The sequence below is a fragment of the Pelodiscus sinensis genome, chromosome 1, assembly GCF_049634645.1.
Source record: "Pelodiscus sinensis isolate JC-2024 chromosome 1, ASM4963464v1, whole genome shotgun sequence".
Lineage (NCBI taxonomy): Eukaryota > Metazoa > Chordata > Testudines > Trionychidae > Pelodiscus > Pelodiscus sinensis.
Window position 1 is genome coordinate 84,422,797 of NC_134711.1, and position 120,168 is coordinate 84,542,964.

General features: G+C 41.3%; 2 protein-coding genes across 2 annotated transcripts; both read left to right on the forward strand.

Moving 5' to 3' along the window:
* The first annotated feature begins 308 nt into the window (after positions 1-308).
* SCYL2 (SCY1 like pseudokinase 2) lies at positions 309-55,194 on the forward strand. The gene is made up of 18 exons (XM_006125853.4): positions 309-494; positions 9,587-9,791; positions 17,490-17,647; positions 20,121-20,265; positions 21,864-22,013; positions 23,237-23,458; positions 26,007-26,123; positions 26,744-26,869; positions 28,353-28,529; positions 29,173-29,295; positions 30,884-30,997; positions 35,901-36,033; positions 36,803-36,921; positions 38,804-38,904; positions 40,805-40,871; positions 41,008-41,097; positions 43,939-44,058; positions 48,575-55,194. The coding sequence occupies exons 2-18, from the start codon at positions 9,615-9,617 to the stop codon at positions 49,223-49,225; spliced, it is 2,790 nt and encodes a 929-aa protein (XP_006125915.1). The 5' UTR covers positions 309-494; positions 9,587-9,614; the 3' UTR covers positions 49,226-55,194.
* Positions 55,195-66,743: 11,549 nt separating this feature from the next.
* SLC17A8 (solute carrier family 17 member 8) lies at positions 66,744-113,167 on the forward strand. Its single transcript, XM_006125916.3, has 12 exons — positions 66,744-67,145; positions 78,068-78,320; positions 85,469-85,587; positions 93,010-93,124; positions 94,139-94,226; positions 100,150-100,236; positions 100,989-101,128; positions 102,955-103,104; positions 104,833-104,965; positions 106,928-107,038; positions 109,368-109,495; positions 111,315-113,167. The coding sequence occupies exons 1-12, from the start codon at positions 67,045-67,047 to the stop codon at positions 111,648-111,650; spliced, it is 1,761 nt and encodes a 586-aa protein (XP_006125978.1). The 5' UTR covers positions 66,744-67,044; the 3' UTR covers positions 111,651-113,167.
* Positions 113,168-120,168: the final 7,001 nt, after the last annotated feature.

Here is a 120,168-nt window from a genome sequence, read left to right on the forward strand (position 1 = left end):
GCCAGGAGGGGCTGCCTGGCGTCCCTCGCTCCATCACTGTGCCCCAGGAGAGGAGGGCGGTGCCGAAGACGCTGCCATTCCCGCCCTCTCCCATATTGCCGAATGCAGCGAGTGCCGCGGGCCGGGCGAGGATAACAAAACCCGGGCGGGTTCACACGGGACCATCCTTTTCTCCGGGGGGGGCGGAAAGCGCGCCGGCGGGTCCGGCACGAGACAGGACAACAGGCGGCGGGAAGCCCCTGCTCGCTCTGGCTACGGAACGGCGGAATCAAATGCCCCGCTAGAGCCGACGGCCCCCTTCTGCCCCCGCCTCCCATAGCGTCACTTCCGGCCCCGCCTTGCCCCCTGGCGGAAGTGAGGGAGCGCAGAGTGGGGGTACCTGGTTCGATCGCCATGGAGTAGTCGCCGGGGGGACGGAGCTGAGCCGCGGCAGCAGCGCGCGACCAGACAGACGGACAGCGGGACGCAGCCCCCGCCGCTTCCCTGTGGCGCAGGTGAGAGGCGGGCCAGGGCGGGGGAGGCAGCGGCTGCCTGTGGCCTAGCGACACCGGGACCTGCTCGCCCAGAAGCCGCTCCCGGGCAGGGCCGCCAGGCGGGGCGGTGTTTTGTGCCGGGCCGGGCGGACAGTCACCGGCTCTAAGCCCGTGGGGGGTGCGGAGCTGCCCTCCCTGTGCCCCTTCCCCAGGGCTGGAGGAGGTGGGGGTGGCGCAGGCGGAGCAGATCAAAGCTCTGTCGGGGCGCCTGGTGGGTTGGGAGGAGCTGGGAGGGGGCCTTGGTGCTTCCTTCTCCTGCGCACCGCGGTACGTGGCTCTGTTGGCAGGACACGGCAGTGACTAGCCCGTGACCTGTTTGGGGTGTTAATTTATTCCCTCCCAACACCTGGCGGGGCGTTTTGTGTGGCGGTGTGGCTCGTGTCACACGTCAGGTGGTCCCCGCACTCTCCCAGCCCCCTGCTGGGAACCTGTGATAAATAACTATATGTCTGTTGCAGTGCTTCGGGTTTTCAGCCGTGTCCTATACAGAACTCCTGAAATAAGGATTTGCTTTGTTCTCTTGTACTGTACCTGATCCATCCTATCTATGCCTTTCCAAAATGTGATTAGAATTGTTTTTTACAAATAAAGTAGAGACTTGATTGCCAGGAGAATACAGGGAACCACTTGGTATCAAAAATATCTCACTAAGACCCAGTGATAGAGATGTAGCCGTGTTAGTCTGGGGTAGCTGAAGCAAAATGCAGGACAATGTAGCACTTTAAAGACTAACAAGATGGTTTATTAGATGATGAGCTTTCGTGGGCCAGACCCACTTCCTCAGATCAAAATCAGATTTTGGCCTGAACCTCCCCCTGCTGGGGGATATAATCCTTTCCCCTATCTACTGTCCCTTGAAGGGGATCACATTCCCCCAAAAGGAGGAATGAGTTATAGATGGGGTCTGGCCCATGAAAGCTCATCATCTAATAAACCATCTTGTTAGTCTTTAAAGTGCTACATTGTCCTGCATTTTGCTTCACTAAGACCCAATTACTCCTATGCTCTGCTGTTGGGCTGGTGAGGAGTAATCTTCATTTTTGCTGGTGTCTTGCCAGCTCTGGAACCGTATTTAAGGGTGGCTTGGCATTAAGTCTTCCTTAGTCAGATGTGCCACCATTGCCAGCCATCCACTTGTTCACAAGTGGAGTATTAACCTTGCTGTAGTGGCGCTTATGCGTGTGTGTGCTTGTGCGCCTGTGTGTGGAGGAGGGGGGAGTTACACAGACTGAGCATTGATGCAGCCAAGTAGGATGGGTGGCAGTTTCTCACAAACTACTCCACCCCACATGACCACATTAGAAAAGAGAACAAACTAACACAAAAGTGATTACAGTAATTCCTAATTTAACACGTGCCCGCTTAACACGTTTTCGCGATGGCACGATTTTTTTTTTTTTTTTAAGGGAAAGTTTTTTGAATTACACAACTGTCCCTGGAATAACACGATTTCCCCAGCCAGCCCATTGCCGGCAGCAGCGCGGGGCTTCCCCTGCCTCCCTTCAAAGCAGCAGAGAGTTCACCACTTGCTGCGCCGTTCCCCGCTGACTGTCCCTCGCCGGACGTCTTGCCCCCTCTCCTCCACCCCCGCTTGCAGGCTGGTGGCTGGGTGGGGCCCGTCACCGTTGGCTGCACGGGGTTTCTCCTGCCTCCCTGCAAAGCACCGGTGGGTTCGCTGTTCACTGCACTGTTCCTCGGCAACCCCCCCTCGCTGGATGCAGTGCAGGTCCCGGCAGACCTGTCACAGGCATATTCCCAACCCAATCTTCCTCCCCTCTCCTCCCCTTTCTTTCCCCTGAGCCAAACACCTCCCCTCGCTGCTGTAACTCAGTCTCCTTTCTCCCCTAACCTTATGTCCCGGTCCCAACAGACACCACTGCTTGAAACGCAACCCCCACCTTTTCCATTATTTTCAATGGGAAAATTGACCCCGCATAACATGTTTTCACTTAACACGACCATTTTCTGAAACATATCTATAGTGTTAAATGAGGAATTACTGTACTCAAATTAAATCTGAATAGTTGAGGGATTATTTGTGTTGCCTTTATTTTTATTTTCAGTATTTTTAATGTTTCCCCATCTTTTGTCTCATTCACATGTTGTCTTAGCAAAAATGTAAGTCTCTTGTTCAGCACGCTGATCTTTGTAGGCTGGAGTCAGCAACATACGGCATGTGTGTCGTAAGTGGCACGCAAGATGATTTTCAGTGGCACGCACAATGAACAGACTCCCCCTCACTCCTCCCCACCCACAGCGGGGAGCCTGTCCTGGTAATCCAGCATTGTGCCTCCGGATTGGAGACGGCGCCGGCTTCATGCAGGGAGGGCAGGAAAGCCCCAAGGTTCCATACCGGATCTGGCTTGCAGGGAAGTACATATGCAGTGCTCTTCCCACCCCCACAGGAAAAGCTGAAGCAGAACCCAGGGCGGGAGACCAAGCAGGCACACTGTAGAGAGAGCCCATCCCTCCCTTCTGGGAGAGCAGTGCAGCCCAGGGCAGCAGGGTTCTATCTAAGCACGCCACTTTGGAAAGGTTGCTGACCCCTGACGTAGGCAAACAGCATAGATCCCCTGCTGACTGTAATGGAATTCCACGCACGTGTAAGGGTTCCCCCATACCCACCAATTTATAGGATTAGGGTCTGATATTGTACTAAAATGGCAAACAGGAATAAGGACAGTTCTATTTAAAATACTTCTAGAGTGCCAAATTCTTGTTGCCTTAAGTATTATATTTACTAAGATACTGCAGTTTTCTTGGTTTTGCGTGTCTTCTGTATTTTAATTTAAAAGTGTAAAATACTTCTGGATGTTTGACATTATTAATAGAATACTAGAACTGGAAGGGACCTTGGGAGAACATCAAGGTCAGTCCCCTGCACTCCTGGCAGGACCAAGCACCATGTAGATCAACCCACACAAACATTTATCTAATCTGCTCTTAATTATCTCCACTGATGAAGATTTCACAACCTCCCTAGGCAATTTATTCCAGACAGTTAGGAAGTTTTTCCTAAATGTCCAGTCATTCTTCCGCACTACTCTGTGCTGATTAGGCCTCAGTTGGAGTATTGTGTCCATTTCTGGGCACCACATTTCAAGAAAGATGTGGAGAAATTGGAGAAGGTCCAGAGAAGAGTAACAAGAATGATTAAAGGTCTAGAGAACATGACCTGTGAAGGAAGACTGAAAGAATTGGGCTTCTTTAGTTTGGAAAAGAGAAGATTGAGGGGACATGATAGTGGCTTTCAGGTATCTAAAAGGGTATCACAAGAAGGAGGGAGAAAAATTGTTCTCCTTGACCTCGGGGAGATAGAACAACAAGCAATGAGCTGAAACTGCAGCAAGGGAAGTTTAGGTTAGACATTAAGAAAAATTTCCTAACTGTCAGGGAGGTTAAACACTGGAATAAGCTGCCTAGGGAGATTGTGGAATCTCCATCTCTGGAGATATTTTAGAGCAGGTTAGATAGACATCTATCAGGGATGGTCTAGATGGTACTGGGTCTTACTATGAGGGCAGGGGACTGGACTCGATGACCTCTTGAGGTTCCTTCCAGTCCTAGTATTCTATGATAAACCTCCACTGCTGCAACCTAAGTCCATAACTTTTGGTGCTAGAACAAGAAGCAAAAGAGAATATTTTTTCTCCATCTTGTAACACCCTTTTAAGTACTTGAAAGTTGCTATATGTCCTTTCTGAGTCGACTTTTTTCCAAACTAAACAAATCTGGTTGTTCCAGTCTTCTCTAGAAGGTGATGTTTCTAGACCGTTAATCATTTTGTTGCTCTTCTCTGGATCCTCTCCAATTTGTCCACTTCTTTCCTGAAATGTGGTGCCCAGAACTGGACACTTGAGTTGAGGCTTAATGAGTGTGGAATAGATCGGAAGAATTACTTCTCATGTCTCGCTTACAACACTCCTATTAATGCATCACAAAATAAAGTTTGCCTTTTGAGGGGAGAGGGTGTTTGTTTTTTGTTTGCTTTTTTTCAACAGTGTAACACTTGACTCATATTTAGCTTGTGGTCCACTATGAGCTCCTTGAGTATTCTAGGATGCATTTCATCAAGCCCTAGTGACTTGAAGACATCTAACTTTTCTAAATAATTTTTAACTTGTTCTTTTCCTGTTTTAATTTCTGAATCAACTTCCTTTTCTCCTGTATTCACTACTGTAAGCATCTCATCAGCAGCAGCCTTCTTGGTGAAAACTGAAACAAAGAAGTCATTAAGCACTTTTGCCTTTTCCACATTTTCTGTTATTGTTTTTCCTTCTTCATTGAGCAGTTACTTCATTATCTTGTCATTATTACTTTTGCTATGTATAAGAGTTTAATTTTAGTCTTGAAAATACTGCTGAAGAAGCTGATGTTAGTGTGATTTACTTAGACTTTCTTATTTTTAAATACAGCTATTTTGACCTTAATTTGTGTTATTGAAATTGCCACTCCCCAAGTTAAAATTGTTTTTATACTTGATCCACATGGATTGTCTCTCCAGATACTACAACTGACATTTAATATGGGATAATTCAAACTAGGGATGTCAATGAATAGTCAACTACATGATTAACCAGTAAGCCTGAGTTTATTGGTTAATCCTGTCGACTGCACACACTTTTTCCCTTTTACTGCCTCTGTATCAGAAGCCGCAATGGGGGGTGGGGTGAGGGAAGGGAGGCAAGAGCTTGCTTTTAAGCAGGCTCCCCATGAGCAGCAGATCCCGCGGAGCTGCCTGCCCCCCTCCCACTCCCGTGCTGCTGTCTCTATTAGAGAGGCAGCAACATGGAAAGTGAGGGGGGCAGGCGGGAGCTGGTACATGTGGGAACTTGTCTTTCCACACATGCTGGCTCCGCCAAGCCACTTGCTGTCTCCCATGCCTCTTACTACATGAGAAGTCATTCTTCTGATCTATTCAGCAGTGTGGGGTGTGGGCAGAGGAGGCTGCCACAGAACAGTCTCAGTCTGTGGTGGGCCAAGGCATGCGGTGGACAGAGGGTGCTCCATGGCATGCCGGTGCAGACCGTCCACAAGAAGATCAGGCCCTCCCCTGTATCAGAAGCAGCAGCGCAGGGGGCTGTCAGGTAGTGAGGCTGGAAGTGTACTGGCTGCTGCCCCCGCCCTCCGTGTACTATCGAATAATTGTGTAACTGCTAAGATTCTGTGGGGTTGCATTATTATTAAATTAATCAGTAGCTAATATCCCTAGTTGAAACTGGTAATAAAGGAGCTGTTTTTATAAAAACAAAACTCATCTTTGATTTCACTCATATTGTCAACACAAGGATTTATCAAAATATACTGGCAGTATTAACAGACATTAATTTATGAAAACAGTCTGCATGCTAAGAGATTAAATTGGCTCATTATCTCTTTCCTCTGCTAAAATAGTGGTTTACCTTTGTACAGTGCCAAGATGGGAATGAGCATATTTGATCTTGCATACTAGGCCTATTTGTAAATTCTCGCACTTTTGTTGATATTTTTTTTGTTAGTATCCTCCCTTACTGCCTTCTCCAATCTTTTTAATACAATTACCATGTGGATCTGCTACCTCTAGCAGAGAATGCTTCTTCCAATATAACTGGAACCAATGTCATGTCATTCAAGCAGAGAGACTCTTCAAACTTGAGTATACATAAGGAATTTGAATACAGGCAGTCCCCAGGTTACGTACAAGATAGGGACTATAGGTTTGTTCTTAAGTTGAATTTGTATGTAAGTCGGAACTGGCTCCAGATTCAGCCGCTGCTGCTGAAACTGACCAGGGGCTGACTACAGGAAGCTGGAGGCAGAATTGCTTTGCCCCCAGCTTCCTGGAATCAGCCACTGATCAGTTTCAACAGCGGCTGAATCTCGAGCCTGGGACAGAACAGCTGGGCTGCCAGGTAGGTCCCTGCAGGACCAACCCGGCAGCACCCCAGCTGCTCTACCCGAGGGTCCACAACAAAAGCCTGGTCTGCTGGGGGGGGGCGGCGCACTAGCTGCGCCCCCCCCCCCCAGCAGACCAGGGACACGGGGAGCAAAGCCTCAGAGGCGCGGGACCCCGCTGCTGCTGCAGCTTTGCTCCCCGTGTTCCTGGTCTGCTGGAGATGGTCCCCAGCAGACCAGGGACACCTGGAGCAGCTTTTCTCGCCCCGGATGTTGAGGTGGCGGGACCGCTGCGCTCTGGGCGGTCCCGCTGCCTGCGACCTCCGGGGCGAGAGAGCCCCGTTCGTAAATGCGGATCCGACATAAGTCGGATCCGCGTAACTCGGGGACTGCCTGTACATAAAAAAATATCAACAGGAACTTGTTCATGTCATACTTTCAGTGTAATAAGGATTTTGAACATGTTCCTCCCATGTTGTGACTTCAAGTACAAAGAACCAACGTTAGTAGGCGATTAAAAAGAAACTGATATAGTTTCATTGTCCATGCTGAATAAAATACAAAAGTGAGTAATATTAACAGCAAAAAGTAAAATAGATCTAAATTATTTTAACAAGATTGAAGTAACTAACTTATTTGTTTAATATTTAATCCCACTGTCATAGACCTGTTTTACCTTAGTTCTTTGCCCATTGTGCCTATTCTGTACCCTAAGATTCTGTGTTGCATATCCTTGAGAGAGATGGTTACTCTGATTTTGAGCCCAAATCAGTGAATCAGAGGGGGTAGGGGAGGACAGTGCCGCCTGATAGTGGCAGCAGGGTGGGGGGAGGCAGTGGAGACTGCCACGAAGCAGCCCCTCTTTGCGAGGGGTCTGAGCATCCCTTGGACAGAGTCTGCTTTGTGGCAGCAGCCCCTGTCCACTGGGGGTCAGAACTCGCTGTGGTCAGAAACAGCTGGTATGCTTGGGGAGCTGGTTTTTAAACTGGCTCCCCCTGCCACCCCGCACTGCTGCCTTTGATACAGATGCAGCAACATGGGATGGCAGGGGGCTCCCTGGGAGTGGGGCTGGGAGCACACCAGGTACTAGCCCGGACCACCTGGGGACTATTGAATAGTCATGTAACCAATAACCTTTTGTGCAGTTGCACGACTATTCAGTTACATGGTATCTAAGTTCCTTAATAGTTCTTACAATATTACTGTCTTAGTAAAGAGACATTCAGTGGGGTAGTGATCACTGCCCTCCTGTTGACCCCAACAGGGATAGAGAGCACTCAAGACCTTGCATGAATGGGCCCAATTTTACGTGAAGATTATTTTCAGAAATGGACAGTCACTTAGAAGGAATTCAACTAGGATATGTTGTTTCTGCATATCTAAATGAAAGTTAGTTACAGGAAAAAGCAATATCAGAAAATCATATAGTACAGGTTAAACCTCTCTAATCTGGCACCCTCAGAACCTGACCAGTGCTGAACAAGAGAGTTTGTCCATCCATGGGAGGTCAGTATTGTCTAGCAGGATTAGCAGCACTTCCACTACTTACTGGGCTCTTAGAAGACATTCAGGGGTAAATTAGAGCTTGAGAGCCAGGACTGGCATCTGTAAACAAACTTTGAGACCATGGGAAACTTGGACACGTCCATAATAAGCAAGTTTCTGGCAAACAAAAATCATTCTGGACTACGGATGTTGCCAGACTAGAGAATTTCAACCTGCATATATATTTTTATCTTGGTATCTTTTTGGTTCTTGATTTGTGTAGTCCAAGGGTGGGGAGCCTGCAGCCCCCGGCTTGCCTAGATTTGACCCCCGAGGCTCAGAGCTCCTCCCCCTCCCATCATTGGGGAGCCCATGTTGTCATTCCAGCTCCTCGCCCCCTGCCATTCCACCATGGGGCTGGTGTACATAAAATCTACTTGCCGGGGGGTCAGCAACCCCTGCTCAGAAAAGGTTTCCCACCCCGATGTATTCCTTTCGCATGTTGAGCAAGTATCTTTCTCTAACTTATTTTCACTCACCCTTCCAACAAAGCATTAACAAAGCATTAACACTCTACAATTAAATACATAATTACTCTGAAATAAATTTCATTCCTTGATCTCTATTCCTGTTAAGTAGCTGGTTGAACAGGAAACTTCTGCATTGGTGTGGTTCTGTATCATGAAGTTCAGTTGCTTCAGCTCAAATGTATTTGTCAATACTTAACTCTTCATAACTACATAATTAAGGCCCTGATCCTGTAAATAATTATTTGCCTGACTTTATGCATGTGAGTAATCCTATTGAAGCCACACAAGCTACTCATGAGCTTAAAGTTAAACGTTTGTAGGACTGGAACAAAAGTGGGCTACTGCCTTCCTTTCTGCACCACATTTTCTCCACCTAGCGTAAGTGGGATGAAGCATCCAGCAGAAATTTAAAAAACTGAAAAGGGTTACTGATATAATGATTCTAAATTAATTATTACTGCAGGTAGGGAGCAAGACATGAGAGTGTCTCTGTCGCAGTTTCAGTATAAGTTATACTTTTATTCCTTCAATAGCACACCCAGCAGCAGAAATATATTCATATTCATGGTTTGAGCTGCTAGACAATAGTGTTTTCCTGCTGTTACTAGCAGCAGTTGTTTATAGTTAAATACTTCAATTAAATGAGGAAATTATTAATACGTAGTTACAGGTGAAAATGAAATTTATTCTAAACCATATTCTTGCGTCCCTTAAATTGCATAACCATGTAGAAGAACAGAACCCCACATACAACATGTAGAAGCACTAATTCTAAAGCAAAGCAAAGAAAAAGCAGCTCTTTCACTTTCTCTGCATCAGCTGATGGACTCATTAACACATCACAACAGAAAATGTTAGTAACATCAGCAGTTGTTTCAGGCAAAACACTGAATTTCAAGCATGAGTTTTGGCAGGTACAATGAGAGGACTTATTTTTAAAATGTATTCAATGTGACTGCACCTTTTACTGTTAATTATTAGCGATATTAAGCATAAAGCTTTACGCTTCCTTTTTAAAATATAGATTTTCTACAGCTGTCTTTGTGTTCTGTTTTTTTAATAGTATGAACTATTAAAAGTATACTAATGATTTGCAGGACCTTCTCTTAACAGAAATGGAAACAATTGTGTTTTTTTTCCCCGTTCCCCCTCCTCTGTTTGTAGGCAAATGTGATAGCATACAGTTGGAACAATGGAGTCTATGCTGAATAAGTTGAAAAGTACTGTTACAAAGGTAACAGCTGATGTCACCAGTGCAGTGATGGGAAATCCTGTTACCAGGGAATTTGATGTTGGCCGACATATTGCCAGTGGTGGCAATGGGCTTGCTTGGAAGATCTTTAATGGAACTAAAAAATCAACAAAACAGGTGAGATTTCAGTGAAGGCCTCCAGTTACATTATGTGTATGGTAAATCATACTTGAGGAACGATAACAATTTTGTTAGGAATTTTGAAGAACATTTTGTTCTATAAACTGATGCTAGTGCTACAACTTGTGTAATAAAATGAAGACAGAAAAGGTATCCAAATTAGGGATATTAATGCGTAACCAGTTACCTGATACCCAGGCATAGAGCTGCTCCAGCCCTGCCAGGCTCCTGAGTGGGGCTGCCGCTTTCAGCCTGTGGGAGACCAGAAGCTCTTGGACTGGAGCAGCCCATGCCTACAGCGGCGGGGGGCTGTTTAAACCTCCCGCCCGCTTCCATTTAATCAGTTAACCAGTTAACATTTAACCGGTAAACTTATTAAATAGGATTTTACATCCCTAGTTCAGATATGTTAATTGATTTAAGGTTCCCATTGCTCATTTAATCACCACAGACTGACACTGTATACTTGCTGATCAATTGAGATGCAGTAAGTAACGTTACATGTGAGATTTGTTAACCAAGAGTATGCGGGGGAAGGCTTCCTGTGCTAAGTGCCTTCACAATAACTGTTTCAGGTCATTGTTAATCTCATTCCTGTAAATACTATATTCACAATTACCATTTAAAATATATTAACATTTTAAATTCATAAAATATATAAGTATTCTTTAGATACCCATAGTTAATTTTAACTGTATCACTGATTTTTCCTTATACTCTTATTATTCACAGCATGCTGTGAAGTACAGTACAGATGAGAAATGCATCATCTTAGTCTTGGAAGTGCCTGAGAATTTTTAGCATGCAGTAGAAGGGGTAAAAAGTAATATAATTTAGTTAAATAGATGCTCATTATCAGTGTTTCTTGTAAATTGAGGTGGCCATCTTGGAGAGATTCAGGTGCCACTCATCCGATTAGCATAGAACCCAGAGCTGGCAGCGTATGTTTCAGCTGGTGGGGCACATATGCACATGCCTCAACTCAGGTTACAAAGTTAATTCTGTACATGGATAGAAAAAATTAGAGAGAACATTAACATTGCTCAGTAGTTAGCCAACCATTCTCAACTGGGGGTTCGTGAGCCAGTTTCAGGGGATCTACAAATTAGTTTTAGGGGGGCTGCGAGGCCTGGAACCTTTTCCTGAGCCAATGTGAGGAGTTTAGGGGAGGTATGTGGGGACATTTGTTGTCCACGCTCTTCCCTTCCACCCCCCAACTGCAGTACTGTAATCAGACAGAGATAGCCCCGGGGCAGCTCTTCACACAAACACACACCATCTCTTCTCCTCCCGCACCCCGAGGCCAGGTCAGAGGTGGGAAGTCAGACCCAGACAGTGTAGGGTAGTTGCTGCTCTGGCTGGTGCTATGGAGCGGTCAACTGTGGCGCTTCTCCCATCTCTTCCTCCCGCTTCTGGTATTTGCAGCTGCATTCTATCTGATGCCATGAAACTCCTTGGTGTGGCAAATACTAAGTATCACTTGATGGATGTGTTTTCCTAGGTGTTTGTGAGGAGTTAAGATTTTTGGTAGACTCCTTCCAAATATTGCTAAGATATACAGAAAAGTGTAAGATACATTTATTGTATTGTTGCTTAGTATTTATCTTCTGCCATTCCAGCCTTCTGGCAGCTTGTGAGTTGCTGTCAGTGATGTCACTGGCAGAGATGACAAACTTCCCCAAAATGATCCATAAGTGTTCTGTGTTTCAAATACTGCTGAAAAAAGAACTGTAGTTATCATTATCAGCATTCGATTCTTTCCACTACAAATAGGTATTCAGTATTCAAATATAGATTATTTGGCCATCTGGATATAGATTCTAAACCTGTATTTCAGTAATACACATCTTTTAAAAACGCTTATAAAAACCCAGCAGTTCTGTGCTAGGGAGAAACAGACTGACCTTAAGTCTCTTGTTCCCTAGATAAGTGGAGATCAGGTATATTGTGGGATTGGGTGAGAATATTGTGCTTTGAAATTATATTGGCCTATCTCAGCTGTCAGTTTAAGGTAGTGGGAGTATATCTCTAAACACTAAGCACCCTTTATTATGAATCTTCCTATGTAGTTCTATGTGTGTGAGTGTGCACACATACATACATTAAAAAAATCAGCTAAGTCTCTGCACTTTGTTCAGTCCATTGTGGAATTTGTTGATTGTTTACTTCATATTGCTGTGAACATTTTTTTTATTTATTCATTTCCTGGCCTAAAGAGGCATTAGTCCTTCCCTCTTCTTAAATGTAGCTGCAAAGACACAGTTAGGGATGGGGGCACTTGAGAGAGCTTTCTAATCGAACCATCTTCTCCATCTCAAAGATTAGCAGAATGCATAAGCAGATGATCATCTGTGCCTTAGAATTCTTGCTACCCATGGTTTTCTGTTTCTTATTCAGAAAATCAGTTAACTCACACAATCTTATTAGGATCAATATATATTTATTTACTAGTTAAGTCAGGAAAGTAGATTAGTTTCAAAATAACCACAATTGAATGAGGCTACTACTAAAACAGCCTGGTAAGAAATGTGATTTTTTCTTTTTTAAAAAAAGACTCCAACTTTAAAAAAAAAAAAAAAAAAAACCTATGAAAAAATAGGAGGCTGGGGAGTCTCTTCTGGAAATAGAAGAGATGCCTATTAAAATAACATATGTCTTAAAAAGAATTCTCTAGTTAAGCTTCCAGAAAATCATAGAAGTACATCGTGTAGTCAAATGCTGGGTATGTATTCAGTTACAGAATAGAATGATTTTCCAGATTATATGTATCATACTCCCTCCCCAAATAAGTACAGGTTGAACCTCTCTAGTTTGATACCCTGGGGACCTAACCAAACCAGGTGCAGAACCAGAGAATCGCCAGATCAAAGGAGGTCATTATTGTCTAGCAGCATTACCATCACTTCCACTACTTACTGGGCTCTTAGAAGACATTTAGGGATAAATTAGAGCTAAATAACAGCACAGAACACTTAAGCGAGGACTAGTGGCTGTAAACAAACTTTATGGGACCATGAGAAACTTGGCCACATGCATGATAAGTAGACATCTAGCTAACAAAAATCATGACTGGTCCAGATGTTGCAGGACCAGAGAAATTCAACCTGTACACTGAATAAAAGAATATTAGTAAAGTTGCGAAGTCAAGCACTTAATTCTGGCATTTCCTAACTTTAAAGGTTGCCTGTACAACTGAAGTCTAGTCAATAAATATTTTTTCTCATTGTCCAATGTGTGGCCCTACCCTTATTTACTGCCTGATATTCAAACCTTTCTCTGAAGACAGAATTATCAGTTTCCTTGTTGTAGACTTCATTTTCACAGCTCCCCTCTGAGATGAGGCTACTGTATAATTATCATCATTTACAGATGAAGAACAAAGACAGTGTGAATAAGGTCAGAAGTATCCAAATGGGAAAGGGCTGATCAATGGGTAGGAAGCAAGGGCTTCTCTCTCTACTCCCGGAGAGGAAGCCACCACCCCGGGAGCCATAGAGGTTACTCGGTTATCCTGTTACCCGATACTTAACACCCCTAATTAATGCTAGTACAGGCTGAACCTCCCAAATCTGGGAGACTCTGTTCCAGCAAAATCCGTGAGAGCCAGCCGAGAGAATCCGGGGTTTGCAGAGTTCCACCTGGCCCATCAGAGGCTAGGCAGGGGAACCTCGGCGGCAGCAGGGAGCCTCCCCCTGCAGGGAAACCCCACTGTCAGTGGGGTCAGGAGAGCCCCTGGCATGAAACTGGTGACAACTAGGGAACCTCAGGAAACCCCTGATGGCCAGGCAGCACTGACTGGGAACCCCCCGGCAGCAGCAGGGTCAGGCAGCAGCTCGGGAGCTCCAGCTGGAGAACCTCAGCAGCGGAGCCAGGCGGCAGCCAGGGAATCCTGTCCCCAGCAGGGGAACCCCAGCAACAGTGAGGCTAGATGACATTGGGGAGCTTCCACCCTGACCAGGGAACCCTGGTGTCAGTGGGTCAGGTGGCCAGAGATCCCCTGTTAATGGGGCTGGCGATGGTTGGGGAACCCTGGGAAACCCTCAGTGGCAGCGGGGCCAGGCCACAGCAGCACAGCGGTAGCAGTAAGGTGGCCCAGGCTGGGAAACCCCGAGGAACAACTGGAGGTAGTGGGGCTGGTGGTGGCCGGGTGGCCCTAGTTGGGGAACCCCTGGTAACCCCAGGCACAGCCAGCGGGCAGCAGGGTAGGAGCCTAGGCCACGGCAATAGCAGGGCAGGGACTCCAGCCTTACAAGCTGTCAAGGGGGAAGCTTTGAACTTCCCACAACTGACAAATTCCCTGGTCCGGGACGGCTGGGGTCCCGAGGACGCTGGCCCAGGGAGTTATAACCTGTATTTACAATTTGTTAAAGTGAAGTCCTTTGCAAACATTTTTAACAGTTTTAAAAACAACTACTTGACAAATTTCAGTGAAACGTTGCAGAAGAAGAGTATCTGGCATAGAAGCTGAATTTTTATAAAGCAGATCTACTGTTCTAAGAAAAAAATCTCAGAAAATATTTTAATGTGTTGAACTTGGTTCTCCCCCCCCTCCCCCATTTATTGCTTGTCTCTTAAAAATTAAGTCGTCATGCAACTACCATAGGAGATTGAACTTGAAATGGCCCTTATAAAATATGTGGCAACTATATTGTAGCTCTCCTGTGGGAACTGAAAATATGTATGTTTTTGTTTTTGCTGCACCACTTTCTAGCCTGTAGGTTGTTTTATTATTTTTCTTAATATTGTTATAAGAATAAAAAGAAACCAGATTGCCAGTTTTGTTTGACAGTTAATTCTTTAATGATTCTTTCTCTGGAGGCTGTCTGGGAAAAATTAGTCATCTTCCCGGATTATCATCCGTTTCATTAGTTTATTTTTTCTCCTTTCTTTAAACATCCATTTCCCAAGCATCTGAACTGATTACTGTCTCTCTCGTGGTTTGCATTCTAGATTAGATAGATATCTTAGGCCAAGTCTACATTGGTAAATTACTGCTCAGTAAATCAGCCCCCGGTGCTGTAACTTTCACAGTACCACACTGGTAAAGCACTTGTGCACCAGTTCTGCAATTAGTATGTTCTAGGTAACCCACCTCCACAGGAAGCGTAGAGCTTGCTTTGCTCTGGATAATGCGCTGGGGTACCAGTGTGGACACATTGGTGTAGTACTGCATTCTCACTGGCCATGACTTGGACATACTGCAGTGTAAGGTCAAAGTGAAAGAGCTGTGAAATGCCTACCAGAAGGGGCAGGAAGTAAACAGCCACTCTGGTGCTGCGCCCATGACTTGCAGGTACTACAAAGCACTGGATGATATACTTGGAGGTGACCACACCTCCACTCTGAAGAGTCCCGTGGATACCTCAGAGGCTAAGGGGGCATCCAGCACTGGGCCGGGAGAAGAGAAGGAAGTTGTGGCCGAATGTGCCAAAGGGAAGGGAGACCCAGTGCCAGGGGACTCGGCATCTATAGGGGCTTGCAGTCAACTGTTTTGTTACCCGCAAAGAGGTTTCTGTGTGAGGCTGCTACCAGTCAGATGGCAAACAGACCATAGATGCATTTTCTTACGTGTTGGTAATATACCTCACAGAACTCATCGGTGATTCATGCAGCTGCTATGCTACCCTTCTCCTCCGCTTAGCTGGCAAAGCAAACATCGTGTTTGATCTCTGAAGGCTGACATTCCCTCACCATTGTGCCGTCATTTGGGGGGAGTGGAGGAGAAGACGACCATTGCTGCCCAAAGACAAGCCACATATATGATCCCAGAGTGAACCTGCAGTCGCGTGAAGGACCCTCATTTGCTTCCCTGCTCACCCTAAGCAGCTAAATGTTCGCTCCCTCTTTCAGTGCTCTCCCTAGTTTTCACCTACCCAGATCACAATACAGCCGTACATGAATGGTAACCCCTGCCTGGCACCCTGCCCATCTTCATAAAAGGATTCTGCAACAAAGGGTTTCCCTGCCTGTGTCAGTACAGCAAGGGTTTTCCTAGCCTTTTCCCCTGCCCCACTGCACCTGGGATTTCCCTTGTTGCTCTCAGTCAGGGCTACTCAACTTCGGAAGCCCCTGGGCCCACAATGATACAGCACATGCTGAGGGCCGCAACTTAAGTTTGGCTGCAAATATATGCAAATAGTTTCTTTCACACTGACAGGCTTGAATACAAAAATTAAGCCTTAAACTGTGGTGTCAGACCCAAACGGGGCCAGTGTGAGCCAGTCAGCACCTCTCAGGCTCTGCCCACAAGACTTAAGTAGCCAGCACTTCCCCCAGTGCCTTGGTGCTCCCAGCACCTTCTCCTTGGGGGCTAGAAACACCAACACCCCATACCTGTCTGTTCCAGCCAGCCCATTCGCTTGCGTCTTTCAGTGCTCACCCCATTTGGGAGATGCCTTGCCATGGTGTAGCATGTTCCCAGTAGAAGCCATGTTCAAAGGATCCCACCCACAGACCCCATTCGGCAATAACAATAGGGATATTATTGACAAAGTCCAGCTTCCCTTCCAAAGCTCAATGACAATGTTTGTAACAGCCAAAAGCACATTCCACAGTCATTTTGCATCTGCTCAGCCTGTTGTTGAATCACTCCTTGCTGCTGTCCTCATGTATGGCTTTATGAGCCACAGCATAAAGGGTAGGCAGGGTCTTCAAGAATCACAGTAAGGATTTCCTCTCCCCTTACCTCCCCATGGTGATTTGGTCTGGGAAGAAAGTCTCTGGTTGCAGCTTTCTGAAAAGGCCAGCGTTCCGAAAGATGCTTGTGCTTTGTACCTTTCTGGACCAGTCTGCATTAATATCTGTGAAACCTCCATGGTCATCCTGCAGAACCCTAGAGAAATACCCCATGCAGTTAATATACACAAAGGCTAGGTCGTCTGGTGCTAGAATTGGAAAGTGTGTGCCATTCTTTACTCCGCTGCAGTTTGGGAAGCCCATATGTGCCAGGCCTTGGGATTGGTGCCAGCGACAGCCCAGTCACACAGGCAGTAAGGGAGGGTCTCGGGCCAGAGTGGAGCCGGGAGTGGGGAGGGGAAGTGGCTGGATACCTCACTGGTCCAGCATATTTCCTAGTTCAGGACCATTTCCTGACAGTGCCAGACCAAGGAGGTCCAACCTGTAGTAGTGATTTAATGTACCATAGAAGGCTTCTGCTATATAAAAATTAAAGGGACAAATCATGTGGAAATTACTTTAAATTTGTTAAATCTTGAGACATTCGTTGAGACTGAGGATTGCTTTCTAGTAAAGGATAGCGTTCAGATTGAGAGGACATTATTAAAAGATTTAGTTAGAAAAGTATCATTCTAACAAATAAAATAAGCCTATTTTCAAACTAAATTACCAATACGTAAACTAAGTATCCAAAGCTTCCATTTATTTAAAATCAGGCCAGCTGCTGTCTTCAGATGAACTACTTAGTTATTGCACAAGAGTGCTGATACCACTAACACAAGCTTGTGGTTAACAGTCAATTCATTATTGTTTATAAAGTATGTAGCACTATTTTATTGGCTCAGGAAAACATATATTCTTATGAGAGAAAAAAATCATGTTGATTGTAACTGAAGTAAACTAGTATAGCTTTGGGCTATGGATGTATAATGAACTGCTTTCTGCTTTAGTAAATCCTGTCGTAGTAATTTTACTGTGTGGCTTTGGTAATACCAATTAAATTTTGTTGCTAATTTTTAGGAAGTTGCAGTTTTCGTCTTCGATAAAAAGTTAATAGACAAATATCAGAAATTTGAAAAGGATCAGATTATTGATTCATTAAAGCGAGGAGTTCAACAGCTAACAAGGCTTCGACACCCTCGGCTAGTTACTGTCCAACATCCCTTAGAAGAATCCAGGTAAATTTTAGTAAAATTGTAAGTTTGAATTTTTTGCTGGACATGAAAGTTTGGGGCATTTAAAAAAATGTGCAGAAATAATAATATGATATGCAGGGGTAGCAGTGTTAGTCTGTAGCTTTAAAAATGAGTAGTCCTATGGCATCTTAAAAGACTAACACATAATAGATATATATATTTGTTTCTAAGGTGCCACAGGATTACTTATTGTTTTTAAAAGATAGGGACTTGCAATTAGAGTAAATAATAAAAGTAGGTCATATATTACCATGTCCTACTTACAGTGTTGCCCAAAATGTTGCTTTTTCTGACATTACTCACAGAGCTGTTGAAGATACATTATGTGGCTGACTTCAACTGCTAAAATATTCATTTGTCAAGTTACATTGTTACTTGAAAGAGTGCTGAAATCACTGTAACTGCAAATACAAAAAGTTTTTTTGGCTTTGGTTTCTTTTGTTTGGGCTACTACTTGGTAAAAATTCATGAATAATACTGTTTTTCTTAGATCCTTTGGTCTTTCCCCTTCTTTGCCTAAACTTGTAGCAGCAGAGCTCACCCATAATTTAAAAAGTTAAAATTATTGATGTGTATCAGCTCCCTGACTAGTTAAGACTGAGAGAACTTTGTTTTGAGATCAATTCTTGTAAGAGCTCTTGTACCTGCATGGTTGCTCAGATTCTCTTGAAAGTTCATGTACCTCATGGTGGGGTGGACTAGTCATAAACATTTGGGGTTGTTTCACCAAAAATGTTTTGCACGTACCTGTTGGGTCAAACCATGATTCTGACTGCTCCAGCAGGTCTCAGTTGCTTGACGTTTACTTCAACTGATGCTTGGCATCCACTACCCGTTTGTTGAATAACATTTTCAGTACTGCTTCCCCAACGCTAATCTTTACAGATGGTTTTAGCTTAACACTCATGCACAAAACTGTGTGTGTGTGTGTGTGTGTGTGTGTGTGTGTGTGTGTGTGTGTATGGTACCCATGTGGGTTGCTAGTCGGCCAATTTTCATATTATCTGGATCATTGAATGGGACATGCTATGGCTATTGAATATGAGCACATCTAGTCATTTTAATTTGGAACCCATCCTTAGTAGATACATGACTATATTTCATGTCCAGATATCTCTTTGAGAGAGGCATACTGGAGCTATTTTTTATTTTAGGGAAATGTCCTCTGAGCATAACAGAAAATGTAGAAGGTTCTCAGACTATTTTTGAAAAGAAAATAAATTATATATGCAAATGTTTGTTGGGTTGGAAAATTAGGGAGCAGAGGAACAGAGAAGGAATAGGAAAAGAGTCTTGGATTTGTGGCAAAGGGAGGAGTGGATAATTTGGGGTGAGTGTGCGGAGAGAGGGGTTGAGAGATTCTGGTCTGGGGAGAGGAGGGATGGAACAGTGGAACACGTGGTACAGATCTCAGATTGACAGAGCCGGAAGAGTACCCAGACATGAACTACTTCAAGACAGGCCAAGAAGAGAAAACAGAATTCCACTTGCATCACCTACAGACCACAACTTAAACCCCTCCAATGCATTATCAACAATCTACAACCAATCCTGGAAAATGACCCTTCACTCTCACAGGCCTTGGGGGACAGGCCAGTTCTCGCCTACAGACAGCCCCCTAATCTCAAACAAATTCTTTCCAGTAATTACATGGCACAACTTCATCATTCATCCAGGAACCCACCCCAGCAATCAACTCCGTGCCAACGCTGTCCACACATCTACACAAGCGATTTCATCACTGGACCCAACCACATCAGCGGCTCATTTAATTGCACATCCATCAATGTGACTTATGCCATCAAATACCAGCAATGCCCCCGTGCTATCTATAGTGGCCAAACTGGACAGTCTCTATGGGAAAGAATTAATGGATACAAATCAGGTATCTGAAAAGGCAACACACAGAAACCTTTTGGAGAACACTTTAAGGTCACCATGTTGTTTCAGGCCAGTTCCACAACCCAAATACACAGGGAAGCCTTGGAATTTAACTTCATTTACAGGTTTGGGACCCATCACAAAGGTATGAATAAAGACATTACCAGGCTAGCACACTATGTTCCACATCTTAATGACTTTTAAAAAAAAGCAAACAATGGGTACTTAAGAACAATTTGCACCTTCTCTATCAACTTCATGTAACAGGAACACTCTAGTTGACTATTTCCCCCCTTTTCCCTCTCTCGCCCCCTATTTATTTTGGAACTAGACCTTTAATAACTCCATTCCACTGAAGAAGTGAGTTGTGCCCATGAAAGCTCATGATACCATCTACTTGCTTTGTTAGTCTCTAAGGTGCTAGACTATTCATTGTTTAAGTTCTTCCAGTTACAGACTAACTTGGCTACCCCTCTGAAGCTAAGTAATATTGATTAATTTGTTGATACATTGTTAAAATTATTTTCTGTAAATCATAATCAAGAGCTTATTAAATGTATTTTTCTCTTTTTAGAGATTGCCTGGCATTTTGTACAGAACCAGTCTTTGCAAGTTTAGCTAATGTTCTTGGCAACTGGGACAATCTACCCTCTCCTTTACCTTCTGACATTAAGGAATACAAACTTTATGATGTGGAAACCAAATACGGCTTGCTTCAGGTATGTTAATACATTTTATATTTAGATAGATATATAGAAAAATCCATTTCCTGGAAGAGAAATGTGAGGTGAGGGCACAGAACCCTATGTTAGTTTCAGACATAATGTGTTATAGCGGTGCTGCTTATCATTGAGATATTCAAGGGTTTCTTGTCAGTTTCATTACATACAGTTTTCTTGGGATTGTATATTTTTATAATAGTAGATTTTAGGTTAAATACTATCCTACAAAGCTTTAGCTTGGAGTTACCCTTTTGAAATCATCTGTGGTCCATAACTTTTGACAATCTGAAGACCAATGATGGCGATCATGGAAAATTAATTATATAAACCAACTTTGCTGTAATATTTGAGAGAGGTAAAAGGTGGACCAAAGAAACCACAATGCAAACCGCATTCATGACTATTTTGTGGTATGGCAGATATTAGTTTTAAAAGAGCACATAGTACATAAAATAATTGAGGAGAGAGAATGCAGTGCTTTGAAGATGCTTCATAAACAGGAGAAAAGGGTGAATGCTTGATAGAATGCTCTGGGTTGCTACTATTTCTGCCCAGTCTCACAAGACTATTTTGAATTGTTCATTTTTCCATTTTCCTTTTCACTCCCTCCCCACCCCCCGTTGAACAGTGATGCCAGTTGCTGTTTTTTAGAGCTTTAGCTTTGTGGCCTCTTAGCTTTTGAACATAAATTTAAAACTTGTGGCAAACTTCAGTTTGCCTTTTTCTTTCTTTCTCCTAGTCATACCACTCCGATCCACAAAATTCAGTCAGTGTTCTGTCTTTGAGTAGATTATCCCCTAAGCTGTTACTGCTCTGAATACTACCTTCATAGATGCTTAGGAGGCCTTCTGTTTATGAGAACTCTATTACTAGAGTCCTGCAAGCCCATGGATATCCACTTTATATCTGTGCCTTGTTTGTGTGGAAATGGTTGTGGATATTGCTATCTCCCTTTCCTCTTGTATATGAGCAGTGGCAAGAAGTCGTTAGTTTTTGCTTCATCCTTCCATTCTGTTTTTGTTTTTTTATTTTAAAAAAGCAGCCTTCAGCCATGCTGCTCTTTTACTTCGCCTTCACACGCAGCTCCTCTCCGTTCTGAGAAAAGAACAAAGGCAGCTGATTTTTTTTTCTCCTCTTCTCCTTAAAACTAGTTATGCGTAGACAGTTTTGTTCCTGCCTTCCCGTCTGCTAAAGGAGCACCAGCACATGGGCTGCTTTGCATCTTTTCTATTCCTTCTCTTTTAAAGAAGGATCCCATGGCTCCCCAGTACCATTCAGCCAACTCATCTGGTGAACATTCTGTTCGTTCTGGGCAAGTGGGGTTTTTGAGCCCTGTGACAGTAACCTCATGAGCACACTCTCTACCTGAATTTGGTTTGCTTGATGTGTGTTTCATTTCTCAAAGTTTTTAGTATGCAATTTTTTCTTCCCTTGTGGGAGATAGCTAAGAAAAAGTCAAGGCAAACACATGCTAGTTGAGCATAGGAGGCCAGATTTTGCTGTGAAAAATGACATACCATAATTGATGTAAATATTTTGCAAGTGTTTTGAAAGAATACCATCTAAAACATGAAATAATCTTTCATTGTTAACAGGTTTCTGAAGGTTTGTCCTTTCTGCACAGCAGTGTGAAAATGGTCCATGGAAACATTACTCCTGAAAATATAATTTTGAATAAAAGTGGAGCATGGAAAATTATGGGATTTGATTTTTGTATTCAGTCAACAAATCCATCTGAGCAAGAGGTAATAAGGCTTTGTGTCTGCTTTTTACTTTAAATGTGATAGTGTCTGAAAGCATGCTCCATAATCTACATATTCTAGTTCTGTATCGCCTATTAAGTTCTCTTCCCCTTTATTAAAATAGAGGGAAAGCTATATGGTATAATAGTTCATCAACCCTTTATTTCTGGAGGTCTGAGTTTAAATTCGGTCTTGGGTCACAACTGAAAATTAATTTGAGCTGACTCCATAGAATAGGGATTATGGTGCTAGGAAGCTCTGGGTTTTACTCCTACAGGTTCTACTTCCCTGGTCTGGCACCCTCAGGACCAGACTGGTTCCAGATGAGAGATTTTTGCCAGATCAGGGGGACTACAACTGACCCCCCACCCCAGCCCTGGCTTAGCCTGCTGGCCTCCTGGCCAACTGCTCACCTGCTGTTGTGGCTCTGGGATCTGCCAGCCTACTGCAGTGCACAGAGCAGCCCACTGCCCTGCTGGCCCAACAGGGCCCCCTGCTGATACATCCGTGGTCCTGCAACATCCATGTCCGTGCCAGACCACAGATGTTGCTGGACAGGAGAGTCCTGGTTTAGAGAGTTTCAACCTGTAGTATAGTGGCCAGTGAAAAATTCCTTGTACTTTGAAAACAAGTCTGGTTTTATCCTTGAGCCATCTGCTCATTTGTTGCAGAACTACTACACAATTAATAGTTGTTGCTCAAAACAAATGTAAGAGTGGATTAACAGGGGACTAAATAATTCAGGTATTTGGTAATGGGATGTGAGTTTCTGTGCCAAGTACAGCGTGTATATATATCTAGTGATAGGGCAGTACTCTAGGAAGCTATCTTGTCCCGTAGCTCTACTTTTTTGAGGCAGCAAGGCACCCAGGTAAACGAGTGACATCCCAATAGATAGTGCTACCCTTGTGCCACACAGTGCAGCGCTTCTGGGATTACTAACGACCCTTATCCAGAAATGCATTAAATTTCCTAAAGTAAAATGAAGTTGTACATATTGCAGAGATTAATTGTGCCTACTTTGAAATTCTCATAATTCTAAATCACCTTGGTGTGATATCTGCAACAGTCAGAGCATACCCATTTAGCTTATATTACCACTTAGTTTTGCTTCACTGTGTCTGTTGTTTTACTTGTGAATTGGAAGGAATTTGACTATTGGCTGCTTGAGTAATTTAAATTTCAAATCTTCAACCACTATGTTTTCTTCCACTATTTTTTTGCAGCTGAAGTTTCTATGTAAAGAATGGGACCCAAACTTACCATCTTTGTGTCTTCCCAATCCTGAGTATTTGGCACCAGAATACATCCTTTCAGTGAGCTGTGAGACTGCCAGTGACATGTACTCTCTAGGAGCTGTCATGTATGCAGTATTTAATAAAGGGAAGCCTATTTTTGAGGTCAACAAGCAAGATATTTATAAAAGTTTCAGTAGACAGCTGGATCAGGTATCTGATATACTTAGCAATGTGTTCTGAATTTGATTATCGCTTTTTAAATGTCTCTGTGTAAAAGTAATTATTACTTAAAAATAAGAAAATTAAATGGATATCTCAGTGAAGAACACAACATTGAGAGCTGCAATATAAATTTACCATATATACTTGTTCATAAGCCGACTTTTTTGGAAAATATCTTGCTGTGAAAAGCAGGGGTCGGCTTATGAACGGGTTCTTCATATATTTTCCATTGGGGTGAAGGGTTGGCAAACTTCCCAAGTCTTCCATTGGCTAATGGGCCCGTGCCCACTGGTCTGCTACCTGGGCTGCCTGTAGCTCATCCATACAGTCTGCCCTGCCTGCCTGCCACTGTGATTCTAGTGGTGGCTTCAGGCCTGGAGCCTCTCAGCTGAAACCCAATGGGAGCTGAGACGCTCTGTGTGGGCAACCAGCACATCCTTCAGCCGGTGCTGCTTTTGGAATCGCAGGAAGCAACGTGGTTTGAAAAATGTGCTGGCTGCCCTCACAGAGCTTCTCAGCTCCCATTAGCCGGGAGCTGAGAGGCTCCGTGCCTGCAGCCACCACAGGGATCACAGTGGCAGATAGGCAGGGCAGCCAAGGTGGCAGACCAGTGAGCAGGGGCCCGTTAGTCCATGGGAGTCGTGGGAAGCAGTGTGGGATGAAGGATGTTCTGGCTACAGGCACGGAGCCTCTCTATTTCCATTGACTGGAAATAGTGAACAGCAGCCGACAGGAACTCGGTGCCTGCAGCCAGCCCATCCCTCAGTCCTCACTGACACTGACAAGCTGGTCTGGAAGTCTGTACCCTGGAGTTGGCTTATAAATGGGTCATTGACTTTCTAACTTTTTTTTTTCCTGTAATTTTGGGAGTTTGGCTTATGAACAAATGGGCTTATGTTCGAGTATGTAGTAGTTACAATAACAAGTTGCATCATGCATGCTACCTCTTTGAAATGAGTCTTTACAAAATTCTTACAAGTAAATGTATAACTGAAATTGCCTGAAAAAACTACTAGTGCTGACATTCTACCTGGGGCTCCTTATGGCTCCATATGCTGCTCAAATGGGATAGAGATTTGTTGTGCTACTCTGACTGTTAGTAGAACGACCAGGATATCGACCCCAGGACAGTGAGGAACTGGTGTTAGCCAGGTGGGAATTGCTGAGTTTAAATAAAAGGTTATAAAACTTGTGGGTGATTCCTTCCTTAGTCACATGTAATGCTCTGCTGTGACATGCAGATCACAGTTAGGGATAGAATCATAGAACACTAGAAATGGAAGGGACCTCTAGTGGTCATCGAGTCCAGTCCCCTGCCCTCACAGCAGGACCCAAATAGTAATAGTGTAGTCAATTAACTGATAAATAAAGCTTGTAAGTTAATGCTATAGACTACACTCCCTTCTCCCCTCCTCCTCCTCCCACCAGTAAATTTTTTGTCAGGCTGGCCAGCAGTATGTCTTAGTCCCAGCTTGCACTGGGTCTAGGACCTAACCCTGCTGAGGCGGTGAATTTAAAATATATTAGGAGCCAGGTGGGCAGGCAACCTGGCTCAGTTCCAGCTCATGCTGGGTCTGGATCTCAGCCCCCCTGCACAGGGGTTGCTGCCACCCTGCATTGCTGCTTCTGTATTAGAGGCAGCAGCACGGGGTGACAGGCAGCTGGTCTGTGAGGAGAGCTGGGTTTTAAACTGGCTCCCCTTGTGGACCGGCTCTCCTTGCGGACCAGCTCCCACCTGGCAACCCACGCCCGATACAGGGGCAGCAGTGCAGAGTGGCGGGGGTGAGGTGGCTTCTTGGAATTGGGGCTGAAGCACACTGGCTACCAGCCCCACACCCTATAGAATAGTCACTATAGGGTGACTATAGGTCTATATAATAGTCGAGTAACTGATAAGAATTCACGAGGTTAATTGACTATTCAGTTAACTGATATTTAACATCTCTAATCACAATGCACTATTAAAGAGCCAGGGAGTCATGTAGTTGAGTTCAGCATCTCCACAGAATTAATCAATGTCTATACTACCACTTAGGCTGTTCAGGGGTGTGAATATTCTACCCCCATGAACAACATAAGTTACATATGAGTTCTATAATTACATATGTAATGTTACATATGAGTTCTATGATACAGTGTGCCTAGCACTGTATCAGTGGGAGAACTCCCAACTAAGTAGCTTTTTTTGCTCGCAGTGGTGGTTTCATTATGCTGATAGGAGACCTCTCTCTAATTGTCATAGGGCGTCTGCACAACACATGCTGCAGTGGCACAGCTGTATCAGTACAGCTGTGCTGCTACAGCACAGTATGTGTAGACAAGGCCTTAGTAAACTCAGGTTTTAAACCAGTGCCAGCATGCAGTGTCACTGTAAGAAGAAAAAAATAACAATGGCCACATCTGAAGTTTGTGCTTGCATTTATAAAATTTGTCTAATTAAAGTAGAACAAAAAGTCCATCAAATCAGTTGTCTTAAAATAACAAATGTACAGAATGTTCAGTATTCGTGGTTCATGTGCTTGAATTATTTGTGCAGCTGAGTCGCTTAGGCTCCAATACACTTCAGAATATACCAGAGGAAGTACGTGAACATGTAAAACTACTATTAAATGTGGCTCCTGCAGTCAGACCAGATGCAGATCAAATGACAAAGGTGAGTGCCTAGAACATACTGGAAATAGCAAGAAACCAGGCTAATAATATTTGATTTGTAGAAGCAAACAACATATGCACTTTCTTTAGCTGTTTCTCTTTTCTATTGAAATTGTAAAATGTTTTCTATTTGTTAGTTGCCCTCAAAGTTACTACTTTTCCTTTTGTTTTATAATGACTATCACTTTTGCTTTGTGTTTTGAGGCAGGGCTGTAAATTCCCAGGGAGGGTACCAAAGACTGGGTAGTCTAAGGTAGCCCAGTAATTAGTGTAGTTCTTTTAATAAAACTTGTATTAATTCTTAGAGCTTTTGTATTGCAGACAATAATTCCCTTCCATATAAAATCAAGTTAGAGAGGTCATATCAGCCATACAAATACTATTTGTTTCTTCTAAAAAGATAGTCTAATGCAGTTAATTTATCTAATGGTGAAGTTACTTGTCCCTTGTGATACTACTAAATGTGTAAACGGGTATTTTATTTGTCATATATTGCTACATAACTATAAAAGTTTGTTGATATAATGCATTTGAGAAGATAAAATTTAATTATATATGGATAGCATATACTGTATGGTGGTTTCCTTCAAAGATTACACTTTTTTATCCTTTTATTTTTAGATACCATTCTTTGATGATGTTGGAGCAGTGACACTTCAATATTTTGATTCTTTATTCCAAAGGGATAATCTTCAGAAATCACAGTTTTTTAAAGGGCTACCAAAGGTTCTGCCAAAACTACCTAAGGTTGGTTTTCCTTTAGCTTTTAATATTCTTAAATGAAGAGATTGGAGTGCACCTTTGTTCTATAATGGGTTGCAGTTGGATTGGTAGAACATAGAATGGAAAAAGAGTATGATAAATTTGTTTTATATGGGAATACCCTGCAGCTACTGATACTTCTGGAGATATGAAAAAATGGCAGTCTTGAACTCCTATGGTAGCCAAATTTGCTCTTTCCTCCTCTGGATTCCTTCCACTTGGAGCAGAAGATCTCTTCCCCCACATGCTCCCTTTTCCCATTGTTTTACAATCCCAATCTTTCAAGGCTCTATGAACTATCCCCATCCTTGCAGCACAATATGACTGACTGTTCTCTTTATATAAAGCCAGTCATTGCTTCTCTATTGTTGAGTGATGTAGAAAGCTTTCTTACCCCATGGGAATTTTGTCGCATTGTGCTTTTACTGCTCATAGAAAATCTCTAGTTTTCCAGGTTATCAGTCCAAATTTGTTCTCCTGTATGGTAGTACAAATGATATAACAACTCTGGCCGCCTGCCCCTTCCCTTTTTTATTGATCTCTTATTTTCTTTGGGATTACAAAAACTAAAAAGAAAGAAATACTTGTTTACCACATAATAGAAATAATGACATTTGTGACCCCATGTGATTACATTTCTTAATCTTTAATTACATTTTCTTTTTGAACTATTTTGTATAAAATCTTATTACAGGAAGATCTAGCGTAGAGCATTGTCTTTTAGACTTAGCATTTTTTCCATTGATTAATTATTTTTGTGAGGTTTTGGAGTTGGACAAAATTTCCAAGAGTTCTAAAAGAAAAGGTAGGAAGACACAGGGAAACTGTTCAGTCTTAATGTTTTTTTCCCTCCAATTCCATTGGTGGTAGTATATCAATGTTAAATACATCTCAATGAATAGGCTTCTAGAATCATTGATATTAGGACCACGTATTATATGCTTATGTAAGATAGATGTGTCTTCAGATTTCTTGCAAACAGAAGTAGAACCAAAGGTTGAAGGTGGAGGTTGGCTATGAGCAGAAAAGTACTTTTCTTTTGTATTTGGATTTCAGATTTCAAAGATAGTGAACCCTGGAGTCCTGCAAAAGCTGATTTTTATGCTAATTCTTCATCTAGGCTGTAAAAAGACTGTATCATATGTTGCTACCTTAATTTGTATGTATGATTTTAAATCTTTTATAGAGCCTCATTAAGTTATAATAATAGCTTTTAAGTAGCATTAAAATGAGATGTTTGAGGGTCCCTTTGGACAGACAGGGTCTTAAATACATACTGAAAAGAAAGCATAGTAGTAGATTTATACAAAACTCAAGTTGACTCTTAAAGTAAGGTTCAGAACTAATTGTTTCATTTTTCTACTATTGTATAAACCTGATTTTTTATGAAAAAAGTCATTGCTGAAATAAATTTAGAAAATGATATTTTATGGCAGTGCAAACAACACCATTTTTTTTTCTTTCTCAGCGTGTTGTAGTGCAGCGAATTTTGCCTTGCTTGACCTCAGAGTTTGTGAACCCTGATATGGTACCCTTTGTTTTGCCTAATGTTCTGCTGATTGCTGAGGAGTGCACCAAAGAAGAATACATCAAGCTAATCCTGCCTGATCTTGGCCCTGTTTTTAAACAACAAGAACCAATCCAGGTAGATAAATGCTGTTTTAAAAGTACATCTCATTTTTTCCCGTCAAGGTTTTCCTTATCAAGATCCTAATCAATCTTCTCTTTATTTCCATGTTCCAATCCAGCACAAACTTCCAAACCTCAGTTCTGCTCAGTAGCTGTACAGCAAGATCAGTCTTGAGTGAAGCAAAGCATTTCGTCCACTTAGCCCATTGCCTCTGTAGCACATCTGTCCTTGATTGGTTTGGAATGCAATTTTAGCATGACAGACCATTCCCCCTCTAAAAGGGCATTAGACCATTAAATGTATAATTGTACTGATATGGTGCATCTAGAATAGCAAAAATCAGACTTGTAATTTATCATGTAGCTCAACAAAGTCCACAAGCCTTACCTTTTTTATAAGTTCAGTATAAAACATACTTGTGTTATCTTTTATTTGCTGTTTCAAAAATGCATTAAATGTCCAAGTGTCTTTTTTTTATCTTCCATGCCTTCAGGCTAGCAACATGGTGAGTGTAAATACCATTGATTCTGTTATAAGAAAACTTTGTTAGTGTTCAAAATTTTTATTGCGATAATAAACTTCAAAATGGAAGCATTATGTTCAAAATGTTACAGAATTAAAACCTGTGGCATTCTTAACATTTTGTTTTGTTTTATAGATTTTGTTGATTTTCTTACAAAAAATGGACTTACTCCTAACCAAAACTCCATCAGATGAAATAAAGAATAGTGTTCTTCCAATGGTTTATAGAGCCTTAGAAGCACCTTCCATACAGATTCAGGTGTAGTAACTACTTTGTTTTTCTTTAATAGTATATAAAATTTTCCTTTTTGATGTGAAGAGATACTGTCAAATTATGTATATCCTACAACTTTTCTTTCCTTACAAGTTTAAAACTTGTGCAACATACTTGAAGGATTATGCATTAATTCCAGAGTATATTGTTGGACTCTCTCCCTACCTGATTAGAAAGAGATCAGTTAATAAAATGTGGATGTTTGCTTAATAATGCCAAATGTTGATTTACTCTTTTCCATGTCTGAGAAACTGTTAGAAGTCCCTTTTTATCAGAGGCAGCAGCGTGGTGGGGAAGGGCAGGTAGGAGCTTGTCCTTGTGGGGAGCTGGCTTAAAAAACATATCAGAGTGATAATTTCTGTCCAGGCCTGTTGCCTAAATAAAGTATTTAATGTTTCTTTTAATGTATTGTTGTCTTTCTGTCTTTTGGCCTTTTGCCCCCTTCCCTCCCCCCCAAAAAACCCTCCAATTATCCAGAAGCCTCCACAAATTGTGTAAAGTTCAGATAAATGGAGGTTGCTAGGCTTTGCAGAGGTGACATTATGGAGGAATGTAGCTGACCTGTGGCTTAACTAGAATTTTAGATAACTAGAGTATAATGAACCAGATTTTACCTGTATCTGGTTTTTTAGGTGAATTTTATTGTTCATAATTTGATCTAAGTAATTTCTCTAATTAGGTACTTCTTTACTGGTAAGACACTTTTGTAGTAGTCGGGTGGCATTTGAGGGGCTGTCGTATATTGTTGATGTAAAAATCAAATGAAATCTATTCAAATTCTGTGATCTTTCTGTGATTAAATATAACTTTCTATAAACTGTTGCTTTGTGGAAATATAAGAAATTTTTTATCCAGATGTTATGTAGTTATGATACTAATATAGCTCTTTTAATTCAAAGCACTTTCTAAGCATAAATCTCCAATTATGTTTCAGTAGTAGTAGCATTAGTATGGTTTTTAGTTAATATAGCATGTAGTAATAGTAACTGAGTGGTGTATCATTTAATATAAAATACACTTGAATCTCTTTTATGGAATTATGGATTCATATTTTCCAGACCTTGGGTGTTCGCCATTATAAAGGGTATAGGGAGTGAGTGCAAGGTCTGGAAGGGAGGGTGCAAGGACACAGTGGGGAAGAGTGTCTGAGGGGGATGGGATGTGGTGCTTACCTGTTGCCTTGTTCCTTGGGGCACACATGGCTTTGCACCACTCACTTCTCCCAGGCCACTGGGGGGGAGGAGGAGCAGGGAAAAGTTTCCACACCAGCACTTTGCTGTGCTACCATTCCCCCACCTTGTGGGGGAAAAGGGAATGGCAGTGGGAAGAGTTGCTTCCTCTTCCCCCCTGCCTGCCAGGGTCTGAATCAGGGGGGGGGGGAGAGAGATTTTAGTAAATCAAACTATTTAAGTTCAAACTTTCTTTAAAAAAGTCGTTAGGGATCAATTAGGTGCCCATATTTGTTACTTGCTTTAGAGGATGGAATGAGAACTTGACTAATATTTTTGCTCTTACAATATATATAGATTTTAAAGTGAAGTATTAAAAAACTTCTGTGGTTGTTTCTTTACAGGAACTTTGCCTTAACATAATTCCTACGTTTGCCAACCTAATAGACTATCCATCAATGAAAAATGCATTAATACCAAGAATTAAAAATGCATGTTTGCAAACTTCCTCTCTTGCTGTAAGTAAACTAATGTTCTTGATCTCTCCATCCTCTATCCCCAAAACATTAAAATAGTGCTCACATAATTTTGATTTCTCTGTTGTTGCTTTAATTATTATCAACATGCTGCTGGAAAGTAAGAACTTTGTGCAGAAGACAGAGCAACACCTACCATAATACTGTGCATTCACTTCAGCTTTTTTTGTATCACTGTTTGTTCAGCAATCACTTGTGTGTCACTGATGCAAAACTTTCTTATGTTTTTTTCAAAAACAGTTCTGGATTTTCATTTCTATACTGATTTTTGTTGTTTGAAAATACTAGCTAATGTGAAAAGTAATTATCTAGTGCTCCTTGATATGAATTGTATAAATTTTCAAGGTAGTTTTCTGGATTCCCTCTTCTCCCCCCCTCCCACACTCACACTCCATGTTTTAGATATGTACTGTCAAAAAATGTGAATAATTGGAGTGGTTAAGTATTCTTGCATTCAGACTTGAGTCTTGTTTGTTAAAGCAGTTGGCCATTTCATTTAAGTATATTTATACATATTTTTTTTATTGAAAATCAGAGGAAAACCGTATTGTCTTATTTGATTCTCTCATTAGAATAGAGAGATTTTTCAAAATAATGGGACACCCATCAAGTTCCAAAATGAAGTAACTTGGGTATCTAAGCATGCACTTAGGATCCTAACGTTTATGCCCCCATTTTAAAAATATCCTACAATTATTAATATTTGAGCCTTATTTATGATCAGAAAAGATTTTTGAAGCAAAGCAGAAGTGTTGAAATCATCTTAGCAACCATGGGATAGCTCTTATTTGCTGAAGAAATCCAAGACAACCTGTGATGTGTGGGAAGGAGTCCTGCAGGATACTGTAGGTTCCTCTAGTTTCTGTATTGAGTTACACCACTTACTAAGTTATGGTTCTGTATCATTCTACTAAATTAAGCAGATAACACTTACATTACAACAAAAATGTATTGTGCATGATCAGTGCAAAGACAATATTACAACAGAACATGAAATTCTATCATAGTTTGTCTAGTGCATAGTATCAAGTGTGCAGTTAGTTTAATTCTAATACAGTTTCTGTTGGAGGACTGTATCAAATACAAGTAAATGAATTGTACTGAATAGTACAGTCTTTATTCTTCCCCCTCTACATTTTTGATAGCAGAAAAGAGTTAACATTAGAATTCATGTCTTGCCAAATGGAATATTTTCAATGTGATGTTTTCCCCATGCAAGTTATATGTAATACTGGAAATTAAAATAAACTTGTTTTGATATTTTAGCAAAACAGATGGGTTGTAGGAGATACACACTGCATGAAACGTGGAAATATTCAAAACATAAGATCTGGTAGTAATAGGGGACTTCAGTCATGCATCTGTTGGAAAAATAATAAGGCAAAACACAATTTCCAATAAGCTTCTGGAATATATTTGGGACAACTTTCTGTTTCAGAAAGTAGACCTAATGAGGGGGATAGACTTTATTAGGCCATATTAGACTTTGTGACCAACAAGAAGGAAATGGGTGAAAAGCGATTTTGGTGCAAATGATCATGAAATGATTGATTTCAAGATTCTGTGAGAGCAAGAGAATAAGAACAATGGACTTCAAAGAAGTAAATTTCAGTGAACGCAGAGAATTGGTAGTTATGGTCCCAAGGGAAGAAAGTCTAAGGGAGATAGAAGTTCAGAAGAATTGACAGTTTCTCAAGGAGACTTTATTAAAGGCACAGCTGCACATTATTTCAATACAAAGGAAAGATTGGAAGAGTTGTAAGAGGCAGTATGGCTCCATTAGGAGCTCTTCAGGACTTGAAAATCAAAATGGAATTCCACAAAAAGTGGAAAACGGATGAATTGATAAGGAGTAGTATAAAATAACAGTATAAGTATGTAGGACCAAAATCAGAAAGGCAGCACAAAATGAGTTGCATGAAGCAGAGGGGAAAAAAGGCAATAAGAGCTTCTTTAAATGCATTAGGAGCAAGAAAAAGATGAAGGAAAACTTAAGTCCTCTGCTTAGTGGGAAAGGAGAGCTAATAACAGATGACATAAAAATAACTGAGGTATTTAATGCCTATTTTAATGCTGACTGGATACACAGTTAATCCTAACAACAAGGAGGAAAGAACACATGCCAAAATAGGGACTCCACAGATAAAAGATTATTTAAATAAATTAGATGTATTCAAGTTGGCACAATGTGATGAAATTCATCTTGGGGTACTTGAAGAGCTAGCGGAAAAAAAATCTCTGAACCATTACAGGTTGGACCTCCCTTGTCCAGCACCCTCAGGACCTGACCAGTCCCAAACGAGGGGATTTGCTGGACTAGGGAAGCTTCCTCCCAACGTGGCCCATGCTGAACTCCTGCCAGCTGCTAAGGCTCTAGCCTAGCTCTGCTGCTGCTGCCTGCCCAGCTGTGGCTCCTTAGCAGCTACTGCTGCTTGACCCCAAGCTCTGCAGCTGCTGCCAGATCTGGGAGCTCCATGGCCAGGGCTGGAGGTCCCTGGCTGCAGCTGGGGCTGGGGCTGGGGCTGGGGCTGGGGCTGGGGCCAGAGCTCTGGCCGCTGCCAACCACTGCTACCTCCCAACCATAGGGAGCAGACTCTCCGCTGTGCTACCTGTCCCTTTACGCACCCCCCCCAACATGGGGCTCCCATGTGAGTTGCTCCCCCCAATGATCCTGCCCCACAGTCTGACCTCCCTGTACCTGGGCTCTGTGGACCACAGATGTTGCCAGATTAGAGAGTCCCAGTTAAGGGTATAACCTGTAGTAATTATCTTTGAACATTCATGGAGGATGGGTGAGGTCCTAGAAGACTGGAGAAAGGCAAGCATAGAGTTTCTTTTTTCTTTTCTTTTTTTTTCTTTTCTTTTTTTTTTATTTAAGGGAGCAAAGAGGACTTGGGGAATCCAGTAAGCTGAACTCTGATACCTAGAAATATACTGAAACAAATTATTAAACAATCAGTTTGTAAGCAATTAGAGTATAGTAAGATGGGTGGATGAATGTATTTTTCAAAACCAAGTCATGCTAAAAATCGAATTGCCTTCTTTGACATGGTAACTGGCCTAGTAAGTGGGGTGAGGTGCAGGGGAGAAGCAGTAGACATGATGTCTCTTGATTTTAGTAAGACTTTTGACACAAATAGCATATTTATACGTAAACTTGGAAATGTAGCCTAAATGAAATTACTCTTAATGTGCATACACAACTCTTTGAAAGACTGCTCAGAGTGGTTATCAGTGATTCACTGTCAAACTCTGAGGGCATATCTAGTGGAGTCCCATTGGAGTCAGTCCTGGGTTCCAGTACTATTCAGTATTTTTATTAATAACTTGGATAATGGAGGAGAGTGTGCTTATAAAATGCAACCTGGACAAAATTAGAGAATTGGTCAGAAATCTAAGAAATGAAATTCAATAAATACAAGTACAGAGTATTTCACTTATGAAAGAAAAATCAAACTTGCAAACTACAAAATGGGGAATAATTTGTGAGGTGATGACTGCTGAAGAGGATGTGGAGGTTATAGTGGAGCACAAATTGTCCATTTGTCAACAATGTGATGCAGCTGAGTGGGGAATATAATATGTGACATCTAATATTTTGGGTTATATTAACAGAACTGTTGTATGTAAGACATGGAGGTGTAATGGTTCCATTCTACATGGTACTGTTGAGGCCTCAGCTGGCATACAGAGTCCCATTCTGGTCACCACACTTTAGGAAAGATCTAGACAAATTGGATGGAGAACAGTTAAATGATAAAAGGTTATTCCTTATCGGTTTATCCATAGAAAACCTCACCTGTGAGGAAAGGATTGTTTACAAAAAAAGACATGTTTAGTCTTGAGAAAACAAGACTGAATTGGGGACCTTGAGGCTACATCTAGACTGCAAGCCTAGATTGGAAAGTATCTCATGTACTTTTTTCGAAAGTATCTCATGAAAAAGCCTCTTTCAAAAGAGGTTTGTAATCTAGACTAAAACCAGTACTTTCAAAAAGCAAGCCACTTTTTCGAAAGAGAGCATCCAGACAGTCTGGCTGCTCTCTTTCGAAAAAGCACAGTTTGCATTACATGGCGTTTTTTTTTTAAAAAATACTTTTGAAGAGCACTTTCGAAAAAAGGCGTTATTCCTCGTAAAACAAGGTTTTCCGCGGTTGAAAAAACTGCCGTGTTCTTTAGATTTACTTTCGAAAGAATGTGCCAGCAGTCTTGATACAGGGGATTTTTTTTTTTTTTTTAAAAGGCCAATTTTTTCGAAAACCTCCCCCCCCCCCGTAGTCTAGACACACCCTGATTAGAGCAGCCCTTAACATGTCTGAAGACAAAAGAGGACTGTGATTAATTGTTCTCCATGTTCACTGAAGGGAGGACAAGAAGTGATGAGCTGATGGGGGTTGATCTGCAGCAAGGGACATTTAGCATAGATATTAAGAAAGCTACTACTACTACTGTAAAAGTAGTTCAGCAATGGAATAGGCTTCCAAGGGAGGTTATAGAATCCCTATTACTGAAAGCTTTTAAGAACAGGTTGGACAAACTCCTGTCACGGGTGGTCTGAGTTTACTTTGTCCTGGTTTGGCATTGGAGCTGTACTTGATAACTTCTCAAGATCCCTGCTAACCCTTCATGTCTGTGGTTCAAGATGTCATTTTTATAGTAATGTGTAATCATAACTGTATATTAGAGAAATTTGGGTTCTGTCTATTTCAGTCTTGTAAAAATGTAGTATGTTGAGTTATTTTATTTAGTCTGTTAACACTTTTGTTAAAATAAAAGTTGATTTTTGTGTTTAATCTGTTTATATAAAGATTTAAACTTGTTCTTTTAAAAAATGTTTTAAATAGAAACTAGAGATGTTGCTCAACTTCTGTTACATATTTAATAGGTCCGCGTAAACTCCTTAGTGTGCTTGGGAAAGATTTTGGAATATTTGGATAAGTGGTTTGTACTTGATGACATTCTGCCCTTTCTGCAACAAATTCCATCTAAGGAACCTGCAGTGCTTATGGGAATTTTAGGTAATTAATATTTAATGTCCCTCCTTGTTATGGTTTTTGTTATAATCTCTGTGGTATATTGATGGTTCTGCATAGTTCCTTAGCTAACAATTCATGTAAAAGCCTTCTAGCTGTTTCTGACTTCTCAGAGATGGCCTTTTTTTTCCAAATTTTATTCCTAAATCTCCTCTGTTCTGTATGAGATGTATTTCACAATTGTCCTCCTTGTCTGTGGACCAATGGAGCTTCTGTGGCTCTTTTGGTCTCCACAGCTGCAGGGGTAATCTGAATCTGCCTTAGAGCATTATAAATCCCTGTTACCTCCTGTTTCCTCTTCAGCAGTTGAATTGTAAAATCTGGCTTTCCAAATAGCTTTTCTGTCCAGCACAGAATCCCTTTACACTGCCTAGTTGCATTTCTCTTATGCAGTTTCTTTCTGGACTCTAATGAGCTGGGTTCTCTGATCTTCCAAGTTTACTTGTGATACTTAAGTTGCATAAAATGAGTTCAAAACAACTAAAACAGGTTGTGAAAAACCTTTCTTTTTGTAACCAAGTTGCATTGGAGTTCAATACTAAAGTCTTTCACCTTTGTGTGTTTTTTATTTTATATTTAGTTGAAAATGAATTAGTTCCTTTATGTATAGATTTTTTTCCCCCTGGTATTCTGGTCTTTGAGTTCTTTGTTCAGTTTTACTATCAGTACATAAAGTATGTGTAGCTTTCTTGGAGCTTGTTCACAATATTAACCACTAAACTACCAATCTTGCTATTTTAATGTTCAATATCAGGAATTTACAAATGTACATTTACTCATAAGAAGCTGGGAATGACCAAAGAACAGCTTGCAGGAAAAGTATTGCCCCATCTAATTCCACTTAGTATTGAGAACAATCTTAATCTCAATCAGGTACGAACAGTTTTAATTGTGTTTGTATGCTTTTACTTAATGAACTGGTCTTGAAGTAGATACAAAATCAAGAGTTCTCAGACAAAATGCTGTATATGTTAGCACATTTCAATGTGAGACTAATAATCAGTGATAAATGCTTCTAGTGATAGTATCAGAATTCATGGCCTTAAAGAGCAGTGCTTATATAGAAGATCTGGTCAGTAGTTTTATTTTAAGATTCTAAATGTGATGTTTTCATGTTTAGACCTGTTATATCCATTACTTATTGCTAGATCTTCAGTTTTCAAACTCTGTCTTAAATTAATGCTTCTTCTAGAATATTTTTGGCAATGAAATCCAGTTTAGCTTGGTAACTGAAATACATACCTTCAGATGTAAGAAATTGTCAGCCAACAGGCTTGATTTATGGTTAATAGAAGCTTGAGAGAGTTACATACTTCAGAAAATCCTCTAACAAACCCATGTTTACTTTCTGGCATTTTAAAGCATTTTGGGTTTTCTAGCCAGGATGTTGGTAAGTAAATATTTCTAACTGAAATCACTCCCTGACACATACTCCTTCTACTCGTCTGTTGTTTTTACATTATATAGACAGTGATCCACTCAAGAGACTGACTACAAACTTGTCTGAGTTTGCAGATGATGGATGTAGAATATAAACACTGGAAAAAATGTAAACAAGAACTTCATAAGGCTGTTGGGAAATTTCCCATTAGCAAACATATAGTCCCATTCAAATATTCCACAAAAGTGTTCACAACAAAATTTATTGGGATTTAATCAAAGCATCAGAAATAAAGGGGCTCTGGAGTTATAATGCAATGCCTTCTAAATGTAATTAACCAACTAACATTAATACATTGTACAGATCATCAAAAGCTAGAATGCATTTTTAAAGCTTTCTTTACAAGTGTTGCCAATATTGTAACAGTGCAATTATATTTCTGTAATAAATTTAGAAGGAAAGTGAATTCCTAAGAGGAAATTTTTAGACAGTAAATTGACTAAATAACAGCCCCACCACATTACTCTGCTCACAGTTGACTATATTATGCAAAAACAGATACACTTCTTGCTCATGTCCATTCTACTTAGGTGTGCGTGTGCCACATGCACAGATTTTCGGTGAGTTTTCCCGTCAGGCCAGGAGGAGAGCCCCCTGGAGTGGCACTGCTACAGCAGCATGCATATACCCCTTCTGGCTCTCCACGCCCTAGTTCAACTAGGGTCCAAGCGTCTTCCACTGCCTTCATTGCTCAGGTGCCCACTGTGGAAATCTATAGGGTGGCCACATAGTCATATGTGCACGCCTTTGCAAATAGCGCAGCAAGCCAGGGAGGATGCGGCAGTGGGCAGGGCTGTGTTGCAAAAATGGAATGGACATGAGCAAGCACTCAAAGAAAAAATGGTTACTTATCTTCGTAACTGTTATTCTTTGATGTGGTGTTCATGTCAATTCCACATCCCACCTACCTCCCCTATGTCGGAGGATTCCGGCAAGAAGAAACTGAGAGGTTGTAGGACCAGCAGGGGTATATATGCACTGCTATAGTAGTGCCACTCCAGGGGCCTCCCCTGCTGGCCTGACGGGTATTGCTAAGGGAAAACTCTCCAACAATCTGTGCATGCACTGCATGCAGACCTAAGTGGAATGGACATTAGCAACACATCTCAAAGAACAACAGTTATGATGGTAAGTAACTGTGTTTTCTTACTATATCTGTGAATACCTAATACAGATTTTATAAATCTATTGAACAGTTGTTGAAAGTTGTATGTAACTGGATTTCTAGCAATGAATTGTTAGAACACAATGCATCTCTCTCTCTATTTATCATCACAATGCAAAATCTTAACTTTTCACCCATTTCCTTTATAGTTCAATTCCTTCATTTCTGTCATAAAAGATATGCTTAGTAGATTGGAGGTTGAACATAAGACCAAACTTGAACAACTTCATATTATGCAAGAACAGCAAAAGTAAGTGTGGGTGTGTTATAATGAATTTCAGTTCCACCTGAATGAGCAAAAGTGAAACATCTCTAGTTGTTGCTGCGCATGTTATAGAGCAGGAGTTGGTAACCTTTCAGAAGTGGCGTGCCAAGATTTAACGTATTCACTTTTATTTACGGATCTGTGTGCCGGGGCGGGAGGAGGGGGAAGTAGCAAGCTGGGTATGGTGACCATATTTTCTGAACCAGATGCTGCTAGGGAGAACGGTTTAATTTACATTAATAAGCAGAATAAGCATTTTAACTTTCTCATGTTAGTTTCTCAAACTTAGTTTTAAATAAAGTAAAATACTAATTTATGTCCAACACAAAAGGTTTCAATGTTTTCTTTCTTTATGGCAAGTGTGCGGAACCTTTTTGGGTCAGAGGCCAGTGCCCCACAGAAAAATCAGTTGGGGACCACACAAGTGAGAAGCAAAAAAAACTCCCTGAGCCCCCAATCCTTATGGATATGGCCCCCACTCTTCTGATACCTCACTTGTCTGACGCTCCAGCCTCACGGGGTGAGGGGAAGGGACAGGGAGGACTGAGGTTCAGCATTTCCCATTGGCCAGATTTACTTTTCTGGTGTTCCGGAGTTAGTGGATGTTATGGACTACCTTAGGCTCTGGAGTAGGGACAAAAATTTCGTTCAGTGTGCGAGACAGGGCTGCCAGTGAGTGGGTTAGGGATGGAGTGCAGGATCTGGGAGGGAGTTGGAGTGCAAGAGTGGGTGAGAATGCGAGATCTGTGAGGAAGGTAGGGTATCTGGCCGGGGGAGGGAGCAGGAGCAAGGGATGATGCAGTGTGTGGCCAGGAGGGAGGGTGCAAGAGCAATGGTGGATGCAGGAGCAGGGTGGGGTTAGGTGTCTCGCCAGGCCAGCAGGAAGGGTGCAGGAGCAGGATGGAGGTAGCGTGTCTGGCGAGGAGGGGGTAGGGTATAGGAACAACGGAGGGTGTCAGAGCAAGCTACAGGTGGGGGGTCTTGGCAGGGGAAGGGGAGTAAGTGAGGGGGATTGGAGTGTGGTGGACTCGGCGTGAGCGGTGATGCTTACCTAGCTTCACGCCCTTTGCAGCAACTGCCACAGCCATGTGGTCTCAGGCCAGCCCTGGAGGCGCCACTACCGCAGTCTCGTGGTCCTAGACCAGCCCCTGAAGCCGCAGGTGCCGCTGAGGAGCCTTAGCTGCAGGGCTGCACGGGGGAGGAGGGGCAGGGCTGAGCTCCCGTTACACATGCCACTGAAAATCAGAAGTGGCAGGTGTGTAGGTTGCCAATCCCTGCTGTAGAGCCTTGCTAGTTTCTAATTCAGTTACTGATCACACTCATAAATGGGTGACTTTCTTCTACCACCACCACTTTCTCAGCAAAGATTTGACTCAAAATTGAATATTGTACACTTACTGCAAAGTATTGTAATAAAATTAAACTACATTTGTCAGTGTTTTTTAGTTTGCTAACAAATTTACTAATATGGTAATGGTCTATACATCAACGTCTTTTAGTACAGTTCTACACTATGAAAATATATTTAAACGGTTGGCTTTCATTAGTTATCAAGGACTGAAAAATTACACTGGAGAAAATTTGGGTCCTTTCAAAAACAAAACTCATCACGCTAGGTCCATTTCACAAGATTTAGCATGGGTTTAAATCAAATCACTCTAAACTAGCTTTACATATCTACCTACTCTTGTTTTGGAGAGAAACAGAGTATTTGAAATTTCGCATTAAATAACTCATTCCAATTTAAAATACCATCTTTTTAATTTCATACATGCATGCGCACACAAAATACAGCTGTGCTGTGAAAAGAAAAATTATCTTCTATGTTAACTTTCAGAATTATTAACTTTGGATAAAGATTGTGACTGTTTACTTTGTACTACAGATCTTTGGATATAAATAATCAAATGAACGTATCTGAAGAAACAAAATCTAATAGTACAGGTAATCAGGTAAGAGACAATATTTTGCATTCATTACACATAGAGGCATTTCATTTGAAATTAGCTCTGTAATATTTGTTTTATATTTATTGTGAATTACAAAAATTAAAATTGTTCATGGATATATCTTTTTCAATTTGAACAGATTGACAAGGTGTTCAGCAGTACTGGAAGAGACATTCCAGCTAGTGGATCAGATAGTAAAGAGAATGGGCTATTATCAAAACAGAAAAAGGTAAGCTATTTTTCTTTAGTGTTTTGTTATGCAGCTGCCTTGTGTAAAAGGCATATATGCTAGAAACAAAAGGCCTGAATTGTGCCAAAAATATGCATATAAATACATATGATACTTTAATGTTTAAAGAGAATAACTGACTTGTTTTGCTCAGCAGATCACTCTGAATGTCCACAAGGTGAAGAGTAGTGACAAGTGTTTAAATTCTTCATTATGTTCCTGAATCTCTTTGAAACAATTTTACTGAAAACTGACACCAGCAGTACAGGCAGCAAGTAATATTATCAATTAGACTTTTCCCCTACTGTGCCAACAACAAAACTGTATAGCAGGATGTTGGTAGTTTGGTTTGCATTTTCTGTTTACGGTATCTCATGCAGCCTTAAGCTAAGGATACCAAAGGGAATATAGAGGAAAAACAATTGCTGGGTTAGGAGGCAGAGGCAAACTTAAAAAATTGAAACAGCGACCATGATAGCAAAAAGCTAAAGGAGGCAAAATATGAAAGAAAACAGACTGCTTAATTTTAGAGTTGATAATCTATTTGAGGTCCTTACTACTACTAAATAAATCAACTATTCTAGTTATAGTAGTAGCCAAAAGAAATTCAGAAATATTATCTTCCTTCTTATATTCCAAATTATCTCCTTCTTTTAAAATAGATTACAAAGGCAATTCCCCTTCCATCATCAACAAAAATTAAATTCAAATACTCAAAACTTTTTTCAGCAATCTCAAAATATAAATACAAAACCCCTTTGAAAAAATATATACGTTATATAATTTTATTAATTTGTTTGCAGTGTTGTTGCAACCATGTTACTCTGAGATGAGATGTAAAAACATAAAAATTAGAGAGTTCTTTTTCAGGTCTGATGAAAGAAATTGGAATGTCGGAGTTAAGTTTACATTTAATTTAAACTTAACACTCTAATTTCTAAGCCTCAGACACTCTGGTTTCTTTTATTCGACATAAAGAACTCTGTGTAGTTCTTCTTTGAGTGATGTTCCTGTGGGTGCTCCACAGTTGGTATCAGGCACCACAGATTAGAGACTTTGAGAGCAGCGATTGGGCGGGCTGTGAATGCGTGAGCAGAAAGTGGCGCTTCCGCTTTGAAGTAGCATGCACATCCCGCTTCTCCTCAGTTCCTTCTTCGCTGCCCTCGGCCACAGACAGAGCTCAGTTCTCTCCTCTGCTCCGCTGCTGTCATAAAGAGAATCTCCAGGAAATACGCAGATCAGCGACATGGTCATCTAATCACACCTTCATAAAGCATTACGCTATTCCACCATGCTCCGCAACAGATACCGCAGTAGCCAGCGTTGTTTTCTCCACAATGTATAGCAATTGATTGAAGTCCATCTCAATGGGTACTGCTACACAGTCGCCAACTGAGGAGCACCCACAGGGACATCACTCGAAGAAGAAAGAGAAGTTACTCACTTTGTGCAGTAACGATTGTTCTTCGAGATGTGTGTCCCCGTGGGTGTCCCATTACCTGCCCTCCTCCCCACTTCTTCAGGCAATAATAGTAGTCCATGAGAGTGTCAAAGAAGAAACCAAGGAGAAGCGGGCTCCATGCGCTACTTCACAGGCGGGAGCACCACTCTCCGCTTGTGCATGCACAGCTTGCCCTATGGCTGCTCTCAAAGTCTCTCATCTGTGGTGCCAGGAGGAGCCTGAGACTAACTGTGGAGTACTCACAGGGGGACACATCTTGAACAACAATTGTTACTGCATGAAGTGAGTAACTTTTTTTCAAGAACTTGTACCTTCCGCCAACAGAAGTTGGTCCGGTAAAAGATATTCCTTTACCTACCTTGTTTCTGTTTTATGATACACTGATGAGCCTTAAATGACAATCCACAGATAAATTGGTAGCTTAGATTTTTCTGTCAAACTAAACCTACATTATTCTTGAGGAAAAACCAATTCTAACAAACATCAATTATGACATCACACACAAGTCAGCTACATGTTAACTGATCTTTTCATGTATTCTTTCAAATAAAATATGTACATAACATATGTTGTTTTTCTTTAAACCCCAGCAAATTGTGGCTGAGGTATTGTGATTTAAAATAGTAATTTCTTCATATTGAAGAAACTATGTGGGTAGTGTTAGTTTTGATATCCTTAACAATTCATTTTCTTTTTAATTACTTGTGTTTTCTAAAAGTGATAGGTATTTGTGATAAGTTTTGAAATGACGTTTATTTTTAGAAGGAAAAGTATGTACCATATCATTAAATAACTAGCACTGTCATTTAGATTTAATGTATTATAAATTAGGTAGTCATGGATAAGGCTGCAGATTTGTCAAAGAGGTCATGGATTCTGTAACTTTCGGGACCACGTTGTTTTCTGCAGTGGCTGCTGCAGCTGGCCTATGAGCCACCTGAGCAGGGACAATCTTAGAGTGCAGGAGGGGTTGTGGGCTCGGGTCAGCATTTACGATGGGTGTGGGGAAGGGACTCCCGAGAAGCAGTGATGTGTTCCTCTTTTTGCTCCTAGAGCTCCCATTGGTTGCAGTTCCTGGCCAATCAGAGCTTCAGAATTGGTGCTCAGGGTGGAGGCAGCGTGCACAGTCCCCTGGCTGCGCCTCCTCCAAGGAGCTGAAAGAGGGATACGTCGCCATTTCCATGAAGCCACAAGGAATTAAGTAGAGATCCTGCCAGGCTCACCAAACCCCCTCCTTCTCACTGAGTACCAACTGAGGTTACAGGCTGTGTGTTTTTGTTTTCTGCCTGTGACTTGTCCTTGACTTTTTCTATCAATACCCATGACTATAACATGAGATCTTCTATCCAATGTTAATGCTAATGCTCTGTGTTTTAAAGGTATCACTTACACTTGAGGAGAAGCAAAAATTAGCAAAAGAACAGGAACAGGCACAAAAGTTGAAAAATCAGCAACCACTTAAGCCTCAACAACATACAGTCACAGCTCCGCTGAAACAGGTGAGAAAAGGTCTCCACTAAACAGTTTCCATGGTAACTTTATCACTACCTCCTTGCAAGCACTCGATGGGTTATAGAAATTACTATTTTCTATGTCTTACCTTCTCTGTTTATTGACATTCCCCGCTCCCTGTTTTTCAGTTATAGTGATACTGTGGAGTCATTGTAGCTAAACAAGAACAAACTGTTCTGTTCTGCTCAATGCATCAATTGCAATATTACTAAGATTTAAGATACAGTCATGTCCAAAAGTAACATCATGATATGGAGCCCCGTTGTTCTAGATACAATACAAGCTTACAAGAAGATAATCTTTGCCCCAAAGAGCTTACAGCCTAAGTTGATAAAGAGAGGAAGGAGGGTAGGAATGCAGCACATAAGGAAAGTGAGCTTGGCATGCTATGTTGATTACAGATTTTTAAAGGTGTGTATAAGGTAGCAGGAAATGGGCTAGAAACAGTTCTCCCTGTAATGTTTTCCATCCATGTGTGCACTGAATTTTCTTATGTGCAACACCAGTACTGAGGTAATGTGTGGATGTGCACCACTAGTACAAACAAAAACCATAGATAGAACATGTATTTTTAAACAATTCATAGATATGGAAGAAGAAAAAAATATTTAAAAAGCAATAACTAACAAAGTGCACTGGTAAGCGGTGGATGTGGTATACCTAGACTTTAGTAAGGCATTTGACACTGTCTTGCATGACCTTCTTATCAATAAACTATGGAAATTCAGCCTAGATGGGGCTACTATAAGGTGGGCACATAACTGGCAAGATAACCATTCTCTGAGGTTAATAACGGTTCACAATCATGTTGGAAGGGCATAACAAGTGGGGTCCTGCAGAGGTCTGTTTTGGGACTGGTTCTATTCAATATCTTCATCAATGATTTAGATGATGGCATAGAGAGTACGATTATAAAGTTTGCAGATGATGCCAGGCCGGGAGGCGTTGCAACTGCTTTGGAGGATAGGGTCAAAATTCAAAATTATCTGGACAAACTAGAGAAATGGTTTAAGTTTAATGGTTGAAGGATGAATTTTAATAAGGACAAATGCAAAGTACTCCACTTAGGAAGAAACAATCAATTTCACGCACATACAGAATGGTGATTGTCTAGGAAGGAGTACTGCTGAAAGGGATTTAGAGGTTATAGTAGACCACAAGTTAAACAGAAGACAACAGTAATAGAGATGTAGCCGTGTTAGTCTGGTGTAGCTGAAACAAAAAACAGGACTATGTAGCACTTTAAAGACTAACAAAATGGTTTACTAAGTGATGAGCTTTCGTGGGCCAGACCCACTTCCTCAGATCAAATTGTGGAAGAAAATTGGCATGACCATATATACCAAAGGGATACAATCAAAAAAAGTGAACGCATATAAAAAGAACAAATCAAATTTCAGAACAGAGGAGGGATGAGGGGGGAGGTTAATGTCTGTGAGCTAATGATATTAGAGGTGATAATTGGGGAAGCTATCTTTGTAATGGGTAAGGTAATTAGCATCTTTGTTGAGACCCAGGCATAAAGTGTCAAATTTAAGTATGAATGACAGTTCAGAGGTTTCTCTTTCAAGTCTGGTGTTAAAATGTCTTTGAAGCAGGATGCAGTTAATCAAGTCGTTGAGACAATGCCCTTTCTGGTTGAAATGGCAAGAACTGTCTCAACAAAGACCCTAGCTATCTTACCCATTACAAAAATAGCTTCCCCAATTATCACCTCTAATACCATTAGCTCACAGACATTTACCTTCCCCCGCATCCCCCTTCTGTTCTGAAATTTGATTTGTCCTTTTCATATGTGTTCATTTTTTTAATTGTATCCTTTGGTATATATGGTTGTGACTATTTTTTTTCCACTATTTGATCTGAGGAAGTGGGTCTGGCCCATGAAAGCTCATCATCTAATAAACGATCTTGTTAGTCTTTAAAGTGCTACGTAGTCCTGTATTTTGTTTTTTCTTTGTGATACTGTCTGATATCTGTTTTGTGTGCATTGATTCTTTGGTGAAGTGTCTGAGACATTTGTCCAATGTACATAGCAGATGGACACTGTCGGCACATGATGGCATAAATTATATTTCTGGATGAGCAGGAATGTGTGTGACACTGTTGCGGGGAAAAAAGCAAGCAAGATTCTAGGATGCATTAACAGGTGTGTTGTGAGCAAGACACGAGAAGTCATTCTTCCACTCTACTCTGCGCTGATTAGGCCTCAATTGGTTCTGGGTACCACATTTCAAGAAAGATGTAGAGAAATTGGAGAAGGTCCAGAGAAGAGCATCAAAAATTATTAAAGGTCTAGAAAACATGACCTATGAGGGAAGACTGAAAGAATTGTTCTTGTTTAGTTTAGAAAAGAGAGGACCGAGAAGGGACATGATAGTAATTTTCAAGTATCTAAAAGGGTGTTACAAGAAGGAGGGAGAACAATTGTTCTCTATGGCCTTTGATGATAGGACAGGAAGCAATGGGCTTAAATTGTAGCAAGGGAGGTTTAGGTTGGGCATTAGGAAAAACTTCCTAACGTTCAGAGTGGTTAAACACTGGAATAAATTGCCTAGGGAGGTTGTGAAATCTCCATCACTGGAGATTTTAAGAACAGATTGGATAGACATCTATCAGGGATGATCTAGACAGTGCTTGGTCCTGGGGCAGGGGACTGGACTTGATGACCTCTCAAGGTCCCTTCCAGTTCTAGTATTCTATGATTCTGTGAAAGAAAATAAAAAGAAATTTACACTACCATTGGAGTACATGTATTTTATCATCCTTTATAACCGCTCAAGTTAGCAAACACAGCCAAATGGGGCATAATGAAAACAGCTGTATAAATAAGTCATAGCCATTAAGTAAAATCATAAAAATATGTACCAGAGGCCCAATTAATCAACTATTTCTATCTTAAAGTCTGACTACTAAATCTTCAGGGGAAACAAGCTCTCAAAACAATAGCGTCCTATGGACTTGTGCATGCAAGAGGAATAGTTTTATGAACTGCAAATCTGCACCTATTGTCCAGCTTTAAAATTCTAAGAAATCTTAGCCAACCAGAAATAGTCATGCACTCATCACAAATATTAATACAATATTTACTGACACTGGAGAGTAAAAGGAATTTAATCAGGTTTATACAGTTTATCTGGGATATCAATTCAGTGCAGTGTAAATCAAATTTAAGAACAGTAAAAGTAAGGAAGCAACACAGCAGACAAAGCCACAGACAGCTGATAACACTGAAAATATAAAGGGAAGTAAAATATCTGGAAGTTGATTATGGGTTTAATTGTTTAGCATCCATACTATGCAAGTGCAGCAGGACCGGTAAAAGCAGGTAGAGTTTTCCTGATTTTGAAACTTTCACATTTTGTGTGTCATCAACTCAAATAATAGATGCCCCAGAGTATAACAACACACAGCTTTTGAGTTTGCAGACAGATTCCTGATTGAAGACCTTATTTGCAAGCTCTTTGAATCTACATAACACTTAGCACTACAATTCTAATGCTTGCTACTTATGGAGAAAAAAGCAGAACAAAGAGGGAAAAAGAAGGGAGGAGGATACTCTTTCCTTCCACACACTTTCTTGCAAGTGGGGAGGAAAGTGAGGAGTGTGATTTTTTTTTTTCATCCTTCCATTACAAAATAAAAACATTGTCGAAAACCTTTCTGTACTGCACTAAACTAGGAGGTACTTGATTTTTTTTTTTTACACCCTTTGATCAGCATATGCCCACTTTGCTGATCAGTGAATGTCTCCCATATTTACAGCCTATAGTTAAAGACCAGAAAAGCACATCTTAGTTATTCTTCGTATTTATAATCTGTAAGTAACTTTTATGATATCAGACCAATCAGACCAATATACAGTTGCAGCCCAATACATTTATTTTCAGAGAGAAGTATGCAACTTTAAATGACCTCAAGTAAGAGTTGTACATATAATTAAAGGCTAAATTTAGACCCATATATGTAGAAAATGTGTAATTTATAGTATAGAATATTGATTTACTGAACATCTGCTTAGTGCAACTTTTTCAAAAAATCAGAGGATTTCAGTGCACGTATTTCATAGGTTTTTTTTTAACATGGAACTGTATGTGAGCATTTAGCCACGTGAATCATTTTGACTTTAATTGAAACAATTTTATTCAGTTCCCTCAAGCTGTGCTGAAAATTCTCCTCCAGCAATTTCAAAGTGTTAGTTCAGAAAAACAGTTTGCTAGTCTCAGATGCTAAATATGTGCAACATCTTAAACACCTGATTACAGCCCCTTCTCCCCCTTCCCCCCTCACCAAATTATGCTTGTATAAGGTAAAGAAGTTAAGTTTTATGCCAAGTTTGAGGGAAACATAGAATAGAATTAATTTCAGCTTCTGAAAATTATGGTTTTAAAATAATTCTATCGGTACCTTAACTGCAGAAGCAGGGCAAAAGCAATCTAATGAAGTGTTGCTAGTGTGTTTGTAAGCAGAAAAAGCATGTAACTACATTTGTATGTTTTGCAGACAAAGGACTTGACAGATACCTTGATAGATAATATGTCATCCTTGACCAGCCATTCCATCAACAAACCGAAAGTTGCTTCTTCAAGTAGCTTCTCTTCTGTCCCATCGATGGGTGTTGGAATGGGATTTTTATCACCTGTTGACAGCACAAAGCGAAACGTAACAAATGGACTAAATACTAACATGGGATTTCAGACTTCTGGATTCAGCCTAGGGGCAGGTACTACAAACCAGAACTACTTTAGTAGTCCAAGCGCAACTGGAATGGCCATGATGAACATGGTACCAACTGCCAATATGCCAAACTACAGCCCTGTTAGTGCTACTTCTGGAATCTCACAGTCAACACCACACAATAGACCCCCAGACATGTCTGCTTTAGATGGTCTCTTTGGTCCTCAAAAACCCAAAGTTAGTATGAACCAGTTATCACAACAGAAACCAAACCAGTGGCTTACTCAATTTGTGCCCCCTCAAGCTTCCCCTGGTGCAAGCAGTTCTGTTTTGGGACCACAGATGAATGTTCTAGGACAACCTGGCTTTGGTATGCAGGGTAATCCTTTCTTTAACCCCCAGAACTTTGCACAGCCAACAAACACTATGACAAGCGGCAACTTAGCTAGCAATGACTTAAAAGATCTTTTTGGGTAAAATATCTTGCATTCTTTTTCAAAGATTGATAACATTTGAATGATGGGTAAGCTGATTAACATCTTTGTATGATTGGTAAAAATTTTACTTGGGGAAAATTTTCACCTAGCAAAATAAAAACTTGCACAGGAAAAAGATATTGTTTTCAGGCACCATGCAGGAGAATCTCATAATTGTCAGGTTGTTTTGTGCGATAATCTTGGTCCATTTCCCCCAACTTCAGGGCTTTAAGTCAGGATACATCAATCTGCATACATTCATTCATAAAAGCAGAAGCTAAATATTTAATAATCATTCAGAGATTCGTTCCACATAGCTTTTGGATTTGTGTGCAATTTTACTCCATAAATTGAACAAAACCGGTTAAGTTGTAAGAAGCTAATTTATATTGTTTAGTACCCTCACAATATGCAAGTTTCTGTTCAGTGTGTACTAAATCCTGATGTGGTGATTTAAATTTATTATGACACTGAGTTGTAATGTGACATACCGTGGACAGACTTAATTGTTGCACTGCATCCAGTTGTCGGGTTTTTTTAAGACACATTGAATGAAAATATCTCTAATCATATATGAGAGATGAAGGTTTTGAAGGGAAATATTTGGCTTTCACTTTCTTTTGTTAGAGAAGAAGAAAGACTAAACAGCAGAATGTTCAACAAGAGCAAAGTGATAATGGTGATCAGGGCTTACAAGGGGCGGGGGGGGGGGGGAGAGAGCTCAGCTCCACACCCCTCCAAAAGGGGCAGGGCCTCGAGAGGAAGGGGCAGGGCAAGGGGCTAGCCCTACCTCCATGCAGCCTTGGCACTGCCTGGACTGCACCAAGCAGGAATCTGGCAGTGATTTAAAGGGGCCAGAGCTCCAACCGTTCTTGCTGCAAGGGTAGCAACCCAGAGCCCCAGGCTCATTTAAATTGCTGGGCTCCAGGGCAGCTGCCTTTTTACCCCCTGCCCTCTGGGCCTCCAGCCAGCAGCTTTGATGGTTGTCATTCTAATTCTCACTAAAACGGAATGGAGATTTTGGGTGTGAAGTTGTGATATTAACTCTAAGCAATATCCAGTTGACCCGGAAAACCACTACTCCAATAGTCATGCTAAATTATAACTTACTTTGTGATTTGTGATTTACAATTTTCAGCACCAGAGCACAAGCCATGCACCATTGATGCTAAGACTTTCTAAATCCTAGTGGGTAACTTAGTCGTTTATATATATTGTAAGTGAAATATTTCTGGCTTTTTAGTGGCAAAGACGATCTGCCTCAAAATTGGATATAGTTACATAGTGCATAGTTACATGGAAATATTTTGGATCATTTAATGTTTTCCATCTATATTAAAGGAGACTGAAGAGAGCGACACAAAACTAGTGCTGTGTGTAGTTATGTGAAAAAGCAGTCTGCCACAATTGCCTTGACTTAAAATGCACAATTATGCTCAGTTTTTTTTCTGTCAAACTCTTATGAAGGACAAATACATATGAAGTAAATTCTCAAAAGCAAGACTGTAAGCAGTAGAATATATTTGGTGACTAGATAACAATTTTAAATCCTTTTAATGCATTGCTCCAAAATTAATAAATTTGTCCAGAAAACTAAGCAGTAGTTTTTTCTGATTCCAAACAGGTAGATGTTTAGATTGTCCATGATAGTTTGTCCTCTGCTCTGTCAGTTACTGCTGTTTGGTTTTAACTCTTTCTTTCCTAGGACCTTCAGGAACTTTCTTACATAATATTTTGAGGACTATAGCTGGCTATTTGGACAAGGAAAGAACTAGTTAACTTTTTAAAACAGAAAACTTGTACTTTATTTTTCAAAGCCTTTCACAGATGAAATTGTTATTTTATTTGCTGCTTAAGAAACCAAAGGGCCTTATGCTGTAAATGTGACTTGTATTTTGTTGTTATATTTCCACAGTTTTAAGCTGTAAAAATATTAACTGTACCTTTTAAAAAACTGTGTATTATAGCTACTGCCTTAGTCCTTTTTTAAATATCTGGGACCACTGAATTTTTTTTAATGCACATTGTATGTGCTGTTGATATTCTCGGTGGATACTGTAGGTTACATTGAACTAGTGGCATAATTTAAACCCGATATGAAGACTGCTGAACATTTTAGTTGCATATATGGTTAATGACATTCTATACTGTAGGTGATTATGATGTCTTTTTTATATAAATCACCTTTTGCACATCTGATTTCTGAGATGTACTTTGTTGAAGAATTACCTAAGTCCGTATTCTCCTGACAATGTTTAAAATGACCACTATTCATATAGTTTATTGTAAAATTTCATATGCATGGTAGAGATGGACTCAAGCCAAAAAAATCTGTTCTGGATTTTGACTACTCCCATTTTCTTGACCTTCCTGCACATAGAGTTTGGAAACAGTCAGATTTAGGATTTTGCTTAAACCTATTAGAGAGAGGGGACAAATGCAACATTTGGAATTTTGGGTCCGTGGTCTCTAATTTAGATTGATTAAAACTGCAGGGTAGTTCTTTGTAAACTGTTTTTATGCCCTGACTTAAATAATTTGGAATTTCTTTTTCTGTGCAGCACTTTGATGCAGAATTTGTTTTCTCTGTGACACGAGGCATAGTTTCCAAATTCCTGAGCTGTGTGCCTTCACAGTGCTGCTTGGGTTGTGGCATCAGGGCTTGTTTATGAAGCTGACTCTGATATCTTCAGCTGCTGGTGCTCATCCCCAAGCCACAATGAGTGCTTGAACTGCAGACTGTAGTATAGCATATGGTCTAAGTTAATATAACTAGATCAGCAATAACATGTATATCTGGAATCCATAAGAGGTGTTAGGAAAAGGATAGGGGAAGAACACAGAGACAGATGTGTTACAGAAGATGGCCATGACCCAGGCCTGCCATTTTCCTAGGAATGAAGGACTTCCATGAGTTCACAGGTAAGTCAGGAAGATGGGTCACAGCTACACTACCTCTTTATTTTTGGTATCTGCTATTTTTTTCTGTCTGTGTATTTAATCCTCAAACAGAATGGAAGTTGCCTTGAACAATTAATGCAGGCTTTATATTTCTGCCCTTCTCTCTCAAATGAAATTAAAAAATGTGCCAACATTGCATGCATCACGTACAGTTGTTCATGTAACTCCCTGATACTGCACTTACACTTCTGTGGGCAGGCCTCTGTTGACCACAGTAGAGTTCTGTATGGGCCTGTTTCTTTTTACTGGAGAGCTGCAGTTCAAGTGTGCGATTCTCATTTGTTAGAACTGAAAACTGGAGCAGAAAAGGGGTGAAGTGAGCAAGTTCTCTTTTGATCCATTTCAATGCCACTTTTTTAGTGTAAAAGAACAAATATAGCCACTGGGGAAATATTGTCAGTTGTCATCATTGTCATCCTGTTCTGGCATGCAGTATACATTAGTGACTATAAGCCCAGTCTTAGGCTTCTTGTTCAGACCCTGTTGCATTCTAAAGTAGTGTTTCTCAACCAGTGGTACAAGTACCCTTAGGGGTACTTGAAAGAAGTCGGGGGGGGGGGGGGAGTCAACACAACTGAAATTTGGAGAAAACTGAATTTTTGTTTTAAGTTTTATAGCACTTAATTATTTTTGTACTTTTTACACTGAAAAATGTAATTTCCCGCCCAGCTACAGTTAAGTTGTTTAAACAGATGTGTTGTAATACTAGCAAAAATTGTGTGCCTGAAAACTATAGGTACTGGGGGTACTTATAATTTTTTTTAAAGGGGTACTTTATAAAAAAGAGGTTGAAAAACACTGCTCTAAAGCGTGGGTTCTCAAACTTCATCGCACCATGACCCCCTTCTGACAATAAAAATTACTAGCAACTCCTGAAAGGAGGACTGAAGCCTGAGCCAATGTCTGAGCCCCCACAACTCTGGGATAAGGGGCAAAGCCAAAATGCCACTGCCTCGGGCAGGGAAGCCGAAGGCTTTGGCTTCAGTGGGGGCCTGTAACCTGAACACCCTACCCCTGCCCAAAGCTGAAGCCCTCAGTCTTCAGTTCCAGGCAGTGAGGCTCAGGCTTCAGTGCTGGCCCCAGGCTTCAGCACATCTATGCCAACCCTGGCAACTCCATTAAAATGGGGTCGCAAGCCACTTTGGTGTCCTGACCCTCAGTTTGAAAACCTCTGTTCTAAGGTCTTTGGAGAACTATGTGAAAAATAAACAAAAATCAGTAAAACAAAAGAGCCTTTTAAATGGGACCCCAATATTTAATGGGGCTTAAAGAACATTCTTGGTTAGGGCTGGTAGAAAGTTGGCCTGGGCAAGTGTGCTGAGTGGGTACTATCGAACTGCTGACCCCTTTTCTAGGAGGGAGGGGGGAGAGGGAATACCTCCTGAATGGTATCTTTTTCAGGAACTCAACAGTGAAGGGAGGGAACAGAGCAGCTACTGCTACTGCTTGATCCATAAGGGTAGAGGATATGGAGCAGGGCAGCCTATGTGGAAGACCAAGGAAGTCTTGCATATGCAGAAGGATAGCATCCTCAAAGGAGCCTTGCAAAAAGGTGCTGAGCATCCATTATTATTGAAAAGAAAGGCAAATTTTATCTGGGGGTGGGTGGGTAGGGTCTCAATTGGCTATTGGCAGCACAGTTGGCTGTTGTGAAGGAGGAAAGATGTGGAAATGCCAACAAAACGTGTGACCTTGGAGTATCATAGTCTTGAGGGGTTTGACAGTACCGGTACTTTACACTGAGACTGAGCAGGCTTGGTCTTGGGACAAGTTAGGTGTCCGATATTTCATGCTCTGTATTGAAACACTTTAATGTCTTCCTAGCAACCTATGCTTTTGTGACATTATTGTGTTGGAGCTTTCTTAAATACTACATTTATCTTTTAAAGTAAAACAAGCATATGATGAGAGATGCATTTGATAATGATTTTGTATCCTGTTTTGTACGTACATGTATTTAGATGCCATAAAACCACTTGTTGTGGTTACATTTCCCAGTGAGAACAAAAATGAAATGAGAGTTTTTAGATTGAAGTCAGATTTCACCCATCTTCCATATAGAAAAGGAATGATTTTCTCTCTTATGATTTGTGTGTGTAACTGTGTTTAGTAGGCTTATATCTTCCTGAATTACCATAGAAATGGAAGAGGGTTTTTTCCTAAAGTAAGTTCATGAATACTTGCCCTGTCTTGGATTTGAAGTGATTTTTTTTTTAGTTGATTGGCTTGTGCAGTTCAAGGTTAAAGAAATGCCCTGTAAAAATGTTTAATTATGTGCATAACTCTGTGTCCATTTTATGTTTGTTCTCTGCAGTGTGAGATGGTGCATTGTATTTCTGACAAATCTCTGTTTTGAAACAGCTTTCTGGATAAACTCTCCACACTATCTGGTTTGGAATAAGATTCTGCTTTTTACCTCTTTCCAGTAAGATTTGACTGGACATGGAAGTCACATGAAGCATTAGAGACTAAGATTAGTACCCCCAAGCTCCCTTATTGTCCTAGTCCTTGTATCATATTCAGCAGATTAAAGGGTCCATACATAAGTGCTAAAATTCAGGCAGTTCTAACCACTGTATAGATCTTCAGGCTTGAAGTTGTAAATCAAAACTGCTTTAATGTGGTATAGTGAACTCAAGCCTTGTGCAAGATATTTAATACAGTATTTAAGTTTGTCTAATTGTGCAGTGTATTTAGGAGTTTTATGTTTAGACTGTAAAGCATCACAATTTTCATGAAGTGTGTAAAATGTTACTATAGTGTCAGCTGTGGTTCATGATCAGCAGAACTGTCATAGCATGATATTATTGCATTTTGGTTTATTGGACATCACCGTTCTGGAACAACTTTTATTCTTGTATCAACTTTTAGACCAGTAATCTTAAAAACGCAAAATATACAATGAGAGTTTAAAGAAATTCATACCACTTTGTACTGTGAATGAAAATGTAGTTTTTGAAATCTGAATGAGGTTGCTTATTAAAATTAATGATTTTTTTCATATTTTCATGTTGGAAGTGAAAGTGAGTGTTTTTATTCCCAGCATTTTATAAAAGCAAGCAATGCTAACCTGCGTGGAAAGCTTTAATTGTCACACTTTATTGTTTGCACTGCCATTTGTCCAATAAGAAGGGCATAATACAACCACAAAATGAAGATTTGTCCTGGATTTGGTTTTCCTTTAAGTGGCTGCTTGCTGGGGCATCTGTGGATTTGAAGCACATGTTGCACACATGCTCATATGGACATCATGAAATACAGCAAAGAATCAAGAAGTATGAAGAATCACAGTCAATCTTTAGAAAACATTCTTGAATATTTAAAATTGGCATTTAATTTTTCTGTTTCTCCTTCCCTTCATGGCACAATAATAAAGGCCAAATTCGGTCTTCCAAATGCAAAATTTCTATTGATATTATTGCCCCTTTTGACCTGAGTAGTTAGTATTTGGGTCTTTGGAGATGATTCTTTTTGTTTCCAAGAAAAGTTAATGGAAGTCAGGTATTTGCATATATTCGTTATCAATAACAGGATTGCACCAACAAAGTCTTATTTTTCTGAATGCAGCAGAAACAAATAAGAGACCACTTGCTTGCTTACAGCTCTACGCCTCTTTGCAGCCAGCACATAGTCCAATAAACTCTCACACTGTGGCTTCCTCCCACGGTTTCCTCTAGATGTCTCCTGGGTTTTTTTGGTGGCTTTTTGCTTCTTATATATGTAATTCCTGGCTTTGCAATGTTACTTAGGGCTTGTCTACACGTATAGCTGCAACCACTGACTGTATATTGTTTTCAACTCCCATTAGAAAATATGCTTTATAGAAAGATAGTTAATCTTAAGAAGGAGAAAGCTTAAGGTCTGAATTTACCACAGGCTATAGGTATCTGCATGAGGAAAACTAACTAGCAATGGTCTATGCCAATGTTTCTCAACCTTTTTAAAAAAAAAAAAAAAAAAAAAAAGTAAAAAGTATCACACTCTCTTTCTCAGCCCTAAGGGTACTTGTACCACTGATTGAGAAACACTGGTTTATGTTACACAATTTCAGTCTATAATAATGCCATTGCTGAAAGTTGAAACCACAGAAATTCAGGTGGGAAATCAGCTATAAACGTTTAAGTGAGAGTAATTAACTATTGCAACAATTTGCCACGGTGGACTCTCCATCACGTAGTTTTTAAATTGAGATGAGATGCTTCTCTAAAGGATATGCTCTAGGAAATGTTTTGAGGGAGTTCTATGGCCAGTTGTGCAGGTAGTCAGTCTAATCAGCAGTTTTCAAACTGTGGGTTGTGATCCCATTTTAGTGGGGTTGCCAAGCCTGGTGTTAGACATTCCAGAGCCTGGCACTAAAACCCAAGGGCTTCAGCCCTGGGAAGGGGGTCTCAGGTTGTATGTCTCCCTCCCCCCTTCTCCCTTGCCACATCATACACACACACCTCAAAGTGTCAAAGCCGAAGGTCTTCAGCTCCATCTGGAAAAGTGGGGCTCAGGCTTGGAACCTCATTTGGGCAGCAGTGCTCAGGTGGGCTTCAGTTTCATCCTCTCCCCCCATGCACTTTTGGGGTTTGTGTAGTAATTTTCATTGTCAGAAGGGGGGGGGGGGGGGGAAGTCACATGCAATTAAGTTTGAGAACCCCTAGACTAGACTATGATAATGGACCCTTCTGGCCCTAGAATCTATGGTCTAGTCCAGTGGTTCTCAACTGGCGGGTCAGTATCCCAGTTTAATGGGGTTGCCAGGGTTGGCCTAGATTTGCTGGCCCAGACTAGGCTTATCACTGGTGCCAAAGCCATAGGGTTTTCCCCCTGGGTAGCTGGATTCAAGTTACAGGCTTTCCTGCCTGGGCCAGAAGCCACTAGGGCTCCGTTTTTGTCTTTGACACCATCCCCACCCAGGGCAGCAGAGTTTGGGCTGGATCAGGCTGTGGTTCTCCCTCCCAGGGTTGTTAACTGACCTATCCACCAGTGTAGACATTGCTAAAATAACAAGATAATTCTTCAATCTAGCTACTGCCTCTCAAGGAAGGCGGGTTACCTAGGCCTTCAGGAGATAGTCTTTTGTTGACTTAGTGCTTTCATTGAAGCGCTACAGCTGTGCCACAGCATTTTAAGCATACAGAAGCCTAGAGCCTGAAAATAAATTCATTAAGGCTTGGCTGGTGAATTGTGACTAGAGTGAAGTGGACTGTACTTAAATCTTTATTACTCCAGGTTAAACCTAAGGTCTTCCAATCTGTGTTCGACTTGACTGATAAATCCTGTTGTTACAAAAATGCAGTTTGGATTGTCGCTGCAAATACATTCTGGGGAGCATTAGTCCCTGAAGAATGTACAAGTCTTTACCAGGAGATACTCATTTAGCCTTGCTGAGGAAAGTTCATGGTATGAAGCAGGAATGCTTGAGCCCAGTAGCTCAATGTAAGTGGCAAGTGAGGCTGTGTGGCTTACATTTAAGGAAGAGCAAGACCCCTTGGGGAGGGGGGGTAGCATACTAAAAGGGTTCCTCCAAGAGACTGTTCAAATGCTGGAGCATAGCCCAGATCCTGTGTCTGTGACACTTGAATGTTAGCTTTTCTGTTTAATTCAAATGTTTTTGATAGACTATAGTAAGTTTAGACCTTAACATAGGTTGTCAAAATTTGAAATTTAATTTTAAATAGGTTAATTTAAAAAAAAAAGTACTTTATCATTTTTTGATCTGCCTTCATCCCGTATTATTGTGAACTCCCTTAACAGAAAAGAACTAGTTTAAAACTTCTTTTGGAGAGTTTGAACTTGGCCAAGGAATAGTTTCTGAGCAGCACAAACAGAAGGCTCTGCAATGACTCCTAGATGCTTAAGGCTCTAGTCTGATTTCCTGCACAATCCAGACTACAGAATTTCACCCAGTGATTGTGTCAATTTTAATTTTGAGGTGAACTACAGCATATTTGTTAGCAAGACACTGAATTATAATCCTCCAATATAAACCATCTTTTTGTGCCAGGTTAGGACTCAAACCATACTTTCTCCCTGCAATGAAAATTCCTAACACTGGGACAACCCATACTTCCTTATGCAATAGCAGGTTTGGCGATTGTATTAGTGGATCACTGGTTTTCTTTTCTCTAGCATTCTAAGCATGGATGTTTTACAAGAGCTGTTGCAATTAAATATACTTTAAAAGACCCAGATCTGGAGTTGAAGTAATACAGTGAACTAAAGTAAAGGGTGGTGATAAAACATTCTGTTGACTTCCTGTATTTTCAAGTAGCAGCTATGAGTAGGTTTGCATTGAGTACTACTTGCATGAGGCAGGTCTAAACTATCAAGGATGGTCAGCTTAAGGTACACAATTCCAGGTACATAAATAATGTAGCCAAAGTCAACGTACCTTCAGCCAAGTTAGGGCACATGGTCCCCTGGCGAGGTTGATGAGAGAAATGCTCCTGTTGATTTCCCTTATTCCTCATGACAGCAAGGAATACCAGCACAGATGGAGGTGTCCTTAGTGTTCAATTTACTATGTACCTACTAGACCCACTAAATGGAACACCAGAAGATTGACCACCACAGCATCAATCTTCCTGGCAATATAGACATACCCTTAACATAACTTTTCTGATAATCATGGGCAGTTTTCAGTATAGAAGACTATTTTGATATAGAAACTGTAGGCAATTTTGAAGGTGCCAGAATAAGGTTACATTTTGGGTCACCTGAAAACAAAAGCTTTTCAAAAATGCCAAGACATGTTGCTTAATTATAGTTATTTAATCAGGGAAACAATGACAAGTTCTTTTTCAGAATGTTCTGTGACTTAAATAAAGAACAATAAAACTACCATAAGATGTCACTATAACCTAAACAATTAAGTGAGGATGCTGAACCTAATGCAGAATAGATTTTTTTTAATCCTATTCAGTGACTTTGTAGAAATTATTTTATCCAATCACTGTGGGTACGGCTACACTACACAGTTTTTCCAGTATCCCGGAAGAACTGTTCTGCATCCAGGGAATATATTTGCTCTCCTGCTTTTTTTTGCAGAAGTGCAAACGCACTCTTTCAGAAATCCCTGTATTCCTCATTTCTATGAGGAATAAGGGGGCTTTTGAAAGAGGGTTTTTTTCCCAACATTTGGCCCAGTCTAGATGGGCCAAATGTCGGAAAAGCCTCTTCCGACAAAAAAATTGAAAAAAGTGTCAGTGTAGCCGTACCCTAAGTCTTGTTCATTGGACTGAAAAGCGTCATGTTTTAAAATGTCATAGGAGAAAGGGTATGTGTATATTCATATGGAAAATATTGATCTGAATTTAAAAACTTTTTTGGCCTGCTATATCATCACTGTCCAGCTAACCTACTGTCTTGTAGGGAATTGCCAAACAACTTACAGAATTGCACAGATGATATATCTACAATGCATAGTTCTCTTGGCAGCACATAGAGGAACACGTACACGGGCAGCCACCCTAGCATAAGTATAAATAGCAGCATAGAAGCTAAGGCATAGTTTAGAGGAGTACCATAAAGACATTTATGAAGCCTGTGAGTACATACCTGTGTGTATATCTTACTCTCAGCCAAGCAGTGCCTCCATCTACACTGCTACTTTTAGCAGAGCTGTGTTTTGCTACCTCCCCACTACAGGAGCCTTTTCTATGGCAGGAAAAGACTTGAGCAGAGGCTCTGGTAGAGCAGATCTATTGAAGGCTTTCCCTGCTGCCTCAGCCCTTCAGTGATGTAAGCAGATGCGCACTGTAGTGTGGATACGTTTTGCTTTTCACTGGACCATGTAGCTAAACATACTCTACATGCTGCCACTACTGTTGGTGTGCAATTTTTTGTTCAATCTAACACAAAAAATTGAGGAACTTCTGACTCTCTCATGAAAATGTAGGCCTTTTTTTAGCAGTTTTACAGTATTTGCTCTGTATACTTGATCAAATGATAATGTCTTAAAATGGCTATAAAGCAACACAGAATAGGTCTTTCTAGCATATATGTTTAGTGTCTGTACATGTGATTGCAGGATGTCTGCTTTGATAAACAGAATAGGAGCTTTTCTCTATGTTTGAGAAAGTTAAGGTCCTCCATGTAATCACATTCCCATAATGTTGGGGATACTTACTAAAAACAGTGGACACCTCACCTTATATGGTGCAAGGAACTTAGTATTACATTAGTAGTTTCAGCCAATTAGGTTAAATATTAAATGTTCTATTTATAATATATTTTTAATTAGTATGGCTCTTTCTGTGTTTTCTTGGATAACTGTGGCTACATCTCTTGGTCAGAAAGCAGATGCTAGAACCTAGGGATGAAATCTGAGGGGCTGGCAATTCATCCAAAATCATCATTTAGGTTGATCCCGTGCAAGAAGTGTTGATCAAGATGTAAATATAAAAGATCTAGATTATGGTGAGAGTCACTAGAGTAACGTAGAAATAAGAATTCCAATTAAAATGCATCTTCAAATATCATGCATTTGTTCCAAGAAACCAGACTCTGTAGATTTCAGTCAGAAGGGACCATCTTGATCAATTGTCTGAACTGTATAGCATTGACCCCAGAATTTCACTCAGTAACTTTTGCATCAAGCTCAATAACTTCTGAATTCATTGTGTATATGATTATTTATCAGTGTTGTGACTGAAATTAGAAAGCTCCTGACTTAGGTAGGAGCCCTTAGCGTCCTGGGTCCTGTACATGTACATAGTAAGAGTTTGTTCCTGCCCCAAAGAGCTTACACTGTAATAATAAAAACATTTAGCATATAAGTAGAACTTTATTTATTTTAGCCTTTTGAAGATTTAATCTAATCCTCATAGAACTCCTTAAAGGGAGGGAAAAATTATCTCCATATTACATATCGCCATGCAGCTGACAAAGTGGTTTTTACCCACGAAAGTTTGTGCCTAAATAAATCTATTAGTCTTTAAGGTGCCATAGGACTGTTTGTTATTTTTGCAGATACAGACTAACAGAGCTACCCCTCTAAGAATTGATATTACAGTTGTAGAAATTGAGATATAAACTGTGATCCTAGACTCTAATGTCCAAGAACAATATTACTATTAATTCTGGTTGTATTGCTTGTGTTAAAATGGCTCATTTGCTGATGCGAGCCCCAGCAGGCAGAGGCCATGATATCGTTTTTGACATTAGAAATATTTTCACTTAAGCTTGACTGTCGAAACTCAGAGGCAGTGGGGCCTGACAAATGCAAATGTTTCTCATCATGCTACCTTTATGAAACAGGTTCTAGTACAGTAGGTCTGAGCGTGAGCTCGTTCTCATGTGGTGTCCATCTCCTCTCTTTGGGATTTCATTTAATATCTTTACTTCTGTTCTCTCTCTTGATGGCCCAGTAGAGAGTTTTGCTGTTGAAGCATTGGAATTTCTCCCTTGGAACTGGTTACCATTTCCAAGTATTTCCTTTGTTGAGTACATGGTTAGAGAACAAAAATAAGGCTGATAAATACACATATCTATAAGGATGCTCTGGTGGGTTTTAATTCCCCATCACTCACAAGGCAAAGGAAAGAACCCACTTAGTTGTGCTCTGTACCCAAGGGGCAACTAACCAATTGTCTCTTTGCTAGAGAATGTACAGCTAAATCTTTTAAGTGGACTGTAGTCAGCAGGGGCAGCCACTCACTGACCCAAAGGAGGAGGAACTCCTATCTGAGCCTTGGTAGGCGGAGCCCGGTCCTGCCCAGAAGCCAAGGGGTGGGGCAAATAGTATAAAAGCCCAGGCCCCCAGAGAATGCAGAGGCTTGCCTAAGCTCCTGAGTAGGGAGGCCACTGATGACCTTGCTGAGGCTGAGGACTGGCTGGACTACCAGGCCCCCCACACAGAAGAGGAGACCCTTGTTACCGTACTGGAGGGTACAGACTCCGATGGCACCAAGAACCTGCAGCCTGGGTTGCCACTGCTAGGGCCCTGGGCCGGGACACTGAAGTAAGGAGGGCCTGTGTCCTCCCTGTCCACTGGGTGGCAATCTCTCCCAATCTTGCCAGTGATCTGTGTCTTTGTCTGACCTGCCCTGCACCAGGACCTGGGCATACCTAGACTGTGAACTGCTATTTGTTTGTCAGGGCTTGGGCTTAATGGGGACCACTGGGCATTAATTTATGTGCCTGAGCACCGGGCTGAGGCCCAGGACTGACCCAGGTGGCTTACGTAGACCAAGAGAGCTAAGTGTGGGGAGATTCCATGTTTATCCTTTTGTCCCCAAAAATAATTTGCTTTCTTCCTTTATCATTCCTTCAATTGTTTTTCTACCTTTTCTCTTCCTGCTTCCCTCAAATCTTTCACATTTTACTGTATTTCCCATTGTTTGACATTTTCCCTTTGCTTCTCAGTTCTATCCATATATACACTAGTATCCATCATTTCCCTTCCTTCCACGGAGCCCAGAATGATGCCTTTGTGCTGAGCAGGCAATGTGGAGCTGTGCTCTGGCTGAGCAAAACACGTGTAGCAGTGCAGTGTGCTGCAAAAAGTGTACATGCGCCATTCCTTAGGAATAGCTCTCCTGGCTCAGAAGGTGCTATTTATTTGTAGGAACTCCCCAACCAAGAACCTCATGTTAAGACTGAAGACACACTCTGCTCTCTATGGCTACGTCTAGACTACAAGCCTCTTTCGAAAGAGATCATCTAGACGGCCACAAGACTTTCGAAAAAGCGATCCCCTTTTTTGAAAGAGAGCACCCAGACAATCTAGACGCGCTCTTTTGAAAAAGCCCTGTTTGCGTTCAAGAATGCCTTTTTTTGAAAGATCTTTTTTGAAAAAAGGTGTTCTTCTTCATAAAAGCAGGTTTATCGCAGTTGCAAAAACTGCAACATTCTTTCAATTTAATTTCGAAAGAATGTGATGGCAGTCTAGACTCAGGTGAAGTTTTTGTGGGCATAGCCCACTTCTTCAGATGACCGGAATTTTGAGTTTAGGATGTGCAGACCCAAAACAAATATGGGAGTAGGGGGGAAGGAAGGGGGAAAAAAGGAAGGGGGGGGGGGACAAGGAGCAGAGGTTATGAAAAAATCAAAGGGAAAAACAGGAAGTTCATAACCTCTGTTCCTTGTTCCCCACCCCCTTCCTTTTTTTCCTCCTTCCCCACCTTCTCCCATATTTATTTTGGGTCTGCACATCCTAAACTCAAAACTCCAGTCATGTGAAGAAGTGGGCTGTTCCCACGAAAGCTCATGATACCATCTACATGCTTTGTTAGTCTATAAAGTGCTACCAGACTAGTTTTTCTTTTTTAAGTTTACCTTGCTTTTATCAACAATGAATTTAATTTTCCATTTTGTTGCCCAGTCACCCACTTTTGTGAGATCTTTTGGAAATCTTCACAGTCTGCTTTGGACTTAACTATCTTGAGTAGTTTTGCATCTGCAGATTTTACCAACTCATTGATTACCCCTTTTTTCAGATCTATTATAAATCTGTATTCGTTCTAGTACAGATCCCTGAGGACCTTACTATTTAACTCTCTCCACTGTGAAAACTGACAATTTATTCTTACTCTTTGGTGCATCTAGACTACATTCCTCTTTCGAAAGAGGAATGCAAATGAGGGAAATAAAAAATGAAAATGAAGTGCTGATTTACAAATCTTGTGCTTCATTTGCATCATTTCTTCCGATCGCTTTTTCAGAAGAGATTTAAAAAAAAAAAAAAAAAAGCAATCTAGGCAGGGTTCTTACAGGAAAAAAAAAATCTTTTTCAGAAGAACCCTGTAAACCTCATTTTTTCAGGAATAAGGGTTCTTTTGGAAAAGGGTTGGTTTTTTTCGAAAGAACCCCCGTCTAGATTGCTTTTTTTCCCAAAAAAATCTCTTCCAACAAAGCGATCGGAAGAGATTATGCAAATGAAGCACAAGATTAGTAAATCAGCAATTCATTTGCATTTGCATTTTCAATTTCCCTCATTTGCATTCCTCTTTTGAATGAGGAATGTAGTCTAGACACACCTTTGGTTTCCTCTCTTTTAACCAGTTATCCGTCCTTCAGAGGACCTTACCTCTTATCCCATGACATCTTACTTTGCTTAAGAGCCTTTGATGAAGCACTTTGTCAATGGTTTTCTGAAGGTCCAAATACACTGTATCAACTGGAGCAATATTGTTCATCTGTTTGTTGACAGTCTTGAAGAATTTGGATAGATTGGTGGAGCATGATTTCCCTTTACAAACAAAATACTTAATGTGTATAGCTATGGAGTGTTTGATTATTGGTAGTTTTCCACTCTCATACCCAACATTTTAAGGGGTTCTTGCCATCCTGAAATTTAGTTGATTTTATGAAATGAGTTAGGCATTTTTTTCAGCATTAAACCAGGTCCTGAATCCATGAGACAAATTTTGTGGTTTTACAAAGATTAGTAAAAAAATGTCTGCAGGAAAAAGTTGAAATTTGGAAGGACCTCTATGGATTTAGGCTGAGAATTTTAGCTATGGTTGATGTTCATTTGCTGTGTGGTTTTACCTATAGTTTGTCAGTCTAGGGGCTGCTTTGCTGCTTACCCTACAGCACGTATTTGGAATGTGTTGGGGGCTGGCTGACTACTAGGCCCCTCCTACATTGCATTTTTGCTGGGACCTGACTAACTGCATACTATTCTACAACATGTAGGTAACTACATGCTCAGCCTGTGGTTTCCTGTCATTGATCTAGAAGCAGGAAAACAATTATTGAAAGGGAAAAAGGAGACTATAACCAGAAAGTGAAGCAATTAGTTCTGAAGTGGGAAAAAAAGCCTTTCAGCCAACAATTTCTTCTTCCTAAGGCTTTATTTTATTTTATTTTATTTTATTTTATTTTTGTAGGTTAAAGATGTCTCATTGGTGGTAAAGGAAGCAAATACATTTTATGAACACGAAGGATAAAACAGCTCATCTCAGCCTACTTGACTGGCCTTTTAACAACTGAATGAGAATGTTTTCACAGAGGCATCTCCTCCACGAGAGCAGATTTTGAGGCATTCCATGATTTGCCTTGGAGATTCTGGGCCTTTAGTCCTAGAGGCTTTAATGGAAATCAGGGTCCCATCATTGTGCTAGTTTAGTCCTGAGAGAGAGAGAGAGAGAGAGAGAGAGAGAGTGTCAGTCCTGCTCCAAAGAGACAAGACAGACATAGGACGGGAAGGGAAACTGAGCTGCAAAGTAGCAAGATCCCTGACAAAGGTGGAAACTGACACTAAATCTGGTTCTCCTGAGTCCCAGTCCACTGGCCTGTCTCTCTGATCACATGGCCTTTGTGCTATTCTTTACACCTGGGTGAGATTGAATCTGGAAATTAATTCACTGTCTGCTGATCATCTATCAGGCACAAAGGTTGCTCTACAAACATTCCTTTCCCCCTTTTGGTCTGGGCCACATCCACCCTGGTTGAACTGGCCTTGTTAGCACTTGTCTTCCACATAGTGGAATATATACTCCTATCTGTGCATGGGAGTATATATCCCTGCCAAACTGACATTTCCACTTCATGCATCTGATGAAATGGGGGTCCATTTATTTACGAAAGCTTATGCCCAAATAAAATTTAGTCTTTAAGGTGCCACAGAACTAACAAACTGACACAGCTCCCTCTCTGAAATTTTTGTTTTTGTTGCCATAAGCAAAGCTTGCCAGCTGAGGTGTTGCTAAAAGCCAGGCTGCCTGAGATTACCCCAGCTCCATCGCAGGTGTAGCTGCATTTTTACAAGAGCTTTTGTTAAAACTCTGAACCCAGTTTGAGAAAAGACATGTTGTCACAGCAAAGCTAAGCTGAGTGGGGAAGGGTCATCTTCCTCATTCTTTGTGTGTTAAAATAAAAATCATGAATTAACCCAATTTACAGCCAATTTTTTATTGTCTGTTCAAAGAGTGACACTTTAGAGCACTTCTGTGTCTGTCTGCCTGTCTAAGGCCCTAGTGATATCTATAATGAATGACATGTCTTGGGATAAAGTCTCAGAGGGGTGGCTATGTTAGTCTATAACTGTAAAAAACAATGAGCAGTCTGGTGGCACCTTGGAGACTAACAAGTTTATTAGGTCATGAGCTTTTGTGGGTAAGGTACCCCAGATTCTGTAATTTCCACTCCAATTCATCTGATGAAGTGGGTTTTACCCATGAAAGCTTGTGACCTAATAAATTTGTTAGTCTCTAAGATGCCACAGGACTACTCCTTTTTATACATCTTGGGAAGACATTTCTGAGTTCAGATTAGGTAGGTACATGTAAGAAGTGGGCTTATACAGACGGGGGGAATAAACAGTGACTGGGAACAGTAGCCAGTAAGTCCCAGCCTGCATCCGAGATAACTTGTAAATGTTTAATAAACTTTGCTTCTTCCTTCTGCTTTGTATGAGAGCCTATTAATAAACTCAAGTGGCTTGAGGACAGGTTTTGTGTCTGTTACTATAGCATCACCTTACTATAGCACAGGATCTCAGCATGAGAGAGGCAGCGGGAGGAAGGAGGGAGAATGAGACTGAACAAGCCAGCATGAGGTGCAGGCAGCAGCATCAGGACCAGGAAAACTAACCTCAGCATCTCTAGCTACAGCCCTTTGGACGAGCCTCCTTCTTGCCAGGTGCCAGCCCCTATAGCACATGCACAGCAGAGCTGCAGCAGTTGTGCTGCTGAGCCTTTATCACTACTAAGGAGATTTCACACTGGAGCTCTGCCTGCCTGACTTTCTTGTCCTAGAGGATCTGCATTGAATCTTTCCTTCTGGGCTACTTTCTTGAGCAACTGGTGGTTGTCCCAGAGGTCAACAAGGTGACCAACAGGGCCCCCCGAGTTTGAAAACAGCAAATATGACTGCAGCAGTGAAGAACTGCTAACCAAAAGGATTTATTTAGAAGACAGACACAAGATGCCTTTTGACGGGTTTAGTACATTGAAAGAGAGATTTTTGAAACCAGGGAAGGAAGAGGTGAAGACCACTGTTAGTGACTCTCTGGGGAATCTGCAAAGGTAAAATCAGATGGGAACATCTCAGAAAGATCTATATTTTGTTGTAGTTAAAGGAATTGCAGGGATATGTTTATTAAAAGGAAAGAAGGGAAGAAAAATTTATTCATAAAAATAAGAGTTAAGGTTGCAGAAGAGAAGATGAGAAGATACAAAAGTTAGCTCATAAAAATAATGTTACAGCATTGACTCAGTCTATACAGTACGTTCTCTGAACAGGGTGTTGAAAATAAATTATGAAATATTACTCTAGAGTTATGTAGAGTATGAAAAAGGACCACAATTAAACACAGTTTTAAATATTTAATGAAAGTGATTTCTACTTTTGGCTTGCATGGAGAAATGATGATCACTGTGCAAATTACAAAATGCAATTTTTGGGAGTACATGTTTTATAAAAAATATAGGGTAAAATTTTCAGACATGGCCAATTGACTTAGAAGCCTAGTCACTGTCAATGGGATTTAGGCTCCTAAATTGCTTCAGTACTTCTGAAAATTTTACTCTTGATCAATAATAGAAAAGCCATCCAGTGAAAATCTTGTATGAGTTTTAGCAAGGGCAAACAGCAGTTTGAAAGAAAGAAAAGAGAATCTGGGGTTTATTATGGGCAGGAAAAAATTCACCTTTTCACCTTAATTAGGAAGGTTGAAATAAAAGCTTGAACATTTTTACTTTTGAATAATAAGAATAAGAATAATAACTATACACACAAAGGAATCAAATTGATGTACAAAATAGTAATATTATCAGTAAAGGCCTCTATCCTGCAAGCCTTTACATACATGCTAACTTTAAAGACATGGATAGATCCATTGACTTCATCTATTTATATGTTTTATGGATAAGAAAGTAAGTGCCAAAAACGTCAGCGGTACTATTCACATGCTTAATGTTAAACGCATGCTTAAATGTTTGTAAGATCATGGATCTTTGCAATTTAATTTATTTTTAATTTATTTTATTCTATTCAAATTATATATGTTTTGAAATAGAGAGATAAAATTTCTGCTTTTTCTGCTGTGAGTGCTGGTCCAGCTATAATCCTCAGGATACCTGTGCTTATCTTTTGTTCAGAGAGATGAAAAAAATTAATTTGTTTATATATTATATTGTGGTACATATATGCAAATGAATGGGAGAATGCTTTTTAAAAAACGAGACACTGATGTGAAATCATAGATCTCCTGCTATTGTGAGTACTTTTACACTTTGAATACACATTGCAGCATACTCAGAGTATTTATTCCCTGCATAGCTTCTCCTTAACTTTTCTCCATTTAGTCTTTTATGTAAATCCAAGCACTTGCTTTTTGACTTGTAAAATACACACGCACGCACATCCCCCCTTCAAGGAGCATGTTTATACAACTAAACCGCAAGTCACATTGCTGTGACTCTTGCTGACCCACATGAACAAATGTACTTATGGATTATTGCCTAACATTCAAGTGTCATATCCATGTGGCTTGTTGGCACTTCTTTTGGTTGCCATGTGGAAAACTCATACAAGCTTTGAATTGTCTTTGTTACCCAGATGTCATTGAACTATAACAAGAGCTGGCAAATTGGTTCAAAGACCCACCAGGTCTCATGTTTTGCCCAAAACTTATAGTCAGCCAACCCAAACCCTGTTTGAGGTAGAGAAAGTCTCTTAAACTTTTTATAAAATGTCCATGTGCTTCTGCCCTTCTCAATTTTAGTTCCAAGGGGAAAAGAGGAAATAGCAAAATATAATGCAAGGCTATTCTCACCATCTTGACAACCAAGCCAAAATCAAGAAACATTGGAAGTTTAATGACAAAACCTATTCTTGGGAGATCTGGAGCTCAGATTGGCTTGTACATATTTGGAAAACTTAACTATAAAAGCATGTTCCTGTTTAGCTTGAGCTCCAATTTAGAACTAGTTTAAAGTGCAATAAGAATACATTCCTGATTAGCCCAATATATGGGCACCTGAAATTCATTCAGCTGATTCTAGATTTGGATTAGTGGGTGGTGGGATCAGGAGTCTGTAGGCTTTTCTACATTTCACAGGAAAATAGGCTTTTTTCTGCAAAGCATCTAAACTCTGCAGACATACACCCTTAAGAACTCCAGTGTATTGCATTTTCCATGTAGAAAAGTTTAAACACTACAGCACTATGGCAGGCCTTGTCTGCCACAAGAATCCCTGCTATCTTTGACCAGTCACTGCTGTAGCTGAACCCCCATTTTAGACAACCAAATCTATTACAGTGACACTTAATGTCATTTATCTCTGCTTGAAACTGGGGTAAGTGGCAGTGGTGCAAATAACAGTTTACAGTGGGTTTACCTGTCTACACTAAAGCTTTTGCACTGGTGTTGCTATGCCAAGAGTTGACCGTCAATTGTTAGAACCTGCGTAAATCCTAAGTGCAGGGCTGGCCCGAGCCATTTTGGTGCCCCAGGCCTGGGCGTGCGGTTCATGCGCGGGCCCACCCTTGGGGCGCATGGCGCATGCGCGGCCCAGAGCCTGCCCCCGGGGTGCACGGCGCATGCGCTGCCTGGCCTGGCCACCGCTGCTGGCTCGCAGCCCAGGACGGGCCGCGCCTGGCTGTACAGGGCCCCGCGGCTGTGGGGGGAAGGGCACTGCTGGCCAGCACAGTGGGGATGGGGAGGCCGGCTCTGCAGGAGCCGGCGTGCGACACCTGATGGCAGCTATAAGGGGCACCACGCTTCTCTTACAGCTGCCATCAGGTGCCCCCCATTGGTTAGTGCCCCAGGCAGCTGCCCGGCTCGCCCACCCCTTAGTCAAGCCCTGCCTAAGTGATTGGACAAGACTTCTGAAGGTGTATTCAACCTAGGATAAATGAGGATTTAGTTAACTAGTGTTTGAATGCTTGAGCTTATACTGCATCTGCTACTTCTTGCTGCCATGATGAAACTGATGAGTGTGTTCAGAATGGTGAATAATGTTAAAGATGTATTATTTGAATGTTGTGATATTGTCCCAAGTGGCTAGAGCTCCCTTGTATCATGTAAAGGTTATTCTGAAATGGATCAGTCCAATCTAATTTATTGTTGATGTTGATAATTTTCCCATCACTCTAACATCTATGTAATTTTAACTAATTAAACTATTTAAATTCTGCTTCATCTTTGCCAAACTCGCTTAGTTTCTACACCAAAATAAACAAATACAGCAAGGTATAGGTGCACTATTTCTAAAAAATATTTTTTCTTACTAGTTTTGAGACTTTTTAAAAGTTAGTTCAAGCTGTTTACTCAACACTACTGTGATTATGAAAACTCCAAAGATCTAGTTAAAGATGGAAGAAAATTATGAGATAGAGTCAAAGATAAATGAGTACAGTGTCTATAAACACTAAATATTGGCACTATACCAACCTTCTGTTTTGAATATTTAGTGTATGAATGTTAATGATGGGATACATATATCCTTAAAGCTCCCAGGTATATTGTGTCCAAATGTTTTGATGTCTATCTAGGGCATAGATACATGTGAAAGTCTGTTGCTGATGCTCCTGGGAAGTATACACATGCTAAAAAGGGACATTTCCGAGCATCTGAAAACCATCCTTCATAAATTACAAAAATCAGTCTTTCAGAAGGCCTGTAGGAAACTCCAGGAGACTTTTGTACAGTACATATGACCTAGCCTAGAAAATGCATCCAAGAATGCAGAATTAAGTCCTCTTTATGTGCAGCTCCATTTGAGAGGAGTTTAACATTCCTACAGGAGGGGAAGAGGTGGAGTCTTCTCAGCTTCACCTCTCCCCATATGGGATTACCTACCTGTTTGGAAGGAGTGAAGCCTATAGCCAAAGGCTCTGGCTGGGAGAAAGTAAGGTAAAAGACAAGGCAAGATAAAACTGTTGAAAGGGTGAAAGCTTGACAGTCCCTTAAGAGGAAACATGATCAGATTCAAAGATGAATAATTTACAGTGCACAACTGAAAATAGCGTTCAAATCCAGAGGCAGTGGAGAGAGAGGTCTTGGAATCCATAAGTGTTTTTTAAATAAAGCCTTATTTTACATTATTGTCATAGCCACCACCTCATTTTTTTGTTCCTGAATATTAGGAAGTGGTGCTTGAAAAGGGTTATGAAGTGTGTGAGGCCATGCTGTGTGGAATTATGCCCATCCATGTTTGATGTCCAAATGCTCATTCTCATATTTTATTTTTCAGAATTTAATACCAAAAAGAAAAAAAAAGTATTGGGGTGTATGTGAAGAAATGGAGTGATATATAGGACAATCATGGCCAGGATGAGCACAGGTGGAATTATTTGCTACTGCAATCTGTTCAAATTAAACTAGACAAAATAGATCATTGCTTGTATTCTGAAGCAGCTTGCAATATGCCTCAGATGTAAGGCATACAAATATTTTAAAATAAAGCTACTGTACATAAATGTGTTCTGAATATTCCACCTATATCTTCTTAGGGCCTAATCTTGCTCTCATTGAAATCCATAGTAAAACTACAACTCAGTGTAAGCAATACTCTGTCCAAGGTCCTAGTTTTCTTGGTTCAATTAGTGTCACATTTAACACTGAGGCCTGGTCTACACTACATCAGAAGGTTGAATTAAGATACACAACTCCAGCTATGTTAATTATGTAGCTGGAGTTGACATATCTTAAAATCACATTTCTGTGCCATCCACACAGTGGGCGGTCGACAGGAACAAACACTCCTGTCAGCTTACCTTACTCTTCATGAAGAGCCAGGAGTACTGAGGTCAATGGGGGTATCTCTGAGTTTGATTTAGTGGGTCTTTACTAGACCAGCTAAATCAAGCCCTGGAAGATTGACCATGGCAGCATGATCTTCCACATAGTCAAGCCATGTCCTGAATCTTGGGTCTGAGGAATGTTTTCATGTCTATGTGAATTGTCAGTCAGCTGACAGTGTATGGGTGTGAACAGATGTTTCAGCTTTGCACAATATATCTTGTCTATGCCAGGTGCCCCAAAATTCAGCTGTTACTTAAAATCTTGCCTTTCTCTAGAAAGTAGAGTGAGAGGCAGCTAAAGGCAAGTTAAAGAACAGGTTTTTTAAATATTTACTTTGAATCAATAATGTCTGACTTTAGATTGGCAAAGGAAGATAACACAATTACTTACTTTGGCTAATAATTACTTTTACATCACAGCAATCTTAATAATCTAACCTTTTCACTTTCTATGTTGTTTACTTCTGGCATTTCACTGAGCTTGTACAATGAAACCAGATTACTCAATTTTACTAATTTTATTTTTACATATAAATCCCCAAAAGAAAAACAAGTAGCTTAAGGGCAAACCCACTCACATAAACCCTTAAAGGCAAGGAACTGTTTGCTGAATATTCCCTCCTTTAATATATCTTAATTTGCACTCATTGCTTTCACTGACACTCTGATTCCGTGTCTATAAGTACTAAACAATTCCAGCATTTACATACATCACATACTTTGTGATAGCTCTGTACACTAAATTTTAACTCCAACCTCAGCAAGATCTGCTAGAAATCCACACAGTGGTGGATGGCATGGTGTATTATTTCTGATGTGGGAAAGATTAAGGCCAGAGTTAAACTGTGAACATGAGAGGTACAGTGCGTGATGTATCAGTTGGCTGTGTCATTGCAAAGTGTAGGGAATTGTGAGTTTTTAAATGATATTTCATGTTTGAAAGGATATGGTAAAATCAATAGGAAAGGCCTAAATCTTCTATTTTTCCATTCAGGATTTGTAGTCTTTTGCATGGATCATGACCTGCTGATTAGGGATTGTAGGTTAAAGTTACAGCAATCAGGGAAGATATTATTCTTAAGGCATTATAGTCCTCCCAGAATGCTTCATCTATCTACAGGTAGGTTAGCTAGAGACAGCCCACCTCTAGTGTCCTGGCAAAATGTCTCTGTATCTGATTTCAGTGTGGTAACTGGAATCAAATCCGTCAGTACTATTGCAGCTACAGGGCTGTTCAAGCTTTGGCAAGACTGATGCGGCCTTGAATTTCTTCCAAGTTTTAAATATATTATCCCTGGAACCATTTCTTTGCTACACACACAGCTGAGACACACCACAAAGGTTTCCCTGGCAGAGAGCTACACTTTAATGCTGAATATTAAAAAAGCAACTTCATATTGTCCATATAATCAACAAATATATTTTTTTCCATGAGCCTAAAATAATCAGGAAATATCACTTACATACAAAATATGTGAAATCTGCAAAGGCTTTGTTAAAAGAACTCCATTCTTGAAAACTCTTGTGTCTATTCTACTCTTGTGCCTACTGAAAGTAGGGGTAAAAACCTAGATCTGATGGGCAAGTTTAGTTACTGGGGAGATGAAAGGAGACTACAGTTTAAACGTCTCTAGTCCAGTATTCTTTGGTCTGGCAATATCCATGGTCTGGCATAATTTTAGTTAGCTGGATATCCACTTACCACGGGTGCAGCCCATAAAGTTTGTGTACACTCACCAGTCTTGGCACCAAGTGTTCTGTGCTGTTATTTAGCTCTAATTAACCCCTAAATATCTTCTAAGAGCCCAGTAAGCAGCGGAAATGCTGGAAATGCTGCTAGATGATATTGACCTCCCGTGGTTCTGCAAATTCTCTGGTTTGGCACCGGTCAGGTCCCAGGGTTGCTGGATTAGAGAGGTTCAAATTGTGGTTAAAAAGCATAGCAAGCTATAGTTTAGTTAAAGTTGCCTTGGGCCCTTAGGATGCAGTGGACACTGTTTGTGTGTGAAATTATTTCTGTTTTAATCTTATCCCATAATTAAAATGGTTACTTGGACTGTGAGTAAACAGTTCAGACAAGCACCTAAAGGGTAAGGAATGATGTAGATTAGCGATTTCTTAAGCAACCAGACTGACATTACTGTGACATCTTGTAAGAGAATTAAATGAATATCAAATAATTTATTTTACTGCTTTATATGAAAGTACATCAGCCAAAAGTGAGTGTGGCTATAGAGATAGTAACAAGGGAAAACAGAAGAGAGGGGTACTGCAAATACATTACAGGCCAGGTACCTGGAAGGAAATAAGTAGTTCTTATCAGGAGTTAAACCATTTCATAACCTTACAAAGCAGTTCAGTCTTCCTGGTAATTTCTAAGTAATTCTGTTCATCATGTCGCAGCGATAAAATCCTTCGATAGTAGTAACTCTTCAGCAGATGCAAAGAAAGTCACATTCTGAGTCTGTCATTTCAGAGCTGATTTCCAGGTGGTGAATAACATGAACGAAAAGGCTTTGTAATGCAAGTTGTGTCCAGGGGCTCAAGGCTTCACTGGATTAAACATGTGCTTAAGCATATGACTTGACCATTGATTTCAATTTATATTGAAGCCAAGTCTGGGAGATTAAATTATTTTTTCACCCTTCAAAGCATGCTCAAGGCATGATATAAGAACAATGTGGGGGAGTTTGCCTTTTCACTGCAAACTTGGGATCTTTTGTGTGGATAAGCAGAGGGTTTGGGATCTTCAGGACTGCCAGTTTGGCGTTTTATACCAGCACTGAGTTCACAGGAAGTGGGAATGTCCTTCAGAAACTGCTACTCTTTTCTAGCCCATATAATACTGAAGAACCCAGAGCCTGCATCAAAATGGGGGCCTCAGGGTTTCAAGTCCCATGCGCAAACGCAGTCACTGTCTAGAAAAACTAGTGCTTAGGATAGCGGTGAAGTAATTAAGGAGACACCGTTGCACTAAATAAAAAGAAGCTTAGAAAAGAGGAGTCTAAGGGGGGATATGATAGAGGTCTATAAAATCATGACTGGTATGGAAAAAGTGAATAAGGAAAAGTTATTTACTTATTCACACAATATAAGAACGAGGGGTTACCAAATGAAATTAATAGCGAGGAGGTTTAAAACCAACAAAAGGAAGTTTTTCTTCACTCAGCACACAGTCAACCTGTGGAACTCCTTGCCAGAGAATGCAGTGAAGGCTAGAAGTTTAACAGGGTTCAAAAAAGAGCTAGATTGATTCATGGAGGTTAGGGCCATCAATGGCTGTTAGCCAGGGATGGGTAGGAATGGTGTCCCTAGCCTCTGTTTGTCTGGAGGTGGATGATAGGGGAGGTATCACATGAGGATTACCTGTTGTGATCCCTCCCTCTGGGGCATCTGGTATTGGCCACTGTCAGCAGACAGGGTACAGGGCTAAATGGACCTTTGGTCTGACCCAGTATGGATGTTCTTATGTTCTTAAGTTGCTTTTACTTGAACAAATAGAGGGATAAGAATTTATTAGAGCAGCATCTCTCACTGTTTGGTCATGATCCCCAGCAGGGTATGGAAGTGTTGAAAACTGTATTACAATTGAAAGCAAAGAAAAGCTTGCTTCCCGTTCCCTGCATGTGCGCACGGATACACACACACAATTATATAGGGTTATGATTAGTATTGATACACTTTTTACTCTTATTTTTACAATAAATGTAAGGGTGTCATAAACTTTTTGATATTGAATATGGGCTTGCCCGCTTGAAAATGAGGAGAGACGCTGCATTAGAGAGTAATAATATTTTTGCATTAGGCAAATTGTGTTCCACTTGTGTTGGGATGTTTTGATAATTGGTGTCCAGAGATTTGTGTAATAGTGTTACCTGAATACTCTGAATGACATCTTTCAAAAAAAAAATAAAATTATTTAAAAGTAAAAGAGGCAAGAGATTTGTATGCCTCTCTGAGACTGTCAACTGAGGGCAGACTGTCAGAAAACAGGGCATACACCACAAAATGGTGTGTTCTCAGGCCCGCTGATGGGGCTGGACAAAAAAGGTAGTTGCCAGCATTTCAAAAGGATCCAGGGTTCCCAGCTGCTGCTTCTACTGCAGCAGCAGCAGCAACCAGATTTCTAGGCCCTTTAAATTGTCACCAGATTAGCACACGACATGCTAAAGGCAGTGCTATGGGTTGGCTCCGGGAAAGGGAGCACGGTGCCCTCTGGGTAGTGCTGAGGGCTGGCTTCCCCCACCCTGTCCCCGCCGAAAGCACAGAACTGCCCCCCACATCTTGCCCAGGGGCCTGGCAAAGCTGCAGGCCCTCCTGTATGTTTTATAATTAGATTTCACTACCAAGCCAACAACAAAGGTGAATTTCAGAGTCACCAGCGCACAGGCCCTGGCTTTGAAGTTGCCTTTTTTGTTAAAGTCCTTAAATCCTTCACTAGCATTTCACAACTTTTCTTTGATGGGTTATGTAGTTACAGGGTTGTACACAAATGTAAATGTTTGCTGTTGCTTTATAACAGGAATAGATAAGTGAGAACAATACAAGTAGCAACCCATTAGTTTTCATGAAGTTTAAACATCTGGACACACAGTTGTGTGTTAACAATCACTCTGGTCTACACAAGCACACAGGAATAGGCCTGTGGCCCTGATTTGACATGGTTTGCCAGCATCACACCATCTAAGGAATGTTGAAGAAAATATGCAAACTTCAGAAAATTCTGTACCATGTCTTGCAAGCTACCTTAGCAAAATGCTGAAGAAACCAGTGCGCGGAGAAAACTTATTTCACCCATAAGAACAAGAGTAAATCAGTGATAAGGTATGGAGCTGGGAGTCAGAAGACCTGGGTTCTGTTTGGCTGTGTCCAGACTCAGGGTTTTTTTCGGAAAAAGTAGCCTTTTTCCAAAAAATCTTCACCTGCGTCTAGACTGCAGCCGCGTTCTTTCGAAATTAAATCGAAAGAACGCGGCTTTTCTTTCGACGGCGGTAAACCTCATTTCACGAGGAAGAACGCCTTCTTTCGAAAGTGCTCTTTCGAAAGAAGGCGTTCTTGAATGTAAATAGGGCTTCTTCGAAAGAGAGCATCCAGACTCACTGGGTGCTTTCTTTCGAAAAAGCGGCTTGCTTTTTTGAAAGTTCTGCGTGCAGTCTAGACGCTCTCTTTAGAAAGAGGCTCTTTCGAAAGTATCTTTTGAAAGAGCCTCTTTCGAAAGAGGCTTGCAGTCTAGACATAGCCTTTGTGACTATGCTACTGACTGTGACTGCAGAGCAGTCAGAGCAAGTTCATACTTCATGTCTGATCTACACAGTCTTTGCATCAGTATAATCATTTGGTTAAGGTTTTTTACCTAGTTAGAGTAGTACAGCCCGTAATATGGATGCAGCTCTACTGGTAAAAATGTGCCTTACAGTGGTCTAGTTTATTCCCTCTCCCATGTAGAAATGAATTATACTAGCATAAAGTCTCTCATATTGGTATGACTGGCTCCACACTGGAATTGTTAAAGCAATGCAACTTACTTGTCTATCTGTAAAATGGGGCTAATAATACTCTCCTTTTGTAAAGCACTTTGAGATCTACAAATTAAAGAGCTTTTATGTGTTGTCAGTGTAGCTAGAATACATGGTAATTATGGTTAACATAGAGAGCACTAGCATGTGTTTTGTCTTCATTTGTGGAGTTCATTGTCATTTCTGGTGACCTCAACATAGCTTCCATATTTGTGCCTACAAACAGCATTTGCACAAACTGTTGGTCAGATAGCTATCCAACTACTTGTCATGGGTCTGTGGACTTAGAAGGGTGAACAATCAAACATTTCCGTTAGCTTTTGAAGTTCTAGCCCTTTAAAAGTATAATTGGTTTTAATTCTCTGCATTATAGTAAGAGCTAAATCTCTTATAAGCATATAGCTTTAGTGACTGAGTAGAGGAGGGGCGAAGAGGAGATGCTCCAGCATCCCTGCCACCCACCCACAGAGCTGGAGCACACGAAATCTACTAGCCTGGGCCCCCTTTGGCTCTGGTGTGCAAAGGGAACGTGGGGAGTCTCTTTCTCTTTCTCAGTCAGGGGCTTCTCATTTGTGTGCGGCCCCGACCCACTACTGGAGCAGAATGTGTTGCTACCAGGAACATATGAAAGAGCTTTAGCAGCTGACTAATACATTTTGCTTTTCTCTTTCATACCCCGTTAGGAAAATTGATGGAACCAACACAGAAGAAGACCACATTGAATTGACTGAAGAGGGAAGGCCTGTGCAGGCGACCACTCACAAACCTCCCCTATGTGACTGCTATTGCTGTGGACTACCCAAGCGCTACATCATTGCCATAATGAGTGGTCTGGGCTTTTGCATTTCTTTTGGCATTAGGTGCAATCTGGGTGTTGCTATAGTGGAAATGGTTAACAACAGCACAGTCTATGTTGACGGAAAACCAGAGCTTCAGGTAAAGAAGCATCTAATTGTCTTTGTTATTATCTGGTCCACAGCAGCAAAGTATCTCACAAATACCTCCTCTTCACAACATCCCATTGAGGGTATGTCTAAACTACACTCCTCTTTTGAAAGAGAGATGCAAATTAGACAGATCTAAATTGCAAATGAAGCCGGGATTTGAATTTCCCAGGCTTCGTTTGCATTATGGCAGCCACACGGTCTTTCGAAAAAGGGCTTTCTGAAAGTAAAACAACCATCTAGATGAGGTTCTTTCAACTCCCCCCCCCCCTTTTTTGAAAGATTCCATACTCCTCAAAAAATGAGGAGTACAGGATTTTTTGAAAAAGGGGACTTTTTTCGAAAGAACCGCATCTACACAGTAGTTTCACTTTCAAAATACCCTTTTTCGAAAGAACACACGGCTGCCATTGTGCAAATGAAGCGCAGGAAATTCAAATCCCGGCTTCATTTGCAATTTCGATCTGTCTAATTTACATCTCTCTTTCGAAAGAGGGAAGTAGTTTAGATATAGCCTGAGATAGGGAAGTGCTATGACAGATGGAAAAACTGAGACACAGACAGACTAGTCCCACATCACCCAGGAAGTCTGTAGCAGAGCCATGCACTGAATTTGGGTCTTGTGTGTCTCAATCCAATATTGTAACCAGAAGATGGGCAAACTTACAGAGATTTACTTCATCCACACAAAACCATGGGCACGCACTGCTCCCAAGAAGGTGCCGAGCACCCTCTACTTATAATGACTTCCCTCAGAAATAGCCTTTCAGTCCCAGAGGTGGTCCCTTGTGGCTCAGGGTTGAGCATCCCCTCGAGCACCATAGAGTTGCCTGGCGGGGGCCAGTACAATGCTTGTTCTGAGCACAGTGGTCTAATTTTGAGTTCCAAATGGCTTTCTCCAGCATTGGATGAAGACAGACACTGGCACGCATTGATTTTTATAGTTTCTGTGCAAGATATTATTAACATTTTTGAGTGTTGTTTCATGACCTATGTTTTATTTAGGCTTGGGCATTTTACTGTTTAATACTAATTTATTTGTTCTCTTAATTACTCCTGATGGCATTCTGCACCAAAAAATTCTACACATATTTTAAAATTCTGCAAATTTTATTTGTCAAATCAATGCAGAGGCTCCAGCATGACATTGGGGAGCAAAGGCCACTAGCTGAATGGAGATGAGAAATCACTGTGCAGAGCCCCCTTACCTCAGAAACACCCCAGCACCCTTCCCCTCCAACCCAGGTGCACCAGGTATGAGTAGGCTGGCTTGACAAGACAGGATCCAAGGGTGAAGGGGTTTAGTGTATGTATGTGGGAGGGAGGGGGGAAATCCAGGTGTGGGTTGAAAGGGTTTTGGGGATCTTGGGGTGGGTGGCTCAGTGGGGGATCCGGATATGGGGAGATCTGGATGCCCAGAGACTTGTTGGGGGGTTCTATGTAAAGTGGTAAAGGGACTCTGCAGTGGGGTACAGGTGAAGGTGGTTGGCGCTCAGTGGGGGAGTGGTCGAGTTGGGGGGCTCAGTGAGGATTCCAGATGCTGGAGGGTGGAGATCCAGGTGCAGCTGGTTGGGGGGTGGGGATCTGGGTGCAGTGACTTATTGGGATGGTCCTAGTGACGGGCTAGCAGGGCTCACCAGGGGCTCAGGGTGTGGAGGATGAGGCTTGGTGGGAGGGTCTGGGTATGAGAGGATCTGGATGCATGGAGGTTGGCTGGATGGGAGGTAGCTCCCTGTACAGTGACCCCTTTTCCTGAAGCTGAGGAGCATGGATACAGGAAGCACGGAAGGATGGTGGGTGGAAGTGGGGCAGGGGGAAGAGTTTGCAATGCTTCTTACATCTAGGGAAGAAAGCTGGGGGGTGGGTCTGAACTGGCCATGGATGTCATGCAAGGGAAGAGGAAGTCCCATCCTTCCCAGCACAGCAAGGAATAACAGCTAAGGCCAGTGCACTGTAGTAGCCACCAAACAGGTCTTCCCAATCCCACCCTACGCTCCAGAGTGATTTACCTCTCTGCTGGCTGCCCTGGGCACCCAAAACATGCTGCTAGGGAGGGTCACATGATTGCTTGTGACTTCCTTTTGCGTTCCTGTCAAACAGTCACTTTTCTGCGGGGGAGGAACGGAATCCGCAGGGGCTTTCAATTCTGCACATATGCAATGGCATAGAATTCCTCCAGGAGTATCTTATAGATAGACTGATTGGAAAGCAAGTATGAAAAATTGAAGGATGAAGGATAAGAGGCACCTATATAAGACAAAGCCCCAAATATTGGGATTGTCCCTATAAAAATTGGGCCCTCCAGTCACCCTACATATAGATCTAAGTATATTGTCAGATAAATGCCTGTGCCTTTTTCATGGAAAGCCATTGCGGTGGAGGTAGAGAAGACAAATCTAATACCATTACTTCTAAGCTTCTCCCCACCATCCTTTAAAAGACTGTTTTTGGAGCAATCCCTTCCAAAATGAAGGGTGTGCTGAAGCCAGATTGGGCAGTGGGGAAGCAACAGAGAAGGGAAATGGAGTGTACAAACCCTAATAACTGTCGGGGGAGAGGGAGCTACTTGTACAGAAGGAGCATATTCCACTGGTTTTCACTCTTCATCCCTTTTGCAGAAATATCCCAGAATTAAAAAGGGAAGAAGCATGAGGGTTTTCATGACCAAAGCAGTATCTTGACTCTCATAGCAGCCAACACTAGATATGTTTGAGTAAGGTATAAGACCCTCCATACTAAACAATTATCAAGAATATATTTGTGCTGTGTATGATCTTCTTATGCATATAGAGCCAAAGTTTTAAAAAATATAGGTGCCTAAAGATAGGCTCCTACATCCTAATATTGGAAAATCAGGTCATTGCATTCAGAGCTAAGAACCCAGCAAAGGGAGGCAATAGGGTGCCCAGTATTCCTGAGGATCAGGCCGCTGCTTCAGTTTGGATTTAGGTGCCTGACTTTATAAAAACCTCATTTTGAAAAATGGATTTAAAAAAAATCCTATAATGATTCTTTACTTTTGTTGTTTTCCATTATTCCACCTGTGCCTGGGTCTGTCACTTAACTGCAGAGGGGGCGGGGATTTGTTGTCATCAAGTGCCCTAGCATCAAAGTTGCTGGTTCCACAACCAGTGTGACAAATGTGAGGTCTTAAAGGAATGCCTTAGGGTTATTTTCCCATTTAAACTCTGTCAGGTATGTCCTGTTGCTTTATGGGAAAAATTGTGAAGTCCAATAGTCAGGATCTGACTCCGCACCATTAACATCAATGACTCACTGTCAGCCCCAAACCTTGGCTCCTGGTCCTCATCCCAGTCCTGGCCCCAGACACATTTCTGGACCCAACTGTGGCCAACTCCCAGCCACAGCTCCGGTCCTATCTGTGGCCCTGCCCCTAGCTGTACAAGAATAAGGGAGGGTGCAAAAAAAAAAAAAAATTTGAGTACCACTGACCTAGGTACCTTGAAAATATCAACAGGTGCCTAAAATTACTTTACAAATGTTGTGGTAAGACTTTTAAGTCCTGTGTCTGGCTCTGCTCCTGACTCGTTGTGAACTTGGCTGTGATACTTACCTTTTCTGTGTCTTTTTGACTGATTTCCTAAAATAGAGAGGATAATCCACTTCATAGGCGTACTGAGCCTTCACTTACATTTTCATGTGCTTTGAGCTCCTTGGATGAAGGCCATTCATTATGGAAGTGGAAAGTATCATATTACTCCCAGCCACAGCAGGGGAGCATAGCCTTACCTGCTTGCCTATGCATAGCATTTGTGTTGCCAAGTCATCAGCTCAGTTCTAATGGGAAGCGGGCACTTCCTGGCTGTTATCCAGTAGTTTGTTACCAAAGCTGCTCGGAAAAAAGTCTAAATCATCATGAACTTTGTTTTCAAAATTTTTGCCAGTTTGTAGACATTTTAAAAAGGACCCAAGGCATTTTTCAAGACTAAAAATTGCTAGTCAGCTCTCTTGTGATTACAGGGACTTTTCCATCCCTGCAGCAATAAAAGAAAAGAAGTTTTGTGGCAAATGGGAGCTGGGTAAGCCTTCCTCCATCATGCTGTGGCTTCACAGCCTCTCTTGTTCTTCTCTTCCCATCTGCTACATGAACTGTCCCTGATCAGACTCTGCAAACACCAAATTGTCCCCAGCCATGGATGGTAAACCACCTTCTGCTTCCCGACCTGTAGTCACCGTCAGCCAATCCCTGAGCATGGAACTGCATGTCAGCTCTGTTTGAGTATTTCCTAGTCTCTAGAATTCCCCCACCCTGTTCTGCTTCTCATGATGAGGCAAGACTTGGTAAGAAGCAGAATACATCTCCCATACAGGCTGGGGAGAGTGGGAGCTCCCTCATGAGAAGAGACATGTTGAAATAGGACCACATGTGCCACTAAGTCTTGATTTAGTCCCTACTTTGCTCTGGCCATAAATCCTTCCTTCTTCCTGACAAGATTCCCCTTTTGTAGGTCTTCCAAACACCAGGACACTGGTCAGTCCTTTATCCTTTCAGAACTGACCATTATTTTGAGTTTTAAACTAGAAATCATGACTAGAAAAGGGGAGCATTCTGCAAAGTTAATGCACTTGGAAAAAACACCACAAATAATATCCCAGCAAAGTAGCATGAGCTCATCTGAGTTTTATATTGGTGGGTGACTGTAAGGTTTCCAACTCTTTGTTTGCTGGATAACTAAAGTGTCTGGTCTATTCCAGACCAAAATGAAATAGTCTTTTCCAAGTGTTGTGTGGGGTTTTTTTTGTTTTTGAAAAAAATCTCCCACTGAGTCTGGCATGTAGCATACAGAAAGGTACAAACATAACCCTAAATGTCAGACTTCCCCTGTATTCAGCAAATAAAGGATGTCACTCAGGCACATTAAAGCATGCTTACAAAGAACAATAACAGCCTCATGCAGGAGAGCTTTGAGTAGCAGACTGAAAATATTTCCTAATGTAATGACATTAAATAGGGACAGATGCCCATAGTTCAGGCATGTGTCTGTTCATTAGACATTTGTAGGCTGTGGATCATCTGTAATCATTTGGTTTGATTCCATTGGTATCCTTATTTAAAAAGAATATAATTCTTATCACATTTAATCGAATATCAAATTCCCATCTAGCTAATTTTATCTAGGTTTGTTTTAAGGGGCCATCTCTCCCCACTGGTCATAAGAGTCTCTCCTCTCTGGGTTACATTCCCATCTTCCCTTCCTCCCTTCCCATCCAACCGCCCCCTCCCCCCACATCACTGAACACAGGTAGTTGATGTTAGGAATCTAAAGGTTCACCAATAAAAACACTGCAATCAAATCAAAGGGTCCAAATGTGCAGCGCTCCCAAAACAAAGGATGTGGAACAAGAGTAAACCTGGACTAAGCGACCTAAATCAAGAGATGAAAGAGATCAGTTCCCTATGAATGCAAACAATAGGAATGAAAAAAGGGGATTGCAAATAGGTCTTTGAAAATGGTCAAGGCAGATCAGCTCCAGGAAGCAGTTGCATGAAGTCTCAACTAAGAAAGGTCTGGGCTTGGCTTTATCCTGGTTGAACCCAAGGATCAAAACTTGACAGTTAGGCTTGGTCTACACTTAGGCCTTATTCCTATACTAGGGAATAAGGCTGAATTAAGATGCACAACTTGAGCTACATTAATTATGTAGCTGGAATCGAAGAATCTTAACTTGACTTTTGGCGCTGTCTGCATTGCAGGAAGATGAAGGGAGCACACTCTCCCTTCGAGTTTATTTATTTGTACCTATTTAAAATATTTGTACCCTGCCTCTCTATTTAAAATATTCAAGGCGGCTTACAAAATTTTAAAAACACAATACAAATAAATATAAACATTTAAAATATGAGACCCAAGAGGGACATAAAACCTGCTAAAAGCATCTCGAGAGGAGGAACACACACGTACAAACTCAAACACCAATAAAAGCACGAGCAAAAAGGACGGCTTTAGCTTGACGCCGAAACGATGCTAACGTTGGTGCCATGCAAATATCCCGAGGAAGAGAATTTCACAGCCTGGGAGCAAATGCTGAGAAGGCCCTGTTCTGAGTAGATGTTAATCTTATCTCCATAAGTGGGGGAACACTGAGCAGAGCCATCCCAGCTGACCTCAATTGCTGGGCAGGTTTGTATAAGATGTTCTTTCAGATACCCCTGACCCAACCCGTTCAAGGCTTTATAGGTCTTAACCAAGACCTTCCGGAAACATACTGGAAGCCAGTGCAGCTGCTGGAGCACTGGTATAATGTGCTCCGTATAACAAGTATTACAGTAAAACTCCAATAGTCCGGCATCCAATAGTCTGGCACTCCCGATAGTCCGGCATCAAAATGGCAAGAGCCTAGTGAGTGAGCTTCGGCAAAAAATGAGTCACAAAGTAACAGCGGCAGCAGCTGAACTGAGCAAAAAGGGTAAAAAAGGCTTTAAAAAACTAAACCATTACAGTATACTGTATACAGTATATACAATAAAAAGGGTTAAGAACACTTTATATACAGTATATAATGTATACAGTATATAATGTATACAGTGTATATATATATATATATATATATATATATATATATATATATATATATATATATATATATATATATATAAAAAACCATCTTATAGTACCTCCTGATAGTCGGGCATATTTGATAATCCGGCACCACCTAGGTCCCATAGGTTCCGGATTATCAGAAGTCTACTGTAATTAAAACCCGAGCAGCTGCATTCTGGACCAGTTAAAGTTTCCAAAGGTTCCCTTACTCCTCGTGGAAGCAGGGCTACCGACATCAATGGAAGGGCCCCTCTCAGTTTGAATTAGTATGTCTTCACTAGACCTGCTAATTCGAACTCCAAAAGATTGACTGTGGCTACTTCAATCTTATCTGTAGTGTAGACACGGCCTTAAAGAGATTATCTTGAATGTGTTTCAAGGCACTGTTCGATGAACTAGTTGTCATACCCCTGCTGTAATTGGTTGAGAAGTAGTCTGACCAATTCCAGTGTATGGTATTCATAGTACTATGGAAAGTGTGGCTCAAATGGTGCCTTTTGAACAACTTCCAAATAGGATTTATGTTGAGCTCAATGTGTTAAATATTCACCTTATAATTCAAATGTTTCATTTGCAGAAAGCTCAGTTCAGCTGGGATCCAGAGACAGTAGGACTTATACATGGCTCATTTTTCTGGGGTTACATTGTGACACAAATTCCAGGAGGGTTTATCTCAAACAAACTAGCTGCCAACAGGTAAGATAAAATAATGGGGCATGTACATAATTTGTCATGCTCTTGGTTGTATTATTTATATAACATTTATGGGCAGAAATCAATATGTCGTTATTTATGTCTATTATGGAGGGGTGCCGCACCCTTTGTAGCGAACTTCCACACAGTCTAAGCTTGATTTCCAACACTGTTCTATACAGGTTCCTACATTGTGCTCATCACCATTTTACCTGTGTGCATTCCCATAGTACATGTGACTAACATCTCTGCCATGCTATTTGTTCTCTCATCCTCTCCCCAGGGGACAGAAATTAGTATGCCTTGGAGTGTCTTATGTTGGTACAATTCTTTTGTTTTGGGAGGGTTGAGGTGTTTTTTTAAATATACATGGTGCTTTGTATTTGTATTAGAGTAGACAAAGTAAAAGAAATGCACTCCTAAAATAATGTAAAGAACTTGTTTTCTGAAAAGTTTTGGGCAAATTACACAAGGGGATTTAAACATGCCCTTGTTGTTTGCTTTTCACAGATTTTCCTTACTCTATTTTGTCTCATCCTATTGCTGAAATAGATTCACATTAAAACTTCAGCATTTTTTTTCAAGGGTCCCTAGTGCAGAAAAAGGTATTTCATGGTTTTGAAGGAGTTGCATGTAGGAATTATGGAGCTATTTAGAGATGCTATTCTGAAAGCACACATAAAAATATGGATAGACACTCATTGAAGTACCTGTATTATGGGCTGAGCTAGCAGTAACATCTATGGGTAAGGTAGCCTAGCAATTTACATTAAAGCCTCTGTTTTCAGTTTCTTTTAACTTCCTCAGACTTCATGCATTTATGCTGACATTCTTCTGAGCTTGCTGAATTTTTAAAAATTTAAGTAAATAAATCCATTCAGTCGTTTTCAGAACAAGTTTAATGAAAAATAGCTATTTCTGTTAAAGTATAAAATTTCTTTAAATATCTCTTTGATGAGTCTCCAGGATTTGAAGAATGACCATAGGTGATGGATGGATAATATTATCTCAAAAGGTCTGGATGTTTTCCAGGTGCCACTATGAAGCGCTCTCCATTATTAACTAGGATTTTTAAACTCTCTCTGTCTCTCTCTCTCTCTTTGTTATGAAATTACAGATAGAAAATAGCTATTAGCTTATTTAACCTATTCCTTCTCAGTGTATGGCGGTTGTTTACTTACTAGTACTTCTGTACCATCTAATTATAAATGTCTCCACAAATTGAAATCGTTTTGTTTATTTGTATGGTAAGAAAGGAAAGAAACAGTGCAACTGGCTTCATTGTGCTGTCTTATTGGAAATCAAAGTCCCTTGCCCTATGCATTTTGCAAATAGCTATAATGAGACACATACGGCACAAGTTCACTGCATGGCAGTTCTTCATCAAAGCATAGAGTCCCTCCCATACATAAATTCAGCTATAATGACTGCAGGACTTTTAATTGCCTTTATTATATCCATGATTCTAGTCCCTATGCCCTATTGATGCACACAATGTAATACTTCTGGGGTCAGATGACTTTTATAGGTTTCATCTAGGCAGAATGCTGTGATTTCAAGAACTTGATCAGCATAAGTCTGTTTAGAACTCAGGATTTTTTGAGACAGACAAGGTTCCTGAAGCACTCCTACAAGGGAATTTCTATTTGCAATAGCAGTATTAGGGTTGATGTCTAGAGATATTCCCAGCTCCCTTGTTTTCACTTCTATGTTCATGCAACCGTTTTCTCCCGATTCAGTCCTGGTTGGTTCAGCCCCCCTCCCATCCTAAGTCTCCCTTTTAATTAAAGACCTGAATGAGGAAGTAGGAGATCTGGTCTCAGTTCCTGACTCTGCTACAGACTCACTTTGCAAACTTAGGGAGGTTGCTTGAGCTCCCTGTGCCCATTCTATCAAAAGATGATGATGCTATTGGTTTACTTTTCTCTATCCTTTGCTGGTCATGTCTGTTTAGACTCTAAGCTCTTTGAGGGGACAGGACTGTCTCATCACATGTTTGTACTGTGCTGAACACCATCTCTGCTGAATTCTCTAAGGGTGCATCTACACAGCAGGGCTTAACTTGAAATAAGCTAGGCAAATTGATCTACGTCAATTGCGTAGCTTATTTAGAAATTTGGGAGCGTCTACACAGCACTTATTTTGAAATAGAGCACTTCTTCCTCCAACTTCCCTTACTCCTCGTGCAACGAGGGTTACGGGAGTCGGAGTAAGAAGTCCTCCAGCTTGACAGTATTTCAACATTTTTTCAAAATAACTAGCATGATTTTGAAATAACTTAGTCTGCATCTACACAGCAAGCAGTTCTTTTGAAATAGTGTTGCTGTGTAGACGTACCCTAAGTCCTACTGTCCTACAAACTATTTATAATACAAATTTCAATGATCAGTGCAAAATTTGACTGAACACACCCTGGATAACCTGGCTTTGCACTCCAAAACCATTTACATGCACTAATCTCCCTTCATTATGATTTGAAATAATAAATTACCCAACATTTCCACAGGTCTACACTGGCTTGAAAGCTTCAGCAGTCATTTAACAACAGGGTCCCCTTAACTTACTGCTCATCATTGCAAAATATGTCTGACTACTGTAGAGAACCAATTTTAACTCATCCATTGTTGTTTGCTAATAAAGAGATGCTGAGCCTGAGGCACATCCTGATATTGGTTTTCAGGAATAGAACACCGTTGGTCAGCACAGTCCATCATTTAAGAACTCTTCTGTTTCCACAGTGGCAGCTTGCCAGGGACAAGAATGGCATAGAGAAAAGAATAAATGAATGAATTAGAATCACTGGGCTATTTTTAGCCAAGGCAGAGATCAGTTTATCTTAGATAAAAGGCAGTGCACTGCTGGCAAGATGATGGCTGTTTTGAAAACACTCCTTACCCTCATAAAGAGTAGTAAAATATTAGTTAATTCTAGCTCAGCCACTCTTATTTATATCTTTGGCATATAAAGAAACCCTGTGGACTATAACAATGCACAATGTGAATTCAGTTATTAAACAAAGCAAGTGGAAAATAAATCCTACTGTTTCCCTGTGGATAATTATTCCCCTTGCTTTTTAACCTGCATTCCTACGTAATGCACTGTAATTCCCTGAAGTGTGAAGATTCCTACAGCATTACATTAAATAATACAGTTCTCTTGATGGCAAGGTGTGGCCACTGCAGCCAACTCCCTCACCTGCTTTGGTGATAATGGATGTAGGACAACTAAATATTCACTCCATTTTGAAAATGGAGCCTTCAATGTCTGTGGGCGACCATTTGCTTCCTCCTCCAATTTGGAGACATTCTGAGTCTCAGAACACTTTTTAGATTGATTCTGTTCATTTTATTGTGACTCTGCCCTCCCAGCCCATTTGCCTGTTGGGTCCCTCAGCTGAGTCCTGCTCAGCACTATAGCGGTTAAAGGCAGAGACTGTCTTCTTTGCTGATGTCTGTACTGTAGGGACCTTGGGTTGGTAGGCACCTCTGTGATTGTGGAGAATGGGGGGAGTGATGTGTGTAACTTTTGAACTACCGTATTTTCCGGCGTATAAGGCGACTGGGCGTATAAGACGACCCCCTAATTTTTTAGTTAAAAGATAGGGTTTCGTCTTATACCCCAGCGCCCCTCCGCCTCCTTTGCTCCCGGTGTCCCTGGTCTGCTGGAGACGGTCCCCAGCAGACCAGAGGCACCAGGAGCAAAGCCGCAGCAGCGGCGGGGTCCCGCGCCTCTGAGGCTTTGCCAGAGCAAAGCCTCAGGGGAAGCCAGCAGCGGGGCATCCCAGGCGTGCCTGGGATACCCCGCTGCCGGCTTCCCCCGAGGCTTTGCAAAGCCGCGGAGGGGCTCCGGCGGCGGGGCAGCTCAGGCGCGCCTGGGATGCCCCGCTGCCGGCTTCCCCTGAGGCTTTGCAAAGCCGCATACCTGGCATATAAGATGACCCCCGATTTTGGGGGGATGTTTTTTAACATCAAAAGTCGTCTTATACGCCGGAAAATACGGTATCAAGTGCACTACGGTTTGCCTCTTATCATGCCAGACAGCAAGCAGCTAAATTAAGGGAGATGGTTCAGAGACAAATAGGAAACAAAACAATGGCAAATATAAGGTAAAGTCCAGGTAATATCAAAGGCCCATGAGGAAACAATGGGGAACTTATTAATTGGGCAATACCCGTTGCATGGTTACTGCTAGGCTAGCAAGGTTTATTTTGCCCAGACCTGAATTTAGGATCAGACGAGATGCTGAAACCTTAATGATGCAGGTCTGGCAAAGAAGGGGAGGAGGGTTAAATGGGTTTTTAGCAGCTGCCCAGAGACAGCACCTGGCAGAGACATTGAGGGACAGGGAGAAATGGCAGCAAGCAAGCTGCTTTTCCTGGAGAGGGGGTGACTGGACTGAGGGGAATTTTCCAAAGTTGGTAAGGAAACATTGCAGCGTAGGTAAGACCCCAGTAAGATAACTCTTTTGTTTGTTTTATCCCTTTGCTTTGTGTGACCCATACAGTTGGGTGAAGACATACTGCTTAGTTTGAAGAAGTTTTTGAGCTACTTTAATCAGCTGCTGTCACAGGATGAAAAGGGCTGACAGGTGTCAAACACAGCTGGAACTGTCAGATTAACATGGTTGATAAACCGGGGGGGAGGGGGGGTTCAGCTTAGAGAGCCAGCCTGAGGGTATGTCTACACTAGCCACCCTAGTTCGAACTATGGTGGCTAATGTAGTCATTCGAACTTGCAAATGAAGCCCAGGATTTAAATATCCCGGGCTTTATTTGCATGTTCCTAGGCGCCGCTATTTTTAAATGCCCGGTAGTTCGAACTCGCTGCCCGGGGCTACACGCGGCACGGGCTAGATAGTTCGAACTAAAGCCCCTAATTCAGAATACCGTTACTCCTCATTTGCAAGTTTGAATGACTACATTAGCCAACCTAGTTCGAACTAGGTTGGCTAGTGTAGACATATCCTGAGAGTGGTAAAACGTGTGATTTACCTAGCATGTGGTAAAGGCATGCTTGGTATGCATCTAGCTTTGGCATGAGTGGGGATGCTAGAGGACCTCTTGAGGACCTCTGTGATTCTAAGATAGCAAAGCCTGTGGGGCTGCTTTAATGTCTGCCAGCTGGCTAGGGCCCCTGTGTGCAAGGGTCACATATGTGTATGAGTCTATAGCATCAAAGGGACCCGATGCTTCAACTCTGTACCACATGAGAGCTCTCCCAGACCAGGATAATTCTTAGTGAGCTGGATCTGGCTGACTGGAGCCTCAGGCAGTGCTAAGTGGACAGAACACAACCAAAAATCTGGCTCATTAAACTTTAAGAGGTAGTTTGCAAATTTCCTCTTACTACTGTAGACATCTTATCAGGTATCACTACTGTGATATGATTATTAAGCACTGGTTGTGGGTGATATCAAGTTTAATAATTTTCAGACTCATTGGCTTAGTGAGCCTAGGAGATGCATAGCATATGTAATGAAACCAACAGAACTGATTTGTTGTATAGAAATGAAATTTTTAGATTTTAATCAATCAGATATGAAAATATAAGAAATTCAGAACATTTTAGTTAATCCTTATATTAATAATGATCACTAAATACAATTTCCCATTTTTTGGCAGACACTTTCTTTATACATGATTATTCCCATTCTATTTTTTTCTGTTTTCTTTTTTTGTGGCACGGCGGGTCTAGTTTTTAAATTCTCTTTCATTCAGAGGGCATCCAAATGCCACATATGAGGACTTATGCCATGGCCCTGGCAAGCAGTGCTTAATTTGTGCCAGGGCTGAGACCTGGTACCTCCGGGGTCGGCAGTTAAGAGCCGCAGCTCCTTGAGGCTTGTTGAATCAGTTATAAACGTAAAAAAATTGCTTGAACCTCAGCACCTTTTTCATTATAAATTAAGCTTTGCTGGCAAGCATCCAGTTTATTCCAGACAGAAAATAATTGTCATATAAATCGGTTTAAGACACTCCATCTCTTGCATCTATTTTTTACTGTTTTTATGGTGCAGTAAGTGTTGGGCTGCTCTCTACTAACACTCCTAAAATCCCAGACTCCCCTGCCAAGAGGATTCACAGTCAGACTCATGTGTACTAAGTAAACCTGCCCTGGAAAGTTGGATTGTCCTGTCCTTCAACTCCAACTACACTAGGCACCCAACAGTGTATGCTTTGTCTGTAGTCATGACACAGACATATCTGCTACTCTTTACTTTGTGTCTGAAATAGAATATATAGGTTGGGTGACTGCAGACAACATAATTTCCATAGCTCATCTAGCCCTATGTGAATTAGATTCTTGATTAACTTGAACCCAGCCATTCCCTGCCTTATTAAAAATTCAAGGGGCGTCTTTTTTTTTTTTTTTTTGGTAGGGTGCACCATATCTTAATGAAGATGCTTCCTTTTAAACACCTCCCCTCCCAGTCACTTTCACATAAAATCTTTATGGCAATTGCTGATATGGAAAGGTAATATTAGTAAACTGATGTCTTTGAAACTATAGTTTAGCCACTGCAAGCTAGCAGAGCCAGAAACATGGACTTGATTCAGTAAACCACTTGAACAAGTGTTTCACATTAAGCACGTGTTTAGATTTCCTTGGATTCAATAGGGTATAAGCCTGGGCTTTAGCACTTTCCTGAACAGGGATGCTTTCCTGAGCAAGGACTCATGGAATGAGTCAATTCATCAAGTGCTCCAAGGACGGCAGTTCGAGATGAAGAAAAATCAGTAGTCTTTTCTGCCCCAGCACTTAAGTTTATGTAAAACTCTTGTTTTAGCTAGCACAAGGGTTCTCAGACTTCATGGCACCGTCACCCCCTTCTGACAGCAAAATTACAACACAAACCCAGGAGGGAGGACAAAAGGCTCAGTATGCCTGAGTCCTGCCACTCTGGGGAAGGAAGGGAGACAAAGCTGAAGCCCAAGGCCTTCATCCCCAGGTGTGTGTGGGGGGAGGGTAGGGTGGCTCTAGGGTTGTCAGGTGTCTCATTTTGAACCAGATAGTCCAGTATTTGAGCTTTCTGTTTGGGAACAAATTGAGAAAATACAAGTGTCCGGTATTTTCTAAATAAGATATAATGTAATGTCAAGTGTGTCCGGTATTTTTGTTGAAACCATCTGGTAACCTTAGGGGTCTATAACCTGCACCTTGCCACCCAGGGCTGAAACTCTCAGTCCTGTGCCACAGCAAGTCTCGAACCAGTTCTGGTGTCCCAACCCATAATTTGAGAATCATTGAGATAGAGGACTCATCCCAGGGATGGATTTAGTTCAGGTGCTTGTATCTACAACTTGGTTAATTTCATATTTAGATTGGCGGACTCATTGAGCAAGGTCTTTTTCAGTTGGAATGTCCAATGTCCTTTCTGCCCAGTGAGCAATGACTATATCCACTTTTATACTGTTTCTTTCCACAGGGTATTTGGAGCAGCTATTTTCCTAACATCTATGCTGAATATGTTCATCCCATCTGCTGCAAGAGTACATTATGGTTGTGTTATGTTTGTAAGAATTTTGCAAGGTCTTGTGGAGGTAGGAGCATTCAACATTTTGGCTTGATTGTATTTCACTCATGTTTGTGTGTTCAGTTTTATAAACTCAGAAAAAAGATTTGCTCGGGTTTTTTAAATAATCCACGTTGCTCCTTAAGCTTCTTTCTTATTCAGTGATATTCGGGATTTTATTTACTCCTGCTGAATATTATTACTGGGGGAAAGTCCCATTTTTATGACATTTTTATACTTTTTAAGATTGTTTTAAAATTACACCCATTTACATATTTCAATTAGTTTGAAATATAAAGTTAAAATACCAGGTTTATGGAACGGAAAGTAGATCTGCCACATTTTAATACTATCATTCACTGCATATACTCTGTGGCTGTGTCTACATTGGTGCGATCTTGCGCCACAGAGGCCGCTTTTGCGCAAAAACATGCTGCCTGTTTACACTGGCGGGGAGTTCTTGCTCAAGAACGCTGACGTTCTAGTGTGTGAAATCAGTGCTTCTTGTGCAAGAACTATGATGCTCCCGCTCAGGAGTAATCCCTCCTGCACAACTGTTCTAGCACAAGAGGCCAGTGTAGACAGGCAACATGAATTTCTTGCGCAAGAAAGCCCGATGGCTAAAATGGTCATCAGAGCTTTCTTGCGCAAGACAGCGTCTACACTGGCATGGATGCTCTTGAGCAAAAGCACATCTCTTGCATAAAGGCACATGCCAGTGTAGATGCCCTCTTGTGCAAATACTTTAACGCAAGAACTCTTGTGTTAAAGAGTATTTGCGCAAGATCATGCCAATGTAGACGTAGCCTGTATGTAAACATCACATGAATCACATCACTTTACATCATTTTAATCACTTAAATTCTTGTTCAGAGCAATTCACAATCTTCATATGCAACCAAGAAAGTTCTTCATAGCTCTCCTCAATGCCTCCCTTATGGCTTAATACTAAAGAACAACTATATCAGTTGAAAATAACAGCAACTGTATACAGTAAAAGCAAAATTTTATGATGTGTGTGTGTGTGTGAAATATTTGCTAGGGTGTGACCTATCCAGCATGCCATGGGATGTGGAGTAAATGGGCTCCTCCACTGGAGAGAAGCAGGCTAGCAACTACATCCTTTTGTGGTAAGTTTAATGATTTATAGATTTTCTGATCTTGTCTTTCTAATATGTTGGTGTTTCCTATCAGAAATGCTTTATTGTATTTAGTCACATTGGTTTTCAGTTGAAATATGACTCTCATATATAAGGGGGTGAGGATCTTGATGGAGAAGAAAGAAGGCCAAGAAGATGTAGAAATGGTGGATCAGTAAGTGTGGGGAGAATGCTATACAAGAACAAGCGAAACAGCGAAACTTGTAAAAACAGATACAAGTTTGACACTTTCACCTTGTGTGTGTCACCAACTCAAAGAATAGAAGCCCAGAGCAAATTCATGTTTCAGACTTTGCAAATAAGGTTTCATCCTACAAAACAACTAGCATCACACCTAATACTTGCTACTTCTGGCTCATAAGAGCGAGAACTCTACCACATAGCAAAAATCTGGCCTTAATGCAATACAATATACCATGTATTAATTAGTAACACAGGATTTAAAAAAATCATTAAGATCAGACTTTTAGATATCTGCAACACTCAAAAAAAATCTGTTTAAAGAATCTTTTTCTCTTTTATGTTAAACCATTAAAACCTATGTAAACTTTATTTGAAATGTAATCATACAAATGTCTTGGCACACCGCTCCTCCTCATGAAACCTGCTCTCCTCCTTCAACACAGCCAAACAGAGAGGACTGCAGCAAGTGAGTCAGGATACCCCAAACAAATGCCCCCCTGCCTCCACCTCACTGCAGATGCCAGTACCCACCCACCCTCTTTCCCCCACTTACCCATATGCAGTCTACTCTCCCCAGCCCAGCTGGGGGCTGAGATAAAATCCTACTTCTCAAACTTGTGGAGGACACAGCACAAAATATCCACCCTCCTTCATCTCACCCCAGGACAAACAGCACAAACAAACTCTCCATTCCCACCTCACCCCAATGCCAGCATCCCTCTTTCCCCTACCTACCCCATGCAGTCAGCGTCTCCCCCTTCCCAGCCCAGGTAGCTTGAGGAGAGTGCTGGGGTTTTGCCTCTCACACATCATGCAGATGGGATTCCCCCAAACTTCTCTCCCCTCTGATTCCTATCCCCAGCCAATTACTCCCTTCCTCCTCATCTCCCCAGCTCTGCCCTCCCAGCTACTAATTCCCTCCTTATCTTGCCTCCTTACCTGTTCTCAGAGCTTATCCATTTGAAGCAGGCAGCTCAGTTTAAAGCTGTTGCTCAGCAAGATGCCTCTCCCCCTGCTGGTCAGCTGAGCTCCCAGCCTGCACGGAAGCTCTGAGCCTCTGCACAGAGCTCATTAAAGGGCTGTGTGGCCGCACAGCTGCACAGTTTACAGGAAACTTAGAAGGAGAGTGAAAAAAGGAAGGTAAAAGTGGATAGAAGGGAGAAAACCAGGAAGAAAATGGAGACAGAAAATTTAACAAACAATGTTAAAGGATGGGAAAAAAATCACAGGAAAAAAGTCTGATAGCAAATGCAAGCATTGAGGGACTAGTGGACTATTGTACCAAATACAGGAGGAAAAGGGGGAGACTAGGAAAAGGCAAATATGTGCACAAAAGGGAGGACTTTTAAAATAATGTACAGGAATTTTGCTTTATGAAGGTTTTAAATCTACAGATTAATGGATGGAAAAGTCCCGACACACTCCCTTTGGGTATGTCAAACTAGGGTGGTTAATGTAGGCAACCGGAGTTGCAAATGAAGCCCAGGATTTGAATTTCCCGGGCTTCATTTGCATATTGCTGGGTGCCGCCATTTTTAAATGTCCGCTAGTTCGGACTCCGTGCCCGCGGCTACACGCAGCACGAACTAGGTAGTTCGGATTAGGCTTCCTATTCCGAACTACCGTTACTCCTCGTGGGTAACATACCCTTTGATCTTTAACCCCTTTGGATGCTATGGATCGCCTCCACCTGATTTTTGAAAAGTGAAATGCTATGGCTGAAAAATTAGGAAGCCACAATATTTCTGAGTAGCTCCCAGATTTCTCTAAGTGTCTCAGATCCCCAGGATCAGTGCTTTGGCAGCAGCTTTGGAACAGCCCCCATCAATATGCCAGACCCATGGGTGGTCGGTAATGTAGGCACAGCCATCCCAAAACTGTCTACACGCCTGATTGCCTAAGGCTGGGGCTGCTACTGGGGAAGGCTAGGGCTATGGGGCATAGTTTCCCCATTCACCAAGGAAGGCTGGGGGCGGGGCTGGGACTGTGGTGCAGCAGCCTGGCATGGAAGCTCAGATACCAGGGCAGGCTGGGACTGAAGCATGGTTATCTGGCTCCCTCAGCTGACAGGGAGGGCTGGGCTAGGGGGGTTGGGGTGGTGGGGGGAGGGAGAAGCACACAAAGTCTCCTCCTGCCCTTCCCCCATCCTACAAGGAGTGCGTGGCGCACTTCCCCATGGAACCATAGACCTGGAAGAGACCTCAGAAGGTCATCAAGTCCAACCCCCTCCTCTAGGCAGGACCAATCCCAACTAAATCAACCTGGCCAGGCTTTGTCAAGCCGAGACTTAAACACCTCTAGGGATGGAGATTCTACCACTTCCCTCAATAACCCATTCCAGTGCTTCACCACTCTCCTAGTGAAATAGTTTTTCCTAATATCCAACCTGAACCTCCCCCACTGTAACTTGAGACCATTGCTCCTTGTTCTGCCATCTGTCACTACTGAGAACAGCCTTTCTCCATCCTCTTTGGAACCTCCCTTCAGGAAGTTGAAGGCTGCTATCAAATCCCCCCTCACTCTTCACTTCTGCAGACTAAACAAACCCAACTCCCTCAGCCTCTCCTCATAGGTCATATGTTCTAGCCCCCTAATCATTTTGGTTGCCCTCCGCTGGACCCTTGCCAATGCATCCACATGCTTTTTGTAGTGGGGGGCCCAGAACTGGACACAATACTCCAGATGTGGCCTCACCAGAGCTGAATAAAGGGGAATGATGACATCTCTGGATCTGCTGGCAATGCTTCTCTTAATGCAACCTAATATGCCATTAGCCTTCTTGGCTACAAGGTCACACTGTTGACTCATATCCAGCTTCTCATCCATTGTAACCCCCAGGTCCTTTTCTGTAGAACTACTACTTAGCTGGCTGGTCCCCAGCCTGTAACAATGCTTGGGATTCTTCCATCCCAAGTGCAGGATGAATTGGCCTGGGGGCGGGGGAATAGCAGGGCCTTTGCAAGCAGGATCAACCTGAATAGCAGGCCGGATTTAGCCTGGGGAGGCCCTTTTGTCCACCCCTGCTCTAGGGTGAGTCACAGGCTTAATTTCCTCTGGGCCTTCAGCTCTCCTGCTTCACACTGTGAGCTATTTGACGAATCCCACTGAGAAAGGCCCCTTAGGGAAGCTTGCATAACCTTAGGGAGCAATGCACCTATGCAAGCATGTGCAGTGATACTTAGCCAGCATTGTCAAACAGAAGGGTCTATTAATCAACTGGAACACAGCACAGGAAGTCCATGGTTAGCATAGGGAAATGAAGGTTAAAGCATATTTCCTTCTGGGTAGCCAGACCCCCAGCCAAGCTGCAGTGAGTGAGTCCCACTGTTCAAGCTCTGTCACTGTGTTTACTTTGTCAGACTCCCAGGTGTGTACTCCCAGCTAACATTTAACTTCCACCTCACCCCCACCCCAGAGTCCTTTATTCCCAAGCCGGGAAGATGTGGCTCAGCCTCCCCTCTGAGAGACACAGAAGTTCATATTTCTCTGCATCATTAGTGTCCATGTTCAGGCAAGTAGGTTGACATGGTACTATGGGCCCAGATAGCTAGGCATTGTTTGCACCTGTGCCTTAGCCCACCCTGAGAACAAGCATTCCCTTTGCACTCACTCAAAATAAAAATGGCACAGATAAAGCAAACGGAAGCACACATGTGTCTCAAACATATTTCAAAATATTTTCCACTTGGTCACATCAAATCATTGCATTCAGCTTAGTTAATCCTGCAGGATGTAGACTAGACATGAAACTCCAGTCTGAGGAGTCACCAATAAAAAGTATTTGATAATGAATTATTCCAAGGAATGAGAAGACTGAGTTCTCTGCTTGTCTGACGACAGTGCGCTCTTAGGTTGAATGAGTTCAACAACAAAGTACGAACACACGTCAAACAAACAGGGAAGACCCAAGTCTATTCCTTTCTCAAAATAATTCATTGGCCACACTTCTCATCTGTGGCAGAGTGAATCTGGGGAGCCCTTGGGGCAACCACAGAGAACATACCCTCCTCTAAATCATGTCAGGCCAGACACCCTTTGCCCACAATGCACTGTTGTCATAGGTCTAAAAGGTGTCATATGAGGCACCGTATGTAAACTGGTGACACACTCATCCTGACATCATCTGTGATGTGTGTACAGGTTGTGTACAAAGAATTATAAGTGTCTTCTGGAAATACATTTTTAAAATGTGGGAGGCAGAGCAAAACCCCAGCTTGCCCTAGATAAATAAAGTGGACTTACCTGTCTGACCAGCTTGGTTACAGGTAGAGGACCAAGAAATTATATGTACATATAGACTAAACAAAGCTGCCAATCAGCAGTTTAGTGAGCACACTGGGGGACAGAGTGTGCACCCCAGGAATCTTTCCTGGCTCTTGAGGCAGAAACAATGGATTTCTGAATACAAGGGAAGCAAAGAGCCACCACTTAGGCAACAGTACCTTTTCTCTGATGCTCTGAGTGCTGACCAGCCAGGCTGGGCTGGAGCTGCTGCTAACATGATGTGAATAACAAAACTGCTTAGGCAAAAATTGTAACTTGTGAGGATTAAGTATTTGTGGTCACTAGAAATCATGTTTTGTTTTGTTTGTAACCATACCTGTCTCTCTTGTTCTTGCTTCGTGTCACTTAAATCTCTGGTCTTTGTTAATAAACTTATTCTTGCTTTGTTACAAAACCATCTTAGTGCTGTGTATTACAAACCAGCACAGGACTTCAGCTAAACTTCCAGATGGGTGTGTACTTCGTCTCTTTGGAGGCAGCAACCCTAATAATTTCTGCGAGGGTCAAGTAAAAGGGAGTGGACACTGTAAGGAGACATGCCTGGGGAACTGGGTTTTGCTGATTGTTATCTGCAAGGCAAGATTTAAACTGGCAGGGACTTGAAAATTTGCTGGTGAGGCAGACAGGCTGGCATGTCAGAATGCTGACATACAGTTTAGCAGCAAAGCTTTCAGTCTGACTAAGGCAGAGGGTTAACAAAGGGGTTCACAGTTCTGGGTGTCCGGACCGGGACCTATCAGATCCCCACTTCTCAATGCTAAAATAGAGTTTTCTCTCTGGTCTACAGAAGTCCTCAGTGAAAATTCCTTTTTCGAACATTGAAATGTTCACATCCTTTTCCAGATCCTTCACAAATATACCACACACCTCTCCTTGTCTGGAAGACTTGTTAACCTGTTGCTGTTTTGAAAATTGACTGTTTCTTCAGACAATTGCTATAACCAACACATTGTTAAACATTCCAATACCAGGTCTAGATGAGCACTCCATTGTTGCTAGCATTGGTGGAGTTTCACAAGCGCTAGTATAACGATGGGAGATTTTATTTAAGTTCTCAGTGTTGAACTGGTTCTGCTCAGTAATGCTGAAAAATCAAGCTATTAACTTTCAGTAGCTGAGTTCATCCATATGTATAATACAGATAATATCGCGCTCCTACCTCAGCATATGTTGCTGCATGATAAAGGCATCTCTTGGACTTTGTGATTAGGGTCTTAAATGCATGCTGTAGTTGCACAGAGGCTGGAACTAGAGGTACTGACTTGAATTGATTTCCATCATATAAAAGGGTTACTGTTTGGTTCAGTGGCTTTCAGTACCCTTTATACACATTGTCCCAGCACCTTTGTGTAGATGATTTAATTCATACAGGAGTTGGAGGAGTTCTGTAATGCTGACATGTTTTCCCAATCCTTTTGATCTTCAGGTTCTTATGCTGGGGCAGTGGTGGCCATGCCCTTGGCAGGGCTACTGGTACAATATATAGGATGGTCATCAGTCTTTTATATTTATGGTGAGTAGGCTATTGTGAAATTCCACACGGTTGGGGCACCATTGTTTGACAGTGCAGTATAAATCTATTTTAAAAGAGTACTGATCAGAATTGTTTTGCGTTCAGTCTTATTGTCCGCTTTCTGTGCAGTGTTATTGGATACTATGGTAACATATTGTACAATGCTTTCAAAACTGTAATGATTTCAACATGTTGGGCAATGTTAACAGCCCTTGTGAAAGCCCACTTGACCACCAAAAGATGCCCCAAGCATGCTGATACTGCCTTGAGGCTGCATCTTATAAACACCTAAACACTTTCCCCTTCACAAAAACATACCCCCTCATGGTGGGGAAGCTCACCCGTGCACGTTTGGGAGTCTGTTTTTCAGAGGCGGGATGGTTTTCTTTGATTCTTTGCACAGTGTGTGCCTCAAGGCTTGCCAGTCAGGGTCTGCTTACTATGTCATTACATAGACCATACCAATTTCTTTTGGATTAACCATGAATCTTTTCCCCACTCCCCCCATCCCATGCTGATATGTGCTTCTGCCTTTTCCCCCCGCCAGGCACATAAATGCAGCATGCTGAATAAGGTGCTCAGATACCACTCTGATGGGCACAATATAAATACACAGCTCTCATTTTTCCATGTGAAGATTTCCTGTCAGACTTGGATTTGATTGTCAGATAACTAACTGACACATTAGGCCTTAGAGATGCTTTACCATTACATACTGGCATTTGAAACCAATCTGTTCTCCTCATCGACAGGAATGTTTGGAATTATTTGGTACATTTTCTGGCTGTTTCATGCCTACGAGAGCCCTGCTGCACATCCAACAATAACCAATGAAGAAAGAACATACATAGAAACAAGTATAGGAGAAGGAGGCAGCCTCGTTAATGCAAGCGTAAGTATAATTTAATGGTCATAGACAGAAAATACCTGTGTTTTGGTGGCCATTGACATTTATGGCAAACAAATATATTAAGACATTGCATGATACCAGTGTGTGGCTGGAGATACAATATAGAACTTTAGCCTACCTAGGGCTAAAGAGTACAGAATCTAGCCCATGCACTCAAATAGAACAGTCTAATCAATGCATATGTAAAGAGTCCACTTCAGCAGGAGGCCATGCTGACTCCCTATACTGACCAATTAAAGGACAATTGTCATGTCACTGTAAATAGGGACTCAAGCCTCTCAGTAAGCTGGGAGGCAGTTTATCAGGCCTGGCCTTCGGTTCAGGCAGAGGTCAACAGTTAAGGGCCCAGCTGGGGCCAGATTAAGGTGGGGTAGTGGGCAGCTGCCCGGGGTGCCAACCTATGTGGGGCACCTGATTGAAGTGGTAAGTGGCGCCGTGTGCCCGGGGGTGGGGCCACGCAGGCGCCACATGCCCACTGCCCAGGACGCAACTATGGCTCAGTCTGGCACTGGGCCCAGCCTGGGATACAGCTTCGGCAAGCAGTTTATTAAGGCCCAACCCTGGTTCAGGGCGGGGTGGACAGACAAAAGTTTAACACAAGTGGTTCAATAACAGTTTAAAGCTCCTGCCAGGTCCCAGCTGGGAGGGAGTTCAGTTTCCTGGCTGGTGGAGAGCCAACATGCGCAGGGGTTTAGCCCCTACAGGGGGAAGCTTGCAATCTGAGGGGAGGAGTGGCAGGGGGGATGCTGGCCCACCCGCTCCACTATGTCCTAGCCCAGGGCTCTGACTATGGCAGCTCTGCTTTTGAAAGTGAGATCGGAAGAAGATATGCACATTCCCGTGGAATTTTCATATCCTCTTTCGAATCTTCCGCGTAGTCTAGATGAGTCCTGAGAGTAAGCCCTAACAGCTTTAGAGCAGAAATAGCAGGAGAGGGAGTCCCAGAAGGAGTGGCTGGGCTCCCTACCCCAGAAACCAGTTGCAAGCCCCAGCCCCTGGGGAAAGGAGCAAGCTGCCAGCCCAAGCAGTGGCCTGAGAAAGAAGGGTCTTTGCCATGATAATGTGTCAAATTCTAACATTGGATGTTCAGCTGATGCATTTACTGAACTCAATCACACCTTGGCTGGAGACTCACATGCACATCCAATGTCACAATTGTACCATTAATATTATTTGGATCAGCATAAATACATCCAGGTGGAGTTCATATCACACTGGGTACATGCTAGATCCATTTTAAAAAGAAGAAAAATATAAATCTGTTACCATCATTACAGACTCTTTCTTTTAGAAGTTCTATCGTAAATAAGGGTGGTTCTGAAATAATTTTCTTCCGGCTGTAGGGATTACTGAAGCATAAATGGAAATTCAAAGTGAGAAGAGTGAATTGCATAAATTCCATTTGATCCCAAGGCCTTTAGTTCAAGACCCAATTCAGACTAAAAATGATATATCTGCTTGCCAGTTGGCTACTGCATACTTACAATATGGAATTTATCAGATTGAATCACACCACAAGAAAGTGAGGAACACAGAAAAGCTTTCACACAATTTGCTTTATAATTCTTTTTACCCACTCTTGCTCTACACCGTATCTCAAAAGCCTTCACTCTGCAAAGAAGGAAGCTCTTTCTTGCTCTCAACCACAAGCCTAGGAGTGAATACTCCACTTGCTTGCACTAATGTAATTCAGGAGAAGCTGTTTGGAAATCAATAAAGTTGCACTGGGACACCATTCATATGAAAGGAAAATCTATCTTTGTCCTATCCTTTACCTGTACAAAAAGTCCTAAGTTTATTTTTTCTAGAAATTTAGCACCCCTTGGAAGAAGTTTTTCACTTCAATGCCAGTGTACGCAATCATCGTGGCAAACTTTTGTAGAAGCTGGACCTTCTATTTGCTGCTTATAAGTCAGCCTGCTTACTTTGAAGAGGTCTTTGGCTTTGCAATAAGTAAGGTAAGTGTCTTACTTCCAGCTCTTGCCCTTTGGGCCTGATCCTACAAGGTACTGAGAGGTCTCACCTCCCTCCAAAGCCAATTACAGCCGAGGGCTCCCAGCAGCTGGTAGAAGTGGGCCGTTTATTTGCTGCCAGTGTTCTTGAACTATGAGAATAAGTGCTTGATAGCAAATGGCAGGTCACTAGCATAAAATTACTAACTAAACCAAAGAAATGGAATAGACCATTTAGTTTAAGCAAGAGACCATCAGTAAAAATAAAATCAGGGCACTGACAACATATCAATAAAACAAATCCAGTGTGCATTTGGATTAGTACTAGAAGCTTTGTTATGTATTCAGATAATTTTCACCCAAATTCTCCTTTTTCTTATTGTACATCAAGTAACCTATTCCAAAGGGAGGCATTCAGCCTCAAAGATGAAAGGAGTTGATCATCAGTTTATAGTCATAAACCCTAATCCTGCAAGAACTTAAGCAAATGTGCTTATAAAAGTAATGTATTTGCAATACTGAGGTCTTATTGGTTAATGATTTCCTTTGTTTCATTGTAAATTGATTGTCTGAAAAACATGCAGGCACTCCCTTGACAACGCTCGGCATTTAGTAAGCAAAAGAAAGCTTCTTATGAATATGGGAGGTAAAAAACCATGTAAAGCAATTGGAAGTCATGGTGCTATAATCTAATATCAGAAAGCATGTCATGCCAGTAAGTTTGTAATTAGACTGGGCAGAATGTGATTTTTTTTTGTAATTCTGATGGATAATATCAATGTTTATTTTTGAGCTTTTTCTCTTTTTATGTTGCATTTTCACAGTTGTGAGAAATTATGGGGCTAGACAATAATAACTGAATGACAGCAGGCATTGAGAGTGAAAAAGTTAAAGCTTTTATAACTATTAAACACCCAAATTGTCAACATAACATGTCAAAATATACAAAGTGTAAATATCCTTAACTCAAACTCTTAATAAATTCTCAAATACTGGTAGCATTTTTCCTTCTCTACCTGTTGTAAATTTCAATGATTATAGAGGGAATCTTTTTTGCTTCTGTGTATATGGTGAAATCAACATTTAGTGACATGTAGCAATAAAAAGCTAATGCTTCCAACTCTGTTTATAACATGAGCAGGGGTAAGTCGAGTTTTAACTGTCTTTTAATTAACTCCTTGGCAAGAGTAACTATAAGAGCCAGAAGAAATGGATGAAAATTCTATGGTGAGATTCCCAACCTATCTCTGGTTCCTTTAAGCTAAAAGGGAGGGACAGAGTAGCATAGAAGAGCCCTAAAAGCCCCATTTCAGGCTGAGGAAGAATTCCCCTGATGCAGAAGTGATGGAGTGAGCCATAAAGCTGCCACCCAAAGACCTTCTCATAAAGCTCTGATATAAGGGATTCCTATGGGCAGGATGGATGTGGTAGATTTCTGGCAGTGATGTGGCCTACTGGCCAGCCAAAGGAGGCTGCCATAACTTAGGGCCCCCAGAGCGGTCTAAATTATGCCAGAGCCTCTCTGGCTTCTAGAATGAAGGTGTCTCAAAGATGGCTCAAAGATACCATAACTGCCTTCCCCCTACGCTGAAAATTATGTAAGAGGTACATCCCAGAATCACCTGAGTTAGTCTCTATTTAAATAAATGAATTCCAGAAAAAAATATTTCTCAACAAAAGATCAAAATGGAATGAGAGAAGACATTGACTTACAGATAGTTTGTTTAATTTCAGGTTGGCCTTTTGTCTGCAGTTCCACATATGGTCATGACAATTATTGTACCCATTGGTGGGCAATTAGCTGACTTTTTACGAAGCAGGAAGATTTTAACCACTACCACTGTAAGAAAAATCATGAATTGTGGAGGTACTGTTGCATTTTCCAGATAAAATATACAGTCCTGTGTTGCAATTTCTGCTAGGGTTGCCAGGTGTCTGGTTTTCAACCAGATAGTCCAGTATTTGAGTTTTCTGTTCGGGAAACAAATTGAGACAATATAAATGAGAAAATATAAATGTCCAGTGTTTTCTAAATAAGATATAATGTAGATTGTGATATAATGTCAAGTGTGTCCAGTATTTTTGTTGAAACCATCTGGCAACCTTAATTTCTGCACAAATCACAGCTTCTCTCTCTCTGGGTTTCCTACATTTCCCTCTCTAAGCCCAGGTAGTGACTGCTAGCTCTCACACTGCAGTCCCTTTCTGTTGCAAACTTCTTGACTCTATATTTATATTTTCCCCACCCTGCCAGAGTTATCTGAAGGGGGGCTCTGTCCTTCTCTGTGTCTACTGACCCCTCCCCTGGCATGTTCAGCTGCTCACCCTGGCAGCCTGGGTGAGCAGTAGGACGGAACCACTTCACATTGGCTGAAGCTGGCCCCTCTAGCTCACTGCTCTGTGCAGTGAATCAGCTGCCTGAGACTGAGAGTCTGGCTGGGGAGGCAGCAGTAGCTCCACCCCCTCTGTTCCCTGGCTTGGCCTGGTTGCTGGGGTCAGTGGCTAGCAAGCCAGAACTATGCTGAAATGGAAAGGAGTTGCTCTGGAAGGGGCCAACTATACCAGGAGAGAGACGTGATGGAAAAAGGCAGAGCCCCTCTCTTCCTCCTTCCCCTACAGGCAGAGCAGAAACCGGGGAGGGGGATACTTGACCCTGCATGCCCCCTATGTAGTGCCTATGGTGTGGGGGGAACATCCCATCTCAGATATGTTATTGCCATGGATACAGTTTTGTCATGGTAAAATTAGGCAACATTTATGGAACAGTCATCATAAAAATAACCATGCAAAATCAGAGTATAGTCATGGCAACCAAAACATGTAACAATTTATCAGTAAAGTTTTACAATATAACACAGAGGCATTGACCCTGACCCAGAGGCTGAGCAGCCCATTGGGGCGAGTCAGGGATTGAAGATGGTGCTCCCTCCCTGAGCCCTGCTGTCCTGGGCTGAGGCCTGAATTTGTGGGAACCTCCTAAACTCACAGAATCCATGATTTCTGTGACAGAATCGTAGCCTTAGCTTAGGTGTAATTGTTCATTTAAGGGTTTATACCTTTAATTGAAACATTGGAAACTGATCGCAGTCAGAGAGAAGTTACTAAGTTAGATGGACACAGGAACGGCTCTACTTTATCAGTTCCTTTGTTCTTATGTCCTTATATATGGCGCAGGATGGAGGAAGTAATCAAAAGTTGCACCTTCTTAGAGCAGGTCGACCCTAAATCATCAATGAACATTCTCAAATTAACTGACTAGTGGACTGCAATTATGTCATCCATACTTGATGCAGCTGGAAGTATGGTCATGTGACAAGTTAGAAAACACTACTTTTTATTAAAGGCAGAAGTTTGTTTCTAGAAGTTCCTTGTAAATCTTGTTGATGGTTTATTATAATAATGTCACTCTGCTGTTTGAAAAAATCTTCATTCATTATTGTTACAAAGGCTATCTCAGATCACTAACACTTAAATGAGCTAGAAGAGATAAATAGTTCTCTCTTCTTTTCTAAGTTAGTTTACTTTATATGCAAAGTGCTTTTAAATGCCAATTCACTTTCACCATTTCCCTTGTATAGCCAGTGAGTTAGTTTCTCTTCTTGTTTTGTTTGGGTCATCTCACAAAGTGACAGGGAAAAGAATGATTAAAATAAAAAAAACCACACAAATAGTAAAATATTATCGTGAACCCACAAAAATTGGCAACTGTATTGCCCTAAACTACATTAACTCACATTTAGAAAACTCATTAGATTGATTTGTCCTTATTGGTGTCTTTTTAACTGGTATAGTTTACAGAATTTAGTTTAGTCTCATGTTTCATCTGCAGGTTTTGGCATGGAAGCAACTTTGCTTTTGGTGGTTGGTTACTCTCATACAAGAGGTGTAGCTATCTCCTTCTTGGTGCTGGCAGTGGGATTTAGTGGATTTGCTATTTCAGGTAAAATTTCATCTTTTTAATCAGCAGATTAACTTCTTACATGGCTGTTTATAGGGCCACCTTGTTTTCTCTTGCAATATATGTATGTGTGTGTGTATGTATGGGAGGTGAAGTTTGAGAGAATCTGAGTCTTTATCACTGTAGGTTTACAATAGCATCATGCTCTTCAGATTGCAACACACACTTATCTCAGAATATTACGCTGTTATCACTCAAAACAGGAGTGACATGGGGTTGCATAAGGGGTTATGTGTCCCAAATGCCCATGGGCAGGAGGGCAAGGGGCTGGCCAGCAGCCAGGGAGGGACTAGTGGGGGGCGTGGCACAAGCAGCAAGGGTCTGGGCCCCCACACGCAGTGTCGGGGAAGTGGAAGACCTCAGCACCTGCTCACTCTCCTACTCTGGCTGCATCGCTCATGGGACTGCTCCCACACTCACGGGTGGGAAGCAGAGTGTGAAGGGGTTGTGTGGTTCCACTTCACCCACCAGTGCAGGTGCTGGCCTCTCTGGCCCTTCTATTCCCTGGGTCACAGTGGTTGGAGGAAGAGGCAGGGTAGGGTCATAACAAGGGTGGGGAAGAGGTGGGGAGAGGGTGGAACAAAGGCCTGGGGCAAAGGGTGTTTGTTCTAGCTCTTCCTAGGGTTGGGGGTCATGTAGTGGTGTCCCCTGGGTTACCCCTTATCAGTTGCTCCTGACTCAAAACATTAAGGCTGTGTCTAGACTGGCAAGTTTTTCTGCAAAATCATCTGCTTTTGCGGAAAAACTTGCCAGCTGTTTACACTGGCTGCTTGAATTTCCGCAAAAGCACTGACGATCTCATGTAAGATTGTCAGTGCTTTTGCGGAAATATTATGCTGCTCCCGTTCAGGCAAAAGTCTTTTTCTGAAAAACGTCTGCGCAAAAGGGCCAGTGTAGACAGCAGAGATTTGTTTTCCGCAAAAAAGCCCCGATCACGAAAATGGCGATCGGGGCTTTTTTGCGGAAAAGCGCGTCTAGATTGGCCACAGACGCTTTTCCGCAAAAAGTGCTTTTGTGGGAAAGCGTCCTGCCAATCTAGACACGCTTTTCTGAAAATGCTTTTAATGGAAAACTTTTCTGTTAAAAGCATTTCCGGAAAATCATGCCAGTGTAGACGTAGCCTAACACTATTAGGATATAGAGCTAACAGGTCTGAAACTCACGTGTAAGATGAGAAGGTTTGAAATGTGGTTGAAATAGTCAGTATTAACTCTCAGATTGTAATCATGCTGGTTCTGTCTGTTTGCCCCTCTAACAGCCCCCTTCAGTCCTCCTGTAACTCAGACATTTACAGAAAGTGGATGAATTACCTCTCCGCTGCCTGTTTTGTGTTGTCAGTTTGCCTCTCCTCTGCCAGACACACCTGCTGGGTGTCCTATAACTATCTCTGCCCTTGTGCAGGGAGTTCCTTTCAACTCCATGGGCTTAGCCGAACAACCTGCTGGGCTCTGCAGTTCCTATGATATAAAATGGTGACTTCTGTTATTAGCAATTCATGTTAATGAGCATGAGAGGCTGGCAACAGAGATGTCCGGATAAGGAGGAATCTTGTGTTCCACTGTGGAAAGATCGGCCATCAGAGATGCAGGATTTTGCTCATTGGGGAGGAGGTTTTATTTCTAATTTCAGTTTTACCAGTGCTCAGCCTAGTGCTTTCAGTTGCCTTGAATTCTTGAGAAAATACAATTTGGAATGTACATGGCTTTTCTTTGATATTTCCCACAGCTGATATGCGCAGCTTTTGTTACTCACAGTATTACCCTCTTGACAATCACTTAAATTGCTTTTTATCTTGTGTTTTCTTTTCTAATAAAATATTTATCCACCAGAAATCTACAGGAAAGGTAATTAAACTTTCCACTATATATTCTGGCTGTCTGGTATTTGGACAAATTGTCACTAAAACTACAGAGAAAAATGTTTCTGAAAATGCTTCCTAAATCAAAGCACGAAACTCAATTAAAGAATTCAAATAACTCAAACTTATGAGTTCTTAATTCTTTAATTAAAAATCCAATGATGGGTGCATCGTGTCAGATGCCAAATGACTGCAGCACTGAAGCCAGAAAGTTCCAAATTGTCAAAAAAAGCAATATCTCCTTTACTGTGTTGTCCCAAAGATGAAAAGAAAGAGACGCAGGATAAAGGTATGCAGCTCCCCTTCCTTTGCTAAAATCAGAGGGCTAGCTTCCTATTCTCCCTGGTTAAAGCAGTGTGGCTTCCCTCTTCTTTCCCAATCACCTTTAACCATGGTGACACAGATCATATGAGCCCTGTGGTGTGAAATTGATTGTGGCTGCTGTTGTTACAGGATTTAATGTCAACCACTTGGATATTGCCCCCCGGTATGCCAGCATTCTGATGGGGCTCTCCAATGGCGTAGGCACGCTCTCAGGAATGGTGTGCCCGCTCATTGTTGGAGCAATGACTAAACACAAGGTAAGGCTTCCTCACTTGTTTCTGCCACAAGGGTTACATGACATGCAAGATGAAGATAATTTCAAAGGTTGTTGGAGCCTTAATTTTTTTTCAGTGGTGTTGTCGTGTGGTTCAGTTTATTTTAGATCCAAGGGAAACCAGGACACTTCAGGGCTACCTAACCACTTTCTTATTTATTGCAAGCTTTAAGCAGTTAATACATTGTTTAATTTTTACAAGCCTTAAAAACAATTACTATATAATTTAAACCTTAAATACTATAAATTCTAAAGCAATTAATACAGCGCAAAGCAATACAAAAGCAATTCCTAGAAAATCTACTATAATACAATAATAAAGCCTAATTAACTTACACTTCACCTGTATGCTACCTACAGTACAAGGGAGGAGGTCGTGGTTCCATTTCTTCCCACGCAGTGGAACGCCACATACTGGGTTGCTGGTGTGAAGGGCCTACTTACTTCTAGTTACATCGAGCAGGATGTGTGGGTCAATCCTGCCCATTCCCTCCCATCGATTGTTCTTACTAAGCCTATTTTTATAGCAAAGCGAGACTTGGTCATTCTAATAATATTTACCAATTGATTATGTATTGTGTAGGATATGTAAAATGCCCAATGCCCATATTAGGGTATATCCTGTCACTCAGGATGTTGCTGCTATGACATAGTTGATGGTTGTATGGCTGCATCTGTACTTTTTGCTTATCAGAAACAGAAGTACCAGTACAAGGTTGCTTGTCCTGTGTTCTTGACGTGATCTCAGGTACCATGCATAATCTGCATTGTTATTCAAAACAATTCCTGACTCTCAGGCCTTGCCTGCGTACTTTGGTGCACCAGACTTGAGACAGGCCAGAAATCCGCAATTTAGACAAAGCAGACATCACCATTTATTGCAAAGGTGGCATAATCCAGGTTCCCCTACAGTGTTACTTTTCCCTACCAAACTACCAGGTGCTGGTATGAATGAAAGAGGGATACCTGGAAGAGGGAAACACCTAAGCATCTTGAGCTGAAATGTCACTAGGGGACTGTTTTAGGGTGGTATCCTGCCCTCCTGCAGAAAAACTGGCAAAAGCTACTTGGAAAACTGCAGTGTAATAGTGCTGAAGTTCCTAAGCAATCATCCCTTTGAAATGGGATTTGCCTCCTCACATTTAGTAAAGACCATGGCTTTCTAACTAACTTTGGCCATGTCTACATTAGGTGATTATTTCAAATTTACTAAGTTTGACTTCTGGGCACCTGATTTTACAACTTCGAAGTTCTCATTATGGGGAAGAATCAAATGTAGACTGAGGTAGTTCATCACATTAGTGGAGCCTGTTTTGAACTCAGAGCCCCAGTCCCTCAAGTCTGGGGAGCTGAGGAAGGCCTCCTGGAGGCCAATTTGTTCGAATTAGCAGTACTGGAGTGTCTACACTAAAGTTATTTCAGACTTACACATTTGGGAATAGCGTTACTCCTTGTGAAAAACAGGACTGAAGAGCTTAAATTCTGTGGCCCCTTATTCTGGAACAACAGGCTTGGTAGTGTGGATGCATTGCTAAGAAAATTAATCTTGGGGGACTAATTTCATACTAAAGTCCTAGTGAGGACTCCTACAGTGTTCAAGGAAACCCCTTTAGTATTTTAGTTGCTATCATTATGGAAGAAAAAGAAATTATTCTTTACAATTATTTTCTTCAAATGTTTTATCTATAAAATTAGGAATCAGATGATAAATCAATGTACAAATTGTGAGGATTTCTGGTCTAATCCAACTCTCAGTATTTCCTCTTACTGCAAACCTAATGACTCCTATTTCATTCTTTCAGACCCGGGAAGAGTGGCAAAACGTCTTTCTGATAGCAGCTCTTGTGCACTACAGTGGAGTGATATTCTATGCTATCTTTGCTTCTGGTGAGAAGCAAGAATGGGCTGACCCTGAAAACCTCAGCGAAGAGAAATGTGGCATAATTGACCAAGATGAACTGGCTGAAGAAACAGAACTGAATAGTGATACTTTTGTTAGTCCAAAGAAAACATATGGCGCTACCATTCAGAATGACATGAGGAAAAAGGCATGGAGGAAGCAAAAGGGAGTCACACAAGACATAGAGGAACAGACTTCCTACCATTATGAAAATGGAAATTTTCAAGATACGTCATAAGATCTGAAAATGTGTGATGCGTGTGGCAAGTGCCCCCATTCCTCCTGCCCAGCAACTTCCTAGTCAGACAGCATCCATATGTATTTGCTTATTCACTCACGGAAAATTTTGCCAAATGGCTAGATCATGTAAGATGCAGTAACTCTCTCCTTGTAGCACAGAGAAAGAGCGAATAGAAATATAACTGGCAAACCTAGGACTGGCTTTCTATGAGCCTGTGTGGGATTGACTGAGGGCTCCCTACATAGACCTACTGAATTTAGCAGAGTTCCACACTGGTGTAGTAGGTCTGTATGTCTCTGATTGTAGGAACAAGGCTCCATTCATCTAATTTAAGTAAGGAAAAGGCCATAATGGGTTGGGATTCATAGTAATTTAATAACATTTCCCCTAACACCATGTGTGTTCAGTCACAAAGCCTATGGATATAGATGCCTCGCATGGTTGTCCAGACAAAGGGTTTTTCAAATGGGAGGGGGGGTTGTGACCCCTCAGGGGCTGTGAGATTATTACATGTGGGTCAAAAGCTGTCAACCTGCCCCCCAAACCTCATCTGGCCTGCAGCACTTATAATAGTGTTAAATATAAAAATATGTTTTACATTTATAAGGGAGTTTTCACTCTGAGACTTGCTGTGTGAAAGGGGTCACCAGTACAAAAATTTGGTCAATTTTATGTTCCTACTGAGAGATGAGAGTGAAGAAGCAGCAAAATTATTAAATTAAAATATAGTCAAAAGTCATCACACAGCAGGGAGGGAATGTGTAACCAAGACAGTGGAAACTGTTATCCTAACAATCTTTTCATTCAAGGGGAGAATCACTTTTTTCAGTATACACAATACATCCACGTGGGATAAAGCAATATAATGGATTCTTCAGAGATTATTTCCCTCAAATCTTCTCACCCCATCCCCCATTTTGTGTTGGCATGCAAAAAATAATTTTGAAACAAAAATTAAGTTCCCATTCATCATTAATGAGATAATATTTATTTCTACTTATGAAAGGAGATCATAGTCCCACAAAGATAAGATTTTTCACTCAGTTCATTATTGTAAAGTGCTTTAAATATATTTTTCTAGAATAAAATTTGGGGAAAATTATAGGCCTCAGCCTAGCAGCTCTTAGTTACATGAATGAGATCACTTAGGTAAGTAAATATATAGTTTTGGGCCTATAACTCTTTCCTTTTGCATATTGCTTCGGTCTCTCCATTGCTGTGAATAAGGTATAGTATATTGTTTTTGGGGAAAAGATTTCTATTTAAAGAAATAACCTGATTCTCAGATATTCTAATCTTACTCTCTCTGCCATCAGTATATGTTCAATACCATAAAATGACTTTAGACTTTTTCTACCATCTTCAGAAGCTACTTAGATTACAATGCCGCGTGCTATACAACCTTAAACCTTTAGCTGCACTCAAAAACTCATTGTGGCAATAATGTTTTCTTAATGAAGAATTTCAGTAAACTGTTTGTTTTACATTATGATAAATGTCTCAGTAAAATCAAATAAAATGACCCTGTTTACTTTGTAATGTTTAATGTCATATCTCAATCTTACATGGGATTGTGATGCATCATATGTAGCCAGCGTAAAGTGCATAAGATCAGCAATGTAAAACATGTTATAGATACTAATTTAGCTGTGTGACTGATGTGCAATTGGGAGCTGTGGGTAGAACCATCCTATGGATATGCATGTGCTGAAGATGGAGGTATGAATTTCAGGTAAATTAGACATACCCATGGCTAAAATAGCCGTGGTAGGGGCAGAGCAGAACAGGATAGCTGACTAAGTGCAGACCTAAGATCTCATATTGGCTAGCTGCCCTGCCATTCATGCTGCTGCAGCTGCACTTCTAGTTTTAGTGTACTAGCTAGATCAGAGCTAGTGCAGATATGTCTCAGTAGGGTGACTAAGTGTTCCAATTGTATAGGGACAGTCCCAATATTCTGACCTTTATATTTTGTAGGTGATTAATTTATTGTCCTCCATTCCCTGTTCTGATTTTTCACACTTGCTATCCAGTCACCCTATCTCAGTGAACTGGAATTACACCTTTTAGCTCCAATGTAGATGTACCCTAAGGCATAATCATCTGAATCCCAAGATGGCTTATCGTCTGCACACACATAATTAAACAAGTGAGACAAGTAAGGCAGCCAATTCTCTTTCCCTGTCTACAGTATCCAGCAAAATCCATAACACAATAGCATAATAGAATGGGCGACATTCTCTGCTGACATAAATAAATGCAGAGAATTTGATACAGTATCTTTACTGCTACAGCAAAAATATGGTCCTCCTTTTACCCAATACGGTCAATTAAAAAACAATGTTCAAATATTAATTTTGTAATAAATTAATTATTGAAATCATAAAAACACCTTCTCAAAAATTCCTATACATTTAATAATGTCACAAGTAATTCGTATTTTATTAGAACAAAAGAAAACTCAAAACATTTTTTTCTTTTTGAAAGTCCTTTCAGATAAATTCTAAAAGGGTTAGCTGGCTACTTATTTGATTAAATTTGGAATAGCTATAAGAAAAAGCTTTTTCCTGTGGTGTAGAGTCAACCTTTGGGATCTAGCATCACAGGAAGTAGAGTCTAATATTGCAACTAGAATTTGAGAATGGTTGGTGCAATCCATTTTATAATCTTTCTTTGCATCCATCATACCTTACTTGAGAGAGAGGGAGCATTATCTCCCTTCATATTCACAACTGCACAGATAACCTCCCTTCCCATTTACAATAGGGATGTTTGCATATAGTCAAGTAAACAAGTAACCGATAAGCCTGGGCTTATCAGTTAATCCTATCAACTAAATGCGCTACCCAACCCTTGTATCAGAGGCAGCAAGCGAGGTGGGGGGAGTGGGAACAGGTGCCCATGAGAAGCTGGCTTTAAGCAGGCTCCCTATGAGCACTGGAGCCACCTGATCCCCCTGCTCGTGCTGCTGTCTCTGATAGAGAGGCAGCACCGCGGAGGGCGAGGGGGACAGGTGGGAGCCAATACACAAGCAGAGTCTGGCTTTCAAGCCAGCAACCCATGGATATCGGCTCCTGTGGAGCTGCCTGCCCCCCCTTACTGCCTCCTGCAGAAGCAGCTGGGAGGGAGGGGGAGGAGAAGGAGTGTCAGGCAGAAGCCAGTGCTGGGGGTAGCTGGCTTAAAAGCTGATTCCCCACAGCGCCAGCTCCATGGTGCCGCCTGCCTCTCCTCCCCTTGCTGCCTCCTCTATCAGAGGCAGCAGTGCAGAGGGGTGGAGGTCAGGGACGCTGCTGTGAAGCAATCCATCTGCGGGAGTCTGAGCTTCCTGCAGACAGAGACTGTCCCGTGGAGCAGCCTCTGTCTGTGGGGAGCTCAGACCCCTGCATAGACAGGGGCTGCTCCCACTCCGTGTTGCTGCCTCTGTATCAGAGGCAGCAGCATAGGGTGGCAGGCAGCCGGTCTGTGAGGGGAGCTGTTTTTTAAACTGGCTCCTCTCAAGGACCAACTCCCACCTGCCACCCTGCACTGCTGCCTCTGATAGAGCGGCAGCAGCATAGGGTTGCAGGGGGCTGCCTGGGAAAGGGGCTTAAGTGCACTGGCTGCTGTCCCTGTCCCTAGGGACTATCAAATAGTCATGTAACTGATATTATTTTATACAGTTACATGACTATTTAATTACACAATATCTAACATCCCTAATTTACAGTCATATAACTCGTCTGTGGTAGCTACAACAAATGTTTACATTGAACAGTTATACATACATATCTGCCTTTTTAATGTAACTTGGTAGGTAGGAACACAGAAGACAGACAACGAGCACTTCACAGTTTGAAAAATCTTTAGGATAGACTACTTGATGAACAGTAATAGTTATACTTATGCGTGGTGACTGTAATCCTTATCTACAGGGCCATACTTTATGTGCTAATTATTAATAAAGGGAGACACAAACACCTCAGTTGGGAACCATCATATCTGAACTTCATAGCTAAGGACCATCTCTAATTATCATAATTATTATGTTTATTCATAGACACAGATCGTCCTAGAAGTCATCATGAGTGATTTCCCCCTTCTTGTACAATATTATATGTTTGGCTAGGAGCTCAGTCCTAAGTGTGAAATAGATGGCACTGACTCAGCGAAAGATCCACTCAAGATGACTTCAGTGGGAGCTGAGCCATAGTCATCATGTCCAAACACAATGGGTCAGACCCTTTCAAATGTAGTTGGTAGGTGCAACTGACTCTTTACTTCTTCCTATGGAAGGTCTACTGGTTAGCAGTGAAGAATACAAGGATCTATGATAGAAATGTAGCCGTGTTACTCTGGTGTAGCTGAACCAAAATACAGGACTATGTAGCACTTTAAAGACTAACAAGATGGTTTATTAGATGATGAGCTTTCGTGGGCCAGACCCACTTCCTCAGCTCAAATAGTGGAAGAAAATTGTCACAACCATATATACTAAAGGATATCCTTTGGTATATATTGTTGTGGCAATTTTCTTCCACTATTTGATCTGAGGAAGTGGGTCTGGCCCACGAAAGCTCATCATCTAATAAACCATCTTGTTAGTCTTTAAAGTGCTACATAGTCCTGTATTTTGGTTCAGGCTTTATGATCTAATTGTTATGGCCTTGTCTATGTTCCTCAAATAAGGTCTTTTAACCAAAAAGAATAAGACTGAATTCCTTAAAGACCATTTGGTTATAGAGAGAGGTGTGTGTGTGTGTGAGAGAAAGAGGTGTGTGTGTGTGAGAGAGAGAGAAAGAGGTGTGTGTGAGGAGAGATGAGGCAGTGAGAGGAAGGTGGGGACACATAGAGGACAGGGAACAGTAGTTATATCAGATAAAGGTTCACTTGAATCAACCTTCCCTCATATGAAACCCAAATAACCACCATGTTACTGCTAACTTTGGTGTTTTATATAGGTAGGAGGAAGAGGACAACAATCCTTACAAACTCAGAACAGTTCCCAAATTCAGCAGTTTAATCATATCAAAAATCATATATTGCAGCTGGAAAGCAAAATTTCCGAAGAAGGCAAAAAACTCTTGGCATCTGTTGAAGTTTCTACCTCAAGCAATACTATTTTATAGTAGTGGAGCGGGAGCCAAAGAAATCCTAAGCATGAAAACATTTTTGCCAGTAAAAGCACTGGCATGGACATCTGACCTCTTCTTTATTCCTACGAAGAGATTATTGACCAGCACAGACAAAGAAGTCTCTGTATGATTGAATGCCCAAGACTAAAACCAAACACACTGGGACAGAGCGGTCTTGAGGACTCCATAGCTATTTGGACACAACCTTTTCAACTATCTTATCACAAGATTCAGGATAGGGAACTGATTGCAGAGATTCAGTGTAAAGAGCGATTTTTCTAACAATTGCTTCTTTAATGGAAGTTAGCTTTTGATGCATTTACAACAAAGTCTAATAACAGCCCCAAAAGAGGCATGGCTCTAACTCACAGGTCAAAGTCTATTGCTCCCTTAATACCCCTAGAATACTGAAAAGGCATGGTTCTGGCACATTGGCTTTAGTCTGTAAGTATCTTGAGTTGGCTCTAAGCAAAATTATGCAGAAATTCCTCATGGTAAGGCATAGCCTACTCAGTCACTAGATGCAAATGAATCAAATTAGGCATGTTCTTTGTTACTTAAAACTACCTTTATGAAATCAATTTTCTTAGAACAGTGATTTTAGACAGTCATTTTCACAAAATAAAAACCTGACACTCTATAGCCTGTGAATGTAAATGCTATGGAAAACTCACATTTAAAGCGTTTTTCTTTCATACTTTTTTTCTGAAGTGATTCAGTTAGTTTTTCTTCCCTTTAGCACAGCACATCTTAAATCATGCCCATCTGAGGCAGAGTATAAAAGTGAAACATTATGTTTAGCCCAATGAATTTTAGAATATAATTAACAGATTTAATTAGCTGTAGAAACCATATACCTATTCACTGAATCTTGGCACTAAGCTCATCTCTTCAGGTGGGTTTGCAATCCAACTTCTTATCAGTAGAAGAGGTAGGCTGATCTTTAGTCCCTATCCACTCTATAACTTATAACTAAATTTGTGTAATTAGTTACCGGGAGGATTGGATCTCAGCACAGACCACATACCACACTGATAAAATCATTTAGTAATTGTGGTAGCTAGCCGTATTTCATGCCTGCCAGAGGCACATGCTTTCTGTAATCAATTCTGCACTTGGGGAGGAAATTAGAAATTTTTCTTCTATCTACCTGCATGCTACCACATTAAACAACCAAACTTCCAATGTGGACAGATGTTTTTTTCCAGGACCTTATTTCTGCCTTAGCACCAAGAAATGCCTGCAAGAGACTCTTCCCATACTGGGCTACTGATAAGGACTTCACTTCACCAGGGAAGCTACTTTGGCTCAGGTACTCATGAAATAGCAGAAACAGTTTCTCCCAGGGATACTGCTGGTCTAGCCTAAAGAAACTAAACAGAACTAGCTGAGGAAGAGTTTACTAGGATGAAGATTTCTGTGGTGCTTTTGTTCTGTTTGTTGGCTGTGATTTTTCCTAATGCATAAAAAATCACTTGACAGACCTCCCTAACAACAAGTTTCTATTTAGAACTTAGGGTATGTCTACACTACCACCCTAGTTCGAACTAGGGTGGTAATGTAGGCAACCGGAGTTGCAAATGAAGCCTGGGATTTGAATTTCCCGGGCTTCATTTGCATAAAGCCGGGCGCTGCCATTTTTAAATGTCAACTAGTGTGGACTCCGTGCCGCGCGACTACACGCGGCACGGACTAGGTAGTTTGGACTAGGCTTCCTAGTCCGAACTACCATTACTTCTCGTGAAACTAGGGTGGTAGTGTAGACATACCCTGATTTGCATTTCCTATATCCATTAGGAAAACAGCTAGAGATTTTATCTCAAAACTCGTCCTGTGACGGCTGGGGTTCCATTGGAGACTGGAGCTAGCTGAGGTCCAATCCAGGGTGGTTTGAGTAGCCTTAGGATGCTTAACTGCTACATCCACACTGCTATTTTTTGCACACTAACTTAAGCCTCATTAGTAGGAATGTATCCACCTACGTCAGGAGGCTCGCCCCTAGCTGTTGAGTAGACATAATGAGGACTTTTGAATCAAGTGCTGGGAAGCTTCTAGTATAAGTTGGTTTTGAGCTAAAATGTGAGTAAACAACCAACCAATCACGAAAAGAATTTTCATGATGAGACCAAAATACAAAGTTGGTTGTAAACTCATTTATGTTTTTCTGAAGGACCCCCCCCCCCCCCAGACATTCTTATGAAGGGAAATTTTGAAACCAAATGTTACAAAATTTACTTTTAGTTTTCCTTCAAATGAAAATCTTCATTTTGAGTCCTATTGAATGTTTCACTTTGATTCTAAATGAAGTGTGTTTCAATTTTTGAAAACTAAAAAGAAATGAAAATTTCACCTCAAAGTGAAATAACATGGAAATGTTCATTTCACTTCAAAATTTCCCATTGAAAATTTACCCAAACAACTTTTTCCAGTGAAAAGGTTTATTTTTGATTAAACCTCATTTTTCCGCATTTTTGTCCCATCTCAAGAATAGCTTTTCAGAATGTCTTCACTTTTGGCAAACAAGTGACTGTCAGCCACACATACAGAATCTGAACTGGAAATGACATTGTCGTTGAAAATTTTTGAAGAGAAAGTGGGATCCCAAACAAGTTTATTTTGGAAAGCAATTCTTAAACTTAGCTATGTCTGACTATCATCTCTCCATAGTGAAAAGTACTGAGAGGGATAATTATATGTTATCTCACGCATGCACAGGCTAATGAATTCGAGGGGTGGAGAGGAAAAGAGACTTATTGACTTGAGGTTGCAATTCATTTTATTTTTTCCTTGTAATGTCTTTGCGAAAAGACAAGGTTCTTCTCTGGGTGGGAAAGTGGGGTGGGGGAAAGTGAGAATAAAAGAGAAGAGCAAGGTGCTGGACAGAGGTGGGGGCAGAGAACGGCCAAATTTCTACTTGCAAATCCTGGAAACGAAGATTAACCTTTCACAGATTTTGGATATAAAATTTATAAAATGGAGCTGGATTACGTATTCTGTACACTCCAAAAGTTCAGGAGAGTTTGACTCTGGAGTCCCACTTTGGTAGTATTTCTAAACAGCAGACACTGGAAAATAAAAATGGAAAAAATTAAACCTCCTCCAAAGGTAACACTAACTACATAAAGCATGCCTTTGCTATTTAAACCATAAGGTCATTCTATGAACAAGTAGCAAAAAGTCCAGCTAAACTTTTCCTTTATAAAGTGGTCCAAAATTACTTACATACTGAAACTATTTCTTGACTTTTATCTGGTAATGATACTTAGACACGGCAAGAACTTCATTCTGGGTTTTATTAATTACAACATTTTTCACAACATGTTCTCTGGAGTGTTTATGTTATTTAGCATATGGTATTTTGAAAACTTCTGTATCTGCTAGATTACATAACTAAAGAAATAGTT

What these genes read in the sequence shown, in the direction of transcription:
- SCYL2 (XM_006125853.4), top strand. Translation starts at nt 9,615, where the DNA reads ATGGAGTCTATGCTGAATAAGTTGAAAAGTACTGTTACAAAGGTAACA. An exon ending in CCAAATACGGCTTGCTTCAG is followed by an intron (nt 20,266 to 21,863) that starts GTATGTTAATAC and finishes CATTGTTAACAG; the next exon opens with GTTTCTGAAGGTTTGTCCTT. An exon ending in ATGCAGATCAAATGACAAAG is followed by an intron (nt 26,124 to 26,743) that starts GTGAGTGCCTAG and finishes TTTTATTTTTAG; the next exon opens with ATACCATTCTTTGATGATGT.
- SLC17A8 (XM_006125916.3), top strand. Translation starts at nt 67,045, where the DNA reads ATGCCTTTTGACGGGTTTAGTACATTGAAAGAGAGATTTTTGAAACCA. An exon ending in TTTTGCAAGGTCTTGTGGAG is followed by an intron (nt 93,125 to 94,138) that starts GTAGGAGCATTC and finishes AATATTTGCTAG; the next exon opens with GGTGTGACCTATCCAGCATG. An exon ending in AAAAATCATGAATTGTGGAG is followed by an intron (nt 104,966 to 106,927) that starts GTACTGTTGCAT and finishes TTTCATCTGCAG; the next exon opens with GTTTTGGCATGGAAGCAACT.